Here is a 122,864-nt window from a genome sequence, read left to right as displayed (position 1 = left end):
AGCCCCTGGCCTCCATCCCCAGGAGGGGAGCTTCATAAGTAGTAAAGTAGTGCTGTTAGTGTTTCTATCCCTCTCTATTTCACCTTCTCAATTTCTCTTTGTCTCAATCCAATAAATAAAATAAATAAATAATAAATGTTAGAGCAAAACAAACAAACACAAGACCTAGAAATAAGCAATCAGGGTTGGTGAGTAACACCACAATCATCTGGATTCCTATCCTCTGGATTGCTATTCTCAAATCTGTAGATTTCACCTGATGATCCAAGATGGTCATCTGAGCATCTAAGTTCCTCTTTCTTTCTTTTTTTCTGTCTCCAGGGTTATTGCTGGGGCTTGGTGACTGCACTAAGATTACACTGCTCCTGGAGGCTATTTTTCCCATTTTTATTGGCCTTGTTGTTATTTTTGTTATTGTTGTTTGATAGGACAGAGAGAAATCAAGAGAGGAAGGGAAGACAGAGTGGGAGAGAAAGATAGATACCTGAAGACCTGCTTGACCTCTTGTGAAGTGATCCCCTATGCAGGTGGGGAGATGGGGGCTTGAACTTGGATCCTTAGTCTGGTTCTTGCACTTTAGGCCATGTGCACTTAACCCGCAGTGCTACCACCCGGGACCCTGAGTTCCTATTTCTTTTCTTTTCTTTTTGAATTTTTTTTGGTTTTTTTTTAAAATATCTATTTATTTTCTTTTTTTGCCCATGTTGTTTTATTGTTGTTGTCATTGTTGGATAGGACAGAGAGAAATGAAGAGAGGAGGGGAAGACAGAGGGGGAGAGAGAAAGATAGACACCTGCAGACCTGCTTCACCGCTTGTGAAGCAATCTCCCTGCAGGTGGGAAGCCGGGCGCTCGAACCAGGATCCTTACTCTGGTCCTTGTGCTTTGTGCCACATGCGCTTAACCCGCTGTGTTACCGCCCGACTCCCCTGAGTTCCTATTTCATCCAGCTGGGTCCTACTCTTGACATGGACTTGGTAAGAACTTAGCTTTAGTAAGAACTTAGATAAGAGCATGTCATTCTTAACTGGGTGATGTTTTTTTTTTTTTTAAATAGTCTCCAGAAGCAGTGGATTCTTTTTTTTTTTTAATTTTATTTATTCATTCCCTTTTGTTGCCCTTGTTGTTTTATTGTTGTAGTTATCCCCTGCAGGTGGGGAGCCGGGGTTCGAACCGGGATCCTTATGCTGGTCCTTGTGCTTTGCGCCACCTGCGCTTAACCCACTGCGCTACAGCCCGACTCCCAACTGGGTGATGTTTTAAAGGGTCCTAAAAAGCAAGAGGTTTTGTGGCTGGAGAGGTGGCTCAGTGGACAGAGCACAAGATGCACATACCCTTAGGCCCCACATTCATTACCTTGCACTTCATATACTGGAGCAATGCCCTGGGCAATCTCTCTCTCTCATTAAAAAATATACACGTGGTCCGGAGGTGGAGCAGCAGATAAAGCATTGGATTTTCAACCACGAGGTCCTGAGTTTGATCCCCGGCAGCACATGTACCAGAGTGATGGCTGGTTCTTTCTCTCCTCCTATCTTTCTCATGAATAAATAAATAAATAATTAAACACACACACACACACACACACACACACATGGACATCTATTACTCTATAAGAAGGAAAAGCAGGAGGAACTATATATTGTATACATACCTTGCATACTTTGCATGTATGAGATCATGGATTCTGGGCACTACAAAGCAACAAGAATGACAAAAATGAGTAGAACATCATAAATGATAGAGCAGTGCTCTGGTCCTTCTCACTCACACAATAAATTAGAAAAAGGAGAAGAAGAGGAAGAAGAAGAAGAGGAAGAAGAAGAAGAAGAAGAAGAAGAAGAAGAAGAAGAAGAAGAAGAAGAAGAAGTAGGGGAGGAGGAGGAGGAGGAGGAGGAGGAGGAAGAATAGCAGGTATCTTGCTACAACAACAGTTTCTGTACCAAAGATAAGCACATTTCCCATTTTTGCTATTTGCCTTCTGGTTGCCCATCTCTTAACCCACATTAAAAAAAATATATATATATATATATATATATATATATATATTTATTTATTTATTTGGATAGGCACAGCAAGAAGTTGAGAAGGAAGGGGGTATTAGAGAGGGAGAGAGACAGAGAGACACCTGTAGCCCTGCTTCACCATTTGTAAAGCTTTACCCTGCAGCTGGGAGCCGAGGGCTCAAACCTGGGTCCTTGCACACTGTAACATGTGTGTTTAACCAGGTGAGCCACCACCCAGCCCCGACCCACATTTTTTGTTAAGTCCCATAAATCTAACAATAACCTGAATTAAGTTCCTGTTGTTTTTTGATAGAGACAACACAAAAATGGCTTATACCTTTGTGGGCTTTGGTGATTTTTTTTTTGTTTTGTTTTCCAAAGGTTCTCTGAGTAGGTTCTTTACCACTCCAGGTCAATATTTTTCTTAATATTTATTTATTTTCCCTTTTGTTGCCCTTGTTTTTTATTGTTGTAGTTATTATTGTTGTTACTGATGTCATTGTTGTTAGACCAAAAGAAATGGAGAGAGGAGGGGAAGACAGAGAGGGGGAGAGAAAGACAGACACCTGCAGACCTGCTTCACTGCCTGTGAAGAGACTCCCCCTGCAGGTGGGGAGCCAGGGGCTTCAACCAGGATCCTTAGCTGGTCCTTGCTGCTTCGTGACATGTGCGCTTAACCCGCTGCGCTACCACCCGACTCCCTGAAGTTATTTTTTGTTTATGAATGAGGGAGGAGAGAGAGAGAATCAGAGTATTCCTCTGGCACACGTGATGCCAGAAATCAAACTCTCAATCTCATGCTCTCAAATCCAAAGCTTTACCCAATGTACCTCCCACCTCCCCCACCACAGAAGTAGTTTTAATTGTCTTCAATTATATAAATGACATAAACGGGGGAGGGGGGCAGAGCGATAGTGAGCTGGGTGCTAGACTTCCTGGTTTGAGCCCCTGGCTCCTCAACAGCAGGGGAGTCCCTTCACAGGTGGTAAAGCAGGTCTGCAGGTGTCTGTCTTTCTCTCACCCTCTCTGTCTTCCCCTCCTCTCTCCATTTTTCTCTGTCCTATCCAACACAACAACAACAAAAATAACTAAAACAATAAAACAACAAGGGCAACAAAGGGGAATAAATATTAAAAAAATAAAATAAAAAAGATTTATCTTGTTTATTTTATATGATCTATAGAGAGTTTTACTTGAGAGAGCAAGAGAAGACATAGCACTACTCTAATGCACGCATATGAAGGATCTAACTGGGATCCTCAGTTCTGAGGATGAAGCCCTGAGTTATTTCCCCACCTGCACATTTATTCTTTAAATACTAAGATCAGAGCCCAACAGTTTATTATTATTTTATCAGAGCACTGTTCAACTCTGGCTAATTGGTGGTGCCAGGGAGTGCACCTAGGACTTTTTTTTTTTTTAAAGAATTTATTCATGAGAAAGACAGGAGGAGGGAAAGAACCAGACATCACTCTGGTACATGTGCTGCTGGGGATGGAACTCAGGACCTTATGGTTGAGAATCCAATGCCTTATCCACTGCACCACCTACCGGATCACAACCCTAGGGCCTTTTGCATGCAAGTCCTGTGTGCTACTGCTGCACATTGCCCCAGCTCCTAACCGGTGATTTTTTAAAAGCTGTTTCATGGTACTTTTTAATTTTTTTTTTTTTTTTTTACATTTAGAGAAATATTTATTGGGGCCTGGTGGTGGCGCACCTGACTGAGCGCACACATTACAGTGCAAGGGCTCAGGTTTGAGCCCCTTGTCCCCACCTGCAGGGGAAAAACTTTGTAATCGATGAAGCAGTGTTGCAGGCGCCTCTCTCTCTCTCCCCATTCCATCTCGATTTCTGACTGTCTCTACCTAATAAATAAATAAAGGTGATTTAAAAATAGTTTAAAAAAAAAAAAGAAAGAGAGGGAAAGAGAACTAAACTACCACTAGCATATATGTTACTGGGGTCTGAGCTCAGAGTCTCACACTTAAGAGCCCAACACTTTATCCACTGTGGCAACAGTTCTTTTTTACTTTTTACTTATATCATTGAATATATTTTTTAACTCTTTATTTGTAAAGTCTACTCATCTGAATAACAAAAATTTCTATCGAGTGTAAAGGGTAGATAGCATAGTGGTTATGCAAAGAGACTCTCATGCCTGAGGCTTTAAAGTCTCAGGTTTAGTCCCCTGCACACCCATAAGCCAAAGCTGAGCAGTGCTCTGGTAAAAAAAAAAAAAAGAAAAAAAAATTCTATTGATAGTAAAGATAACAAGGCAGATTTGAGGACTGGCAAAGTAGTTTACCTGGACAATGTGCCTGCTTTGTCATGCACACAATCTAAATTTGAGTCCAGCCCCAAGGTCATTGGAGGAGGCTTTAAAGCTCCAGTGCTGTGCTTTCTTTCCCTCTCTCCCTGTCTCTATCTGAAAAAGTAGCTTCTGAGCAAAAAAGTGCAGCTATGATCAAGGGGGTGGGGGGGGGGTGGGGAGCCGAGACAGATTCTAGTGATTTGCATATGACAGTTGGAAAAAATACACTAATAAAATACATATAAACAGAAGGTATGTGGATCTAGGGTCTGTTACATGGAATTCTTAGGGTGTAACATAGTAATTGGATCTCATTGCAAAACAGCCTTTGGAGGGATAATGGCCTGACATCTTTCAATTTTCAGACAAGAATACCAGGCTCCAAAGAATTAAATGCCTTTCCCAAGGTTTTCAACTCTGGCATGTTGGAATGAGTCAGTTTACACTGGGTCATGTCAAATTTTGTCTGGTAAAGTCTTATATTAAAAGTCAACTATAAAGTAATATGTACATGTTATACTACTTTAAAACATATGTCATATAAAGTAGCAAAAGGAATGGCACTATAAATATGTCAGTGACTGTTATTTTTGCCTGACAATATAAACAAGATTTAAGAATGCTATTTTTTCTTTTTGAGTTCTAGATTCTCTAAATTCTCTTTATCAAGCTTATATATTTGTATTATGAGAAAAATATTTAAAGTATGCACTACTATATATTACTATACCACAAATGGAAGTGATAGGGGTCTTGAAAAGTATTTGATTTTTAATGAGTGTTATGATAAACTGATGGTAATAAATAAATGTATTCAAATAGCTAAGCCATTTGATAGCTTTGTCTGGGAATTCATGAAGCTGAAGTAATAAATAGCACAGCAGTTAGTTGGTAGTATCTCCTCCCAAAATATTTTCCTGATCTTCTTTCAAAAGAAGTCTTCTCCCAAGGTTAGGTCTTTTTTTTTTTTTTTTTTTAATATAGGAAGCCTTTTCTCATTACCCCTTAGGTTACATCAAGCTCCAACTACTTGCTCTATCTGGTAAGCTATCTCCTGTTTCCATATTTTACATTTGAATTATATGAGCAGTCCTTTGGGAAACTTGGTTTTAATTCTTTTAAAAAATAAGACTTTATACAATAGGCTTTTATTCCTGAGGCCCCAATTCTCAGGTTCAATCCTCATACTGTCATAAGTCAGAGCTGAGCAATGCTCTAGTTAAAATGATTACTTTAATTAATTAAATTTGGATTTAGTCCCCACCTACAGGGGGAAAGATAATGAGTCATAGGCTGGGAAAAACATTTGCAAAAGGCCTGAGACAAATGGCAGATAAGCAATTAAAAGATAGTCTTTATCATATATCATCAGGGAATTTCAAATTTTAACAAAGAGATCCCAATTACCTTACATTAGCCTATTACAATAGCTAATATCCAAAACACTGACAATGGCTAACCAGGATGAGGAACTCTCATTTAGTTATTAGTGGAAATGTGAGCTTATACAGGCATGTGGGAAAACAAGTCGATTTGTCACAAAGCTGGACACAGTTTTACTTATGCTTTTGGATTTATTTTTTTTCCCCCATAGCACTAGCTTATGGTAGTGTAGGGGATCGAATCTGGGACTTTGGTGCCTCGAGCATGAAAGTCTCTTTGCGTAACCATTATGCTATCTCCCCTCCTATATATATATATATTATTTATTTATTTTCCCTTTTTGTTGCCCTTATTGTTTAACATTGTTGTGGTTATTGATGTCATCATTGTTGTTGGCTAGGACAGAGAGAAATGGAGAGAGAAGGGGAAGACAGAGAGGGGGAGAGAAAGACACCTGCAGACCTGCTTCACCGCCTGTGAAGCGACTCCCTTGCAGGTGGGGAGCCGGGGGCTCCAACCGGGATTCTTACGCCGGTCCTTGCGTTTTGCGCCACGTGCGCTTAACCCGCTGCGCTACCGCCCGACTCCCCCCAAAAAACTTTTTAAACATTTTATTTATTTATTCATTTATTTTCCTTTTTTGTTGCCCTTGCTTTTATCATTGTTGTGGTTATTATTATTGTTGTTATTGATGTTGTTGTTGCTGGATAGGACAGAGAGAAATGGAAAAAGGAGGGAAAGACAGAGATGGGGAGAGAAAGATAGACACCTGCACACCTGATTCTCCATGCTTGAACCAGGATCCTTATGCCAGTTCTGGAGTTTCAAGTCATGTGCACTTAACCCCGTTTGCTACAGTTCGACCCCTCCCTTCTTACAGTTTTACCTTATAACCCAACAACCAGGCTCTTTGTTTACTTATCCAAGTGTCTTGAAAACTATGTCCACACATATAGGTTATAGCAGCTTTATTTATAACTTATGGAACTTGAAAGGGGCCAAGATGTCCTTTAGTAGCTGAGTGGACAAATCGTGGTAAGTCCAGATAATTAGAATATTATCTTGTTTACCAGAGTTCTGTTCAGCTCTGATTTATGGTGATGCTGGGGATTGAACCTGGGAGCTCAGAGCCTCAGGCATGAAAGTTCTTTTATAAACATTATGCTGTGGGGCTGGGTGGTGTTGCACCTGGTTGAAGGCACATGTTACAGTGTGCAAGGATCCCGGATTGAGCCCCCATTCCCACCTCAGGAGGAAAACTTTGCAAGTGGTGAAGCAGGGCTACAGGAGTCTCTATGTCTCTCTCCCTACCTCCCCCTTCCTTCTCGATTTCTGGCTGTCTCTATCTAATAAATAAATAAAATATAATAAAAATAGAAGGTAAATAAAAATTATGTTGTCTTCTCAGTGCAGATGATTATAATATTGTTCAGTGCTAAGAAGAAATGATTTATCAAACTACACAAAGGAATTGCAGGCCAGTGATAGCATAATGGTTCTGCAAAAGACTCTCCTGGCTTTGAGGTTCTAGGTTCAGTCTCCACTATCATCATAGAACTAAGCCCTGTTCTGGTTAAAAACAAAAAGAAGAAAGTAAAGGAAGAAAAGAAAAGGAGTCTTATCTCAAGGGGGAATCTGACATGCATGTTAACTCCACTTTTTGATCTCAAGTAACCATCATACACTTTTTTTTTTGCTTCCAGGGTTATCACTGGTGCTTGGTGCCTGCACTACAAATCCACTGCTCCTGGAGGCCATTTTCCCCATTTTGCTGCCTTTGTTGTTCTTATTGTTACTATTGTTGTCATTGCTGTTGGATAAAGCAGAGAGAAATCAAGAGAGGAAGGGAAGACAGAGAGGGGGAGAGAAAGATAGACACCTGCAGACCTGCTTCATGGCCTGTGAAATGACCCCCCTGAAAGTGGGAGACCAGGGATCCTTACCTGGGTCCTTGTGCTTTGGGCCATGTGCACTTAACCTGCTGCGCTATTACTGGCCCCCCATCATGAACTTCTAAGGATGTTTTGGTCAAAGATGTGCTATGTAATTGGGTGGTGCATCTACAACAAAGCCACAGAACCTAGATATAGACCAGGACACAAGAGACAGAGCAGATGTGCACATGTATCCATAAGTTAAGGGAAAATATATACCTTAATGTAAGTGTGCACAATTGTTTGCAGTGACTTAATAAGTGTAGCAAGCAAGTAAAAAGACCTAAAAAAGACACTTTTAAAAATTAGGTACCATAGTGTGGTCCAGGAGGTGGCGCAGTGGCTAAGGCACTAGACTCTCAAGCATGAGGTCCTGAGTTCAATCCCTGGCAGCACATGTACCAGAGTGATGTCTGGTTCTTTCTCTCTCTCCCCTATCTTTCTCATAAATAAATAAATAAAATCTTAAAAAAAAAAAAAAAAAATTAGGTACCATAAAGCACTTAATCAAATAGTCTCTGCTTAGACCTAGATACCCTCCTCACCTACCTCCTATTTCACTTCCCTCAATCACTCCAAGGCTAACCTTGTCAGCCAAGGTAAAGATTACAAAAGCTGGATAAGGGCAAGAGACCGGCATACCTTAATGATGGTCCTTTGGTCACTACCAGGCCACCTCACCATCTGGGGCCCTACTCAGAAAATCCTGGGATTCCCACATAGATGTGATGGGCCTAGACCTCTAACAGATCCCTCTCTCCACTGTAGCTGCTCAACTCCTTCAGGAACAACACAGTGGGGCCCCCCCTCCCCCCTTGTGAGCCTCTACAGGACCTTGCCCTCAATATGGGTCAACATTGGTAGGGACTGCCCCCTTCTCCAAAGGGAGGTTGGGTCAACAGACTCTGCCACTCGAGGAAGACAGGTCCTGCGATGAGTGCAGCCTAGAATGTTCCTAGCTATGACCATGGAATGTGAGCTCAGACCTACAGATGCAGAGGTTACACAGGCTCCTGTGCTGAATACGGGCCCCAGATCAAATTGATGGGGTTTACAGTTAACAATATTTATGCACTTTTCCCATATTTGGGAGTTACTCTCTTCCCTGATATACCTTTCTAGTCCTATTTCCAACTCTGACAACATCTCCCCAGACAATGCCTTTAGCCCACTTGCATATTTGTTGCTGGGCTAAGACAAAAATTACTAAAGTCATGGGCCCCTTGGAATATACCTAAAACAGACCTACTAGGTTTTTCCAAAATAGAGACCCCAAATCTCATCTGCTATAGTCTTACCTTTAGGTTCCTGATTATTAAACAATTTGTTCTGTTTTATATCTTAATGCTTTTCAGCCACCAAGTTGCAGATGCTACCATGACACCAACCTGACTTCCCTGGGCAGAGGACCTCCCCAGTGTACCCTGGAACCTAACCTCTCCAGAGCCCTGCCCCACTAGGGAAAGACTGAAACAGGCTGGGAGTACGGGTCCACCTGTCAATGCCCGTGTCCAGCAGAGAAGCAATTACAGAAGCCAAACCTTCCACCTTCTGCACCCCAAAAAGAATTTGGGTTCATTCTCCCATAGGGATAAAGAATAAATAGGAAATCTTCCAATGGAGGGGATGGGATACAGACCTCTGGTGGTGAGAATTGTGTGGAATTTATCCCTCTTATCCTATGGTCTTGTTGATCATTGTTAAATCAATTCAGAAAAAAAAAAAAGGTGGGTTGGGGTAGATAGTATAATGGTCATGCAAAGAGACTGTCATACTCGAGGTTCCAAAGTCATAGGTTCCCTGCCAGGTGGTGGTGCTCCTGGTTGAGTGCTTGTATTACAATGTGCAAGGACCTGGGTTCTAGCCCCTGGTCCCCACCTGTAGGGGGAGAAGCTTTGTGAGTGGTAAAGCTGTGCTGCAGGTGTCTCTCTCTCTCTCCCTCTCTATCATTCCCTTCCCTCTGGATTTCTGGCTGTCTTTATCCAATAAATAAAGATAATAAAAAATTTTTAAAAAGATGTACTATGTACAAAAAGATGGTTCTTACAGGCTATAGCAGAGAATTTAGGTATGTAGTAGGTTATAATACCACATAAGTTTGTGTAATTACGTTCTATAACTTGAGTACAACGATGAAATTGCCAAATAATGCATTTCTCAAAACATTCTTTTTTTATTTTTAGTTTTTTTTTTTTTGCCTCCAGGGTTATTGCTGGGGCTCATTGCCTGCACCATGAATCCACTGCTCCTGGAGGCCTTTTTTTTTTTTTTTTTTCCCTTTTGTTGCCCTTGTTGTAGCCTTGTTGTGGTTATTATTGTTGTTGATGATGTCATTCATTGTTGGATAGGATAGAGAGAAATCGAGAGAGGAGGGGAAGACAGAGAGGAGGAGAGGAAGATAGACACCTGCAGACCTGCTTCACTGCCTGTGAAGCGACTCCTCTGCAGGTGGGGAGCTGGGGGCTTCAAACCGGATCCTTAAGCGGATCCTTATTCTTTGTGCCATGTGCGCTTAACCTGCTGCGCTACCGCCCAACCCCCTCTCAGAATATTTTTATTGTTAAGCAAAGCTGATGACATTCTAGGAAAAAAGCAATAAAATTGCTTAAATTAAAATCAATCAATCAATTAATTAAAATATCTCCTCCTCTCTGTCTTCCCCTCCTCTCTCGATTTCTCTCTATCCTATCCAACAATAAACGACATCATCAACAACAATAATAACCACAACAAGGCTACAACAAGGGCAACAAAAGGGGAAAAAAAAAAAAAAGGCCTCCAGGAGCAGTGGATTCATGGTACAGGCACTGAGCCCAATAGAATTGGAGACAATAAAAACATCAGTGATAGCAGGGGTAATGGGGGGAGGGAGGAATAAATCCACAGAGTATAGAATTTTTAGGGTAGTGAAACTACTCTGTATGAGACTATAACTTCAGATACATGTCATTGTACATTTTTCAGACTCACAGAAAGTATAACACCAAGAGTGAACCCTAATGTAAATTGTGGAATTAGGGTGACAGTGTTGTATATTTGTAAGTTTATTGATTTTAACCAATGTTATTAACTGTGAGGTGAGGAATGTTGGTAGTGGAGAAGGCTGTACATTTCACCTTTTATTTAGGAAAATCTTTCCAGTTAAAAAAAACAACAACAGGGCAGTCGGGCGGTAGCGCAGCGGGTTAAGCGCAGCGGGTTAAGCGCAGGTGGCGCCAAACGCAAGGACCCGCGAAAGGATCCGGGTTTGAGTCCCGGGCTCCCCACCTGCAGGGGAGTCGCTTCACAGGCGGTGAAACAGGTCTGCAGGTGTCTGTCTTTCTCTCCTCTTCTCTGTCTTCCCCTCCTCTCTCCATTTCTCTCTGTCCTATCCAACAACAATGACATCAATAATAACTACAACAATAAAACAACAAGGGCAACAAAAGGGAATAAATAAATAAATATAAAAATAAAAAATAAAATAAAATAAAAAGATTGATTAAAAAAAACAACAACAGGGGGAGTTGGGCAGTACTGCAGCGGGTTAAGCGCAAGTGGCGTGAAGCTCAAGGACTGGCTTAAGGGTCCTGGTTAGAGCTCTTGGCTCCCCAACTGCAGGGGAGTCTCTTCACAAGCAATGAAGCAGGTCTGCAGGTGTCTAGCTTTCTCTCCCCCTCTCTGTCTTCCCCCCTCCTCTCTCCATTTCTCTCTATCCTATCTAACAACGATGACATCAACAGCAACAACAATAACTACAACAATAAAAAAACAAACAAACCCAAAAACAAGGGTAACAAAAGGGAAAACAAAAAACAAAAAAAACAGGGCAGTGGCAATAGCATATGGTTATGTGAAAGAATTCTTATGCCTGTGGCTCTCAAGTCCCAGGTCCAATCCCCTCCCTGTACTACCATTAACCAGAAGTGAATAATGCTCTGGTTAAAAAATAAAACACAGGGAGTTGGGCGGTAGCGCAAGGACCGGCATAAGGATCCCAGTTCGAACCCCTGGCTCCCCACCTGCAGGGGAGTCGCTTCACAGGTGGTGAAGCAGGTCTGCAGGTGTCTTTCTCTCCCTCTCTCTGTCTTCCCCTCCTCTCTCCATTTCTCTCTGTCCTATCCAACAACAACGACATCGATAACAACAACAATCACTACAACAATAAAATAACAAGGGCAACAAAAGGATATAAATAAATAAATATTAAAAATAAATAAAACACAGCAAAACAAATCTTTCTAGACTTTCCAGACTAAAATCAGTCATATTTTAAAACTATGTATATGTATTCCACAGATGTGTGTGTGTGAAAGGTGATCAACATTGTATCATTTTTTTCTTGAAGTGCAACAATGAAATGTTCTAGAAATCTCCAAAAAGCACTTTAAGAAAAATAGTTTTCTGTTACATTAAATATTTACTGTGGTTAAAAAAAAAGGGGAGGGTATATAGCATAATGGTTACACAAAGAGACTTTCATGCCTGAGGCTCTAAAGTCCCAGGTTCAATCCCCTGTACCATTATAAATCAGAGCTGAGCAGTGCTCTGGTTAAAGAAACAAAATAAATAAATAAAAATACTTACTGTCAGACAACATGAATGCAATACTGAAATAAATAATTTTTTTTAAAGTTCCATGTTAGTTGACTTGGCAAGATAATCACTGCAAACCACTGGGCAGTTATATAAAAAAATCCACCCCAGTGAAAAAAACTCCTAAAAATTCATTTTCAGTGGTCTGGGAGGTGGCGCAGTGGATAAAGCATTGGATTCTCAAGTGTGAGGTCCTGAGTTCAATCCCCAGCAGCACATGTACCAGAGTGATGTCTGCCTCTTTCTCTCTCCTCCTGTGTTTCTCATTAATAAATAAATAAATAAATAAATAAAATCTTTAAAAAAAAGTCATTTTCAGATGGTCAGAGTTCAAGCTTGACTTCTCTGAGGCTATTTGTCAGTTGAAAAGACTGAAACTGGGGAAACTCAGAAAACTATAATTCTCATTAAAATAAACAGTAAATAAGTAAAGTAAATAAACCACAGAATCACACTGACTACTGAATACTTATTGTGGGCAGAAGTGTGTGCTGTCACTTTTCCAGCAGCAGGTGACAGTAGAGAGCTGTGTAGCTGGACTGGGATGTCCCAAAGGCAGAGAACTGAGAAGGTCTTTAGATTTTACCCAACAGCCTCTGTATACAAACACAGAATAAGATCCAAAGAGAATCTGTCTTTCCTGAGGCAAAATGTTTTACTGAAATAAGTTCTTTGATGTACGAGGCTACCAACTTTCATTTAAAACACTACACTCAGTGTAAATTAGTTGAATGAAATATACAAGTTATAATATTTCACACAAAATATTAAGTTATATTTAAAAAAAAAATACTTCTGGAGTATTTTGAAAGCTTTCTCCCCTCTTGAATTGAAAAAAAAAAAAAGGAAAAGACTGTCAGGGTTAGGAGATAGCTCAGCTGTAAGAGTGTGAATCTCCAACAAGGGCAACAAAAGGGAATAAATAAATAAAATAAAATATTAAAAAAAAAAAAAGAGTGTGAATCTGGACTCAAGCCCTTGGCTGCCTCATGGGAACACCTTGCAATGGGGAAGCTTCACAACTGATGGAGTGTTGCTGTGCCCTCTCTCCTCTATGTCTCTCTCTCATTTACTTTCCCTTTTGTTGACCTTGTTTTTTATTAAAGTTATTATTATTGTTATTAATGTCATTGTTGGATAGGACAGAGAGAAATAGAGAGAGGAAGGGAAGACAGTGGGGGGGGGAGAAAGACAGACACCTGCAGACCTGCTTCACAGCCTTTGAAGAGACACCCCTGCAGGTGGGGAGGTGGGGCTTAAACCCGGATCCTTGCCTCTGTCCCTGTGCTTTGAGCCACGTGCTCTTAACCCGCTGCACTACCGCCCGACCCTCTCTCTCTTTCTCTTTTAAAGAATTTATTTATTTATTAGAAAGATAAGAGAGACATAAAGAGCCAGACATCACTCTGGTGCTGCTGGGGATTGAACTTGGGACCTTATGGTTGAGAATCCAGTGCTTTATCCACTGTGCCACTTCCTAGACCACTCTCCTTTATGTCTCTTTCCTTCTCTGTCTCTCACTTCAATGGAGAAAAAAAAAAGAAAGGAAAGAAGAAGACTGAGGATTTTCTGATAGAAGTGCTTTGCCTTCCACCTGCAGGGGAGTCGCTTCACAGGTGGTAAAGCGGGTCTGCAGGTGTCTTTCTCTCCCCCTCTCTGTCTTCCCCTCCTCTCTCCATTTCTCTCTGTCCTGTCTAACAATGATGACATCATCATCAACAAAAACTACAACAACAATGAAAAAAAAAACAAGGGCAACAAAGGGAAAATAAAAATATACATACATACATACATACATACATATATATATATATATGAAGTGCTTTGCCCAGGGAAAAAGCACATAATTGTGAAGCAAACCTAAATTTAACATTTCATGCTTGTTTTCTCCACCCCCCTCCCCCTCTCCCTTCTATATAGAGGTGAGACAGAAAGGGAGAAAGAAACAAAAAGAGGAGAAACACCATAGCACCACTCCACAACTCTTGAAGCTTCCCCTTTCCATGGTGCTTCCATGTGGTGATCAGGGACTTGAACCCCCCAATGCTTCTAGCATGGTAATGTGTGCACTATAAGAGATAAAATATCTCCTGGGCTCCTAGCAATCCTAATTTTTTAAAAAGAATTTATTTATTTATTCATGAGAAAGATAGGAGGAGAGAAAGAACCAGACATCACTCTGGTACATGTGCTGCTGGGGATTGAACTCAGGACCTCATGGTTGAGAATCCAATGCTTTATCCACTGCGCCACCTCCTGGACCACACAATCCTAATTCTTAAGGGCTCCTGTTTTATTATCAAAACAATGATATAAAATTAGTGATCAACTTTAAAATATTTACATTTATTAAGTGAGGATACCCACTGGGAGATGGTGTAGCAGGTAAGGTCTTTGACTGAAACATGAGGTCTTGTGTTTAAGATCCTGTATCACACGCACTGCTGTACTGTACTGTACATGTGCCGTATCGCTTGTATTGCTCTGGTTATCATTCTCTTTCTCTCTGGTTTAAATTAGTTAATTACATTTTAAAAGAAATACATTGTTACATAACTGTGCCAGTCACAAGATAATGATGACTTTTAATAGATAGGAACTCAGAGGGCGCTATTAGAAGTATGGTCTGGGGGAGTTGGGCGGTAGCGCAGCGGGTTAAGCGCACGTGGTGCAAAGCGCAAGGACCGGTGGAAGGATCCAGGTTGGAGCCCCCAGCTCCCCACCTCAGGGGAGTCGCTTCATAGGTGGTGAAGCAGGTCTGCAGGTGTCTATCTTTCTCTCCCCTCTCTGTCTTTCCCTTCTCTCTCCATTTCTCTCTGTCCTATCCAACAGCAGTGACAGCAATAACAACAATAAAGCAATAAAGGCAACAAAAGGGAATGAGTAAATAAATATTAAAGAAAAAGTATAGTCTGATTCTAAAGCTGATACTCGAGGCTGCCTACCAAATGTTTTCATTTAAACAATTTGAATATCTTGTAATATCACTTGGAGATAAAATAAGTGATCTAAATTCATGATGGCAATTGTGACTCAGGGCTCAAACAGCCTCTGGCCCCTCATAAGCTCCACTTGGCTATAACAGGATAGATATATGGTGCTTTAGCCTAGAAAAATGCTTCCCTTGTCAAATATGACAGAATCTATTCTATGGTTATGTTTATGTATTGTTCCCTTGCTGAGATTGAGGAACAGGCAGAAGCAATTGGGCTGAATGCAACCAAAGGACAAAGTGGCCCAATTTCTATCCTGTGAGGGACTGAAGAGCCTCAGCAAAATTTTTGTATTCCCCAAAGGAGGGTATGCCCTCCTTTAACCATTTTTATAAAGGAGAACTGTAGTTTGTAATGTACTAAAGGTGCCAGTTCATCACATTTTAAGTACCTTTTTGATCACTGTGGTCATCCTACAGCACCACAAAGGTATCAGGAGAAAAGTAATCTAGAAAATCTGATGAAGTGCCTTGCCTTGGTATTTTTTTTTCTTTTCTCCTTTTATTATTGATTTAACAACGATCGACAAGACCATAGGATAAGAGGGATAAATTCCACACAATTCTCACCACCAGAGGTCTGTATCCCATCCCCTCCATTGGAAGATTTCCTATTTATTCTTTATCCCTATGGGAGAATGAACCCAAATTCTTTTTGGGGTGCAGAAGGTGGAAGGTTTGGCTTCTGTAATTGCTTCTCTGCTGGACACGGGCATTGACAGGTGGGCCCATACTCCCAGCCTGTTTCAGTCTTTCCCTGGTGGGGCAGGGCTCTGGAGAGTTTGGGTTCCAGGGTACACTGGGGAGGTCCTCTGCCCAGGGAAGTCAGGTTGGTGTCATGGTAGCATCTGCAACTTGGTGGCTGAAAAGCATTAAGATATAAAACAGAACAAATTGTTTAATAATCAGGAACCTAAAGGTAAGACTATAGCAGATGAGATTTGGGGTCTCTATTTTGGAAAAACCTAGTAGGTCTGTTTTAGGTATATTCCAAGGGGCCCATGACTTTAGTAATTTTTGTCTTAGCCCAGCAACAAATATGCAAGTGGGCTAAAGGCATTGTCTGGGGAGATGTTGTCAGAGTTGGAAATAGGACTAGAAAGGTATATCAGGGAAGAGAGTAACTCCCAAATATGGGAAAAGTGCATAAATATTGTTAACTGTAAACCCCATCAATTTGATCTGGGGCCCGTATTCAGCACAGGAGCCTGTGTAACCTCTGCATCTGTAGGTCTGAGCTCACATTCCATGGTCATAGCTAGGAACATTCTAGGCTGCACTCATCGCAGGACCTGTCTTCCTCGAGTGGCAGAGTCTGTTGACCCAACCTCCCTTTGGAGAAGGGGGCAGTCCCTACCAATGTTGACCCATATTGAGGGCAAGGTCCTGTAGAGGCTCACAAGGGGGGAGGGGGGGCCCCACTGTGTTGTTCCTGAAGGAGTTGAGCAGCTACAGTGGAGAGAGGGATCTGTTAGAGGTCTAGGCCCATCACATCTATGTGGGAATCCCAGGATTCTCTGAGTAGGGCCCCAGATGGTGAGGTGGCCTGGTAGTGACCAAAGGACCATCATTAAGGTATGCCGGTCTCTTGCCCTTATCCAGCTTTTGTAATCTTTACCTTGGCTGACAAGGTTAGCCTTGGAGTGATTGAGGGAAGTGAAATAAGAAGTAGGTGAGGAGGGTATCTAGGTCTAAGCAGAGACTACAGTCAACCCTTACCACTTCACATTTTGACTTTTGTAGCTTCACTGTATTTTTTTTTCAAATATATTAATTAAAAAGTTGATCAAGACAGTGAAAATGATACAGCTCATGGTCTGTTGTCTGAGTCAATTATACAACCCTGTATTACAATTAATATTAAAGTTACTGTGCTTATGGACTGTTGGCATGTGTATTCAAGCATCCTCACAATGGCTCCTAAACATTCTGCTTCTTCTAAACCTTCAGACAATGAAACTAAATGCCAGAGGAAGATACTTACCATCCAGGAGAAGGTGAAACTCCTGGATATGATCAAAGATGGCAAGAAAATTGTGGAGGTTGCCTGCCATTACGACTTGAATGAATCTACCATTCAATCCAATTGTAAAGATGAAAAGAACATTCATACAATGGCTACTGTCTCTTTCAACAAGAAAGCAAAGCTAAAAGGGTGTTATTTCACATCTAGAGGGCTCTAATAATGTTAAAAAAAAAACATATTTAGAAGGTCATAAACAGGTTTTCTATGCTCTAACTACAACAATATTTTATTTATAAATACATAATCCTACTTCACAGAAATTCACTTATCATGGTAGAGTCTGGAACTGATTAACTGTGATAAATGAGGGACGACTGTATTTGATATGGTACTTAATTTTTTAAAGTGTCTTTTTAAGGTCTACTTGCTTGCTGCACTTATTGAGCCATTGAAAATTACTATGAACTTTTACATTAAGGTATATATTTTCCAATTCCAGGCGGTGGCACAGAAGGTTAAGCGCACATGGTGCAAAGTCAAGGACCTGCCTACGGATCTGAGTTTGAGCCCTCGGCTCCCCACCTGCAGGGCAGTCACTTTATAGATGGTGAAGCAGGTCTGCCACAGGTGTCTATCTCTCTCTCCCCCTCTCTGTCTTTCCTTCCTCTCTTGATTTATCTCAACAGCAGCAATAACAATAATAACGACAAGAACAAGGGCAACAAAATGGGAAAATGGCCTCCAGGAGTAGTGGATTTGTAGTGTAGACACTGAGTCCCAGCTATAACCCTAGAGGCAAAAAAAATATATACATATATATGTATATGTATTTTCCCCTCATTTATGGATACATATGCTCTAGCTCATGAACCCTGGTCTGTATCTAGGTTTTGTGTCTTTGTTAGGAAATTAGCCTTAGTATTTTATCTCCTGCCAGACATACAGATAAAAACTAAAGTTTAAAAATATATACATCAGCTATCCAAGAAGTGGCACAGTAGATAAAACATTGAACCCTCAAGAATGAGGTTCTTAGTTCAGCCTTCTGCGTCACATGTGCCAGGGTGATGCTCTGCCTCTTTGCTTCTCTTTTTCTCTCTCATTTATAAATAGGTGTAAATCTTTAAAAGTATACATACATTGTTATAAGTTTTTACTACATTTATTAAATATTAAATAGATAGACAAAAGTATTTGCAAAACATATATAAGGAATAAAGAATCAGTGCCCCGGGGGGCTGGGTGGTGGTGCTTCTGGTTGAGTGCACATGTTACAATATGCAAGGACCCGGGTTCGAGCTCCCAGTACTCATCCACCTGCAGGGGGAAAGCTTTGCAAGTGGTGAAGCAGTGCTGCAGGTGTCTCTCTGTCTCTCTCCCTCTCTATCACCCCCTTCCCTCTCAATTTCTGGCTGTCTTTATCCAATAAATAAAGCTAATAAAATTTTTTTTAAAAGAAGGGAAAGTTCTAATTAAGAAAAAAAAAAAATCAGTGGGGATATGGATAGCAGACTCTCATGCCTGAGGCTCCAAAGTCCCAGGTTCAATCCACCATACTACCACAAGCAAGAGCTAAGCAGTGCTCTTTTAAAAATAATAATAATAATAAATTAAATAATCATGATATAGTAACTTCCATGTATGCTCTGACATTTCTTTTTTTTGTTTGTTTGTTTTTCCTTGCTTTGTTTTTACCAGAGCACTATTCAGCTCTGGCTCTTGGTGGTGCTAGAGATTGAACCTGGGACCTTTGGTACTTCAGGCATGGAAGTCTTTTTGCATAACCATTATGCTATATCCCCAGCCTCTTGTGTCCTCCCCCCACCCTACCCCCCCCTTTTTTTTTGCCACCAGTGTTATCATTTTGGTGCAGGCAAGAAGACTCCACATTTTCTGGTTGGCATTTCCTTTTCTTTCCTTCTTTTTTTTGCCTCCAGGGTTATTGCTGGGGTTCGGTGCCTGCACTATGAATCCACTGCTCCTGGAGGCTATTTTCCCCCTTTTGTTGCCCTTGCTTATCATTGTTGTCATGACTATTGCTGTTATTGCTGCCTTCGTTGTTGGATAGGATAGAGAGGAATAGAGAGAGAGGAGGGGAAGACAGAGAGGAGAAGGGAAAGATAGACACCTATCTGCATAGACCTGCTTCTATGCTGGTAAAGCAACCCCCTGGAGGTGGGGAGCCAGGGGGGCTCGAACAGGGATCCTTAAGTGCCAGTCCTTGTGCTTTGTGCTATGTGTGCTTAACCCACTGTGCTGCCTCCCGGCACCCTTTCTCCCTCCCTACCTCCTTTCCTTCCTTCCTTCCTTTCTTTCTTCCTTTCTTTCTTTCTTTCTTTCTTTCTTTCTTTCTTTCTTTCTTTCCTTCAAGACAGAGAAATAGGAAGAAAGAGAGACACCTATAGCACTGATTCACTGTTCCTAAAGCTTTCCCAGTGCCGGTGGAGACCTGGGGTTTGTTTGAACCTGGGTCCTCAAGCATGGGGATGCATTCATTCTACTGGGTGCACCACCATCTGGCCCCTGTGCTTACAATTTCTAAGAGAAATATGCCATATATACAAAATCATGCATTTGGGGCCTGGTGGTGGTGTACCTGGTTGAGTACACCCATGAGCAAGGACCTGGGTTCCCCACCTTCAGAGGTGAAGTTTCACAAGAAGTAAAGCAGTACTGCAGATATCTCCTTCGCTCTCGCTTTTATATCCCTCTCCTTTTTCAATTTCTCTCTGTTGTTTTAATACAGTGTTTTTACATGAAAAAATATGTATTCAGGGCTGGCAAGGTAGCTCACCTAGATAGTGCACCTGCTTTGCGATACTCCAAAACCAGATTCCATCTCAGCTCCCACCATACTGGAAAAAGTTTTGATGCTGTAGTGCTTTGCGTTGTTCCTATCTCTCTCTCTTTCTCTGTATTTGAAAAGTGGAGTGATGAAAGTCTGGTGATAAACCAACAAAAAAAAAGGTGTATTTAGTTAAAAAAAAAAAACCCAACAATAAAATGAACACTTATGAATCTATTACCAGGCTAAGAAAAAAAACCCTCATAATGTCCCAAAAGACGCATATGTGTCCCCACTATTTTATTCAGTCCCCACTATTTTCTTGAAGAACTTGAAGGTTAACTTGACCTTAGAGACCCTGAGCCGCTCCTGGGAGAAGCCTCATCATCTCAGGTTATGACCCACAGGAAATGGGTCTGCTTGATGAAGTGCCTGTGTCCTGGCTTGCACATGTTCTTGGTCATTCTGTCATCCTTATTAAGGTCTATGGCTGTGGGGTAGCACAGAGCTGTAACTGCTTCTGTACAACGGTCCCAGGGGCCAAATGGCAGCCAAACCCCTCCTTTTTATGTCATTGAATGCTATTATATTACTCAATCATGCAGATAAAAAGTAATCCATATTTGATTATCTAAAAACTTTCATTGTCATTCGTTATTTCTTCCATATGAGATCATGCGTTTTTTGCAAAAAATACTAATTAGATTTATTAATATGAAAGAGAGTTTTATATGAGACAGGGAGAAAGAGACAAGACAGAGCACCATTCTGGATTCAGGGATCATATTGGGAACCTCAGGCATGAGCATCCAGTGCTCTACCAGTTGAATTATTTCTTCAAGCACTGAGATTACTTACCTTTTGCCTAAAGGACACACTTTGGAATTTCCTTCGATTTTTGGTAGCAACTTCCTCTTTCTTTCTTCCTTCCTCTCTTTCTTCTTTCTTTCTATCAGAGGACTACTCAGTTTTGACTTATTGTGGTGGTTGGGATTGAACGTGGGACTTTTGGTGTCTCAAGCATGAAAGTCTTTTTTTGCGTAGCCATTAGGCTGTCTCTCCAGGCCAGTAGCCACTGCTTTTAGTTTTGTTTGTTTGAAATTCTTCTTTTTCACTTTTGTTCTTTATAGATTTTCAGTAGGTATAGAATTCTAGGTTAATGGTAATTTTCATAGTGTATTATATCATTATCTTTTTATTTATTTATTTATTTATTTATTGGCACTGAGTCCTCACACGTAGGCAATAATTCTACTGCTCCTGGATCACTTTTTTTAAAAAAAATTTCATTTATTTTGCTTTGTTGCCCTTGTTGTCTTTTTATTGTTGCTGCTGTTGTTATTGATGTCATTGTTGTTGGATAGGACAGAGAGAAATGGAGAGAGGAGGGGAAGACAGAGAGGGGGAGAGAAAGATAGACACCTGCAGATCTGCTTCACCGCCTGTGAAGCGACTTCCCTGCAGGTGAGGAGCCGGGGGCTCGAACCAGGATCCTTAAGCCAGTCCTTGCGCTTTGCGCCACATGCGCTTAACTCGCTGCACTACCTCCCGACTCCCTGGATCACTCTTTTTATTTCAGAGAGAGAGAGAGAGAGAGAGAGAGAGAGAAGCATTGTAGCAGAGCTGGGTGTCCCAGTCAATGTCTATGAAGAGCTCCATCTGAAACAAGTCTCCTACCTCCTGAAAGTAGAAGGTTAGGCTACTCAGTGACCATCTCCTCTTTCCATGAATGGGAGAGAGTCATACTCCAGGATCTGCTCCTCTTCCTTTCCTTGGCTTCCTTGAATGTTAGGAAGCAGGTTAAGCGCACATGGTGCAAAGCGCAAGGACCTATGTAAGAATCCCTGTTTGAGCCCTGGCTCCTCACCTGCAGGGGAGTTGCTTTACAGGCAGTGAAGCAGGTCTGCAGGTGTCTATCTTTCTCTCCCCCTCTCTGTCTTCCCCTCCTCTCTCTATTTCTCTCTGTCCTATCCAACAAAGATGACATCAATAACAACAACAATAATAACTACAACAACAAAACAAGGGAAAATAAATACATATATTAAAAAAAAAACAACAACAGAAAGAATGGCCTCCAGGAGCAGTGAATTTGTAGCGCAGGCATGAGCCCCAGCAATAACCCTGGAGGCAATAAAAAAGAAAGTGGTCCAGGAGGTGGCACAGTGGCTAAGGAACTAGACTCTCAAGCATGAGGTCCTGAGTTCAATCCCCAGCAGCACATATACCAGAGTGATGTCTGGCTTTTTCTCTCTCTCTCCTCTTATCTTTCTCATTAATAAAACAAATAAAATCTTTAAAAAAAAAAAAAAAAAAAGGTCTGATAGCTCAGTTATCATATCCCTTGCTTCTGATCCTTTCTAAAGGCCTTCCAACTTTGATTCTGCTGTCCGAATTTCTGCTTCTCTTGCTTGTGGTGCCTAATTTCCTTGGGTTTTTGTGATTTCTGAATATGAATTTATGTTTCTTTTTATTTATTTATTTATTTATTTATGTATTCCCTTTTGTTGCCCTTGTTGTTTTATTGTTGTAGTTATTCTTGTTGTCGTTGTTGTTGGATAGGACAGAGAGAAATGGAGAGAGGAAGGGAAGACAGGAAAGGGGAGAGAAAGATAGGCACCGGCAGACCTGCTTCACCGCTTGTGAAGCGACTCCCCTGCAGGTGGGGAGCCAGGGGCTTGAACCGAGATCCTTAAGTAGGTTCTTATGCTTTGTTCCATGTGTGCTTAACCCACTGCACTACCACCTGACTCCCTGAATTTATGTTTCTTAAAATGTCATCTGTGCGAATTTTGGAGACCTGAGATAAAAGAGGGTTCATAGGAGAGAGTTTGTAATTGATTCTCCCAGCTCTTTTTTTTTTTTTTTTTGCCTCCAAGGTTATCACTGGGGCTCAGAGACTGCACAACGAATCCACTGTACCTGGAGGCTATTTTTTTTTTGTTGCCCTTGTTGTTTATTGTTGTTGTTATTGTTGTCATTGCTGCTGGACAGTACAGAGAGAAATGGAGAGAGGAAGAGAAGACAGAGAAGGGGAAAGAAAAATAGACACCTCCAGACCTGCCTTACTGCTTCTGCAGCAACCCCCTGCAGGTGGGGAGCCGGGGGCTCGAACCAGGATCCTTAAGCTGGTCTTTGCGTTTCACACCATGTGCACTTAAACCACTGTGCTACCTACCGCCAGGCCCCTGATTCTTCCAGCTCTTTGGATAACTTTACAGTAAGTTTTTTGCTAGAGACTTTCCAAACATTTGATGAACATAGGTGTAGACTGCAGACTTGTGTTAAGGTGAGTTTTGGGTTGTACATTTTGGGGCATTTTCTTCACTCTCCCATGGTACCCAGAATTATAGCAGCCTGGCTACAGAACTTCCAGGTGGAAGGATTAGATGGTTTCTGACTGGAAAGTACAGCCTTTAGGGCCTTGCCTTAATAGTAGGATATTCAGTTAGAATCTCCACTTTAAACACAGCGTAGCCTCTGCCTGCTGTCTCTGAGGTTCCATAAGTTCTTAAAAGCTGTGACCTAGTAGGCTTGGCAATTACACCATTTACACTGTCACTTAGTTTTGGCTGAATGTTCCTTACTTTCATTTGTATATTTAGAAAAAGATATTTTTAGTACTTCAAAATTTTCAGTTTCAGCAGGACCATCATTTGGAGTGCCTGGGTTCATTATTGCATTGGAAATGGAAGACTGCATCACATGCCCCCCTACCCCCCAAAAAATACCTTTAAAGCTTCTCTAGAAAATATTCAGGCCTTTATGACTCCTACTTACCCAACTTTCCCCTCATTTCTTTATGCTATTCTTTCCTCTCACTCCTCTGTCCTCTAAGTATGACACATACTCACTAACTTTTAGCATGTGAAACTGATATCTTTGGCTGAGGGAGAGTTACGTAACGCTAGGCAGAGAGAATGATTTCAAGGGCAACTGAGGTCTGCATTGTTCATGCAACTTTGGATTATTTTGCTTCTTGTTTTCTCTTACTACTCAAGCTTCAATTTTGAAATACTCTTAAATGTCCCAGTTGTTTATTTTCCTTGCTAACATTTCTGGTAAACAGAACAGTTTAATGTTTATCGAAGGAACATTTTTAAGGACAGCACGATCACATTGGATGGTCTCCATTTTCAGTGTGTCTGGTTTTAAAGAACATAATAGAAACATTTTGAACATCTGAGTCTCCAAATTTGAATAAATAACATGCTTTGTCTTCTATGAATGCACTGATTATTGCAACAAGAGTCAAGAAAACATGACAAGAAGAAGAGGAAACCAATTCAATCCACTCTCTTTTCATTTGTAAGCTGGAAAGGGCTCTTCTTTTATCACTTTCATCCTAGCTACAAAAACCTTCTGTGGCCAGACTGGAGGAAGTCTTCTTCTCTTCCCAGATGCAAACACAGATAATTAATTCCCTTCCTTCCTCATTCTCACTCGCATCCTCTCAAGTGACCACTTCCTTTCAATGTCTACTGGGACTGCCTTTTCTCCTTAATTTCTCTCCTGCCTCTCAGGTCTCACTGAGCATGAATTCTCAGGTCTCTTCTCTTTCTTTCAGTGGTAACACTTCTTAATGCTGTGCAAAAGACCATTTTCTCTACTGTCTCCATTCATCAGTTCTACTTGAGGCTCCAGGCACTGCCTGATATTGGTGACTTGCAAAGATGTAGCTCCAGTCAGTTTCCTTTTGGACTTCAGATCCTCAAATACAGTTATCACTAGGCACCTTAACCTGGCTGTCCCCTGGACTTCTCAACCCATGTGTTCTGAAATCAGTTTCTCTCTCTCTCTCTCTTTGTATTTTATTTATTTTAGTGAGGCAGGAACACAGAGAGAAAGAGAGAGGGGGGAAAGAGAGAGAGAGAGAGAGATACCAGACTATTGCTCAGTTCTGACTTTTGGTGACAATGGGGATTAAACCTGAACCCTAGAGCTTCAGAGATGAAAACCTATTGCAAAACCAGCCCCCCCTTTTTTTTGTGAAATTAGAACACTGTTCTTCTCTGGCTTATGGTGGTGTTAGGATCTGAACTCATTTTTCCTTTCCTTTTCTTTTTTGAGCAGAGCACTGCTCAGCTCTAGTTTATGATGGTGCGGGAGATTGAACCTGAAACTTTGGAGTCTCCGACATGAGAGTCTCTTTGTATAACCATTATGCTATCTACTCCCACCCCTGAACTCATGTGTCTACTCGACTTACATCTCTACTTCTCTTTCTGTTCAGGCCAGAACTTGGGAATCATTCTAGACCCTTCCATGTGCTTATGTTCTTTCTTCCTCTACAATATATTAATATTCATTTTTTATTTTATTATAAGTGTTTACTGCCCTGATCCAGGCTGGACCTCATGCTTTCTTGCCTAGGCCCACTACACATGTGTCTTTTCTTCCAACTTGATGCCAGAGGGATGAATGTGTGACCCTGCTGAGTGGCCTCCCCAGCCCACTTTTCTATTCTATTCTTTATGAGAGAGACAGGAGAGAGGGAGACATTATAGCACCACTCTGCAATCCATAGAGCATGTGATACTGGGGCTGCTACCCAGACCTTTATACACCACACGGTGTGCACCCCACCTCATGACTTAAATCCTATGTGTACATCTTAGCTAGTCTCCCTGTTCCCATAGCATTTTCCTCTAACCCACCCTCCACACTGCTTCCAGGGACTTCCAAAGTTATTGTTGTTCTAAAATGCAAATGTATTATCTTTCCCTTACTTAAAACCCATTTGCTGGTTAATCTCTCCGTAATTAGAACTCCTTAGGGCAGCATGCCATGCTCCCTTGATCCTCTACGTGGCACATGACTCTCCTGTCTATACCCACTTTGGGTTTCAGTAGAGGAATGCCAGGAGCCAAGGCCTTAGCTGAGACTCTCATACAGCCGGTGAGAGGACATTCCGACCATTGGAACTGAGATTACCATCTAGCGTTTGGAAAGTCGCTCACCCACCTCCCTCCCCCACTACCTTAGCAGAACTTCCTCCTTGTTTGTGCTTATATTGCGGCTGCAAAATAAAATTCTCAGAGCTTCATCAGACCTCCTGTCTTGCTCTCGTTCTTCGTGTCTCTTGTCCTTTCCATTCTCTCGCCCCCTACCCTAGGTTTCCGTCGATAACCCTGCAGGCCGGGGCAGAGGAATTCATTGCTTACCACCTGTGAAGTGACTTTCCTGCAGGTGGGAAGCCGGGGGCTCCAACCGAGATCCTTATGCTGGTCCTTGTGCTTCGAGCCACTTGCGCTTAACCCACTGAGCTATCACCCGCTCCCTATTTTTATTTTTTAAATGGGATACTAGTTTCACTCTGCCAAGTTCAAAAGACAGCTGTGATGCTTAGGTGCCATACTATCCTGAGAAAGCATTGTGAAAACCTAAGATCTGTCAATATAAAGTGTAATTGTACTGGTATTGAACCCAATAACCTACTTGGGTTGGGCTTGGGAAAGGAACAGCAGTGGGCCCAGGTGAATGTGTTCTGCTGGCCCTGACTGTGTGGAAGTGTATTTTTGTTTCCTTGTCTTTTAAAGATTATTTGTTTGTCTCAGATAGAGACAGAGAGATTGAGAAGGGAGGGAGGGAGGGGGAGAGAGAGAGAGAGAGAGAGAGAGGCGTGCTATATTGTTTCACTACTAGTAAAGCTTTCCCCTGCTAACATGGGAACCAGAGGCTTGAGCCCAGGTCTCTGTGCACTGTTAATGTACATTTAATGTGTGTGCTCATCCAGGTGCACCACCACCCTGTCTCTGGGAAGTGTTTTGAAAGCTATAAAGCCCAATGCCAGGGAAACTTTTATTAGGCTGGGGGTGGGAAGGGAAGCCCTGTATATGCTGAACTGATGAGGAGCTTTGTTTTATTATTATTTTTTAATGTTTCTTTTTCTTTTTCTTACCGTTTTAAAAAATATTTATTTTCCTTTTTGTTACCCTTGCTGTTTTTATTGTTGTAGTTATTATTATTGTTGTTATTGATGTCATCATTGTTGGATAGGACAAAGAGAAATGGAGAGAGGAGGGGAAGACAGAGAAAGGGAGAGAAAGATAGACACCTGCAGACCTGCTTCACCGCTTGTGAAGTGACCCCCCTGCAGGTGGGGAGCCAGGGGCTCAAACCGGGATCCTTATGCCGGTCCTTGCGCTTTGCACCAAGTGTGCTTAACCCGCTGCTCTACTGCCTGACTCCCTTCTTTTTATTACCTTTATCTATTTATTGGATAGAGACAGCCAGGAATCAAGAGAAAAGAGGAGATAGAGAGGGAGAGAGACAGAGAGATACCTACAACACTGCTTCACCACTCGCAAAGCTTTTCCTCTGTAGGTGGGGACCAGGGATTGAACCTGGGTCCTTGAACATTGTAACGTGTGCGCTCAACCAGGTTCGCCACCACTTGGCCCTGGAGCTTTGTTTTACTGCTGTGTATGAAATAAAATCTGTGTTCAGTTAATTCTTAAAATTGCTCATTGTCAGACCTACACAATGGCCTGAAAGGAAGAAATCCAGTGAAAGAACAGAAACCAGCATAGTGGCTGTTTCTTTAACCATCAGATCCAGTTAAAAGAGCTAGGGGGGAGGCCCACCCTACTAGGGAAAGAGAGAGACAGGCTGGGAGTATGGATCAACCAGTCAACGCCCATGTTCAGCAGGGAAGCAATTACAGAAGCCAGACCTTCTACCTTCTGCAAGCCACAATGACCTTGGGTCCATACTCCCAGAGGGATAAAGAATAGGAAAGCTATCAGGGGAGGGGATGGATTATGGAGATCTGGTGGTGGGAATTGTGTGGAGTTGTACCCCTCTTATCCTCTGGTTTTGTCAATGTTTCCTTTTTATAAATAAAAAATAAAAATAAATAATAAAAAAGAAGAAAAAAATAACTGAGGGAGGGACCAGGTGGTGGCTCACCTGGTTGAGTGCACGTGTTACAATAGACAAGGACCCAGGTTCGAGCCCCTGGGAAAGCTTTGGGTATCTCTCTGTCTTTCTCCCTCTTTTGATTTCTGGCTGTCTCTATCCAATAAATAAATAAAGATTTAAAAAAAAAAAGAGCTGGGGGAATCCTTAGTGCTGAAGGCCCTGTTTCTCCAAGATCTCACAAGCAGAAATATTTCCTCAAAAAGCCTTTTTAAAAATTGTTTATTTATTTATTTATTTATTTTAGTAAATCTTTGTAAACAAAGGAAAGGAAAAATCCCTTGTAGGATTTCTTTCTAAGTTTGGATTCTATTCCACCCTGGGCCATGGTCTCAAACCTCCCATTCTCCTTGTTGCTTATACTGCAAAAAGTGATATTCCCCAGAAATGGGGGACCTGGATGATAGTGAGACCAGGGTGGGATGTGTTCCAGAAATGGTTGTAGCTCTGGCTCTTTGCTCTCATTTCCTCACTTTGTGACCTTCTTTTGTGCAATGGCTACTGATGAATCATCTGTTTGGGTGCTGAGAACAGAGTTAATTTGGGCTTTTCTTCTTCTTTTTTTTTTTTTTTTTTGTCAAATAACTGGAAACATACAGACCCAGCCTTCATGAACAAGAAGGATCCCATGTTCTTCTGGGGATTGCCGGGGCATCAGCTTCTCTGATGGTGAAGAAGAGGAGACAGACAAAGGGAGAAATTGGGGTTAAATTTTTAGGTTTTCAGATTAACCTGAAAATCAGAGATTCCCACTTCTCTCTGGCTTATTTGCCTACCCTTGTCAGAATGCTAATCCTAAAAGAGATCCACATTGGGGAGCAGGTGGTAGCGCAGCAGGTTAAGTGCAGGTGGCGCAAAGCGCAAGGACCCGCATAAGGATCCTGGTTCGAGCCCCTGGCTCCCCACCTGCAGGGCAGTCATTCCACAGGCGGTGAAGCAGGTCTGCAGGTGTCTATCTTTCTCTCCCCCTCTCTGTCTTCCCCTCCTCTCTCCATTTCTCTCTGTCCTATCCAACAACGATGACAAAAATAAAAACTACAACAATAAAACAACAAGGACAACAAAAGGACATAAATAAATATAAAAAAGAGAGAGAGACCCACATCTAAGCTTGCCTTGACTGATGTGCTTTTGAAAGATCATAAAGGCTTTTTACCCTTTTTCTTTCCATCAACTGTATCTCCGGTAAGGAAAAGAAAAGATGTCTTTTTTTTTTTTTTTTTCTTTATCTCCAGGGTTATCACTGAGGCTTGGAGACTCAGTGCCTGCACTACGAATCCACTGCTCCTGGTGGGCATTTTTCCATTGTTATTGTTGCTCCTGTTGTATAGGACAGAGAGAGGAGGGGAAGACAGAAAGGGAGAGAGAAAGACCTGTGCACTGGTCCTTCCAATTTGCATTACGTGGGGGGCTTAACCCAGCCCCCGAAAAGTTGTTTCTTATGTTTTCGTCTTTTTTTTTTTTTTGGTCTCCAGGATTATTGCTGGGGCTTGGTACCTGCACCACGAATCCACTGCTCCTGGAGGCTATTTTTTCCCCTTTTGTTACCCTTGTTTTATCGTTGTGGTTATTATTATTGTTGTCATTGTTGCTGGATAGGACAGAGGGAAATGGAGAGAGGAAGGGAAGACAGAGGGGGTTAGGGAGAGAAAGATAGACACCTGTAGATCTGCTTCACCTCCTGTGAAGCGACCCCCCCCCCCTTTGCAGGTGGGGAGCCGGGGGCTCAAACCCGGTTCCTTCTGCCGTTTCTTGCACTTCACGCCATGTGCACTTAACCCACTGCACTACCGCTGACCTCCATTTTCATCCTTTTTACAAATAAGTTAAGTGCCTGTCATGTACCAAATCTCATAGTAGGGAATTTATTAGTTTTAACTTTTTTTAAAGGAGTTACAGCAATTAATCTAAGATTTAAAAAAATTTAAAGATTTTATTTATTTATTAATGAGGAAGATAGCAAGAGAAAGAACCAGACATCATTCTGGCACATGTGTTGCCGGGTATCGAACTCAGGACCTCATGTGCCACCTCCCAGACCACTAGGAAATAGAAAAAGAAAAGTAAGTCCCATGTCTTATCTGGTTTACCTACCAAAACAGTTGTCTTGGGTACTGAGATGTCTTGTGCCCCCCCCCCCCCCCGCCCCCGCCAATTAATCACCAAGGGAAGCTTCCAGGGCAGAATTTTTTTAAAAACTCGAGCACTGTTTATCTCTGGCATATGGTGGCTGCTAGAGATTGAACCTGGGACCTCAGAGCCTCAGGCATGAAAGTTATTCGCATAATCAATGATGCTTTTTCTTCCCACCTCCACTCTCCACAGGAAAGGATTTCTATAGGCTGGATTCTGCAACATCTTTTTTTTATTGTCCTCCCCCCTCCCCCAAAGTTCATAAACACGATTTATTGTCTTGAAGGTAAGTATAGAAAGCCAAGAGTGAAGGATTGTTGGGACCTGCTTGGCCTCCATCTAGGCCCAGCAGACACTCCCTAAGCCTGGCTTGAGTTTCGCTGAAGGTCACTAACTTCCTCAGAGTGACACAGCACTTCCTGTGAGCCGCACCTGAATTCACCTCTGCCCTCCAACTGATGACGTGTAAAGAGCATAGGCCCACCTCACACCACCTCTAGCGTCATCTCACCCTATCTTTCCATCCCTGCCCCCCCCCCCCCCCCATAAAGAATGTCCTTTTCCTCAATAAAGCGAGTCACTGCCTTAACAGAACTCCCGACTTGGTGTCTTTTCTTTTCTCAAGTCGTCGACACTCTCCCTGCCGCTCAGCCCCAAAAGGGGGTCCGGCTGGTCCAGATCTCCCTCCTCGCAACCATCTGTGGGGGAGACCCCGACAAAGGATGAGTAGATGTTTTCAGTGCCTGGTTCCTTCAGAGGAAGGAGATCAGCCCTTTGCAAGGATGTAGGGGGTGTCTGTTCTCATCCTGAGTTTAGTCACAGGCTTTCTGAATGGGAGATGCTGACTGCCCAGAGCGCCTCCTTCTGGCTGAGCAGTCCCTCCACAGAGAGGCAGCAGGAAGCCTCAGAAAATCCATTCGCTTCCCTGGATCATGGAACATGCTGCCTTCAGTCACCAACTAGCGGAAAAATAGCTGAGACCTTGGGAACATTTACTGATGCTGTGCTTGGCTCCAAGCACTGTGGAATGCAGAGTTCTTTCCAATCCTGAGAGGCAGGTGCTAATCTTTTCATTATTTCCATTTATTATTTATTCATGAGGCAGGGGATGGGGAGGAGAGAGCATCACTCTGGCACATGTGATGCCAGAAATTGACCTCATGCTTGAAAGTCTAATGCTTTATCCACTGCACCACCTGCCAGGTACATCACTTCCATTTAACCCATGCTGCAAATGAGCAGGGATGTTATGTAGCCCTTGTGAGCTTACAGAGGTGATGTGTGGCATCTCCAGGATTCAGCTCAAGCCTCAGAGCTCCACACCTTCCCACTGTCCCTGAACAGGGGAAAATCTCATCTTTGTGTAACAAAGCTTGTGCTCTCTGTGAACGCAGGATGGGAGCTAATCTGAGGTGGCGTGAGGGAGAACAGGAACTTTTATTTTCTGAGGAATTGTAGATTTCCACCCCCCAGCTTTACTGGAAACAGTATTACTCACACCCGAGGCTCCAAAGTCCCAGGCTCAATCCCCTGCACCACCATAAACTGGAGCTGAGCAGTGCTCTGGTAAAAAACAAAACATAGTCTTCTATCTTTTGGAGACTCCATCAGGTCCCATGCTGAGTCATTTTTGTTTTGTTTTTGCCTCCAGGGTTATCTCTGGAGCTCTGTGCCTACACAACAATGACCCTGATCCTGGTTGCCATTGCTTTTGCTTTCTCTTTTCTTTCTTTCTTTCTTTCTTTCTTTCTTTCTTTTTTTTTTTTTTTTGCCTCCAGGGTTATTGCTGGGGCTAGGTGCCTGCGCTACAAATCCACTGCTCCTGGCCACCATTTTTTCCATTGCTGTTGTTGGATAGGACAGTGAGAAATTGAGAGAGCGAGGGAAGAGAGAGAGGGAGAAAGATAGACACCTGCAGACTTGCTTCACCACCTGTGAAGCGACCCTCCCCCTGCAGGTGGGGAGCCAGAATCCTTGAGCAGGTTCTCACACTTCCTACTATGTGTGATTAACCTGGTGCACCAGCTACTTACTCCCCTTCCCTGATTTTCTTCTTTTTTTGATAAAGGGTAAGAGAGAGAGAGAGGGAGAGAGAGAGAGAGAGAGAGAGAGAGAGAGAAGAGACACTGGCAGCACTATCCCACCATTTATGAAGCTTCCCTGCTGCAGCAGGGGACAGGGGTTTGAACCCCAGTTTTCACTCATGGCAACATGTGCACTCTATTGGATGTGCCACCATCCAACCCCCTCAATTTTGAATTAAAAAAGAAATTGAACAGAGAAAAAGTGAAGCTGAAAATGAAGATTCTAGCCCAAGCCTGAGGTGTATGATGAAATTTTATTGCCTTATATTCAAATGTTTCTTTTTCAGTTTTCAGCTATGTGGAAAACTGATTTAGCTATCTCTAGAGACTAAATATAAAAATGTTTTAAGAACATCAGAAAAATCACCCACTAAAGACTTTCTGTTTTTCACTGTTCAAATAAGGATTCTCCCTCCCCTTCCCTTCCCTTCCTTCCTTCCCTTCCCTTCCCTTCCCTTCCCTCCTCCCTGCCCTGCCCTGCCCTGCCCTGCCCTGCCCTGCCCTGCCCTGCCCTGCCCTGCCCTGCCCTTCCATCTCCCTTCTCTCTCTCTGCCCTATTGTGGCAAAGTAATCAATTGTCCTCCATTCAAGAAGATAAACAGTTTAGCAGCCTGACAGTGGAGTTCTTATAATGAATGCCTCCAAATCTTCCTGGGGTGTAGAAAGGGGTCACAAGTTTGGGGGCGGGATTGAAAAGCAGCCACAGTGAGGACAAGTGCAAGCTCTCTTGGCTGTGTAAATAAACAGATGCTAGCTAGGCTCACGGTTTCTTGAGCCAAGAGCATGTGTCTGAAGTCATTGCTATGCATCCTTTGGAGGCTGTGAACCCACACTCCTGGCATGACCCTGACCTAGTCTATAGTGGGCTTCCATAGTAATTTTTTTTTTCCAGCCAGAGAACTGCTCAGCTCTAATTGTTGGTGGGAACGTGGGATCACTTGTATGCTAGTCCTGTGTGCTACAATTGCCCCAGTATCCCCAGCCTTGCTCCTCCATATTAAATTGTGGCCCTACTGTTTCCGTGCCACCTGATGTTATACTAGGAATAACCTCAAAGAAGACTCCCAACACATGGGTTTGGGGACAGTCTTGGTTACTTGTTAACTATGTGACCGTGGGAAAGTCCCTTAGTGCTGGTGCCTGGTACACAGTAGATGCTTAGCTTCTCTGAGCCTCAGTTTCTCCATCTGGGAAATGGGGTAGCAGTGTCTCCCGAACCGGCTGCTGAAGATCAAATAGCTTCTTAATGCTTTTTAGACTTTGCTGCAATTCACATAAGTCACTCAAGGAGCAGCTTTTCAAATGCAGGGAGTCTGGGTGGGCAGGTTTTCCGTCTCCGTTTTTTTTTTTTTTTTTGGTCCACAAGGGCTATTGCTGGGCTCATTTATTTTCCTTTTCTTTTTTTTTTTTTTTCTAGCAAGAGGGTAAGAAACAAAGAGAAAGGGGTTGGGTGGTGGTGAACCTGTTTGAGTGCACATGTTGCAATGTGCAAGGACCCAGGTTCGAGCCCCCAGTCCCCATCTACAAGGGGAAAGCTTTGCAAATTGTGAAGCAGTGTGGCAGGTGTCTTTCTCTGTCTCTCTATCACTCCCTTCCCTCTTGATTTCTAGATATCTATCCAATAAATAAATAAAGATAATAATAGAAGAAACAGAGACAGACAGACAGAAGGATACCCCAGCACTGTTCTAACACTTGTAAAGCTTCCCCTGCTGGTGCTCCTGAATAGTGGCCTGGCGCCACCTGCTGGCCCAGTCCTGCATTTCTTTTTTTTAAATTTTATTTATTTTCCCTTTTGTTGCCCTTGTTCTTGTAGTCATTGTTGTTACTGATGTTGTTGTTGTTAGATAGGACAGAGAGAAATGGAGAGAGGAGGGGAAGACAGAGAGGGGGAGAGAAAGACAGACACCTGCAGACCTGCTTCACCGCCTGTGAAGCGACTCCCCTGCAGGTGGGGAGCCGGGGGCTCGAACCATGGTCATTGCTTCGCGCCACGTGTGCTTAACCTGTTGAGCTACAGTCCGACTCCCTAGGCCTAAGACTCTTAGAAGGCTTATGTAGGTAATATTAGTGGGAGGGGGAATATGGAGAGAGAGTAATCTGAAGTGAGATAGGGAGATATAGGAGCAGAGGGGAGGTGGGAGAGAATTGGTTGGCTACAAGTCTGTTGTGTTCCAGGGTCCAGAGAAAAGAGTTCTGTCCACAACCAGATAAGCAATCAGTTCAAGTGGTAAACACTCTACTTTTCAAATAGTGCATGTGGTTGGCTGGCAGCATTTGCCACTGTCTTAATTTAATAAGCACAGCTATAGGCTGAACACAGCTGCAAAATCATTCAGTGTTCTTAGCAATAAACTGTGTATATGTTCTCTCTCTCTCTCCTCTGTCTACATATGACTCTTAAAAATTTTTTTCTATAGGCCCATCAAGAACCTCTAATAATGGGTACAGGGATATTTCAATTTCAGGCTCTAGACCTGAAAAAATTGCCAACAGAGTCAGATGGGGATGACACTTGATTATGACAAGAGAGGGATAGCTAGTCAACCAAGCTTAGAAACCCAACTGCTTTTCCTGGGGCACTTCTGGGTGCTGGGGTTGATTAGCTGGGTTGATGTGCACTCAAGTTATCCAAGCAGAACTCTCTGAGTCCTTTCTGTATAAATACAGGAACAGCTGGTAAAAGAATAGACTGTGCTTGCAGCCTGATCCAAGGGTCCTCTCTCAGAGTTGGCCTCTGCACTCTGGTACTCATTCTCTTGTTGCTTCTCTTGAGTTCTGGCATCAAACAGATGTTCTGACTTCTTAATTCAACAGAGGCAGCCCCCAGAGTCTCATTTCACTGGGTTGGAGCTTCCTGTCACAGGGATGAGCTCTCTTAGGCTCTACCCTCCCACCCCTGGGTGAGATCACTGTGGGATGTCCAAACACCCCATGTGGGGAAGCTACTGCACACCAGCCGCTTTCCTTGGGGACAACATATTTGCAGGGCTCAGAGACCTGGGAGCCTGCAAGCTCTCTGTGATTTGTTAGACACAGTGCATGAAGTGCTACCTCGCCTTCCTGAAAGGTCAGCCAAATTCAGAAAGCTGATCATAAGACCCTGTGTCTTTCTGGTGATTCTTTCCAGCTGCCCAGCTAAATGAACTCTCTGGGTCTAAGAAATGTCCATCTCCTCAAAGATCCTAAAAAGACTTGGGAAATGGCACTAACTCTGTAAGAGTCCTAGCTCTGTTTCCTGGAGGCACTAAGCTATGCGTTTGGGCTAGAGAAATCAGAAGCTCTTGATGACCATGGGCCTCTCTGTAGTTCTTTTTGCCGTAAACAAACCAGGCTGCCTGCAGCCAAATGTCTCCACTGACTTTAGCACTGCCACCCAGGGAGTCAGCTGGGCTTGCTCTGACCAGCTGGTCAAGGCATCTGGAACTTTCTTCAAGCACCTACAGGCAGAGGTCTGGCCCCAAAGCCATACCTTTCTTCACTATTTATGTTCTTTCCCTTCAGGAATCCAGAAAGGTGAGCAACTCCCCCTTGAGAAGAATTAATTAATGCTGGAATGGTAAATGATGCTGGTTCCAATAGGAACTGTCACCACCAGCCATTTTAGATCCATGAAGGTTATAGATGCTTTGCAGGTTCAGCAGGGCCAACCCTCACCCCCTCCTGCCAGCTAGCTTGGAGCCCAGAGAATTGCAGTGCTTGGCTGTTCTTTCACAAAGAAGACTTTGTTACAAACCTTCTAATCCTTCAGAAACATGAACTTAACATTATTCTCTTTGCTGCACTGGTTTGTTCTTCTTCCTTCTTCCTTCCTCCCCTCCCCATTCGGCCCTCTGACCTTCTCCTACACTTTGTTTCCTTAAGGATATATATATAGCCAAAGTCATCATCTTTTCTACTCTGGGTGTCATTAATGTCCTCACTGAAGACAAAGTGTGACTGGAAAATCATGAGTCTGGTATTTGGATGGACTCCCTACCCCCACCTCGGGAGGCCTTGTACTTAAAGCAGTTCTTTCTTTTACAGCGTCTGATAACAGGTGTAAGAAGGCAAGGCTAAGTAGACATTTACTTGCGGCTGCCGCTTTTCATGCTGAATGCAGATGAATGGTAGATTTTAATTTTATTTCTTAATTTATTTTTTAAAGATTTATTTATTGATATTTTAATTTTAAATGATCTTCAGATACACCCCCAAGTCATCCCTAAGACAGAATATCCTTCAAGCCAGGATGAGATTGGGATCCTAAGCTCTCTTCCCTCCAAACTTCTGGCCAAGCTGGGAAGATGGAAGCCACTTTCCAGGTCAGTGTTTTATGCAGGAAGCCCCTGCCATCAGAGCCAGCTTCCTCTCTCCCAACCACTGAGGATTTTTAACAAAATTCCATTGGAGTTCCCTGCTGGATACATTTCTAGAAGCCTCTATGTGGCTTCTCTTTGATGACTCTAAGACTTCTCTGGGGGGTGGGGGGAGAATCAGGAGAGCTCTGGCTTTGGAGGTACTACTGACACTGACAGAAGAACAGGCCAGCAACTACAATGAATACCTACTGAGCCTTCAGAAAAAGAACCCTGCGCTGCAACATGGCCTTGCACAGCTGGCCAGGCTGGGCTGTAGGTGGGGTGATGCCTAAGATTCTGGCCGCACACACGTTCACTGTGGCAGTCTTGCCTCGTAGCAGAAATGACTGTTTGTGGGAGCAAAGCCTAAAAATCTAATTCCCCTTTGCTCTCATTAGCTTTCCTCTGATGACAACATGCCACTCAACAGCACATACAAGGACCGAGATCACCTATACCTGGTTTTAACAGGTAGAGGGAAGTCCTTCTTCAAATTTTCAGAGTCACAGAAACTGGGCTAGTTGTGCGGAGTCCATAGCATGAGGACCAGCTCTGGAGACTATGGACCCTGGAATGCTGTGACCCCAATCTAGAGTTTAGTTGTCAGTGTCAGATAGAGGGACCTCAGCTGACCAGCAGTGGATCATCTGGCCACTTCTGGGTGACAGGGGGTCTCTGAGACAGCAACAGAGTAGACCATTGAGAGACCCCAACAGAAGACCTCTTGTCTGAAGACAGGATGAAAGTAGGTGATTGTTCCTGAACAACTTAGTGCGGCTGTTTTTCTGTCCCCTGCTTCACCGTCTGGGCTGTGACGTCCAGACTGGAGCTCTGGCACCGCAGAACATCGCTTCTTCCAGTCCGAGTGTGTCCAGAGGAGGCTGTTTGACTTTGACTTGCTTCCTTCCTTCCCTCCGAGGAGGAGGCCTGGTGCTCTTAGCACTGCTCAGCCTCCACGAAACCCTCCTTCTCGTGGCCTGAAGGCTCGACCTCAGTGTAGGTGGAATGATTGGGGTGGTTGCGGAACTTCATGGCCGGCCAGTGGTGAGGTCTCCGCTGCGGGGGGCACAGACACAGAGTCAGTGGCCATCACTGGGGACCCCCTGCAGTGGACAGTGCTGAGCACCATGGCACAGTAAACTGGGTGCTGGGGACCTGCTGAGTGTCAGGGTATGTCTAGGTCCTCTGCCAAGGAGGTTCCCTGTTTGATCCTCCCATCCCTGACTGAGAAACCTGCTGGGAGCTGAAGAGTGTGAAAGAAGGTCATTTCCCCCCTTACTGACTGCATGGACTGGAGGACACAAGGTGAAGAGCTCCGCAACTAGGTGGAGCCCTTACACTCTTACTCTTTAGAGACAGGACGGTCTGTCTTACTCTTTAGAGACAGGACGGTCTGAGAGAGTTCTCCAGACAGTGCAGCTCCCGTACCAGTTAGCTCAGAGCTTCTGGAAATGCAGGATCAGAAGATGGATCACCCAGTAGAGGGCATATGTTCCATAAGTAAGACCTTCGGTTTGGGCCCCAGCACCATATGGGAGTACCATGGAGGCATCAGAGGAGCACTATGGCTGGTGGAGTAGTGCTGTGGCATCAGCATCTCCTCTCTCTCTCTTTCTCTCTCTCTCTCAGAAAAAAAAGAGTGGAAGGAAGGGAAGAAGGGGAGGAAAAAAAGAGTGGAAGGAAGGAACGGGGAGACAGCATAAAGATTATATGCAAACAGACTCTCATGCCTGAGGCTCCAAAGCCCCAGACTTAATCCTCAGCACCACCACAAGCCAGAGCTGGTAAACAAAACAAAACAAACAAGCAAAAACAGTTAAGTTGGGCTAGGGAACACACTCAGTGGTGCCACATGTGTCCTACTTTCATTCCTTGTCACAGTAATTTAAGAAAAGAAAAAAAAAAGGAAAATACAGATTACAGGGTAATGGTGGCATGTCTGGTTAAATGAGCACATTACAGTGCTTAAGTACCTGGGTTCAAGTCTCTGTCCCCACCTGCAGGGAGAAAAGCTTCACAAGCGGAGAAGCAGGGCTGCGGGTATCTCTCTGTCTCTCACTCTCTATGCCTCTTCCCTCTAAATTTCTCTGTCCTATCACATAAAATAAATTAAAATTTTAAAAAAGGAAGAAAATACAGATTGCTATGACCACCTCAGACCTGCCCTACCAGCATCCCTGTCACCTGGGCATCTGTATTTCCTCAGGTAACAAACAATGAGTGGTCAGAACTCCCAAGAAATGGGGAAAGTGAAAAAGAGGAAGCATCCATGTAGACGTGTGGTCACAAAAGTGCTGCAGTGGCCCAGGAGGTAGTACAGTGGGCAGAACACTGGAGTCTCAAGCAGGAGGTCCTGCATTCCGTCCCTGGCATAGCATATGCCAAGGTGATGCTCTGATTCTCTCTTGCTCAATAATTAACACATAAATCTTTAAAGAAAAGAAAAGGTGCTGCCACTGTGCCATGCGGAAAGGAAGCTAAAAGTGGGGGTACAGAGTGGCATGGGCCCAGATAGAGAACAGGTGGGAACCCGAGCCAGGTACGTGGCAGGCGAGGGATGAGATGGGGAGAAATAGACACAGAACGGCCAGGAAGTGCTGAGGCTGAGGCATATAACAGAGCTGTGGAAACCATCTACACTGACCTCGATGAAGAAGAGAGCAGCGTTGGAGGTGGGGTGGCTGTTGATGTAAATCCCAATCAGGATGATGGTCGCCACCAGGAGGACTGCCAGCACAATGCCCACAATGGTGCCCAGGTGCACAGGGGGCCCCTTTGTCTTGGGGGACAGGTTGTTCTGAAGGCCTGTGGAGAGAACGTTGGTGTAGGGGGACAGGAAGGTAGAGGCATGCAGTCCTGACGTCTGAAAGTCCTAGAGATGAAAGCTGACAGGATCCACTTATCAAGCACATGAAAGGGTGGGGCAGGTAGTAGGTGAGATCCTCAGATGTGTGGCATCAACATTATGGGCATCATCAGGTGATTTTGAAAAAAAACAGTGGTTACCCAAGTGTGCTAAGGGCCCTAAAAGTGCTCTTCAATGCTCATGCCACAAACATGCTTTGAAGAAACCCTCAAAAGGCATGTGATGGTGAAGATTTTGCCATTTGGAGTCTGGCTGCCTGGGTTCAAATTCCGACTGCCAATGTGTGACCCTGGGGATTAATTAACCCCCTTTGTGTTTCTATCTTTTTAAAATACATATTTATTTATTTATTTATTTTGTTGCCCTTGTTTTTCATTGTTGTAGTTATTATTATTGTTGTTATTGATGTCACTGTTGTTGGATAGGACAGAGAGAAATGGAGAGAGGAGGGGAAGACAGAGAGAGGGGAGAGAAAGACAGACACCTGCAGACCTGCTTCACCGCCTGTGAAGTGACTCTTCTGCAGGTAGGGAGGCCGGGGCTTGAACCAGGATCCTTACGCGAATCCTAGCGCTTTGCACCACCTGTGCTTAACCTGCTGCGCTACCGCCCAACTCCCACCACTTTGTTTTTCTGCAGAACTTCTCTGTAGGATAATAAGAACTAAAGTGGCCTGTGAGGTGCCTCAGTGGATAAGGAACTGAACTCTCAAGTGTGAAGTCCTGAGGTTGATCCTTCGCATTGCAGAGTGATGCTCCAGTTCTCTATCTCTCCCTCACAAATAAATAGATCTTAAAAATAATAGTAACAAACTAATTGACATTCTTATGAGGATTGAGACAAGAAAATTCTTTTGAAGTGCTGAGAACTATGGTTGATTTCTTTCTTTTTAAAAAAAATTTTTATGGGGGTCGGGCGGTGGCGCAGTGGCTTAAGCACATGTGGCGCAAAGCGCAGGGACCGGCCTAAGGATCCTGGTTCGAGCCCCCGGCTCCCCACCTGCAGGGGAGTCGCTTCACAGGCGGTGAAGCAGGTCTGCAGGTGTCTATCTTTCTCTCCCCTTCTCTGTCTTCCCCTCCTCTCTCCATTTCTCTCTGTCCTATCCAACAACAAATTGCGTCAACAAGGGCAATAATAATAACCACAACGAAGCTACAACAAGGGCAACAAAAGGGGGAAAAAAATGGCCTCCAGGAGCGGTGGATTCATGGTGCAGGCACCGAGCCCAGCAATAACCCTGGAGGAGGAAAAAAAAAGTTTTTTTTATGATGTATGTATGCATGTATGTATGTGAGAAGAGGGAAAGGAGAGAGAGTGTTCTTTAAGGTCAGGGATTGAGCTTAGGATCTCAGCTTGAAAGGCCAATACTTTCTCCACTATACCACTCCTCCTGGCCCACTGGCTGGTTTCTTAAGACATTCTTAGTAATAATAAGCTATTGTGATAGCAGAATAATAATTTCTTTAAAAAAATTTTAGAAAACCCCGGACTTCCGGAGGCGGAGCTACGAGCAGCAGATCGCTTTCTCTCCTCTCCTCTCCTCTCCTCTCCCGGATCAACTAGGAATACCAAAGGAGACCACCCGGACCGAAACAAGACAGGACTAGAATGACCACAGAAACCCAGTAAATCACCCGTGAGTACAAACACGCGTGGCTGGTGACAGAGAGGAGAGAGGGGCCTAAGGAGAGATTAAGTGACTGCTAACAGTTCGACAGTTTGTCAGTGGAGACACCACCTCCAGTCTGCTCCACCAACAAGGGGACAGCTGAAGGGAGGAAAGGACTCCCCAGAGACTCACCAAGTACAACTCTGAGTCTCCATTGCTACTACCCTCAGAATCTGGAGCAGCAACAGGGAGGGACACCAGGGTACAGAGATCTAACCGGGAAACTCAGGAGAAGACCTATACCTCGGTGGCATAGCTGAGGGGCTGTGAAAGTCTCTTTGCATAACCACTGGATTATCTCTGCCACACCCTGCTTTATCTCTTGGTCAGGAGTCAGTGATTAAGCCAAGAAGCCTATTGATAGTTTAAAAGCCCTCAGGCTACCATAGCCTACAGGGGAAAAAAAAAAGGCTTTTACACCACTGAACTCCAACTCAGGGATTGAAAAACCTCTTAACTTATATAAAATGGTTAAAACAACAAGAAAAAATACTGGAGACTCGAACCAGGACAAGAGTCCAGCTAAAAGTCCTCCAGAGGGCGAAGCACAAAACAACAAGTTCAACATCCAAACATTAGCTAAGGAAATAATAACAGGAGTGAGTAAAGAATTTGAAAAAATTGTAATCAGAACTGCAGGAACAACAAATGAGAATATGGAAGAAAATTCTAATAATCTCATGGTTATTAGAGAGCTGAAAGCTGAAATCACTGAGCTAAGAAGGCAACTAGCTGAACAAGCTAAAACAGTATCAGAGCAGGGCAACAAAATAGATGAACTCCAGAAAGCAGTAGAAGGCAGAGAGAATAGAATCAATGAGGCTGAAGACAGAATTAGCAAGATTGAGGATGAATTAGAGACAACTAAAAAAGAAGTAAGAGATCTCAAAAAGAGATTAAGAGATGCTGAAAACAACAACAGAGTCCTATGGGATGACTTCAAAAGAAACAATATACGCATTATTGGCTTACCAGAGGAAGAAAGAGAAGGGGAGGAAGAAAGCGTTCTCCAGGCCATAATAGCTGAAAATTTCTCTAGTCTAGACAACACCAAAGACATAAAGATTCAAGAAGCCCAGAGGGTCCCAAACAGAATTAACCCAGACCTAAAGACACCAAGACATGTCATACTTAGATTGGAAAGGAATAAGGATAAAAAAAGGATCCTCAAGGCTGCAAGAGAAAAACAAAGAGTCACCTACAAAGGAAAACCCATAAGATTAGCAGCAGACTTCTCCATACAAACACTACAGGCCAGAAGAGAATGGCAAGATATCTATCGAGTGCTCAAAGAGAAAGGCTTTCAGCCAAGAATACTATATCCTGCTAGATTGTCATTCAGACTAGATGGAAGCATCAAAACCTTCTCAGACAAGCAACAGTTGAAGGAAGCAACCATCACCAAGCCTGCCTTGAAAGAAGTTCTGAAAGGTTTCCTATAAACAACCAGACCACCACAAATAGAACATATATCAAAACACTCTAAAACTCTACAAGAATGGTGTTAAAATATCTTCAATCTTTGATATCAATAAATGTGAATGGCCTGAATTCACCTATTAAAAGACACAGAGTAGGAAGATGGATCAGAAAACACAACCCAACAATATGTTGTCTACAGGAAACTCACCTAACGCAACAAGACAAACACAGACTTAAAGTGAAAGGATGGAAAACTATCATTCAAGCCAATGGCCCACAAAAAAGGGCAGGAACAGCTATTCTCATATCTGACATGATAGACTTTAAAATACATAAGATTAAAAAAGATAGGAATGGACACTACTTAATGCTCAGAGGATCAGTCAATCAAGAGGACTTAACAATTATTAATATCTATGCACCCAATGAGAAGCCATCTAAATACATCAAACTTCTACTGAAAGAGCTACAGCAATATATTAACAGTAACACAATCATAGTAGGGGACTTCAACACCCCACTATCTCAACTTGACAGATCATCCAGGAAGAAAATCAGTAAAGACATAAGGGAGCTAAATGAAGAGATAGATAACCTAGAACTATTGGACATTTTCAGAGTCATTCAGAGCAAGTTGTGGTATATATACACAATGGAATACTACTCAGCTGTAAAAAATGGTGACTTCACCGTTTTCAGCCGATCTTGGATGGACCTTGAAAAAATCATGTTGAGTGAAATAAGTCAGAAACAGAAGGATGAATATGGGATGATCTCACTCTCAGGCCGAAGTTGAAAAACAAGATTAGAAAAGAAAACACAAGTCGAACCTGAAATGGAATTGGAGTATTACACCAAAGTAAAAGACTCTGGGGTGGGTGGGTGGGTGGGGAGAATACAGGTCCATGAAAAATGATGAATGAAATAGTGGGGGTTGTATTGCTAAATGGGAATCTGGGGAATGTTATGCATGTAAAAAAAAAAAAAAGAAGTATAAACGCAAAGCAGAAATTGACTGAGTTTGGAGTATGGCACCAAAGTGAGAAAGCAGAAGTATACTAGAGTTTGCAGTGAGTACCTCCCTAATACTTCCTCTCCACTTTTCCAAGCTTTGGGTCCATGATTGCTCAACAATTTGTTTGGCTTTGTATGTTAACTCTCTTTTCAGTCACCAGGATCCAGGTATCATCAGGATGCCGGCCAGACTTCCCTGGATTGAAGACACCACCAATGTGTCCTGGAGCTCAGCTTCCCCAGAGACCCATCCTACTAGAGAGGCAGACTGGGAGTATGGACTGACCAGTCAACGCCCATGTTCAGCGAGGAAGCAATTACAGAAGCCAGACCTTCTACCTTCTGCAACCCTCAATGACACTGGGTCCATGCTCCCAGAGGGATAGAGAATGGGAAAGCTATTGGGGGAGGGGGTGGGATATGGAGATTGGGCGGTGGGAATTGTGTGGAGTTGTACCCCTCCTACCCTATGGTTTTGTTAATTAATCCTTTCTTAAATAAAAAAAAAGAAAAAAAAATTTTAAATTATTTTTATTTATTCCTTTTTGTTGCCCTTGTTGTTTTATTGTTGTAGCTATTGATGTCGTTGTTAGATAGGACAGAGAGAAATGGAGAGGGGAGGGGAAGACAGAGAGGGGGAGAGAAAGATAGACACCTGCAGACCTGCTTCACCGGCTGTGAAGCGACTCCCCTGCAGGTGGGGAGCCGGGGACTTGAACTGGGCTTCGCGCCATGTGTGCTTAACCTGCTGCGCTACCACCTGACTCCCAGAGCAATCATTTCTTTAAAACCTGTCACTATGTGGTACCAGAGTGCAACCTCCTGGAGGATAAGGAAATTGTCTTATTCATCTGTGCCCTCAATATTGAGGGAAAAATAGCAGATTCATTGTAAGAGCTCAATAAAAAAGAACAACCCTGACACCACCTGGGAGCATCATGGCACCAAGGGAAGCTCAGGCTGCTGTGGTATGTGTGACACTCTATATATCTGAAGTAAAAAGAAAAAGTCATCCAGGGAGCAGTGAAATGGCACACGCATTAGTCCCTAGCATTGCAGTAGAAAAACAAGTAGAGAACAAGATCCTCATCTCCCCCCCGTAAAGTGATCTGAGGATAAGAAAAGAAAAAAAGAAAAGAAAATCCACAATAGAACTGAGGGCTAAAAAATCAGCAGGTTCTCTCTGAGTACATTCCAAGGAAGGCATTGAAGACCACTGAGCTGGAAGCTCATCCAACCCCCTATCCCCTCTTGTATCTCTTGAGGCTGTGGAAATACAGATTGATGGAGTGATCTGGCCAAGGGCTAGGTCAATGCCAGCCTCGAAGAAACATAGCTGCCTGACATTACCAGGGGTGGCTATTTGCTTCCTTTTGCTTCTCCCTCCCCTAAAGGGATTCTGGAAGGTGACACAGAGACGACAGATGATCATGTGAGCCATAGAAACAGAATCTTTTTACAAAGCTGTGGGTGGGATGGGAATCAGTAGAGGGCTGGGATTTGTTTTATTATTATGTAATTTATTATGATGATGATGATGATTTTTAAAGATATTTATTTATTACTTCCCATTTGTTGCCCTTGTTGTTTTATTATTGTAGTTATTATTGTAGTTGTGATTGATGTCATCACTGTTGGATAGGACAGAGAGAAATGGAGAGAGGAGGGGAAGACAGAGAGGGGGAAAGAAAGACAGACACCTGCAGACCTACTTCACCACTTGTGAAGCAACTCCCCTGTAGGTGTGGAGCAGGGGGCTCGAGCTGGGATCCTTCCCCGGTCCTTGTGCTTTGCACCACCTGCACTTAACTCACTGTGCTATTGCCCGACTCCTGATGATGATTATTTTTAGCAGAGCACTGTTAAGCTCTGGCTTATGGTGGCTTTGAGGATTGAACCTGGGACCTTGGGGCCTCAGGCATAAGAGCATTTTGCATGAACATTATGCTATCTCCCCTTCCCAAGATTTTTTCAAAGCAAGTTGCATGCATTGAAAAATCAGTGTCTGCCTTATCCTTTTCACACTGTAAGCAGATGACACCCAGGAGAAAAACTCTGGGCCCTGCATTGCAGTGACTGGTTAGTACTGCTATCTGCCAATAGGTGAGACAGCTGAGGGGGACCAGTGCACCCCCACCCTTACAGGCAGTCAACCTGCAGTGACCCTGATGGCCTGATCTGGGCTGATCAGGGTCTGGGCTGATGAGCACATGGTGCAGAGTGAGAGGGACACCTCTCACCCTCACATACACGTTGTAGACTCACACCCACTGCCCACAGGAGAATAATGCTTGCTTCCATCCCTGGTACATTCAGAGCATCTCCTCTCCTGCTGGAACCCCAGACAGTGTCTCAGCCACTGGGGTGGAAAGGCACTTCCATCTCCCACTTAGAGTGGCTGCAGTCAACTGTGGTCATGAGAGTCCTACAGCAGCCCCAGAGGTGGCTCAGTGGATAAAGTATTAGACTCTCAACTCTGAGGTTCTAAGTTCAATCCCCTGCATTGCATGTGCCACAGTGATACTCTGATTCTCTCTCTCTCTCTCTCCTTCTCCCTCCTCTCTTGCTATCAATAATTAAAAAAAAAAACACAAAACAACTTTAGGGTGGGGTGGGTGGGGGAGATAGCATAATAGTTGTCTGAAGAAACTCCTGCCTGAGGCTGGTTCAATCCCCCATAACATCATAAGCCAGAGTTGAGCAGTGCTCTGGGGGGGGGGGGGGGGGGGAGAAGAAGAAAGAAAGAAAACTTTTTTTTAAGGGCTTCTAGCTTCTAAATGCCATCAAAGAGATTAGCCTCCCAGCTACTTCTGGGAATAGGAGGTCCCATTTTCTGATGCCCTGCAAACTTTTGTGCATACTTTGCCACTGCAAGTTGGGAATGACAGGAAGCCCACTGCAAGACAAGCTGCTCTTTATCCCTCACTGACTGTGAAGTCCACGAGGACAGAGGCCAGCAGCCACTTCGCACACACAGTCGAGCCTGTGCCAGCTCAACCTGTCCCTCCTCCCATTGCTTTTAGGACAGTAGATATTCAAGAACAGTGAGTGAGGCCAGAACTAGAGGAGGCTCCTGGCTGAGATGAGAAATGTTTGGATGGAGATAGGGTTCTTTACTTCTTCACTCGATGGAGTCTGTGCCTAGAAGCCCTCCCTACCTCTCCACCCAGTAGGAGGTCCCAGAGGCTTCTCTCTCTTCCTGTCACCCCACTCAGAATATAGATGGGTGTCTGCTGCATCCTGTTGGGGCTGGGCCCAAGAAGCAATGGGTTTAACCAAATGGTGCTCCACTGCACTCACCATCTCCTCCTGCATAGGGATTCAGCTTGGTGTCATCTGCAAAAAGGAGAGATGAGTGGAAGCATTACAACCTAGGTTACTTCCAGTCCAGATGAAACATTAGGGATGGGCAGCGATGTGGGGATATGGCAAGTGGAGCAGGGCTGACATCCATCATCTCTCTGAGACTGGTAGGAGTTCACCCAAAAAACCTCCCAGCCCCTCCTCCCTCCCCTCAGATGGCCTTGTTGCCAGCTTTCTGCACCTGGCCCAAGGGCAGGAGCTATTTTTTTTTTTTTTTTTTTTTAGGGCAGGAGCTATTAACTGAAACTGCTGCACAGATTATAGTTAAGCTTCCATTTCCTGCAGGCAAAAGGGTGTGGAGGTTCCTTAATAGCTTAACCACTGAGATTGCATCAGCCTTTGCTCCAGCCTGTTCCTGGTAAGACCCGCAACTGCCCTGTCTGCAACTTGTTCCTGCTTCACGAAAATGGCCTTTAAAATGATTGGTCTGACAATACTTCCTCTTTTCTGCCTGCTTGCTCAAGTATAAGAATACCTCCGTGTTGGGGACTGAGTGGTGGCGCATCGGGTTAAGCATACAACATGCAAGAATACCTCCATGTAACCCAGTAAATGCACTATCCCCTGCCATAGTGTCTAGTGTCATCACTCAGCGCACTCACCCCCACTGCATCCTGCTCTTCTCCTCCTCTATGACACCTCTCTGGTGGCCAGTGGAGTGGTGGGCATGGGGTGGGCAGGGCAGGCCTTACAGAGCTTGCTCCGCACAGCCCAATGACAAAGAAATGAAAGCTCAGCAGGGGTGGTGATTTACTCAAAGGCACAGAGCACTGTCACAATGGAACAAGTCATTTCATGTCTTGTGTTCACTTGATCAACAAATATTCATTGTTTACCACTCTAAATTGGGCACTGGGAGTGCAGAGCATAGAAGAGATCTTTGATCACAGAGAGTTAACATGTGGGGATGGTGGAGGGACAGTTAAAATCCAGCATAATGAAGCTGGTGGGGGAGAGGGTCAGGTAAAAGATAAAGATGAAGATAAAGATGAAGAGAATCAAGAAGTGGTTCAAAGCAGCATAATCTGTAACAGCCAAAACCTGGAAGAAACCCAAATGTTAAACAACAGATGAGTGTCTCAGTAAGTTGTGGTGTATATACGCAATGGAATACTACTCAGCTAGTAAAAATGGTGACTTCACCTTTTTCATCCCATCTTGGATGGAGCTTGAAGAAATCATGTTAAGTGAAATAAGTCAGAAACGAAAGGATGAATATGGGATGATTTTACTCACAGACAGATGTTGAAAAACAAGAACAGAAGGGAAAACACAAAATAGAATTTGGACTGGAGTTGGTGTATTGCACCAAAGTAAAAGACTCTGGCCAGTGGTGGGGGGGTTCAGGTCCTGGAATATGATGGCAGAGGAGTACCTGGGGGGGCTTGAATTATTATGTGGAAAACTGGGAAATGATACGCATGTACAAACTATTACATTTTACTGTCAACTATAAGCCACTAGCCCCCCCAATAAAGAAATTTAAAAAATAAATAAAAAGAATCAGGAAGTGGGGGAAGAGGAATGGAACTAGGGAAAGGATTTCCAGACAGGGGAAAGTTCATGGGCAAAGGCCCGGAGGCAGCAAGGACTCGGCTGGTTGAGGAGCACAAAACAAATTAGTGTACTGGAGGGTGGAGAGGATGTGAGTGGGGATGGTGAGAGATGAGGCCAGGGGTGGCAGTAGCCTTCCAGAGTCTCCAAAGAGCAGCAAGAAACTGAGGAAGGCTTTTAGGGGATGTGTGTGTGTGTGTTCATGCACCCCATTTCCACACCAAGACACTGTATCTCAAGATGGATCCTGAGGCTTCCTAAATAAGTCCCAGTGGCTAACACTTCCTGTGGTTCTCCCCTTGCAGATTCACATCTCAAAAAGGAAAGGGAGGGATACTCTTTAGGAGAATGCTCTAGATGAGTGGAGCTTATCCTCATAAGTACCAAAACCTGAAACAAACTGAGTCATTCAAAATATGCAATATGCATTTCTTTCCTCTTCCCTCTCCAGACCTCCACCATCCATATCATTGTATTTAATTTTTTAATATTTATATATTTATTGGATAGAGACAGCCAGAAGTCAAGAGGGAGATAGAGAGGGAGAGAGACAGAGAGACACTTGCAGTCCTGCGTCACCATTCGTGAAGCTTTCCCCCATAGGTGGGGACTGGGGGCTTAAACTTGGGTCCTTGTGCATTTAATATGTGCACTCAAATAGGAGCACCACCACCCAGCCCCTGTCATTATACTCTTTAAAGATATATATGGAGAGAGAGAGAGAGAGAGAGAGAGAGAGAGAGAGAAAGGCAGCAGAGCATCACTCTGGCATACTCACTTCTGGAGATCAAATGGAGAATGAACACAGTACCCCATCATACTTTTAAGTCCAAAGTTCTATCCATGTGCCACCTCCCATGCCACCTGCACAGGGGAAGCTTCATGAGTGGTGAAGCATGTCTGCAAGTGTCTCTCTGTCTTTCTCCCTCTCTATATCCCCATCACCTCTCAATTTCTGTCTGTCCTATCAAGTAAAATAGAAAGAAGAAAAAAGAAATAGAAAAAAAAAAAAGGCTGCCAGGAGCAATGGATTTGCAGTGCAGTCACCAAACCTCAGCGATAACTCTAGTGGCAAACAAGCAAAAATTGAGAGAGAGAGAGAGAGAGAGAGAGAGAGAGAAATCACAGCACCAAAGCTTCCTTCAGTGTTGCGGAGGCCAGGATTGAACCTGGGTCATATGCATAACAAAACAGGTGTGCTATCCACTTGCCAATTTAAGAATATTCTGTAGTTACTGGACTTCTGGCAGCTCCAGTAAATGTGGCAGACTTGGGGATGGCAGAGAAACCCCTGAGGACAGCCAGGCCAGCAAGTGTCTCTTTTTTCCTCTCTACCTCTCTACTTCTGTTTTTATCAGAAAAAGATTAAAAAAAAAAAAAGTGTGTGTGTGTGTGTGTGTGTGTGTGTGTGTATGGCGGAGGGGTTTGCTGGGGGGTGTTGGTGGAATCATCTTGCAGACATCAAGCCCTAGCAATAACCTTGGTGGGAAAAAATTATTATATATTTTTTATCACTAAGCCTTTTCACTGGAGGGCGAGGGAGATAGCATAGTGGTTATATAAACAGACTCTCATGCCTGAGGCTCCTAAGTCCCAGGTTCAGTCCCCCACTCCACCATAAGCCAGAGCTGAACAGTTCTCTGGTGTTTCTGTCTCTCTTTCTCTCTGAATCTCTCTCAAAAATAAAATAAAATATTAAAAAAAAAAGCTTGTCACTGGCACTTCCACCACTTCCAGTGGACTATTTGTTTTTCTTTAGAGAGTGAGAGACAGAGAGGGAGAAAGAGACAGGGAGAGAAGGAGAAACATCACAGCACTGCTCCACTGCTTGTATGGATTCCCTTCTGATTAAGCTCAGAATTAGTGCCCTGTTCTCCTATCCAAGATAAATAAATGGGAGGATCGGGGGAAGCTGTTTGAATCCTAGGATTCTCATGAGAGGAGAAAGCCCCAGCCATTCCAAGAGCCTCTAAGGCAGTCTTGAAAATTGCATATTACAGAATCCCATGTGGTGTCCTGGGGCTTGAACCTGAGTTCTCACACAGGGTAGAGTATACACTCTACCGGGAGAGCTATTTCCTGGCCCTTCAGGCCTCTCATCTTGAAGGACTGGGGCAATGTCATTCCATGAGATAGTCTCTGTTGGTGACAGTGAGTGTCCGAGGGCAGCACTCCTGTCCAGGAGTGCTTCTTTCCCCTCGTCCTTACCTTCTGTGGTGAGGCTGTTGATAAAGAGGGAGGAGGAGGTGGTGGTGGTTCGGTCTCCATCAAAGGGGCTGAAGGAGCTGAAGGAGCTGTCTGGGGAAGAGGAGTAGTGGTCCTCATCCTGGAAGTCCTCACACGTCCTGCCCTCAGCCTGCAAGCGAGATGTGGGGCTGCCCTGAAAGGAGGCCTCACACTGGAGGACAGAAGGTGTGAGAGGCCAGTGCTTGGTCCCAGATGTAGCAGCCTCGCCAGAGCTGGGCTTGAGTGCACAGAAGCCTCCCACAGGCCAGCTATCTGTCAGCTGCATTTGTTTGTTTTTGCCACCTGGGTTATTTTTAGGGCCTGCACAACAAATCCATTACTCTTGGGGGTATTTTTTTTTAATAGTAACAAAAGGAAATTGAGATGTAATCCAAGTCACTAACTTCCTCTGTGCCTTCATTTACCCACTCTAGCCAACAGGGGACTGTCCCTTCTCCCAGTTCCTAGGGCCATGTTAAGACTCTATCAGAACAAGATTAGAAAACACAAGTCGAACCTGAAATGGAATTGGAGTATTACACCAAAGTAAAAGACTCTGGGGTGGGTGGGTGGGGAGAATACAGGTCCATGAAGGATGATGAATGACATAGTGGGGGTTGTATTGTTAAATGGGAATCTGGGGAATGTTATGCATGTACAAACTATTGTATTTACTGTTGAATTTAAAACATTAATTCCCCAATAAAGAAATAAATTATTTAAAAAAAAAGACTCTATCAGAGAATGTTTAGGGTAGCAGTGGAATGCTGGGCACACCAAGGCACCTGGTCTGCAAAGCAGATGAGAGAGGGATGGAAAGAGAGTGAAAGGAGGCTTGGATGAATGTCTATGTTAGTTTGCAGTGTGAGCATAGGATGTCCAGAATCCTAGTGTTGAGTGTTCTGGAAAATTATGGCAATGAGAAGGAACCTGACTGGGATTCTAAGTAGGAGGTGCCTTGTTCCCAGAATGACTGCTACCCACAGACTCCCAGAGGACCCAGCTGTGGCTGAGGACACACCCGGAGTCTCTTCTGCCAGGACCAAGGGTTCCTGGAGAGCCGCCCTTGGCGGCCAAGTCCTCAGAAGAGCACGCTGCACTTTGGCACCCACCAAGTCTCCATCCCACCCTAGCCCCACCCAGCTTCCCACGGCTGCTCTCACCAGCCCTAAACATTCTAGGACTTAAGTCCCAGGTGGCAGAGAGTCCTGGAAAAGAGCTATAAGATAAGGAAGAGGCAGCCCTACTGTCCCCACAACCTGGCTCATGCAAGACTCTCACCTCCTGGGCACAGCCGTAGGTCAGCCACTCTTGGCGGTAGCGGTCAAAGCCACTGGAGCATCTGCAGGGGGACCAAAGGTCAGAGGTATTATGGGATTGACAAAGAAGCCTAAGGATGAGTGTGTGTGTGTGTGTGTGTGTGTGTGTGTGCGCGCGCGCGTGTGTCTAATGTCCCAGGACTGGGGTGATCAAGTTCACCAAGACCAATAAGAGGGTGCTCCTGGCACCATGAGGCCATAAGATCCAGAGTCAGATCTTCCTGCTACTTTAATTCCTTCCTTCCCAGAAGGAAGGGGTGGTGTCTGTAGCCTCCTCCCTTTCTTAACAACCCCCCCCCACCCCCAGGACCTTTTACTCACTTCAATAGCACACATACCAACTTCCAGAACCACCGGGGCATGAAAGGTCCATAAAGGCCATGCAGTCCATCTAGTCCTGACTCAGGAGGACAGGACTAGATGGACTGCATGGCCTTTACGGACCTTTCATGCCCCGGTGACTGCAGTGTCATGAAGTCGCTGGGAATCCAAGGAGTTCACTTAGATGCTCTTGTCTGGGGAAAGTCTTGTTCATTCACAGAACCTCCCTTTTTTGTGGAAAAGAGATGCCCGGCCAAGAGTAAACTTTAGCAGATTCCAGCAAAACCACCCTGTGTGCAGAAATAAGGGTCCTGAACTAGGGAGGTGCTCAGTGATAGGGCCCATGCCTGCCTCACCTGTGTGAGACCCTGGGCTAAATGCCTGGTACTGCATAAGCCAATTAATAAAGTAAGACATGAGGGCCCTGCCAGAGGCTGAGAGGGATTGAAAACTAGCTGTCAAGGGTCCCTAGAGAGGAGACTGTACAGCTTAGCTGGGCCAGAAGATGCCAAGTGTTCCCCTGAGGAAGAGGTGGGGGCCTGAGTGTGTTCTCTATGGTATCATGCTCATATTACTGTTATTTGCCTTTTCTTGAAGTTGTATTTTATTTATTTCATGAATGAGAGAGAGAGAGAGAGGAAGAGAGAGAAAGCCAGAGCATCACGCTGGCATGTGCAGTGCCAGGGATCAAACCTGCAACCTCAGGCATGCAAGTCCTGCACTCTATCAAATGAGCTATTTCCCCAACCACCCATTCTTGACTTTTGGGTGTTGGATGTTGGAGGCTGAGTCACACAGTGGCAGCCAGCCCCAGGACTCAGGGTTTTTCTGAGGTCCTCTGGATCAGCTCCTCACACTGGTGCAGTGTTCTCAAGCCTGAACCTGCACAGGATGAACAACGCCATGAAGCTCCACTGCAGAAAGAAGCAACCTCTCTCTGAGGTTTGGCATCTCTCCTGTGAAAGTCCCAGATGGCTTTGCAAAACTGGGGGGCTTGGGGACCAGGGAGTGGCTCAGAGGTAGAGCCAGTGCCTTGCATCCATGAGACCTGAAATTGATCCTTTAACATCACATTTTAAAAAACGGGGGGAGGGGGACAGGTGGTAGGTAGCACAGCAGGTTATGGCACCAACACCAAGGACACCAAGAATCCCAGTTCAACCCCCCCCCCCCCCGGCTCCCCACCTGCAGGGGGTCACTTCATGGGCAGTGAAGCAGGTCTGCAGGTGTCTATCTCTCCCCACCTCTGTCTTCCTCCTCCACTCTCAATTTCTCTGTGTCCTATCCAACAACAGCAATGGCAACAAGGGCTACAACAAGGGCAACAAAATGGGGGAAATGGCCTCCAGGTGTAGAGGATTTGTAGTGCAGGCACTGAGCCCTAGCAACAACCCTGGAGGGAAAAAATAAAATAATAAAAAATGAGAAAGAAGGAATCAAACACACCCATCCAAAAAGATTTATATATACCTATGTTCATAGCAGCACAATTTGTAATAGCCAAAACCTAGAAGCAACCCAAGTGTCTAACAATAAATGAGTGGCTGAGCAAGTTGTGGTATATACACACAATGGAATATTTCTCAGCTATTAAAAGTGGTGAATTCACCTTCTTCACTTCACCTTGGATGGAGCTTGAAGGAATCATGTTAAGTGAGATTAAGTCAAGAAAGATAAAAATGAATATGGGATGATCTCACTCAGAGACAGAAGTTTAAAAATAAGAACAAAAAGGAAAACACAAAGCAGAATTGGACTGGAGTTGGTGTATTGCATCAAATTTTTTTTCTTTTTTGTTTTAACCAGAACACTGTTCAACTCTGGCTTATGGTGGTTCGGGGGATTGAACCTGGGACTTTGGAGCCTCAGGCATGAGAGTCTGTTTGTATAACCATTATGCTATCTACCCTCCGCCCACACTAAATTTTTTTTTAAATGAGAAAGATAAAAACAAATAGAACATCATGAATGATGAAATAGTACTTTGGTCAGAGTGGTTGCCTCTCTCTTATTAAAAAATAAACTGCAGTTTGCCCAGGTTTGAGCACAGCCACCATCATATGGATGTGGAAACTTTGGAGCTGTGGTGTCTTTCCTTCTCTCTCTCTCTCTCTCCCTCTCTCCCCAACTGAAATCAATCTCTCTCTCTCTCCCCAACTGAAAAAGTCAGCCTGGAGCAGTGAATCCCCAGACACAACATCAAAATACAGTCTGATGTTGGAGGAATTAAAATACTATGTTCCTGAACTATATAACTCTTAATATTGTAAAGAAAACAAACTGAAGTCCTGAGAGGATGAATAAGAGCACAGCTGGTGCGAACACCTGGGTGGCCTGCTGAGGACCCCTCTCCTCCTGGCTCAGGGATGTGCCCCGGGTGCCAGGCAGGCCATAGGGAAAGATGATGGCTGCTATTTCTGCACCAGGGTGCTGGCAGGGAGCAAAGGAAACACTGACAAACGCACGACAGCTGCGTAGAACTCAGATGCTGTAATGGGCAATTTTCGAGACTGCCTTAGAGGTTCTTGGAATGGCTGGGGCTTTCTCCTCTAATGAGAATCCTAGGATTCAAACGCCCCCCCCCCCCCATTTATTTATCTTGGATAGGAGAACAGGGCACTAATTCTGAGCTTAATCTCTAAGGAAATGACTTCAGAAGGAGTGGAAGAGGAGACAGACTTAACAACCATACCCCTGAACCTAAATCTCATCCAAAATGTTCTTTGCTTCCAAAACCAAGCAAACACAGCCTTGTGATTTGTCCCAGATTTCCATAGGCGTCAGCCCTTTGCACACCCTGGATTTATGGAAGCCTTGTTATAGCCTGAGAAAGATCTTGAGGTGTTTTAGGGTCATGGACAGTAGGTCTGTGGATCATCCCCTGTCTCAGCCAGCAGAGTGCATGCCTGCTGGCAGGTAAGGGCTGTGTTAAAACATAGTCTCCTAGGTTTTTTTTCCCCAGAGATACTAATGCAGAGGCCTGGGAATCTGCACGTTTGACTCGAGCTCTAGCTGATTCAGAGCAATGACCCACTCTTTGAGAAGCCTGACCCTAGGATGAACCAGCCCTTCTTGGGTTTAAGGAACAGGTTGCGTAGCTGGCACCCCTGAATGGTCTCCCAGAAACCTATTATCACCACAGGTACCCTGCCCCATGATCACCTGAGTCCATCACAGGCCTCAAGGAGAAACTCACTTCTGTGACATTCTTGCCCCAGGGGTCAGCATGGACTGGCTCAAGAGACTCCCTTGTTGGCAGTGAGACAAGGCAGGGATCAAGCCACGTCACCCTCTGCCCCTCCTCCACAATTTGCCTCCTGGAACTAGAGGATGAGCCTGGGCACAAACCTCTGCAGGACATGGCACCAGCTGCAGTTGAAGGTCAGGTCTGAGGACATGCAGGTGTCACAGCTCTGATGCTGCAGGCAGGCTGCAAAAGAGAAGGCAGCAGCCCTCAGCAGGAGTCCCCCATGGGCCTTCAAAAGGTGTAATTTTCCTGAATCCTGGCCCTCTCATGACTGGGAAGTCTCAGATTAGCAGGAATCCTAGAGATCATTAATGCTACCCACATTCCTTCCAACCTTACTCCTGTCACCTTCCCTCCTTCCCATCCCCTCTTCCTTCTCTGTCACCAGGGGGCCAGGCCCTGCTAGAATTTAGTAGTAAGTTTGGCCCCTGCCTTCCAAGACCGTAGAAGGTGGGAAGACAGCAAATAAACAGATAACTAAGACAAGAATAACTGCATAATTATCTTTGTGATGAAGGTTATGAAAGAAAATTTCAAGGAATCTCACTTAGTCTGGGGAGTTATGCTTCTGGGCTGCTGCCCACAATTACAGAGTTAGAAAGGATTTTTAAAAATTGAGATATAGGGAGTTGGGCTGTAGCGCAGCGGGTTAAGCGCAGGTGGCGCAAAGCACAAGGACCGGCATAAGGATCCCGGTTCGAACCCCGACTCCCCACCTGCAGGGGAGTCGCTTCACAGGCGGTGAAGCAGGTCTGCAGGTGTCTATCTTTCTCTCCTCCTCCTCTCTCCATTTCTCTCTGTCCTATCCAACAACGACAACAACAATAATAACTACAACAATAAAACAACAAGGGCAACAAAAGGGAATAAATAAATAAAATAAAATAAAAAATTGAGATATATTCTGGGGCTGGGTGGTGGCACACCTGGTTAAGTGCACACACTACAGTGCACAAAGATCCAGGTTCAAGCCCCTGGTCCCCACCGGCAGGGGGAAAGCTTCACAAGTGGTGAAGCAGGGCTGCAGGTGTCTCTGTTTCTCTCCCTCTCTATTTCCCTCTTCCCTCTCGATTTCTGGCTGTCTCTATCCAATAAGTAAAGATAACAATGATTTTTTTAATTTGAGATATATTTGACATATAACACTGTGTAAATTCAATGGGCATAACGCATCGACTTAATGCATATATCCTGCAATACGATTGATTGCCATTGTAGCCTTAGCTACCATTTCTATCATGTTCATCATGTGATAGTTTTTTTTTTCTTGGGGTGTAACTATTAGGATCTAGTTTCACAACAAGTTTAATGTCTATGGTGCAGTTTTTTGTTTGTTTGTTTTGTTTTTTTGTCTATAATCACTGAAAGGATTTTTCTAAGACGTTCTGGTCTGACCCCCATCCAGTGCTGGCTGGCTAGGGGCACTCACTCCTCATGTGGTGGGAAAGACTTCAGAATCTGGCTCCTATCTGCTCCCAGAGAAGCCTGACTGCTGCCTTTGAAACATTAAACTAGGCACAGGTCATTCCCTCTTCTCTGGTGCTGAACGACCCACAGAGGGTGCCCTGACCTCACAGCACATGCAGGCTTACATCTTCCCTTGGATGTCACCCTGCTATCAGTGCCTCGGCATCTCATTTGTTAAGGAGGGAGGATGCTCTACCTGCCTGACAGATCTGATATGAGGATGACCTGAGATAACACCCACCCTGCGTTTATAAAAGTGCTGACACAAGCTGAGCCTGGAACATGCTACGTGCTATAGGCTATAGTCCTATTCCTCCTTGCCATATACCTATTAGGTGTTTGTTCACTCATTCATCTGCACATTCATTCCTCGTCTTTTGTTGTTGTTGTGTTGTGTTTGTTTGTTTTGCCACCAGGGTTATTGCTGAATGCATGGTTCTGCTCCTGGTGACTTTTTTTTTTTTTTTTTTGGTAGAGGATGAGAAAGAGGAGAGGGAGAGACAGAGAGGAGAGACATCTGCAGCATTGATGTACAGATCATGAAGCTCCACTTTCCCACCCCTGCAGGAGCTTGAACCCTGGCCCTTAGGCATAGTAACATGTGTACTTTACCAGGCAAGCTGCCACCCTCCCCCTCCACTATTCATTCTTTCAGTAAATATTTATTGCAGCTCCACCATGGTCCAAGCACTGTCTCAGGTGCTAGAGATACTGAGGGGGATAGGAAAAGGCAGAACAGTGCCCACATGGAAACTGGTTTTATGAAGAAGACCCAACAGATATAAGGACAAATACATCGACCCTGGAGTCCTGGTGGTTAGAAGGGCTGTGGAAAAATAAGTGGAACGAGGACTGGGTGGTGGTGCACTTGGTTGAGCGCACATGTTACAACGTACAAGAATGCAGGTTCGAGCCCCTAGTTCCCATCTGCAGGGGGAAAGCCTTGTGAGTGGTGAAGCAGTGCTGCAGGTGTCTCTCTGTCTCTCTCCCTCTCTATCACCCCTTTCCCTCTCAATTTCTGGTTGTCTCTATCCAATATATAAAGGAAATATAAAAGTAAGTGGAACAGAATGACAGTGCTAGGGATAGGAGCATATTCTGTTCAGGGAGGTTAAGCAATGACCTCTAAGGAGAGAACAAGTGAACAGAGATTAGGATTAGGGAAGAAGTAAAATAGTAGCTTTCCTGGGAAAGTTCAACCAGGAGGAGTTCCGTGAACAGGGCTAGAAGGATTGCATTTCAGGTCTGTTCCCACCAGCAGCCAGGATGGTAAGGTGAGAGAGGAGACATGGAGATATAGAGAGATAGCTATAGCATTGTTCCATTGCTTTGAAGATGTGTGCTCTACTAACTAGGTAAATCACCACTTGCCCCACTCTCATTAAAAAAAAAAAATACAGATTCCTCTGAGTGTGGTGAAATTATGCAGATCAAAGCCCTAGCAAAAGCCCTGACAGCAAACAAACAAAAGGAAGCAACAATTAACTATAAAGAAAAAGTTTGCTGGTCCACTCAGTCAGTAAACACCTCTCTCTCTCTCTCTCTCTCTCACTATGAGTTGCCACAGGCCTCTACCATAATGTACTAGCACTCCATGCATCCCCACCAAGATGGCATCTGGGAGCCAGCCCTGGGAGAGGGGGAGCTAGCAGAAGAACTGCATGGCCACCTTCAGGCACTTTGTGGGAGAGACCAGCTATAAGTGATACTGTGTCTTTTTGTCTGGCTGACTTTAGCAGGCCCTGTAAGGGTGGATGGAAAGGCATCAGCAGGAAATAGGCAGGCCTGGCTAGCACTCATGTGAGAGCTCTCCGGCTACATTGTTCCCTGGAGCATCCGGAGGTGTTTGCAGGTGGACAATTAAATGTACGTAGGATCCATAGAGAGAGGTTCACTGTTGTCGCCACGTTAGAGGAAACACACTTGGGGAGAGTCACAGAACTGAGAGTGGCTAGTCTGGGTTTGAACCCACGCATGTCTGAGCCTAGAAGCTAAGCTTTTGATCATGTGGGGTGGCTGCCTTCTGCCACAGCTCCCACCCTCCCCACCAGATCACCTTCTTACAAGTCTGTTCTAAAAGAGAAGCCTGCCACAGAGTATGATGCCTTGGAAATCATCCCTCTCAGCTCTGTAAGAATCTTGCCTAATCTTCCTCATCCCAAAGAGAGAAAGTGTAGGGCACAGAAATACAGATTTTTCTCAAGATAAATTTAACTGGTTTCCCAGGTGCTCTAACTACAGCTTTGGCAAGACGGTCCTCTTCAACATGCTGTACCCATGTGGACACCCACACAGAAACCCATGGCCTGGTGGTTCCCATTAATTCTGCAGGTCCTTTAAAAGGCTCCAGTCAAACTAGCCATGACAAAAAGGGAGCCTCAAGGGATAATCATAAAACCCACTGACCTTTATTTCCCATCTGCATTTCTGATGTCCTACATGCTATTAAATGCTCACAAAATTCACTGGAGGGGGTGGGAAGTGGTTTAAATGCACAGTGTCCCAGAAATGCATTCCCAGGACATTTGACTTCTTCCATGCAGGTCGTTAGCCCTGTCCTTGAATGTCCTTATACTGACAGTTTTATTTGAGTCGCTGGAGGACTTGAGGTTTGCTCTCACCAGTCCTTGAAAAGCTTCTTGTTTCCAGGCTCTCGCTCCATCCTATCTGTAGAGAGGGTGACTAGAGTGGAGCTGTGACTTGCACCTAGAACCTGCCTCTTTTTCTGAAGTAAGACACCTGCTGACCCTCACTGAGACACTGCCTAGTATTCTAGAACCTTCATTCTCTTCTCTCTCCAGAAGCGAGAAACATCACAGAAGGTATGGAATAGGCCATAGCTTTGGAGGGAAACTGGGAGATTCTGTATGACAGGAGAGAAATCACTCTCCTTAAAAATACAAGAATAGATGTGCATCTAGACTGTCCTCACTGTCTCCAGCTGCCTTGCTCATACTATGAAAAGCATCCAACTCCTATGCTACCAGGTCCACATCAGCATTGGGGCCACAGTCAGAGTATACCTCTAACTACAGGAGAAGTGGGGGTACAACATGGGGAAAGGGCAGTGACTGAGTGCACATGTTACCATGTGCAAGATCCTGGGTTCAAGCCCCCGGTCCCCATCTGCAGGAGGAAAGCTTCACAAGTGGTGAAGCAGTGCTACAGGTCTCTATCTATCTGTCTGTCTGTCTATCTATCTGTCTACCTTTCTTTCTCTCTCTCTCTTTCCTCTACCTCCCCCTTTCCTCTCAATTTCTGTCTCTATCAAATAATATTACATAAATACATAATTAAAATTTTAAAATAAGGTATTGAAAGAAAGGAAGAAAGGAAGAAAAGATAAAAAGAAAAGATGCTGTTTGTGGCTGGGTAGTGGAGCATCCAGTTGAGTGCATGTTACCAAGAGCAAGGACCAAGATTCAAGTCCCCAGTCTCCACCTGCAGGGGAGAAGCTTCACAAATGGTGAAGCAATGCTGCAGGTCTCTCTCTCTCTTTTTCTCTTCTTCCCCTCTCAATTTCTCTCTTTTCTAGCAAACACTAGAAAAATAAAAGAAAAAGAATGTTTGCTGTCATATAGCAAGCACAGTCCAGCTCTGGGTCTGGGATGTGGCAGCTGGTATCACAGTTGCCATGCAAGTCTTTGTACCTCTGGAGCTTCTAAGGTGAGCAGAGCACTGGGAGGGAGGTAGTGAGAAATGGAGGCTTAGAAACATCAGGTGGGAAGCCTGGTGGTGGCGCACCTGGTTAAGCACACGTGTTATATAGTGCGCAAGGACCCGGGTTCAAGCCCCCGGGCCCCACCTGCAGGGGTGAAGCTTCACAAATGGTGAAGCAATGTTGCAGGTGTCTCTCTGTCTCTCTCCCTCTCTATCATCCCCTTCCCTCTCAATTTCTGGCTGTCTCTATCTAACAAATAAATAAAGATAATTAAAAAATTAAAAAAAAGAAACATCAGGTGGCCTTAACCATAGAGAAACCAATGTGAGCCTAGGAAAGGGCTCCATCTGACTCCGAGATTCTTCTTTCTAGTGTGGCCTCCTCTTCCTCCTCCTGCTCCTCTCTCTTCGCCTCTTTCCCTCCTCTCCCTAACCTCCTCTAATGGGAATGACCCCCCCCCACTTACTTGGCAATGGGGTGAACTCCACAGCAGATGTGCTGGTCACCTTGCTGGGGTCCAACTCCACACGGTGATATTCAAAGATAGCCCTCCGCCGAGATTCTGAAACAGATTTAAAAAAAAAAAAAGACAAATGTGAGAGACTAGAAGATAGGAAGCATGCCTTGCCATGCTCACATCTCTGGTTGGAACCCTGGCACCACATGGAACATTATAGCACCAGAGGAAGACATAATACTATGATGTCTCCCCCTCTTTCTCTCTCTGAAATGAAAAAGTGGGCCAAGCAGCAGCAACACTGAGCCTATATAAGGCCCCTGGAGCTAGAATATATATATATTCTTTTCTTTTCCTTCAAACCTATCTCCTGCTTTCAAAGATGACTGGAGTGGTGGGATCTGTAACTTATGTAAACTTTTTTTTTCTTTTTTAAATCTACTTCACCCTTCAAGACTTCAGGCTTGATATACCTTCCTTGAAGACTTCTCAGGCACAGTGAGGAGCCCCTCCTCTGAGGCCCAGAGCCACCCATGCAATGTCTAGTGTCACCTGTCATACAGCCCTACAACACTGACTTCACTGGTCATCCTCTCACAGCCTTTGAGCTGCCCGTGAGCAGAGCCTGCAGTTTATCTGTCTCTGGCCCCAGAATCTAGTACCCGGTCCCGAATGAAAGAGGGGTAGGGTTAGGGTTAGAAATGACTGTGGCCAGGTGGTGGTGTACCCTGGTTAAGTGCATGTGTTATCCAGGGCAAGGATCTGGGTTCAAATCCCCAGTCCCTACCTGCAGGGGGGAAGCTTCATGAGCAGTGGAATTGGGCTGCAGGTGTCTCATTGTCTCTCTCTGTTTCTATTTCCCTTCCCTCTCAATTTCTCTCTGTCCCATCAACTAAATAAATTAAATTAAAAAGACACATAAAAATTAATGACAGTGAATGAATGGGTTATACACAATCATGAAAATGTCAACCACGTTGACCCGCAGTGCAAAAGGAAGACTGTTTCTCCTTCCCAACCCCTCCATAGGTTTTGGCATTTCTCAAAGGGGACCTCAGACAGTCAGATATACCCCTTCCTATATTAACAGTGAGAGGACAAGAAGAGCTGGTTTGCAGGGTCTCTCCACCTGCTGAGCCTTAGTTAGAAGGAAATGGAGTAGGAAGGATGAAGGGAGTCAGAGTTGGGACCCAAAGAGGGGCATGGAAGAGTCAGAGGGGTCAACTTTAGGGACAGAGAGATATAAGGGACAGTGTGTGTGGGGGGGTTTCCCAAGAAACCTCACAGTTGAATCTATACTTGGATCTCCCGGCTATCTTGGTTGAAGATCTCCCTCAAATAAGGAGGATAGTCAGAGATGGCCAGATGTCCTTCAAAAGCTAACACCGCCCTCCAAGTAGGGTAGGGCCTATGGCATGGGCTAGGAAGGAGAAAGAGAGTAGAAATATATGTTTAGGGCTGGGCAGTGGCACACCTGGTTAAGCACGCACCTTACTTTGGCAAAGACCAGAGTTCAAGCCCCTCACTCCACACCTACATGGAGGATGTTACACAAGTGGTGAAGCAGATCTGAAGATGTCTCTCTGTCTCTCCCTCTCTATCTCCCCCTCTCCCTCTCAATTTCTCTCCCTTCTATCAAATAAAATAGAAAGGGGGGATGGCCACTGGGAGCAGTGGATTTGTAGATTTGTAGTGCCAGCACTGAGCCTCAGCGATAACCCTGGTAGCAAAGAAAGAAAGAAGAAAGAGAGAGAGAGAGAGAAACTGAGAGGGAGATGGTGGATAGGGCACTGGACTCTCAAGTGTAAGGCCCCAAGTTTGGTCTCTGACACTGCATGTGCCAGAGTCATACTCTGATTCTCTATCTTGTGTCAATAAATAACTTTTTGTTTGTTTGTTGCTTTATTTTGTTTTGCTTTCTTTTTACCAGAGCAGTGCTCAGCTCTAGCTTATGGTAGTGCTGGAGATTGAATCTGTGACCTTTGGTTCCTCAGGCATGAAAGTCTTTTAGCACAACCACTATGCTATCTCCTCATTCGTAAATAAGGTCTTAAATATGTATATGTATGCTCATCTCCTTTGCCAACTCATATGTGTTTGAGTGTATGACTTTGGTAACATTTTTTATTTTTATGTAAACAGGATCCTTACTATCCCCGTCTGAGTTGTTTTCCTTTAGATGATCTTGCCAACATCTGGGTCCCGCCTCACTAGGATGACATCCATCTGTGTAACAGTTCCTTTCTGGAAGCAAGGCGGGGCCACCCCAAAGCCACATTGCTGGCAAGCTTAAAGTGCTCTGTTTTATCTCTCCCTCCACTCACCAAAGACTCAGAAAAACTATGGTCCAGACATAGAAAGGCCAGCTGCCCAGTTAAGAAATAGTAATGGCTTAACTGGGAGGTTTCCATTTTCCCATTTGTTTCAATATCAGACACCAATAGGTAAGAGCTAGATGGTCAGAAGAAATAAGAAAGCAGACAGAACTAGCCACAAACTTCCCTCCAAAACTGAAGGTTATGATATTAAAAATGTAAATTAATGGTTCAAGAAAAGACTTTCATTTGGTCACTCACTCAGTTACTAGTTTATTCAGCCAATAATTATGGTTCAAGTCCCTTTAGGGCGCCCCTGAGATAAACACAAAAAGGATCTTGTTACTCCAGGGAGCTTTCAGCTCAGGAGGGGAGGCAGGAGGACTCCTCCATACTGAAGCAAAGTAGAAAGGAGAGAAAGAAAGAAGATGAGAGGAGAAGTGAGGAGAGGGGAGGAGGAGGAGAGGAAGAAAAAGAAAGCAATGACAGAGGGAAAAAAAACACAAGAAAAAAGTGTAAATATAAAGGAAGTAATAAAACATTAATATTTTAAATATTTATTTGTCCCCTTTTGTTGTCCTTTTTTATTGTTGTAGTTATTACTGTTGTTGTTATTGATGTCATCATTGTTGGATAGGACAGAGAGAAATGGAGAGAGGAGGGAAGACAGAGGGGGAGAGAAAGATAGACACCTGTAGACCTGCTTCACCGCTTGTAAAGTGACTTCCCTGCAGGTGGGGAGCCAGGGGCTCCTTACAAGGCCTCTTGCACTTTGCGCCACCTGCGCTTAACCCACTGTGCTACCGTCCGACTCCTCCCCAAAAAAATTTTTTTAAGAGGAGGGAGGATCCCTAGATCAATAAAACACTCCAAATGGAAAATACTTTGAAAGATCTTTTATCTAGAGAGGTAAGAAAATAAAAAGACAAACTGAATCACATCTGGTAACACTGCCACCTCCCCCCACACAACCCCGCCACCCACGCCTCACCTTGTGGCTGGTCCTTTTCCCCTTTCATGTGCTATATAGCCAGTTCCAAGGCCTCCCACCTCCCCCACCCAGCAATCTAGCACAGAAACACATTTCTGGAGTAAAATCGGCCTTTGGATGAAAAGGAAAGTTCTAGTCTAAGCAAGGCCCTGGAGGGTTAGGACCATCCAAGGTCATTCTGGGGTCAGCCAAGGAGCAGTCTACAGTTGGGAACCATTTATAATATTACCATGAATTGCTTCCACTAATTCAAAATCTCTGTCTATTTTAACGCTGGCTACACTAAAATTGTGGTTTTTTTTTTTTTTTCTTCTTCTTCTTCTTCTAATAATCAGAACACTGCTCGGCTCTAGCTTTTGGTGATGTTGATGATTAAACTGGGACTTGGAATGTCAGGCGTGAACATCTTTTTGTATAACCATTATGCTATCTCTCCCACCTATTAAAATTGTTTTTCTACTGTCCATGAAAGAAAAGATTTTAACTGTGACTAGAGGAAACGATAATGACTTTTGAACACTCCTTCATTCTTTTTTTTTTTTCTTTATTGGGGGATTAATGTTTTACCGTTGACAGTAAATGCAATAGTTTGTACAAACAAAACATTTCCCAGTTTTCCACATAACAATACAACCCCCACTGGGTCCTCTGCCATCATGTTCCAGGACCTGAACTCATCCCCCACACGCACCCATCCCAGAGTCTTTTACTTTGGTGCAATGACACTCCTCCATTCTAATGAACAGCACATAGGTCACCCTGTTTGCTTTGTGTGCCTCTGCAAAAAGATGCTGTCATCGTTCTGCTTTGCTGTTATTTATTTATTTACTTATTTTGTCTTCATCAAAGGCTGCTCACCAGACCCTGTTCCAAAGCCCATGTAGCTGTTGACCTAAGGCAGGAAGGTATGAAAGACTGTAGCTTTCAGCATTTCCTTTCCTGCGTGTCAGGAGTGAGACTGTGCAGGATGCTCATATCAAGCAGGGGTGGGAAGGAATTGTTTGGAGTCGGAAGGAGAGAATGTCCCAGACAGGACTCAGTACAAGGGGGACTCTTGAACAGTGGAAACCACTTAGCTCCTCATTGTAGGAGCTAAAACTAGCTCCTCCCCAGGCAAGGAGGAATCAAGCTTGGGTATAAGAATGACAATGCCACGGCCAGTGATAAAATGCTAAAACCAATCCTCCAAACTTTGGTTGGAGGAGATGCAAAGTGGTTATGCAAGACTTTCATGTCTGAGCCTCCAATCTCAGCATCATTTAAATTTATATATAATTTAAATAAATGTATAAAATTTTAATATGTATATAATTTAAAGCATGTGGATTTTAATGTATAATTTTAAATATACTTTAACTTATAGTGATCCCATAAACCTTAAAAGTAAAATCAGGGGAGTCGGGCGGTAGCGCAGCGGGTTAAGCGCGGGTGGCGCAAAGCACAAGGACCGGCATAAGGATCCCGGTTCGAACCCCGACTCCCCACCTGCAGGGGAGTTGCTTCACAGGCGGTGAAGCAGGTCTGCAGGTGTCTATCTTTCTCTCCTCCTCTCTGTCTTCCCCTCCTCTCTCCATTTCTCTCTGTCATATCCAACAACGACAACAACAATAATAACTACAACAATAAAACAACAAGGGCAACAAAAGGGAATAAATAAATAAAATAAATATTAAAAAAAAAAAAAAGTAAAATCAGAGGGGCCTGGTGGTGGCGCACGTGGTTGAGCGCACATGTTACTGTGCCCAAGGACCCTGGTTCGAGCTCCCAGCCCCCACCTGCAGGGGGAAAGCTTCATGAGTGGTGAAGCAGGACTGCAGGTCTCTCTCTATCTCTCTCTCTCCTCTCCATTTCTGACTATCTTTATCCAATAAACAAACAAAGATAATAAAAAAAATTAAAGACACTTATATTAAAAAAAAGTAAAATCATAGTGAGAGAGGAAATCTATGAATATCTATGTATCATTCAGGAGGCCTAAGTTCTGTTTCTGACCTATCTAGAATCCTCTAACTCTACAAACCTATTAATACGTATCTTTAAACTCTCATTGTCTTTTTCCATCATTTAAAAATATGTTAATAATGTATACACTATTTAATAATTCTGTATTGCTTTGAGAACTAGATGACTAAGTCTTAAAGCTTGAAGAACATTCAAGTGCTTTGCAATGTGGTAGTATAATTCTTACTGAATAATATCTACACAGTTTGCATGGATATGTTTTTTTCAATGTGCAATAACTACACAGACCACATCTCTGCTGCGCACTCTCTGTCTACAGCCTAGTTAAATCACTTAGACTCAATCATGTTGTGCAGTGGCTGACAAGAAATGTGGCCTAAGGTTTACTTTCTTTTTAAATTTTTTTTAAAGATTTTATTTATTCATGAGAAAGGCAGGTGGAGAGAAAGAACCAGACATTACTCTGATACATGTGCTGCCGGGGATTGAACTCGGGACCTCCTGCTTGAGAGTCCAGTGATTTATCCACTGCGCCACCTCCCAGACCACAGGTTTACTTTCATATTCTTTCAATTAGTCCAATACAGTTGCCAAACTGTCATTATGTTCTTGCTTTTGTGTTTGAACTGCTTTACTGTTTGTGAAAACCACACCAAAAACTGACAGACTATTGAAAAAGCATGAAAATATAATGTGAGGTGTCTCATCTACTTATATTTTACGTAATGAATTTTGTTCCCTTTCCACACTTAATGACATGTTGAATGCTTTGGTTGGTGGTTGGCTTTTGCTGAAAATAGTTTGCACATATTTGTTAATAGATGAAAACGATTAAAAAAAGTTGGAGTGGAAGGCATTATATACAAGGAACTGTGTCACAGGGATGCAGAAAGCCCTCAGCATGTTTGGGGGGCCAGGGCATTCAGGCCAGTGCTTCCCAATAGGCTGGTGGGTGAAGGCCGGCTGTGCACAGCTGCACAGAGCTTCGAGTGCCGTCACACTGAGGATTTGGACTTTTATGCCTGAGGCTTCAATCCCCAGTCTGGAATGACACAATCGGATCTGGCAGTGACAAGAAGGCATCCTGGCCTGGCCTCCTGGCTTCACAGAACAGGCGCAGCTGTCCTGCTGTTATTTCAGGTGGGCTGTGCTTCTTCCTGCCCCCTCTCTATCCCCTTTTCCACATCTCAGTAACAGGTTTATTTATTTATTTATTTTACACACTCACACATACACACACACTCTCACACATACACACACACTCACACACACACACATACACACACTCACACATACACACACACTCACACATACACACACTCTCACACACACACACACATACACACACACACTCTCACACATACACACACACACACACTGAGTCACTTGCTAGAGCACTGGGAGTTGGAGGTGATGAGGAAAAAGATAGATAGTGATGTGCAAAAGATAGCTAGCGATGATGTGTACAGATTGCTCAAACCAGCGGCTATTGAATCAACAAGACTGAAAAATGCATTAGCATTTAGCTGACACGATCATAGTGGGCATACCAGGTGACTACCAGACTTAGATCCACTATCTTGTGTTGGAATTGGGCCTTAAAGGCTAACATGTTATCCACAAGGCTGTGCAACACACAGCAAGGACAGCTACAACTTTGTGCTGCTGCTGTCACTCTAGGTGTATGTTTGAAGATGTCTTGGTGTACAGACAGAAAAATAGCCTTCTGGCAACAAAACCAAAAAGTCCCAGTGCAGCCATAACATTACAAAGGCACTAAACTACATGGAATTGCCAGAAAAGCTCGAGGTGTGTCTGAGCAAGGGAAGAGCAATGGCTTGTATGGAGTACCTGCTGTGTGCCAAGTTGGCCCTCAAGGTCCCAGCTGAAGCTGAGGCTCTCAAGACACAGGGAGCTCAAGTGTGTGCAACCGACAATGAATATGTGCTCTCAAAGTCAGTGTTGAGGGAGAGGAGGCAGAGGGAACAAGCTCTGCAAAGGGAGGAGAAGGCGAGTGGCACATGAGTGGTTGGTGGTCACCAACCCCCACGCCCATGAGTGGTGGCAGGAAAGGAACATCCAGGCCATAGCCAGACCATCTGCTGGACACAGAGGAGAGATTTCTCATTTGCAGCTCAGCAGTGGGCATTTTACCCTCAAGCCCACTGGAGATATTTCCTCCCAGGAACTATTCTAGTTATGCAGAGGACTGAGTTATCCCAAGCAGGAACAGTAAAGATGTGACCAAAAAAATTCCTTTCCAAAAACCAGGTGATGGCTCACCAAGCAGAGTGCCAAACATGTTTCCATGAGCATGGACACAAGTTCAAGCCCCCAGTCCCCATTTGAAGCAGGGGGGTAGAGGGGGTGTTCATGAGCAGTGCTATAGGTGCCTCTCTCTCTCTTGGTTGGTCTCTTAACCTCTATTTAAAATAAATAAATAAATAAATATGGCCACCAAGAACAATGGAATCATGCAGGCACAAAGGCCCAGTGGCAAAAGGAAAAAAAAATCCCTCTCCAGAAATATATGTAAATAAGTGAGGCCTCATACTCGAACTTGCTCCCCTCTGCCTCCATCAATATTCTGAAGTGTCTGGTTAAGGTTAGCACACATACCCACATGTGTGATCACACAGTGGAACTTTTGTACACACAGCTCAGTCAAAGAGAAGTTCCAGAGTGTCAGAGTTAGGAGTCTGGAAGCAGCAGGTGAAATGCCTACTGCCCTGTTCCTCCAAGGAGTGTGGGTATAAGACCTCGTTGGGCATGAGCAGACAATGGGAACAAGGGAGGAAGAACCATGGTCCCCTAAAATATCTGAACTAGACAAGGACTTAGGAGGAAAAAGCACCTTTAGAGCTGCCTTCCAGTTTTATAAATGAGGCAACTGAGGCTAGAGAGATTAAGTATGTCACAAGGCACTCAGTGACATGGCCAAGACTGGCTTCCTGTCTTCTGATATCCCTGTGATGTTCCTTCTGTCACCTGGGATGGGGAGGAGGTGATTAAGGTTATGTTCTAGGAGGAATCAAAAACCCTAACTTTTTGCTGTCTTTTAAGGTGCTGAGTGGCAGGGCACTGTCGTCCATCCCCAGCCCCCAGCCCCAGCCCTCAACAACCAGAGCAATGCATCCTGCGGGAGATTCAATTCAAAAAAGTAAACTGACAGAGAACCTAGTGGGGGGGGGGGGTGTATGGTAATGTGGAAAACTGAGAGATGTCATGCATGAACAAACCATTGTATTTACTGTGGGGTATAAAACATGAATCCTCCAATAAAGAAAAAAAAGTAAACTCTCTGCTTTTGTGAAAAAAACAGCTGGAAAAAGCTAGACCCCTTTCTCTCTTTAGCTGACACTCAACCCTCTGCATTTTCTTGTTTTTTGGGTTTTTTTGCCTCCAGGGTTTGCACTGGGGCTTGGCACCTGCACTATGAATCTACTGTTACTGCTCTTGGTGGCCATTTTTTCCTTTTTTTTTTTTTTTTTTTGGACAGAGAGAAACTGAGAGAGGAAGGGAGGGAGGGGAGGGGGAGATAGAAAGATAGACACCTGCAGACTACTTCACCACTTGTAAAGTGTTCTTCCTGCAAGAGGGGAGTCGGGGGCTTGAACCTGGATCCTTCCACAGGTACTTTGCACTTCATACTATGTGCACTTAACCAGGTGCGCCACTGCCCAGCCCCCAACCCTCTGCATTATCCACTCCACACCATCACCATCCCCCACCAGCAAGACCAGCCTCCCAGTGGAGGTCCTTGGGGACTCACCTGGGATGTCTGGGGACGGATTGAGGATCATGAAGGCATCTGAAAGGCCTGCTTTGACAGGATGCTGGGAGGAGCTGATTTCCAGGACGGACATAGGGATCTGTGGCAGGGGAGAGGAGGCTCTATTAGCACTTCCCCTAACCCTGGGGCCAGCTCAGAACTGGTTGGGTGCTTCAGATCTGCCTGCCAGCTCAGGCTCACCTCTTGGAGGACTTGAGGACATAAATCCAACAGACCTCCACCCAGAGTTCAAGACCAAGTCTTCCCCTCACCATCAGCAAACACTTTTTTTCTTTTCTCCATCTTAGTGAATTATGCTTCCATGAGGGTCAGATAGCTGGGAGTCATTCACCTTTGGAGCCCCCCTCTCATACATTTCCAACTCCCGATGGTTATCCTGCTAACTGGTTCTCCTATCTCTCCAGTTTTCTCCACCTCCCACCACCCTGTTCCATGTTGGCAGCATGGATCGTCATCTCCCAAGCATCTTCTCTGAGCCTCTAACAATCTTTTCTTTCTTCTTTTTTTTTTTTCCCCCAGTCCTTTAGGCCAACCATGCTCTGTTCTACCACAGGGACTTTGCATGTGCTTTCCTTACTCCTGAAATACACTTCACTACCCTCTTTACTTCCTTAACTCCTGCACACCCTGCAGATTTCAACTCTCTTCCCCTAGGAAGCTTCCCCTGGCCCTTGTTCAGGTAAAGAGCCTCGTGAAGGTTTTCCTGGTTGCAGGCACCTCGACATAGAAACCCTTGTCACAAGGGTGATTCTGCATTTGTACCTGCTTTACTGTCAATCTCCCCAAGCAGAATTACTGCTCTGCAGGGTAGGACCTATAGCCATCTCATTAGCATTAGCTGCTGTGTTTCCAACACTCACAGGGCCACTGAAGGCTCACTCACCTCTTTGTAGCCAAATACAATACGGCCATCACGGTGCAGAGCCACCTGGAAGGTGAAGCTGCCCTTGTCCTCCCGGCCTTGGAGGTAAACGTGGTCCCACTGAACAATAAAGACTGTCCCTGGGGAAAAGAGCAGAGGCCTGACTGGTGGAGATCGTGCAGAGAGTATGGCCCTACAGAAGCAGTGGCCACATACACTGGCCACAGGCTTAGTCCCTCAGAGATAAAAAGGAGGTTTGCCAATGTATGGAGGCAGAAGCTGGGCAGCCCTCACACATCAGCCTTGTTTCCAAATTGGAGGCATCTGGAACACCTGCTTCCCCACCCCCAGATACTTAGCTTGACATCTCCTAGCCCACCCACACAAGCCTTCTCTTTCTTGCCTACTCTGGCACCCTGAGATGGAATGGAAGAGAAATGTCTGATCTCCTAGGAGGATGGGGGTGGGGGGTGGAGAAAGAAGGAGAGGAAGTGGGGTGTTCAAGATGACATAAGAGACAAGAAAGGGGCAGGGGTAGATAGCATAATGGTTATTCAAAGAGACTCTCATGCCTGAGGCTCTAAAGTCTGAGGTTCAATCCCCTGTACCACCATAAGCCAGAGCTGAGTAGTGCTCTGGTAAAAAAAAAAAAAAAAATTGGAAAAAAAAAAAGAGCCAAGAAAGGTTTCTATTGTATATTTTACCTTTACTAAGAGCTAAGCATTTTCATTGTGTTCAGGCATCAGATAATTGCTAGGTAGCAGGCATTTTGTCCTCATCTTACAGATAGAGAAACTGAACACAGAAAGATAGAATGCTCTGAAATCTATGTAATGTTATAATGCAATGGGCACTTTAATACAAGAAGGAGAAGGAAAAGGAGGAAGTGGTGGAGAAGAAGAAGGAAGAAATAAAGGGGGGGGAGAGTAAGAAAGAAAGGAAGGAAGGGAAGGAGGAAAAAGGAGAAAAATATAGGATCCAGGCAGTGGCACACTGGCTGAGCACACATGTTACCTATGTGAGAACTTGGGTTCAAGCCCCACCCCCCCAGTCCCCACAGCAGGAGGAGAAATTTAATGAATGATGGAGCAGTGTTGCAGGTGTTTCTCTTTCTTTCTTTCTTTCTCTCTCTCTCTCTCCTCCCCCTCTAGTTCTATTTGTCTCTATATAAAATAAATAAATAAATAAATAAATAAAGGCTGCCAGGAGCAGTGGATATGTCATGTAGGCACCAAGCTTCAGCAATAACCCCAGTGGCATAAATAAATAAACAATTTTAAATCTAAAAGTTAAATTTCATTTGAATAAAATGCATGGCTGAAATGATAAATAACATTTTAAAATGAAATATATGGTGGTGTGGGAAATAGCACAGCAGGTTATGCAAGAGACCTTCATGCCTGAGGCACCAGAGGTGTCCAGTAGAATCTCCAGCACCACCATAAGCCAGAACTGAGCAGAGCTCTCTGGAAAAAAGAAAACAAGGAGGAAAGAAGAAAGAGAAAAAGAAAGGAAGGCAGGAGGGAAGGGAGGCAGGCAGGAAGGGTGAAAAGAAAGAAGAGTGTGGGTGGGGGTAGATAGCATAATGGTTATGCAAAGAGAGCCCCATGCCTGAGATTCCAAAGTTCCAGTTTCAAGCCCCCGCATCACCATAAACCAGAGCTGAGCAGTGCTTTGGTAGAAAAAAAAAAAAAAAGAAAGAAAGAAAGACTGTGACTGTAGACAAGCCCCTTGAACTCTCTGAGCCTTGGGCTCCTCTAAAATGACTGTACAAGGGGGTCTTACAGCTAGAGGACTAAAAACTTAAAGCTGGGGAGCTGAGTGGTAGCGCAGCAGATTAAGCACAACTGGCACAAAGCGTAAGGACCAGAGTAAGGATCCTGGTTTGAGCCCCCAACCACCTGCAAGGGGTCGCTTCACAAGCGGTGAAACAGGTCTGCGGGTGTCTATCCTTCCTTCTGTCTTCCACTCCTCTCTTGGTTTCTCTCTGTCCTATCCAACAACAACAACAGCTATGACAACATTAACAACTACAACAAGTACAACAACAAGGGCAACAAAATGGGGAAAAATGGCCTCCAGGAGCAGTGGATTCATAGTGCAGGCACCAAGCCCCAGCAATAACCCTGGAGAAAGAAACTTAACGCTGGTCTCACCATTGTCAAAGTAGGCCACTGTGGAGTTGTCGGAGTAGCCAGGGTTGAAGTTGGCCATCAGAGGGGCTACATACTGAGTAGCTGTGAGCATGCGGTGGATCACATCCCCCATGAATATAAAGCCTGGAGTGAGGAAAAATACAGAGACTCACTGGAGATAGCCAGGATGGGGAGAACTTCGATGCTTTTCTCTTCCATGGGCAGGAAGAGGCAAGGCAGATGGAGTTGGAAGGAGCTGTGGATCTTTGTCCCACATCTCTACCTGGGCCCCAGACAAGAGAGGCTTCTCCCTCCCCCCTCAGGTGGGCACAGCCTCCCACTTCTCCCTGTGTTTGGAAGTCCTCAGGAATCAAGATGGATTCCTCCTAGTAACAGGGCACCTGGGCCTCTTAATACAGTCTCCTGTCAATCAAACACAGAAACAAGGGCCATGGGGACACTACACTAACTGAGAGGGACAGACAGACACACACACACACACACACACACGCACGCACGCACGCACGCACGCACGCACGCACGCACGCGCGCGCGCATACGTCAGCCAAAGCAAGGAGCTGGTCTGACATACCCACTGAACTCCATTCTGAAAGTGGGCTCCCAAAAGAGGCAAATGTGGGTCCCACCCCAGTTCATCTATTCAACCCTGCCTCCTCAGAAGCTCCCCAGAAAGGTCCCCCATATTCTGGCTGAGATTCTCAAAGCCTTTCCCAACCCCATGGGCATGGCCTTACCTCCGGTTGCTATGGTGATCTGCCGAAGAGGATGCCCATAGAAAGGGAAATCAAATGATAGCACCACTCTCTGCAGGGCACAGGAGAGAGTCGGTAGGCATGAGCTATGATGCAGCGGGCTGGGCACCCACACAGCTCTACCCCATGCTTGTCTGCACAGGGTGGAGGGAAAGCATCTCCAGAACACGCCCCCGGGACCACACTCCCACCCTGACAAGATCCTGGGGTTCCCCTGGAAGTCATCCCCCAAGTTGCAGAACTCAGCCCACTGCCATGCTCATAACACCAGACCAGATAGGCTGGCCCCCGCCTCCCAGCTCAGAGAAGTGCTACCAGGACCCAGGGTACTCACTGAAGCCTGTCGGTGGGTGTTGGAGAGGATTCGGTGGATCTTCACATGGCTGCGGTTGGCCTTGGCCACATCCACCCACAACTCCCGGCTTCGGGGCTCACTGGGGCCATACAGACGGGACACATAATAATTATGGTTGTCCTCCTGCCAACACCCAAGACAGAGCACACAGGAGACATGATGAATCAGGGCACAGGAGCCACCCTCAGCCCCTCTCCCACCCAGACTCTGGACACAAGAAGTCACGGCCCTCTTGGGGTGCTGGACCTCTGACCCACGAAGCTGGCATCTTCTTGACCCTAGTCAGCTCAGTTCTTGACCCTCAGCCACACCCCAGCAGCTCTGGCCTTGCTAAACCCACACCTGCCATATCCAGGTCCTGCTTTCCCCATACAGACCAGAGATTCTCCTGCACCTCTGGTAAGGAGCCTGCTCAGGGAAAAACTCAGCTTCAGCCACAAAAGAGAATTAGATGGTGTGATGGCAGACAAAGCCCTTCACTTGGGGAGATCCCAGACTGAGAAGAGACATAATCCCTGTCCTGGCAAGGCCCTAAAATCCAGAAGAAATAACCAAGGGGTGTAGCTCAGTGGTAGAGCACATGCTATGCATGTGTGAGGTTCTGGATTCCATCTCTGACATCCACCACCACCACCACCCCTCCAACCAAAATAAAGTAATAAATAAATAATCCAGGAGGAATGACTGGATGTTTGGCATCACCAGGCTAAAGGAGGCAGATTCTTGATTCTGAAGAGTTGCTAGTCTAAGGGAGGAGGTGGGACTCCTAGAAACAGAACTTACAGACATAGGTTCTCAAGCAACAGGGACATAGGACCCAATCTACAACCTTTCACTACAAAGGGGAGGAAACAGAGAGAAGGAGCATGGATTTCTTCAAGATTTTTTTTTTTAAGAGTTAATTATGAGAGAGAGTAAGAGAGATCTAAAGCATCAGTCTGGTACATTTGATGCCAGATATCAAACTCAAAACCTCATGTTTGAGGGTCCAGCCCTTTATCCACTGTGAGGGCCACCAAGATATATTCAGCCTTTGCTATGTGCTTGACAGGATAAGATGAAGACCAAGCCAGTGAATACAGTGGGCTGAGAACTCATTCTGCAGGCTTCTCCTACAGAGGAGCATTTCCAGCAGAGTTTAAAGAAAGTGAAGGGAAGCAGGGAGCCGGGCTGGGGAGATAGCATAATGGTTATGCAAACAGACTCTAATGTCTGGGACTCCAAGGTTCCAGGTTCAATTCAAGCCAGAGCTGAGCAGTGCTCTGGTCTCTGTGTGTTTAATACTCTGGTCTCTATGTCTTTCTCTCGGTATCTCTCTCTCATTAAAATAAAGTGAAACAGAATAAAGGATTTTAAAAATAAATAAAGGGGATCAGAAAAAGAGTGGCAGAAAGGGTGGGAGAATCAGGGGAGGAGGCAATGTCCTAGCACTGCAGTCACTCAGAGGTTTCATCCCTGAGGGGGGGAATACGGGGGGGGGGGGGGGCAGAGCAGTGGCAGCTTCACTTGACCACCTCCACCGGGAGGGGCTGCTGGCCTTTGAGGAGACCTGGGTGTTGTGGGTCACTGATCTGGCTGTTGGGTGACAGTGGTTGCAGGCACAGCAGAACAGGCCATGCTCTCCTTGCCAACCTGCCAACTGCCTAGCTAGCCCTTGCCCTGAACCCAGCATGAACAGGGCTGAGGGATGCCTGCTCTCCCTACGTGCCTGGAAGCAGATTCGGCTCTTCTGACAAGTGACACATCCTGGGGTCTGGGGTCAGGGTAGGCCTGGCGGAGGGGGGGGGGGGCGGTGGTGGGAGGAGGAGGAGGGGCTGGTGGACAGCAAAAAAAATGGTGGGGGGCAAGTAGAGATTTCCCACTGCCTTGTTCCTCCCCTCCAGCTTCCAACCTGCCCGCCCTCCACCTAACCTCAGCATAGCAACCACAAAAATCTGAAACACATTCAAGGCCACACCGCTGTGCAGAAGCCATCCGGGCTCCCTAGACCTTGGCGTGGCCTGCAGGAGCCTGTCAGGAGTCAGCCTCGCCTTCTCTCCAGTTTTACTTTACTTTCCTCTGGGCCTCCTATGAACTGTTGTCTCTTCCCCCCTGCCCCACATCCCCCCACCAGACCAGGCTCCCCTAACAGCCTACAGGCCAACACTGAGTACTCCGGCCTCTGCACAGGCTGTTTTCTGGCCTGGAATGGCCTTCCTGGCTTTCTGCCTACAAGTTCATCCTCCTTCAATGGTCAGTTTAAATGCCACTATATCCTCCTCCTCATCATTATAGACAGACAGAAAAGGGGGAGCAAGAGGAAGAGGGAGAGAGAAAAAAAGAGACCTGCAGCACTGCTTCACTGCTCGTGAAGCTTTTCCCCTACAGGTGAGGGCCAGAGGCTTGAACCCAGGTCCTTGCACGTTGTGACATGTACACTCAACCAGGTGTACCACCGCTCAGACCCAATGGCACTTTTTTAGTGACTTTCTCCCCACACCTGGTCAAGGAGGGCCTCCACCATCCATGGGAGTCCCTTGGGTCTGCCCATATTGGATCTCAAGTTGTACTTATGAAGTCAACTGTGCCGCCAGCCTTGGCGTTAGCGTTAGTGTAGGTGCCACAGACACTGCCTCCTGTTGCCACACAGAATCCACCCTGGGGTCTGACAGGATGCCCAGGGCTCCCCAGATCTGGCCCCCAGCAGCCACACCTGTGTGCTAGACTCACAGGCTCCCTGTGGAAAGCAGCAGCTTGAGCTCTCAGTCCATAGGTAGTCTTTCTCCCCTTTTTTCTCTCATTTCCCCCCATTCAAATGTCATTAGATGTCTGTTTCTCCCACCCCTCCCCACCAAACTATGCACCTCTGTACCTACAGCTCCAGTTTCTGTGGTCTCTAGTGTTGGACAAGTATTCAGCAAGTTAAACCAATGAGAGGTTCTTTCTATAAGAAAAGAAAGAACCAGTGCCCATGCTATTAATATATATATATATATCGGCCAGTCAACACCCATGTTCAGCGGAGAAGTGATTACAGAAGCCAGACCTTCAACCTTCTGCATCCCACAATGACCTTGGGTTCATACTCCCAGAGCGATAAAGAATGGGAAAGCTATCAGGGGAGGGGATGGGATACAGAGATCAGGTGGTGGAAATTGTGTGGAGTTGTACCCCTCTTATCCTATGGTTTTGTCAATGTTTCCTTTTTATAAATAAAATATTAAAATATATATTTAATTTTAATGACCAAGAGGCTAGCTGGTGGTGTACCTGGTATAACACAGATGTTACAATGCTCAGGGACCCAAGTTCAAGACCCCAGACCCTACCTGAAGAGGGGAAGCATCATGAGTAGTGAAGCAATGCTGCAGGTATTTCTCTGTCTCTCCCTCTAGTTCCCCATTCCCTCTCAATTTCTGTCTCTATCCAAAATTTAAAATAATAATAAGGGTGGGGTAGATAGCATAATGGTTATGCAAAGGAACTCTCATGCCTGAGGCACCGAAGTCCCTCACACCATCATAAGCCAGAGCTGAGCAGTGCTCTGATTAATAATAATAATAATAATAATTTTAATGACAAATACAAAGAGAAAGACCAAAACACTGCTCAGCTCTAGATTTTTTTTTTTTTTTTAACCAGAGCACTGCTCAGCTCTGGTTTATGGTAGTGTGAGGCATTTAATCTGGGGCTTTGGCACTCAGGCATGAGAGTCTCTTTGCATAACCATCATACTATCTACCTCCATCCCTCAGCTCTAGTTTATAGTGTTGGTAGGGATTGAATCTAAGATATTTGGTGCTTCAGATATGAAAGTCCTTTACTTTCTCCCCTGCCTTCATAATTTTATTCACAAGCTACATTCTATCCCTAAAAGTCCTGGCATCTAGAAATATGACCTTATTTGGAAATACAGTAAGGGAGGGCACAACAGCCCAGTGGAAATGCAGTAAGTCTTCACTTAATATCAATGATTGGGTTTTGGAAGCTTAAAATTTAAGCAGAACAGAAAATGAAACAAATTTGACCACAGGCTAATTTGATATAAACATGAGTCAAGTTCCTATGTCACATTTCTGGTCACAAAAACACCTCCAGATTTCTAAGAAAAAGGCCCACAGCAGTATTGCTGGGATAATAGCACAGGGACTGTGTACTTGAATTTCATGTCTGAGGCTCCAAAGTCCCAGATTCAATCCCCAGCACCACCATAAACCAGAGTTGAAGAGTTGAGCAGTACAGTGGCTAAAGTTAGAAAAAGAAAGAACAAAGGAGAAAATAAAAAATAAAAAAATAAATTAAAAAAAGAAAAGAACAAAGGTAGGGGAGAGATAGCATAATGGTTATGCAAAAAGACTCTCATGCTTGAGGCTCTAGGGTTTCAGGTTCAATCCCCCAAACTACCGTAAGCCAGAGCTAAGCAGTGATTTAGAGAAAAAAAATAACAATAATAAATAAATAAAAGATCTGTTTTTAACACTTCTAATATTCAACATTCATTTGTATTCACTCATGCATTCACTCATTCATTTTCCAACCCAGTTACTCCAGTTCAAGAAGGGAACAGAGGGTTGGTCAAGAAGGTAGAGTCTATCTCAGCAGCTCAAGATTTAAGGCAGGACTCAAGCCTGGACAGGAAGACCTTTCACCACAAAGCACACTGACACTTCCACTTCCACCTCATTCAGCCTGGGATAAGCAGGCATCTTTGTGGTGTGTGAGGAAACTGGAGTACCCAGAGGGGTACCAGGCAGTGGTGTGCCTGGTTGAGTGTATACACTACAGTGCACAAGGATCCAGGTTCAAATCCCTAGTCCCCACATGCAGAGGGAAAATTTCACAAGTAATGAAGCAGTGTTGCAGGTGTCTCACTTTCTCCCTTCCCCTTCAATTTTTCTTTGTTCTATCAAATAAAATAAAAGGGGAGGGAGTAATACAGGGAAGAAGAAAGAAAGGGGAAGGGGGGAGCCAGGCCGTGGTGCAGCAGTTAACTGCACATGGCATGAAGCGCAAGGGCCAGCATAAGAATCCTGGTTCGAGCCCTGGGTCCCCACCTGCAGGGGAGTTGCTTCACTGCTTGTGTCTATCTTTCTCTCCCCTTTTCTGTCTTCCCCTCCTCTCTTCATTTCTATCTGTCCTATCCAACAACAATAATAATAATAACTACAACAATAAAACAAGGACAACAAAAGGAAATAAATAAAAAAATATTTTAAAACAACAACAACAACAATAAGGGCAACAAAAGGGAAAATTAAAAAATTCCAAATGGATCAAGGACTTGGATGTTAGACCAGAAACTATCAAATACTTAGAGGAAAATATTGGCAGAACTCTTTTCCATCCAAATTTTAAAGGCATCTTCAATAATCCAAGTCCAATTACAAAGAAGACTAAATAAAAATAAACCAATAGGACTACATCAAATTAAAAGTCTTCTGCATAGTTGAAAAACAAGATCAGAAAAGAAAACGCAAGTAGAACCTGAAATGGAATTGGCGTATTGCACCAAAGTAAAAGACTCTGGGGTGGGTGGGTGGGGAGAATACAGGTCCATGAAGGATGATAGAAGACCTAGTGGGGGTTGTATTGTTAAATGGGAAACTGGGGAATGTTATGCATGTACAAACTATTGTATTTACTGTTGAATGTAAAACATTAATTCCCCAATAAAGAAATAAATTTAAAAAAAAATAAATAAATTTTTTAAAAAAAGCTTCTGCACGGTAAAAGATACCACCACCCAAACAAAGAGACCCCTTACAGAATGGGAGAAGATCTTTACATACTATACATCAGACAAAAGGCTAATAACCAAAATATATAAAGAGCTCACCAAATTCAGCAACAAGAAAACAAATGATTCCATCCAAAAATGGCGAGAGGATATGAACAGAATATTCACAACAGAAGAAATATAAAAGGTCAACAAACATGAGAAAATGCTCCAAGTCATTGATTATCAGAGAAGTGCAAATAAAGACAATAATGAGATACCACTTCACTCCTGTGAAAATGTGATACATCGGAAAAGGTAGCAGCAACAAATGCTGAAGAGGACGTGGGGACAAAGGAACCCTCCTGCACCGCTGGTAGGAATGTAAATTGGTCCAATCACTCTGGAGAGCCCTTAGAAGGCTGCGCCCTCCCTTACTGTTTTATTCCCTCAAGCATGATAACTGTCATGGCAGCCCTCAGAAATAAATCCACATGCCCACAGATATGTGCATCTGTGGCTCAAGGGAAGCATGTTGTTAAAATTTTGGACAGCTCTTGCCAGGCGGGTCTAGCTTCACGGGCGGGTAACAGAGACGCGGAGACAACGGCTGGGCAGGGAAGCTGTATTTCTTTATTCAGGAACAACGATTCATAAACTAAGACAAACTAATCACCAAACAGAACTCTGCTGTCTCTTTGCGGCGGCGCAAGCACTCTCTCTCTTACTCTGGAACTCAGGAACTCTCCAACTCTGGAACGCTGGAACTCTCGTACTGGGGAACCCTCTGAAAACTCTGGCACTCTCGAACTCAGGAACCCTCTCCCGGGGTCCCTTGGGGCGGGGCCAAGCGGGCCCGCGAAATTAACAGGACTGATGCAATTCTCTTGGCGGGGGAGAACTAGAACCCAATGTAAAGCATACAACAGAAGCAGACTTGAGTTGTTTCCCCTTTGGGTGTCACCACCCTGCTGAGAACATTCTGTGGCCATACTCACCACAGTCTGCAAGGCCCTCTGGACACTGCTTACCCAATAGCCAGACCTCCTTCTTTATTGTCCAAACACTGGTTTTGTAGCAAGCAATAAGGTATTCAGCTAGAAAAACTCATTATGGGGACCAGGTGTTAGGGCACTTGGTTAGGACACATAGTGCTATGTGCAAGGACCTGGGTTTGACCCCCACTCCCTACCTGCAGGGGGGACGCTTCATAAGTGGCAAAGCAGTTCTGCAGGTGTCTATTTTTCTCTTTCCCTTTCTAGCTCCTTCTCCTCTCCAAATTTCTCTCTGTCCTATTGAATAAAATTTTTTTAAAAAGGAAAAAATGGTCACCGGAAGCAGTGGATTCATAGTGCCAGCACTGAGCCCCTGCAATAACCCTGGAAGCAAGAAAGAAAAAGAAAAACTCATTCTTTTTTTTTTTTAATTTTTAAAAAATATTTCTTTATTTTCCCTTTTGTTGCCCTTGTTTTTCATTGTTGTTGTAGTTATTATTGTTATTGTTATTGATGTCATTGTTGTTGGATAGGACAGAGAGAAATGGAGAGAGGAGGGGAAGACAGAGAGGGGGAAGAGAAAGATAGACACCTGCAGACCTGCTTCACCGCCCGTGAAGCGACTCCCCTGCAGGTGGGGAGCCGGGGGCTCGAACCGGGACCCTTACATCTGTCCTTGCCCTTTGTTTCATGTGCGCTTACCCACTGCACTACCGCCCGACTCCCAAACTCATTCTTTAGATGTTTTTTGTTTAAGATTTTATTTATGGGGGCTGGGTGGTGGCAGGGAAAGCTCTGTGCTGCAGGTTTCTTTCTGTCTCTATCCCTCTATATCTCCCCCTACTGTCTCAATATCTAGCTGTCTCTATCTAATAAATAAAGATAATAAAAAATGTTTTAAAAGGTTTTATTTACTTGTTTTAATGAGAGATACAGAGAGAAAGATCAGAACACTGCTCAGCTCTGGCTTATGGTAATTCTGGGAATTGAACCTGGGACCTTGGAACCTCAGGCATGAAGGTCTTTTTTATTATTATTATCTTTATTTATTGGATAAAGTTAGCCAGAAATCAAGAGGGAAGAGGGAGATAGAGAGGGAAAGAAACAGAGAGACACCTGCAGCCCTACATCAACACTTGCAAAGCTTTCCCCCTGCAGGACTGGGAGCTCGAACTCAGGTCTCTGTGCATCATAACTTTTGTGCTCAATGGCGGTATCACCACCTGTCCCAGGCATGAAAGTTTTTTCCATAACCATTGTGTTATTTCCCCAGCCCTCCCTGGATGTCTTAATAGCTGCTGTGTGACCCAGGGTGGCAAATGAGATAAACTGGAAGTTCTATTAGAATCTTTTGAAAGGAGCCAGATTTGACCTCTGTTTCTCTTGCCTTTGCCCTTCTTCCTTCTTCCTGGAATGCAGATGTGATGGCTGGACCTTTAACAACCATCTTGTGAGAATAAGAACAACAGACATACCCTAAGGAAATCAGAGTGGGAGTTGGATAGATCCTGGGTTCCCAAGGGCCCCGGAAGGGATGCTCAGAAGTCCTCAGATTCCTTCTTTATACCCAGTAGTCTAGCCCCCATCTACCACCTCCCGGTCTCCTCCTGTTCTCCATGCTCAGTGTTACTGGCTTCTCTCAGTTCTTAAAGTCACCACATGCTTGTCTGACTCGGGGTCTTGGTACCTCCTGGGTCTCCAGACCTAATCAGGGCAAGGGGCCTTCCTCTCTACATGCCACACTCCTGGGGTGATCCAGTCAGCTTTCAGACTTGCAGTCCTCACATTGGCCCCTTCTGAACGATAAATAAGCTCCACACTAGAAAGGTCAGTCTCTCTCTCTCTCTTTTTTCCTCTACCACCAGTGTTGTTGGAACTCTGCACCTGCATGACCCCACTGCTCCTGGCAGACTCTTTTTGTTTGCTTGTTTATTTATTTCTAGTTAAAGGGTGAAAGACTAAAGAAGAGAAAGAAGTAATACCACAGCACTGTTCCTGCTACTCATGAGGCCTTCCCTATGCAGTGTCCCCTTGTGGTGGCTGAAGGCTCCAACTAGGTCCTCACACGAGATGAAGTGTATGCACTACCAATTAAGCTACCTCACAGTTCGCCTCCTGCACCAGGTTAGGCTTTAGCTCTGGATTTTAGCGCAGAATATTTGCTCAGTTGGAGGATTTGTCCACAGAGCACAGTCTGTCTAGGGCTACTTATCCTTTGTTTCCTTGCTACCAATACACACGTGGTGGCCAGGATGGGACTGTGTTTTGGAACAAATCCGGATCTTGGCACATAGCAAACAAGTACTCTCAGGAGCCCACTGAATGTAGCCCCCACCTAGGAAGCTGAGCAGGGCTCTCTAAAATGACAGCTTGGAGGCTTGGAGAAGGGTCTTGTTTCTACCACCTGCTTCCTGGGCCTCACATGGTGAGAGCTTGCACCAAGCCTCCGGGCGTTAGGCCATGGGGTGAAGCCACGCTAGCAGCTGTAAAGTACAGACAGATAGCAACACGTCTCCTGCTGTCTCAACTTGGAGGCCAGAGGTGGAGTGTCTGGGGGCAAGTCTTACTAGAATATTCTATTTTCTGTAAAGGACAAAAACCCATGGCTGGGGAGTCAGGCAGTAATGCAGTGGGTTAAGCATATGTGGCGCAAAGCACAAGGACCGGTATAAGGATCCTGGTTCGAGCTCCCGGCTCCCCACCTTGTGAAGCAGAGGAGTCGCTTCACAAGCGGTGAAGCAGGTCTGCAGGTGTCTATCTTTCTCTTCCCACTCTGTCTTCCCCTCCTCTCTCCATTTCTCTCTGCCCTATCTAACAACGACACCATAACAACAACAATAATAACTACAACAATGAAAAACGAGGGCAACAAACGGGAAAATAAATAAATATAAAAAAATTTTTTTTTTAAAAACATGGCTGGTGCATCCACTCCTTGTGGCATTTGGGAAACCCTGGACAGAATCATCTTATTCTTTTTTAAAAAATATTTATTTATTTATTCCCTTTTGTTGTCCTTGTTGTTTTATTGTTGTAGTTATTATTGATGTCATTGCTGTTGGATAGGACAGAGAGAAATAGAGAGAGGAGGGGAAGACAGAGAGGGGTAGAGAAAGACAGACACCTGCAGACCTGCTTCACCGCTTGTGAAGCGACTCCCCTGCATGTGGGGAGCCGGGGGCTCGAACCGGGATCCTTATGCCGGTCCTTGCACTTTGCGCCACCTGCGCTTATCCTGCTGCGTTACAGCCCAACTCTCTAGAATCTTATTCTTAAGAGTTCCTAAAAAGCATGTCAATGGTGGGCAAGGGAGATAGCATAACAGTTATGCAAAAGGCTCTCATGCCTGAGGTTACAAGGTACCACACTCAATCCCCAGCACCAGCATAAACCAGAGATCAGCGGTGCTCTAGTTAAAAAAAGGGCAGGGGGAGGGGGTAAAAGATATGATAATGGCATCTGTGAACTGACACAAAGTTGTCATCTCTGCTGACATAAGGAGAATGAGAAATGAAAAGAACCGCTGCCTTGAGCTCCCAGGCAGACTCTCCAGTGAGTCAGCATGTCCCAGCAGAGTGAGTATATGTTTCCCCTGTCCAGGCCAGGCTGTCTATAGGGCAATCCTGTTATCCCCAGGGGCAGGCAGGGATAACAGTTCAGAATATGAACTGGAGGTCAGAAGTTATAACATTACAAAAAGGACCGGAGAGCAGAGCTCAAGTCGGACCACTTAGCTAGTCCATACAAGGGAATTATGTTTCCCTGAAATGTATGTAAGAAACCCTGGTTGGCAATCCACATTTGTTTTAGCAGGCTGCAAGTTGTAGCTGTCAAAAGATTTTTGACCATGAAATCCTTTCTTGCAATTAATCTTCCATGAAAGCTCAATGCACAAATCCCAACAAGCTAAGGTCATTCTGGAAGGAGGAACAAGAGGCCTTGTAGCCCAGCCTGCTTGCTATTTCCTCCTTATTCACCTTCCATCCCACTGGGGGCCATGAAGCACGTATGGGAACCCTTAGGGGGGGTCTATGGAGGGTGATTTAAAAACGATGGTTCCCGGGTCAAGTGCAAGGGCTATGGAGCCAGACAGATTCAAGTTTAAAAACTGGCTTCACTATACAATAGCTGGTGCCGAACTTTTCACTCTGAACTTCAGTTCCCTCATCAGTAACCTTTCTCGGAGTCAGCCAGAATATATCACTGGGAAGCCCTTTGCCCAATGCCAAGCCCACAGTAGGTGTCTGATGAGTGGGGGCTACTATGATGATTGTGTCGGACCTTTCCAGGTTCTTCACGATGGAGTCTGTCTCCCCGCCCCATCCCCAACATGTGCTGTTCCACTGTTTCTCTCTTTTCAGTTTCAATTAACATCCCCAGAGGCCCACCAGGCACTTCATTTCTGACATCAGGGCAGCATTTACCTTGGCTGAGCTCAGGACATTTCTGGACAAGAATTCTGGCTAAATTGTCACCATTGGCCCATCACCTGCCAGCCAACTGGCAGGTGGAAATGCCGAGGCAAGCAACCAAGGGCACCCTGCAGGGCCTGTCAGAGAGGCCTGGCCTGGGATGCTTGTCAGGGCACTACAGGCAGCTGGCCCAACCTGGAGGTAATGCTGAAACTACAGGGATGGGGGCTCACATCCCATCCCCACCTTCACCATTCTAAGAGGTCAAACAAGACCAATAAAAACGTTTTCTAGATTACTACTATGATCACCACAGTTCAGTAAGAGTAGCATCCCCTAGGAGTTCATTAGAAATGCATATTCCAGGGTGTCGGGTGGTGGCGCAGTGGGTTAAGCGCATGTGGCGCAAAGCGCAGGAACCGGCGTAAGGATCCCGGTTTTAGCCCCCGGCTCCCCACCTGCAGGGGAGTCGCTTCACAGGCGGTGAAGCAGGTCTGCAGGTGTCTATCTTTCTCTCCCCTTCTCTGTCTTCCCCTCCTCTCTCCATTTCTCTCTGTCCTATCCAACAACGAATTGCGTCAACAAGGGCAATAATAATAACCACAACGAAGCTACAACAAGGGCAACAAAAGGGGGAAAAAAATGGCCTCCAGGAGTGGTGGATTCATGGTGCAGGCACCGAGCCCAGCAATAACCCTGGAGGAGGAAAAAAAAAAAAGAAAGAAATGCATATTCCGGGGGCCTGGCAGTAGCGCAGAGGGTTAAGCGCACGTGGCACAAAGTGCAAGGACCAGCATAAGGATCCCAGTTCGAGCCCCGGCTCCCCACCTGCAGGGGAGTCGCTTCACAGGCAGTGAAGCAGGTGTGCAGGTGTCTATCTTTCTCTCCCCCTCTCTGTCTTCCCTTCCTCTCTCCATTTCTCTCTGTCCAAGCCAACAATGACAACATCAACATCAACAATAATAACTACAACAACAATAAAACAAGGGCAACAAAAGGGAAAATAAATAATTATAGAAAAATTAAAAAAAAAAGAAACGCAGACTCCAGGGTCCAACAGTGGCATTCCCTGTAAAGTAACACATTGCCGTATACACGGACCCAGGATCAAGCCCCTAGTCCCCAACCATAGTGAGGAAGCTTCAAAAATGGTAAAGCAGTGCTACAAATATTTTTCTCTTTCTCCCTCTCTGTCCACTTAACCACTGCGCTACTGCCTGACTCCCGGTAATCTAAATTTTCATGACAGCTAAAGCAGCTTTTTTGTGTGTGAGTTTTTTTAATTATATCTTTTATTTATTCCCTTTTGTTGCCCTTGTTGTTTTATTGTTGTTGTTATTGATGTTGTCGTTGTTGGATAGGACAGAGAGAAACGGGGAGGAGGGGAAGACAAAGAGTGGGGAGAGAAAGATACCTGCAGACCAGCTTCACTGCTTGTGAAGTGATTTCCATGCAGGTGGGGAGCTGGGGGCTCGAACCAGGATCTTTACGCCAGTCCTTGAGCTTGTGCCACATGTGCTAACCCGCTGCGTTACCGTCCGACTCCCTAAAACAGCTTTTTAGCGTGACTGATTAGTCAGCATTTGTAATGGCTTCATGGTTTCCCACTCAGAAGGAAACCCACAATTTTCTTAACTCCTCTCCTGTTGTTGGGCATTTGCACAACTTCTAATTTTTATGACCTCAGAAATATTACTATAGAGGATGACTGACTGTATTGATGCATTTGCCATATCCTGGATTATGGCTTCAGTATGAAGTAGTGGATGTATAATGTACACATAAGTCACCTGGGAATCAGATTCTGAACCTGCAGGTCTAAAGGCCTGAGATTTCTGCACAGCTAACAAGCCCCAAATGCCAACAAATCTGCCTGTCCCCACCACACAAGGAGGAGCATGGAAACGAGGCTGAAGGGTATGAAGAGGCACAGCTAAAAGTCAGGACCTTTTTAGTTGTTATGATCCTAATCTTTGTACTTCTTTTTTAATATATTTTTTATTACTGATTTAATAATGATTGACAAGATTGTAAGATAAGAGGGGTACAATTCCCACCACTAGAGTTCCATATCCCCTTCCCTCCATTGGAAGCTTCCTTATTCTTTATCCCTCTGGGAGTATGGACCAAAGATCTTTATGGGGAGCAGAAGGTGGGAGGTCTGGCTTCTGTAATTGCTTCTCTGCTGGACATGGGCATTGACAGATCTATCCATACTCCCAGTCTGTTTCTATTTTTCCCTAGTGGGGTAGGGCTCTGGGGAGGTAGGGTTCCAGGACATATTTGGTGGAGTTGTCTGCCCACTAAGTTTTGTACTTCCAGGTACAAATATGGAGGGGGTGGACCAGGGGTAGATAGTATAATGGTTATGCAAAGAGACTCTCATGCCTGAAGCTCCAAAGTCCCAGGTTCGATCTCCTGCACCACCATAAGCCAGAGCTGAGCAGTGCTCTGGTAAAAAAATAAATAAAAAATGTTTTAAAATTTTAAAAAGACAACCAGGGCAAAAAATTTAAAAAAATTAAAAAAAAATATATATATGGAGGGGATAGAGGAGGTAAGAAGCATTACACTATTGTCTTGTATCTTTCTAGCTAAGTTTTTTCTTTTTTTAATTTATTTTTTGTTGCTGTTAATGTGGCTGTTAGGACAGAGAGAAATGGAGAGAGGAGGAGAAGACAAAGAGAGGAAGAGAAAGATAGACAACTGCAGACCTGCTTCACCGCCTGTGAAGCGACTTCCCTGTAGGTGGGGAGCCGGAAGCTTGAAATGGGATCCTTCCGCTATCCTTGCACTTAGAACAACATGCACTTAACCCACTGCGCTACCCAGACTTTTTTTTTTCTTCACCTGGGGCTTCACTGCTTCAGGCATTTTTTTTTTTTCAGATAGAGAGATAGACCACAAGAGTGGAGCTTCCTACAATGCAGTAGGAGCCAGGCTCTAACCTGGGTTGCAGCACATAGCAAGGCTAGTGCACTATCAAGGTGAGCTGTTTGGCCCGATTATAGGAGGTGACTACATTAAGTGAAATAAGAGATGAATGATAGTGGGGGATAATAACCAGGTGGTTTTGCTCACATGTGTAATGCAGATAACTAAAACTAACTTAAAAAAACAAAACAAGGAAGTCGGGTGGTAGCACAGCAGGTTGAGCGCATGTGGCTCAAAGTTCAAGGACCGACATAATGATCCCAGTTCGAGCCCCCGGCTCCCCACCTGTAGGGGAGTCACTTCACAGGCGGTGAAGCAGGTCTACAGGTGTCTGTCTTTCTCTCACCCTCTCGGTCTTCCCCTCCTCTCTCCATTTCTCTCTGTCCCATACAACGACGACATCAATAACAACAATAATGACTACAATAAAAATACAAGGGCAACAAAAGGGAAAATAAATAAATAAAATTTTTTTAAAAAGCCAACAAAAACAATATCCAGACTGACTCTTGGACCCTGTGAAAACTATGGTAGTTATGGAGGGGTCATGGCAGGGGTGGATAGCTGGAGGGGCACAGGAACTTCGCTGGTGGGTGAAGCGAGTTGTACTCATACCCATATACTGGTGTAGAACTATACTTCTGAAATTGTACAAATTTTGCAAATCAATTTAAAATTATTATTTTTAGAGAAAAGAAGGACTAAACAAGGATAAGAAAGGTCTGAGATGGAACCATGGTTGAGTGCACATGTTACAGTGCACAAGGACCCAGGTTCGAGCCCCCAGTCCCCACCTGCAGAAGGAAAGCTTTGCAAGTGATGAAGCAGGGTTGCAGGTGTCTTTCTTTCTCTATCCCTCTCTATCTCTTCTACCCTCTCTATTTCTGACTGTCTCTATCCAATAAATAAAGATAATAAAATAAATAAATTAACTAAAAGGTCTGAGATTAGGACTGGGTCATAAAAGAAGCTCACAACTAGAAAGATGGCTGAGGAACAAGGAAAGAACATTAAGAAGTACTGGGCTAGGGAGCTGGGTGGTAAGCACAGGTGGCGTGAAGCGCAAGGACTGGCTTAAGGATCCCGGTTCGAACCCCCAGCTCCCCACCTGCAGGGGAGTTGCTTCACAGACGGTGAAGCAGGTGGCAGGTGTCTGTCTTTCTCTCCCTCTCTGTCTTCCCCTCCTCTCTCCATTTCTCTCTGTCCTAGTCCTATCCAACAACAACATCAACAACAATGATAACTACAACAATAAGACAATAAGGGCAACAAAAGGGAATAAATAAATAAATCTTTTTAAAAAAAAGAAGAAGAAGGGAGTCAGGTTGTAGCCCAGAGGGTTAAGCACAGGTGGCACAAAGCACAAGGACCGGCTTAAGAATCCCGGTTCGAGGCCTCGCTCCCCACCTGCAGGGAAGTCGCTTCACAAGTGATGAAGCAGGTCTGTAGGTGTCTATCTTTCTCTCCCCCTCTTTGTCTTTCCCCATCTCTTCATTTCTCTCTGTCCTATCCAACAATGATGACAACAATAATAATAACTACAACAACAAACAACAAGAGCAACAAAAGGGAATAAATAAATAAATAAATATTTTTAAAAAGAACAAGAAGCACTGGGCTAAGTGTGGGGGGAAGCCAAGAGAATGACAGTCCACCTGCTTGATCCTCACCCCCTTAACAGGGTTCCTGAATAGAAGGTCCAGTACCAGCTCCTTGATAGCACAAGCCAGGCTGTGCAATGGATAAACAGTGGAAATATTTTCCTGCTAAGAGCCCAGGAATTTTTCTGCACAGATCAATTCAAACTTGCTGAAACATCCCCTTTCATGGTCTGGGAGGTGGCACAGTGGTAAAGCTTTGGACTCTCAAGCATGAGGTCCCAAGTTTGATCCCCAGCAGCACATGTGCCAGAGTGATGTCTGGTTCTTTCTCTCTTCTCCTATCTTTCTCATAAATAAGTAAAATCTTTCAAAAAAAAAAATAGGACTTACAAAGATTTAAAAAAGAAAGAAAGAAATATCCTCTTTCTATCACCATCATCTCTTGTCCAGCCTTTTGACACCATATGATTGTCTAGACAATATTTCTTAATGCCAGAGAGACACCAGTTCTGACCACAGAGGCTGCAGAAGTAAAGGTTTTCTGGTTTGGGTGGTGGTTGACCCAGTAAAGTGCATATGTTACCATGCACAAGAATCTGGGTTCAAGCTCCCAGCTCCCACCTATAAGACGGAAGCTTCAGGAGTCAGGCGGTAGCACAGAGGGTTAAGTGCACGTGGCACAAAGCGCAAGGACCGGCGTGAGGATCCTGGTTCGAGCCCCCGGCTCCCCACCTGCAGGGGGGTTGCTTCACAGGCAGTGAAGCAGATCTTCAGGTGTCAAAAAAAAAAAAAGAAAAGAAAAAGAAAAAGGAAGCTTCATGAGTGATAAAGCAGCACTGCAGGAGTCTCTCCTCTTTCCATTTGTCTTTCTTTCCCTCTTTCTCTTACCCTCTATTTAAAAAATAAATAAATAAATAGGCCACCAGGAGCAGTGAAGTCATATGGGCACCAAGTCCCAGTAATAACCCTGGTAGAGAAAGGAAGGAAAGAAAGAAAGAAAGAAAGAAAGAAAGAAAGAAAGAAAGAAAGAAAGGAAGGGAAGAAAAGAAGGAAAGAATCTCTGGTCCCCCTCTTCTGGGTTCCTGTAGGGACCAAGGTTACCCAATATACAGGGTAGGATGGACAGACATGCTGGGAGGTATGACTTAAAGGGGGGGGTGATTACTGAACTGGTCATCAGTGTCTCTGGTTAAACAAAATTCAGTGAAAAGTCCATTAGGTTCAAGGTAAACTCAAGCACAGTTCCCCCTGAGGACTGGGGGAGAAGATGTGCAGATATGTTTTGATGTTTGTCCGCACTAGCATTCTCGTGGTCTGGGAGGTAGCACAGTGGATAAAGCATTGGACTCTCTAGTATAAGGTCCTGAGTTTGATCCCCAAGCAGTACATGTACAGGAGTGATGTCTGGTTCTTTCTCTCTCTCCTCCTACCTTTCTAATAAATAAATAATCATTTAAAGAAAGAAAATAAACACTGAGTTAGTGTCACTAGGGCCACTATGCCCAATGAACTGTCTTGGCATAACCACTTCTCTTCAACATTTGTCTTTCAAGGCAGAAGCCCCTATTTCCTCCCTTCCTTCACAGGAGATGTTCCCACCTTGTGCTATGCCTGGCAACAGAGTGACAGAAGACTTGGGCCCTTGTGGTGCTTCAGCTCCATGGGAGGACAGATGAGATCAACAAATGTTTTAAGTTCTATGCAGAAAGTGACAAGCATTATAGAGAAAATTAATCATCTCCCTCTGTTTCAGCTGCAGCCCTGCAGTTGTCAGAAAGCAGCTGCAACTAGAGCCTTCTTAAAACCAGACTAAATGCCCCAGTTCTTTCAGCCATTCTGTACTTTCCCTGATAACCACCTGAAAGGGAAGGACAAGCGAATTAGGTGGGATCAGGTCAAGAAATACCCAGCAGGATCCCCTGAGCCCCAGCCTGGTCTCTGTGTTTCTGTATGCTTCCATGGGTTTCCAAAACAGCTGACTTTCCCACCTCCATCCTTGGCAGCTGTTTCATGCTCGTGACTCACCCCTAGCCCACTGGCAGTAAGCAGCCCTGTTTTTTTTTTTTTTTTTTTCCCCATGAACTGCAGCTCAGCCAAGTCTCTCCCACCTTATTTTCAACCCAAGTGTCAGGACTTATATTTATCTTAGTAGTTTTGTCTGGTGCAGGATGATGGCCAATCAGCCTGCCCTCGAGGCTTTTCAGCTCTGATCTGACATTTCAACTCTCCCTTCAGCTAAGGTGGGGGTCTGACTCAGAAACTGACCCTCTTATCTTGTGGGCAGAACTGCTGACTGCCCTCAAGATACTCAGAGAGACCTTGCGCCTCAGTAGCCTTACTCCTACACAGGGCCCACTCCCGTGTACACTGTTCCAGTATTAAATGAGGGTGAAGGAGAAGGGAAAAGAGGAAAAACCAATCTTTGAGTGCTTTTGGGTCAGGGAAATTAGCATAATACTTATGCAAAATGACTTACATGCCCAAGATTCCAGGGTTCCAAGTTGAATTCCCAGCACCGCCATAAACTAGAACTTAGCAGTACTATGGCTTAAAAAAAAGTAATAATATAGTTAAAAAAAAAAAAAAAAGGATGAAGAACCTGGGAGATTGTGCAGTGGATGGAACACTGGACTCTCATGCATGGAATCCTGAGTCCAGTCACTGGCTCTCAGGTGCCAATGTGATGTTCTGGTTCTCTTTCTGTCATTAGTAAATAAATGTTAAAAATAAAAAAATAAATTATGAAAAAGAAGAGAAATGATGTAGAGAGTATAAAATAGCAAAGTTTTAAAAATTCAGTAGAAAGAGAAGATATTAAGGATTGGGGAGATAGCTTAACGATGACGCAAAAAGTTTCATGCCTGAGGTTCCAAGGTTCCAAGTTTAATCCCCAAGTACCACCAGCGGAGCTAAGCAGTGCTTCTGGTAAAACAAAACAAAAAACACATGGTGTGGTCTAGTAAGTGGCACAGTGGATAAAGTGTTGTACTCTCAAGCATGAAGTTCCAAGTTCTATCCCTGGCAGCACATGCGCCAGTGTGATGTCTGGTTCTTTCTCTCTCTCCTCCTATCCCTCTCATTAATAAATAAATAAAATATTTTTTAAAAAACACAGTACTTGTGATAAGAACAGAGACTTTTGTATATTTTAAGAAAAGAAGTAACCAAAAAATAATAAAGAGCTCTTGGAAATTAGAAATTTGGTAGCAGAAAGCATTTATTTTTTTTTTAAATATTTATTTTATTTATTTATTCCCTTTTGTTGCCCTTCTTGTTTTATTGTTGTAGTTATTATTGTTGTTGTCATTGTTGGATAGGACAGAGAGAAATGGAGAGAGGAGGGGAAGACAGAGAGGAGGAGAGAAAGATACACACCTGCAGACCTGCTTCACCACCTGTGAAGCAACTCCCCTGCAGGTGGGGAGCCGAGGTTCGAACTGGGATCCTTATGCCGGTCCTTGTGCTTTGCGCCACATGCGCTTAACCCGCTGTGCTACAGCCCGACTCCCTTAGTTGTTGTTTTTTTTAATACTTTTTAAAATTCTTTTGTAATTTTATTTATTTATTTTCCCTTTTGTTGCCCTTGTCTTTTTTTTTTTGTCGTTGTAGTTATTGTTGTTGTTACTGATGTCATCGTTGTTAGATAGGACAGAGAGAAATGGAGAGAGGAGGGGAAGACAGAGAGGAGGAAAGATAGACACCTGCAGACCTGCTTCACCGCCTGTGAAGTGACTCCCCTGCAGGTGGAGAGCCAGGGGCTCCAACCACGATCCTTATGCCGGTCCTTGCACTTTGCGCCACGTGCACTTAACCCGCTGCACTACCGCCCGACTCCCTTTTTTTTTAAATACTTTTTTATTAATTTATTATTGGATAGAGACAGACAGAAATTGAGAGGGGAGGGGGATATAGAGAGGGAGGGAGACAAGAGAGACATCTGCAGCCCTGCTTCGCCACTCATGAAGCCTTCCCCCTGCAGATAGGGACCAGGGGCTTGAACCTGGGTCTTGTGCACTGCAGTGTGTGCGCTTAACCAGGTGTGCCATCACCTGGCCCCCAGCAGAAAACATGTAGTAAGATTCAGAAAATAAGGCTGATAGCCAGAGAGGTGGCTCAGCAGTAGAGGGCCTGCCTTGCTTGCTTGCCAGGTTTGGTCCTTGGCACAGGAGAGAGCAACACAAAGAAAACAAATAGAGGGAGTCGGGCGGTAGTGCCCCTCTCTGTCTTCCCCTCCTCTCTCCAGTTCTCTCTGTCCTATCCAACAACAATAATAACTACAACAATAAAACAACAAGGGCAACAAAAGGGAATAAGTAAATTTAAAAAAAAAATAGAGCTCCAGTGGCACAATCGGTTGGTGCGTGATAGTTATACAGAAAACCAATAGAACTCCACGGACAGTGGAGCAGTACTGTGTATACACTCTACCTCATTTGCTCACTAAAAATTGGGCTGGGGAGACAGTTTAGTGATAGAGTACATGTTTGATCTCTGGCACTGCTGTAAAAACTAACAGTTAGAGGGCCAGGTGGTGGTGCACCTGGTTGAGCACGCGTGTTACAGTGCTCAAGGATCTAGGTTCAAGCCCCTGGTCCTCACCTACAGGGGCAAAGCTTCGCAAGCAGTGAAGCAGTATTGAAGGTGTCTCTTCTTTCTCTTTCACTGTCTCTCCTTTTTCTTCATTTATCTGTCTCTATGTAGTGAATAAGTAAATAAATAAAACACTAAATAATAATAACAAATAAACCATAACAAATGCATAAAGATGAACAACAGAAGAGAGAAGAACGTTCAAGGATCAGTCTCCAACATGCCATCGACGACTGCAGAAAGATGTCTATAGTACAAGTGGAGGAGAGTGGTGAGTCCAAGGAGAAGCAGGATGACTGGGAAGAGTTTTGGGGGTCCAAGAAAAAAAGGAAGAACCTTCTGCTTGACCACCCCAAATTTTTTATTTTATGTCAATAATATGGAAGAGTAAATAGCCATAAGAATATGTATGATGGAAGTCTGGCGGTAGTGCAGCATATTAAGCTCATATGGAACAAGCACAAGGACCAGCGTAAGGATCCCGGTTCAAGCCCCCGGCTCCCCAACTGAAGGGGAGTCTCTTCACAAGCGGTGAAGCAGGTCTGCAGGTGTCTGTCTTTCTCTCCCCCTCTCTGTCTTCCCCTCCTCTCTCCATTTCTCTCTGTCCTATCTAACCACGATGACATCAAGAACAATAATAATGACAACAATAAAAAAAAAGGGCAATAAAAGGGAATAAATAAATATTTTTTAAGTTGTTAAAATATGAAACAAAGAAATTAATGCTGATAAGCACATTTTGTTCTCGTTTCATAGTTTTTCTGAGTCCTGGGCCTCGACCCCATTCACTTGCAGCATAGGTGTGCGTGTGTGCACATACACACACACTCACACACTTAAACACTCACTCATCATGGGCACTTACAAAGAGCCCACAGTGACAGACACACAGGCAAATGGGCATAACACACAAGAACCCTGAGATCCTCAAGCACACAGACATACACAGGCCCCCCAGACAACCAGTCTGAGAGCTCAGGAGACACTTCAAAGATGGCACTCACTCCTCCCTAGGCCCTGGACTTCCCTTCACCACCACCCTCAGAACAGCTCCGGCTCAGAGGAGAGAAGATTCTCTTGGAGACTTCAACACAGTAATCTATACTCACCCAGCTTCGGAGGGACCAGCCCTTAGACTGAGTCTATACAGCCATTAACCCTTTGGGGGTCATAAAGTCTTTAGATGACAAAAAAAAAAAAATGGAGTGGCAGAGGGACTAGAGCAGGTAGCTGGGATGTAACTAATAATACCACCTTTGGCTTTTAGTGGTGGCCCCCAGGAAGTGAAAGAGTCCACTGCCAGGAGCCTGTGGGCATGCCGTGCATTCCTGAGTGGGCTGCTTCACCTCTCTGGGTCCATAAAGAGGCAGACAGGTTATGCCGCTCTGAGATGCTAAGGACTTAATGAAGGGGCTGGGAGATAGCTCAGCTGGCAGAGCACACACTTTGCCATTCTCTGGAAACTGGGATTCAAGTCCCTGGTCACCACATAGGAGCACCATGCAAAGAGAAAAGTTCACAAGTGGTGGAATTGTGCTATTGAACCTCTCCTCTCTCTGAAAAAGAAATATACAGTCCAGGGGCTGGGTGGTGGTGCACCTAGTTGAGCACACTTGCTACAATGCACAAGGATCCAGGTTCAAGGCCTCAGTCCCCTGCAGGGGGAAAGCTTTGCAAGTGGTGAAGCAGGGCTGCAAGTGTCTCTATATCTCTCTTCTTTTCTACCTCCCCCTTCCCTCTCAGTTTATGACTGTCTCTATCAAATAAATAAAGATAATAAAATTTTTTAAAGAAGAAAAATATATAGTCCACCAGGAGCAGTAGACTTAAGCAGGAATCAAGGCCCCAGCAAAGCTGTAGCAGATTTTTTTTTTTTTTTTTTTTTTTAATGAAAGCTAGGACCTTTCATCCCTCTCCCTGAGAGCTTTCTTTCTGATGACCTCCAGGGCCAATCTCAAAGGATATGTAGTTTTCAGAACTTTGGGGAGCCCCCCAACTGACCACTTCCCTCCCCCGCATACTCTTCCAGCACTCACCACCACCCTGGTCCCATTATCCGGCAGTGTGTCAATGGCCAGAGTGCCGCCACCAAGGTCCTGGCTCAGCTGTGTCCTGTCCAGCTCTGGCACCTGCCTGGAGCTCTCTCGGGTTCTCCGACTCCACCCCTCTCCAGTCCCCTTGGCAGCCCATCCAGTGCCTTGGTCTGCATCCTGACCTAGAAAAAAAGGGACAGAGAGTTGAGTCCTGGAAATACAGAGGGAAGGAGATACCCTGATCCCACAACATCTGTGACTTTGGGGACACTGGCTATCAGGGCAGGAGAAGCTCAAGCTTGTGCTCTGCTCCATGTCAGACACTGAACATGTACATTTTCAGTCCTCACCCAACCCTCACAGTAGCCCTGCTGCTTTCCAGTTTGCAGACAGAAATCAGTAACTCGCAGAGGTAAGTTTCAGACCCAGGCTCATTTGCTTACAAGAGGGTGATTATCCTCAACCTCAGTTGCACACTGGAATCATCCGAAGAACTCTAATATCGAGCCCCTGGCTCCCCACCTGCAGGGGAGTCACTTCACAGGTGGTGAGGCAGGTCTGCAGGTGTCTGTCTTTCTCTCCCTCTCTCTGTCTTCCCCTCCTTTCTCCATTTCTCTTTGTCCTATCCAACAACAATGACATCAACAACAACAAAAACAATAACTACAACAATAAAACAAGGCCAACAAAAGGGAATAAATAAATAAATATTTTTTAAAAAGAACTCTAATAATTCCTGATGCCTGGGTCTTATCACAGAGATCTGATCATGTGGTCTGGGCACTGATATCCTTAAATGATCCCCAAAAAAGCCTTTAAGAAATGCTGAGTTTCATTCTGCAAACAAGACCAACTTCTCTGGAAACTTCCAACCCAGTTCCTTATTTCTCTTTCCCCAAATGGCACCCTTTCTGGTGACTAGGGACTGGTAGCCTCTGAACCTGGGTACTGTTGACATCTTGAAATGTATAATTCTTGGGGCCAGGTGGTGGCACATCTGCTTGAGCACACATGTTGCAGTTTGCAAGGACCTAGGTTCAAGTCCCAGGTCCCCACCTACAGGGGGACAGCTTTGCGAGTGGTTAAGTAGTGTTTCAGGTGTCTTTCTTTTCTTTTTTTTTTCTTTTTTTTCTGATTTTTTTTATTGGGGAATTAATGTTTTACATTCAACAGTAAGCACAATAGTTTGTACATGTATAACATTCCCCAGTTTCCCATTTAACAATACAACCCCCACTATGTCATTCATCATCCTTCATGGACCTGTATTCTCCCCACCCACCCACCTCAGAATCTTTTACTTTGGTGCAATATGCCAATTCCATTTCAGGTTCGACTTGTGTTTTCTCTTCTGATCTTGTTTTTCAACTTCTGCCTGAGAGTGAGATCATCCCATATTCATCCTTCTGTTTCTGACTTATTTCACTCAACATGAATTTTTCCAGGTCCATCCAAGATCGGCTGAAAATGGTGAGTCACCATTTTCTATAGCTGAGTAGTATTCCATTGTGTATATATACCACAACTTGCTCAGCCACTCATCTGTTGTTGGACACCTGGGTTGCTTCCAGTTTTGGCTATTACAAATTGTGCTGCCAAGAACATATGTGTAGACAGATCTTTTGGGATGGATATGTTGGGTTCCTTAGGATATATTCCCAGGAGAGGAATTGCAGGGTCATAGGGTAGGTCCATTTCTAGCCTTCTGAGAGTTCTCCAGACTGTTCTCCAGAGGTTGGACCAATTGACATTCCCACGAGCAGTGTAGGAGGGTTCCTTTGACCCCACACCCTCTCCAGCATTTGCTGCTGTTACCTTTTCTGATGTATGACTTTCTCACAGGAATGAAATGTTATCTCATTGTTGTCTTGATTTGCATTTCTCTGACAATCAGAGACTTGGAGCATTTTTTCATGTGTTTCTCAGCCTTTTGGATCTCTTCTGTGGTGAATATTCTGTCCAAGTCCTCCCCCCATTTTTGGATGGGGTTATTTGTCTTGTTGTTGAGTTTGGCAAGCTCTTTAAAATATGTTGGTTATTAAACTCTTGATGTAAGGCATGTAAAGATCTTCTCCCATTCTGTGAGGGGTCTCTTGGTTTGGGTAGTGGTTTCTTTTGCTGTGAAGAAGCTTTTTAATTTGATGTAGTCCCATAGGTTTATACTTGCCTTAGTCTTCTTTGTAATTGGATTCGTTTCATTGAAGATGTCTTTGAAATTTATGCGGAAAAGAGTTCTGCCAATATTTTCTTCTAAGTATCTGATAGTTTGTGGTCTAACATCCAAGTCCTTGATCCACTTGGAATTTACTTTTGTGTTTGGTAAAATACAGTGGTTCAGTTTCATTCTTCTGCATGTTTCAACCCATTGTTTCCAACACCTTTTGTTGAAGAGACTCTGCTTTCCCCGTTTGATAGTCTGGGCCCCTTTGTCAAAGATTAGATGTCCATAGGTGTGGGGGCTCTCTTTCTTTTCTTTTTTTTAAAAAATATTTATTTCCTTTTTGTTGCCCTTGTTTTTATTGTTGTAGTTATTGATGTCGTTGTTGTTGGATAGGACAAAGAGAAATGGAGAGAGGAGGGGAAGACAGAGAGGGTAAAGATAGACATTGCAAGATTTTAAAAATATTTTTAAGTATTTTATTTATTTATTTATTCATTTATTTATTGTTGAGAGAGATGCAGAGAGAGAAAGACACAAAGAGAAACACCACAGAACTGCTCAGCCCTGGTTTATGGTGGTGGTGGTGGGGGGGGGTTAAACCTGGGACTTTGGAGCCTCAGGCATGAGAATCTCTTTGCATAGCCATTATGCTATTCCCCACCCCCACCCCCACCCTGCACTGCAGGATTCTTAAAGTAGCAAGCACCCTTGCTTGTACCCACCAGATCCCCTTAGCACATCTCACCTAGCCATCCTATAGCATCAAGGAGAGCAAATGGGTTTCATCACAAAAGCCATCACTAGTCACTTAGTAATTGCCTGAAGCACTCTGAGAAGAATCTGGAGGAATCTGGAAGCTCCATCCCTTGTGTCCTAGGTAGGAAAGATTGTGTCTCCCCCGCACCACCACCACCACCATCACCCCCACCCCCCACCCCCCAACCCCCTGCACAGGATGGTCACACACAGGCCATTTAGCAGTCACTCCCAGGTTTCTGTTTCCTCTAGGTCATCCAGTTTATCCTAGATGACCCACAACCATGCTTCCCCACTTCAGGGAAGTTTAGAGCCATCTTATACTGTCACTCTGATTGTCACACCTGTGACAAATGTGTATCTAGAGCACAGGCCAGCAGAGGAGGCTCTAATATTCCAGAGTCTTTTTATTTTATTTTTTATTACCTTTATTTATTTATTGGATAGAGACAGCCAGAAATTGAGAGGAGGGGTGATAGGAAGAGAGAAGGACAGAGAGACACCTGCAGCCCTGTTTCACCACTTGCAAAGCTTTCCCCTTGCAGGTAAGGACCGTGGGCTCAAACCGGGGTCCTTTCGCACTGTAACATGTGCGCTCAACCAGGTGCACCACCACCCAGCCCCTTCCATAGAGTCTTTATCAATTTCAGTCTCACCCTGTGTCAGATGCTCTTCTCGACCTCTGCCCGTCTGCACCTACTCTCCCAGAGTACCCATGGGTGTGGTAGCTATGTGCCTGTCTCTCCAGCACACTTGAGTTCTCCAGGATTCCCTCTCTAACACCCCTCAGTCTACAAATATTTACTCTTGGAGCCTAGCAAACAGGAGACTAGCAAACAGGATTGCTGCATAATTAAAGACACAACTGTGAAGGTAACTTTGGGAGCCAGCAAGGACAGAGGTTGACACAAGGCTTGGCCAGAACCAGGCTTGGGGTTGGGGCCAGCAAGCTGCTGTGGGTCCCTGCTTTGTCATTAGACATTTTATCCAATTAAGTCATTCTTGGCTGCTGGTGCCTACTGGGCCCTTGCTAGCCCCCTCTCACTCCTTTGCCCCTAATCACAACCACATGCTTTGGAGGTGGCAAGAGGCAGCCCCCAGACCCCTGCCCTAAGATGCCTGCTGATTGCCCACAGAAGAATGTGAGACCAGTGCTGGCAAGACAGCCTGCTTGTACATGGCCCAGACTCCAAGCCAGGACTGTACTGTCCCTCTTGGGTGGGACTCACAACTGCCTCAGAGGCAGAACTGTTTGTGCTGGGCTGGTCTGCCTGACTCCCTGGGTCCTCCTGCAAGCAGTCATTGGACCTGGGCAGGAGCCAGAATAGGAAAGGACTGTGTACAGAGCAAGAAGAGAGTTCAACCAGCCTGGGAAGGAATACAGAGATCTGCAGGCATTGCAACCCTCCAATTAGACAGGCAGAGCCTGAATGGTATAGGCCTGAGGCCAGGGGAGAGGCCAGCGAGGGCTGGGTCCAGCAGAGGTGGGGCCTGGAGTCTTCAGTTAGCCACACACTGTATGACCTTAGATCCAGCACCCCCTTTTCCAAGGCTCAGTATCCTCATCACCAAAATGGGAGTGAGAATTCTGCCTATGGCACAAGCTGCTGTGAGCATCAAGGGAAAAACAAATAAGGTTTTACAGACAGAGCGCATGGGCCCAGCACCAGAGACAAGGAGACCACAGAGGAGAGCAGGACAAGGGGTACAGAAGGTTATTGGGGACCCTGGCCTAACACTGAATCTGTTTGTTAAAATGTTTATTTACCTTTATTTTTATTATCTTTTAAATTTATTTTTAAGACTTTGTTTACTAATGAGAAAGATAGAAGGAGAGAGAGAAAGAACCAGACATCACTCTGGTACATGTGCTATCGGGGACTAAACTCAGGACCTCATGTTTGAGAATCCAATGTGTCGGGAAATTGTGAGGATGTGGTAGAGCCTGGCAGGGTTTGACCTGAGGAGTGCGTCTGTCCTGTCAGTGCGTCTATCCTGTCAGTCTCTCTCTCTCTACCGAGAGGTTGAGCAAAGAGGAACAGGAGTAACCCCAAAAGTTTGCCCCATCTTATCAGACTCCCTGCCTCACAAAGAACCCTGCATTCCTGATACTATGGCCATTAGATAAAAAGAAATGGGAGATGTCAGGAAATTGTGAGGAGCCTCACAAAGCACCCTGCATTTTTCTGCCTCCAGGAGCCTGGCATTCCTTAAAACATTAAGCCAGCTCCCCCTGCTCCACCCTGCATTCCTGATACTATGGCCTATCTACATAATCATTGTTTTGCCTGAAAGATCCCCACCCATTCCATTCCTTTGATCTATCTTCTTTCTACCCTCAAGACCCTCCCTGCCTGCATGGTAGTATTAATCCTACAAGTTAAAACCCTCGCAACAGTTGCTAAGGAAGTTTCTACCTTTCCAGCCCCTTTTGCCTTTCTCTGCCCCTTTCCTAGCCATTTCCATTTCCGACTTGCCACTTCCGGGTCTGCCTTTTAAAAGCCTTGGCTCTCTCATCAATAAAGATTTGCATTGCCTGGCCACCACATGTTTGGTTCCTGAGTCATCTCCCTCGCGTTGCTGAGTGAGTAGCAGCCCAGGCTGGCTCCGGTCGAGTTCTTTCCAACCCAGAGAGTACGTGCCTGGGAAGAGGCACCCCCACGCTAGCCCGGCATCTGGCGCCCAAACATGGGACTTACCCCCCTCGGCTCCACACTAGCAGCAGATGTATGAAGGCGCCCCAACCCCAGGTAAGTACACAGTCGCTTGGCTCTCTGCAGGATTGCATTTATGAAGGCAATGCAGTTCTTTTTCTTCCTCTCCTTATTTTTCTGAGACCCCTCTGTCATGAGCAACCTTCCTCCTTATCAAGAGGATCCCCAAGTCCTCTACTCCTTTTCCGGTAGACAGTTTCTCTGTCTCTGGGACATTTTGCTCTGGGCCACACCTTGGTTCCTCTTGACCATGATGGCAGCTTTCAGGAGATATGCAGAGCCCCCTCCCAAAAAGACAGAGGAAGTTCCCACTAAGACTTCCCCGGCTCCCCCTCCTGTGTCTCCCACGGAGAATGGCAACTCTAACTTGGAAAATGGCCCCAGTGTAAGGGACCTTGAGGCTGCAATCCAAGATTTAAAGGAGAAGGTCATTCTTCTTGCCCAGCACCATACATGCCTTCTAGAGAAAGCAAAACCTCCCAAGCCTGTCTCCCCACCTGCCCTGATCCTGACCCACCCTAAGCCCTCTGCACTTTGCCCAGTGGCTCCCTTTTTGTTAGACATATCTCTAGCTGCCCCCACTGCTTCTGTGGCTCCTCCTACCACAGCTCCTCCCCCTGCCACTACACTGCTATCAGACACAGAATACCTTTGCCAGCTTTGTGACGGAGCTTTTCCTACAGAGCAAGTCCACACATTCCCAGTAAAGGTTAGCCCCAACAGAGAGACCTCAGGCATGGTACCCCTATGCCTCCACAGATCTTAAGAAACTTCACCAGGTGGTTAAAGAGGATGAAGTTCACGCTCCATGGACCAGATCCATTTTACAAGGCCTTCTCCAGAACCTTAGCACTCCCCAAGACTGAAGGGACATAGCTCACTCTACACTCCCAGGCCCACTCTTCCTTCAGTGGGAAGCCTTTTCCAGGGATGAATGCCTGCAGCAATCCCGCAGGAACAGTCAGAACCAGCCTAACTGGGATTTTGAGGCCCTTTTTGGAATAGGACGTTGGGAGACATGTCTCCAGCAGTCGGAAGCACTGCTATTTCGATCAGGTACACCCCTGGCTATTTCGATCAGGTACGCCTCTGTGCATTACAAACGTGGGAGCGGTTAACACCCCCCACGGAAGTAGCCTCAGCTCCCATTCTCTCCCTTCACCAAGAATCTGATGAAACCGTAGCTAAATTCATTACCAGGGTCCAATCAGGCTTGGAGAGAAAGATTTCTGACCCTGATGCCCGTTTCCTTCTCCTGCGCTCTATACTCTGGGATGGGATGCTTCCTGATTTCCGTCAAGCATGCCTCAGTCTTAAAGACAAGCACCTGACAGATGGATTGTGGCAACTCAAGAGATAAATTCTAAAACCCACCAAGCTTTAGCCATGGCACAAGCCTTTGCCACCACTTTAGAGAAGCAAAAAGGGGACTGCTTTAGGTGCGGTGGTTCTGGCCATTGGCAGAATGAGCGACTCCCCTGTAAGTAGAGAGCTGGGGGCTCGAACCAGGATCCTTATGCCAGTCCTTGTGCTTTGAGCCAATCCTAGGCATAACTTCTGCCCCTGGTCAGATTCCCAGAACCCCAAATGCCTTGTCCTAGATGCCAAAAAGGTTTTCATTGGAGGAAAGGTTGTTGGGCTAAGTTTCATAAAAAACAGTACCTGCCTGCTGCTTTTACCGGAAGCAGAACAGCCCTCAGCCCGACGTCCAAAAGGAATCCCAGACACAGCACTTAGTGCTTTATGGACCACCCCTGTGTTGGAAAAGAGCCATCCTGTGATTACTATTAAAATTGGCAGCGTCTCCTTTAAGTGCTTGATTGACACAGGATCTGATAGGACAGCAGGTTATGCTTACACAGTGTGAAGCACAGAGATTGGCTCAAGGATCCTGGTTAGAGTCCCCAGCTACCCACCTGCAGGGGAGGGTCACTTCACTTCACAAGCAGTAAAGCAGATCTGCAGGTGTCTGTCTTTCTCTTCCCCTCTCTATCTTCCCTCCTCTCTCAATTTCTCTTTGTCCTATCCAACAACAACAGCAGCAAAAACAACAACAAAAATGAAGAAAAAAAAAAGGCCACCAGGAGTAATGGATTTGTGGTACAGGCACCAAGCCCCAGCAGTAACCCTGGAGGCAAAAAAAAATAGTAAATAAATAAATAAATAAAACGAACTAATGAATAAAGAAAGAAATTTTTAAAAAAATAAATCTACTGTACCCTACTCCCAAACCCACACATCAATCTTCCTGACACCCTTCCCCCACCCAGTTGGTTCAGACAAGACAACATCCTTTCAAATCATGGAAGACGCCAACACAGCTGGTGGCTCACGTGTGTGTGTGTGGGGGGGCTCACATGCCTGTGCTACACTCAGGCACATACACACACACATAGACACACACAGACTTGCCTGAGGCCCTAGCCCTCCTCCCTGCTCATGCACACGTTACACACCTGCCCAGCCCTAGGTCATACCCTGTTGTACCCTCTGCTTGGGTTAGAAAGTTCTATCCTTCCTGAGCCCACCCCGTGTCTCTGCATTTGAATGTACCTGCCTGGGAGTCACAGCAAGAAGGTCCCAGAACACAAGCTGATGACTTAGTCACCCACTCATTCACTGATGGCTCCAAATAGTGGAATGTCACTAGACAGTAATAACAAAAGTAATGGCTAATTTTTCAGAGTACTCATTCTGTGTGGGTGCTAGTCCAAGTGCTTTAAACACATCTACACAATTAATGCCCATAACAACCCCATGAGATGTGGCCCAGGAGGTGATGCAGTGGATAAAGCACTGGACTCTCATACATGAGGTCCTGAGTCTAATCCTTGGCATTGCATGTACTGCAGCGACGCTGTGGGTCTTCTCTCATTAATGAGTGAATGAATCTTTTTTTATTCCGTTTTGTTGCCCTTGTTGTTTTTATTTTTGTAGTTATTACTGTTGTTATTGATGTCATTATTGTTGGATAGGACAGAGAGAAATGGAGAGAGGAGGAGAAGACAGTGAGGGAGAGAGAAAGACAGACACCTGCAGACCTGTTTCACTGCTTGTGAAGCGACTCCCCTGTAGGTAGGGAGCTGGGGGCTCGAACCAGGATCCTTATGCCAGTCCTGTTGTTAAAATTCGGAGGCTCTAGCTGGCCGGGCTAGCTTCACGGGTGGGTAACAGAGACGACCAGAGACATACGGCTGGGCAGGGAAGCTGTATTTCTTTATTCAAGAACAACGATTCATAAACTAACCCAAACTAATCACCAAACAAAACTCTGTTGCCTCTTTCCCCCGCGGCGGCGCCAAGCACACTCGAACTCTGGAACTCTGGAACCCTCTCAGGGTTCCTTGGGGCGGGGACAAGCGGGCCCGTGAAACTAGCAGGACTGAACCAATTTTCTTGGCAGGGGGAGAGTTAGAACAACCCAATGTAAAGCATACAACACAGTCCCTGTGCTTTGAGCCAAGTGTGCTTAACCCGCTGCACTACCGCCCGACTCCCTGAGTGAATCTTTAAAAGAAATAACCCTATGAGACAGGTACTAAATATATAGATATAGGTGTAGATATAGATATGTGTTTGCTTGTTTTATCTGCTTAACAAGAGAGAGCTAGTACATCATTCCAACATGTCAGGGCTCAAACTCAGAACCTCACAGCTGAATCTGAACTCATACCATGGTTTCAGAGTGCAACAAGAAGTGACCAAGAATCCCAGTGCTTTCCTAAGGAAAGCATGACTGGTATGTGGGCTGGGCTCCTGGAAGCCCCTGAACTGGTGTCCTTGGAACTGCACCTGGGAGTTGCTCTGGGAGATAGAGCCCACTGGCATGCAGGGGGACAGTCCTGTGGCAGTGCCCCAGCTAACTTCAGGAGAGAAGGATTGCCATGCTGATGGCCCCCCTTTTGTACTTGTGACAAACCACCCTAATCCCACTTACAACTCCAGTGAGCTGTTCCGGCCCACGGTCACTTCTCAGTTAAGGTCACCACCACCTCTTTCCCCTTTTTCCTCAGCCTCCATGCTTAGCACCCCTGAGCCAGCCTCCCACATCACTCAGAGAGTTTAGTCTGGAGTCTGGAGGAACCTGACTTCATCTCCCTCAGGCTTTCAAAGCTCACCACAGTCTTCCACCCTCCAGCTGATAGCCCAGCTCCTCCACTCAGCACTGACAGGATCTCTACCTGGTCCTCCAGTGTCCTGCCTCCCTAAATCCCTCACCAGGGCCCTATCCCTCTCTCTTTCTGGCTATGGGCTTCAAGCAGGTAGCCTTCTCAGCCAAGACCACTGTGCTCCACTAACTGACCTATGTCCTGAGCTGTTCTGGAACATCCTTCAAGTCTTACGAGACCTGCTCCCCAGCACCTTCCCAGAAGTCACTCCTCACTCCAAAGATACAATTGTCCTCCCAGCCCTGATGCCAGCATGTGACCACTGCCTGCGGTAGGCTCCAGGTGACTAGCACAGAGCAAATGCTCGGCGTGCAGGCATGGCTGGTTGCAGGCATGGCAGACAGAAAGGAAAAGAGAAAGGGAGGGAGAGAGGGAATAAGCAAGAAAGGAAAGAAGGAAGGAAGGTTGGTTGATTGCACTGCTGAGTCCTTGAGATCCATGGTATGAAAAGACCCTCCTATTGGAGCGCAGTCCCACTAAAAATTCTCCTTGTGATACCGTGTCAAATTTAGGTCTGAAGCCTGACTCTACCACCTGCTGAGCATAACTGCAGACAATCTTGACAATCTCTCCAAACCTCAGTTTCTTCACCTGTACAAAAGGGGTAGTAACACCTTTTAGGTCCACTCGCCTGCCCTGGGCTTAACTTCTGAGGTCAGGGGAGGCTCCAGATCCTCCACTAAAACCCTGCCCCTAACTTCCAAAACCCCCAACTACTCCTCTCCATGCCCACCAAGGACCCTCACATGGGGACAGGTAGGAGCCACCATGTGGCTCAGGAGATGAGGAAGAAAGAAATAGGCTCTCTGTGAGTGTCTCTTAAAGGGCTTTGTAATCACCTGACTCATTCTCTCACTCAATACACACTCACTGAGATCCGTTGTGTGCCAGGCACTGTACATGGTGCTTCAGTGACAACAGAAAATGGGCAGGCACAGCCCTTGTGTCAGTGACGATGCAACCTGGGAAAGTCACCTACAAAATTAATAATGGGGGTTGGGGAGACAGCAAAATGGTTATATGGTTATACAAAAGACCTTCATGCCTGGGGCTTCAAGGTCCCAAGCTCAATTCCCATAAGCTAGAGCTGAGCAGTACTCTGGTAAAAGAAAGAAAGAAAGAAAGAAAGAAAGAAAGAAAGAAAGAAAGAAAGATAGAAAGAAAGAAAGGAAGGAAGGAAGGAAGGAAGGAAGGAAGGAAGGAAGGAAGGAAGAGGCAAATGAGACCATGAGTAATAAGTGCTGCCTTGAAGAAAATTATATGAATGGAATGGTTGGGGATTATTAGATGGGGAGGGGAGCAAGAAAGAGGCTGAGAGCAGAGTCATCACTGCAAAGGGCCTGGAGACAGTCTGCTTGGAACCTCATTTTACAGAAGGGGAAGCCAAGGCTCAGAAAGAGGAAGACATGGCCAATGTCACCAGGCTTTGGCCTTGGACCAAGTCTCCTGACTCTCAGTCCAGGAGGACACTTCCAGCTGTTTCTACCTTCTGTATCTATTTTAGGTACTTCTGGTTCTATCTGGGCCACACACTTTGTGCCCCTCAATACCCCTGTGCACCCCAAAGCTATCTTCCTACCTGTCAGTCAGCCTCTCCTGGTTTCCCCAACCACCTGCCTCCACTCAGGGACCACTCTCCTCTCAACTGCTCCTAGTCCACCATTTTTCAAGGCTCCACCAAATAAGAGGGAGGGGAGCTTTCAGCTCTCTCCTGATGTCCCCCTGCCCAGAGGACTCACGACCTTGTGGCTGAAAGGCAGAGCCCCTTCAGGTCCAGCTCCCAACTGTGCTTTCACTTGTCACAAGGACTCCGCTACTCTTCAGAGCTAGCTGTCCATCCTGAGTGACCCTCCTACAGAACACTCCTATCTGTCCTCCCCAGAAGACATGCCCTTGACTCCCCTCAAATTCAGTCTATTGGTGAATTCAGTCTATTGGTGTACTTTTACAAAAGTAATAAATATAGACACTGGGGTTGGAGGAGGGATTCAGGTCCTGGAACATGATGGCGGAGGAGGACCTAGTGGGGGTTGAATTATTATGTAGAAAACTGAGAAACGTTACAATGTACAAACTATTGTGTTTTGCTGTCAACTGTAAGCCATTAATCCCCCAATAAAGAAATTTTAAATAAATAAATAAGCAATAAAAAAAAATCCAGTCTTGGCTTGTGGGAAAAGCACAGGATTGAGAATCAGCAGCTGTCCCGTGGGCTTCTAAAAGCCTCCGCACATCTAGCCCACCTCTCCTGCTGCAGAGAAAGTCCCTGTCTCCCTGTCTTTGTCAAAGCCCAGACAGGATGCCCTCCAATTAGAGATGTGCTTCAAGTCTCTGCCTGGTCCCCCTGCCTGCCCTCCCCAAATGTCTACTACCCAAGACCAACTCTAAAGCGGCAGCCCTGAATCACTGCTCCCCAGACTATCCTGGCTAGCCTCCAGTGCCCTTCCCCCAATCCTCTCACAAGCATCAGAGCCCTCCCTCAGCAGCCACACGTGAGTTCAGAAGGTTGGAGCTGCAAAGGACCTCAAAAGTTGATCTATTGGCTGGGGAGACAGCATAAACTGGTTATGCAAAAATATTTTCATGCATCAACCTCTGAGGTCCCAGGTTCAATCGTTTGCACCACCATAAACCAGAGTTAAAGAGTGCTCCGGTATCTCTCTCCCTCTACCTCTCTCTCTGTCATTAAAATAAAGTAAATAGTGGTCCGGGAGGTGGCGCAGTGATAAAGCTTTGGACTCTCAAGCATGAGGTCCCGAGTTCGATCCCCCGGCAGCACATATGCCAGAGTGATGTCTGGTTCTTTCTCTCTCCTCCTATCTTTCTCAGAAATAAATAAAATCTTAAAAAAAAAAAATAAAAAAAATAAAGTAAATAAAAAAATTTAAGTTGGGGAGTCAGACGGTAGTGCAGCGGGTTAAGCAAGTGGTGCAAAGCGCAAGGACCCGAGTAGGGATCCTGGTTCGAGCCCCGGCTTCCCACCTGCAGAAGAGCCGCTTCACATAGCGGTGAAGCAGGTCTACAGGTGTCTCTCTTTCTCTCCCCCTCTGTCTTCCCCTCCTCTCTCCATTTCTCTCTGTTTTATCCAACAACGACGACATCAATAACAACAACAATAATAACTACAACAATAATAAAAAACAAAGGCTACAAAAGGGAAAATAAATAAATATAAATTTTTAAAATTTATTTATTCCCTTTTGTTGCCCTTGTTGTTTTATTGTTATAGTTTAAAAAAAAGATTTAAATTTAAGTTGAAAGGGTCCAGGCGGTAGCACAGCGGATTAAGCACACGTGGCGCGAAGCCAAGAACCTGCATAAGGATCCCGGTTCGAGCGGCGGCTCCCCACCTCCAAGGGGAGTCGCTTCACATAGTGGTGAAGCAAGTCTGCAGGTGTCTATCTTTCTCTCCCCCTCTGTCTTCCCCTCCTCTCTCCATTTCTCTCTGTCCTATCCAACAATGAAGATATCAATAACAACAATAATAACCACAACAACGATAAAACAACAAGGGCAACAAAAGCATAAATAATAGCCTCCAGGAGCAGTTGATTCGTTGAGCCCCAGCAATAACACTGGAGGCAAAAAAAAAAAAAATTAAGTTGAACTGTTCAACCCCTCCCTGCTATATGCTATTATTATTAGTATTACTACTATTATTATCGTCAACTACGCGTATGCATCATAATAAATCCAAACAGGAAAGACAATCCTATAAAAAGGAAACAGACTTTTCATAACCCCACCTTCAAGAGTCATTTTGTCAAGTCAGCAAAATAGCACATTTGAATAAAGAGGCTTTGCCATTCTGTGACCCAGGTTCCAGCCTAGCTCCCACTGCATCGAAGGGGGCTTTGGTGCTATGGTCTCTTTCTCCCTCTCTACAACTCAGCCTATCTGTCTCTAGTGGGGGAAAAGTCATTTTGCTCACAGAAAATTGGCTCAGAGAAGAAAAGTAACTTGATCAAGGTCACACAGCAAATGAAATGCTGGGGGTGGAAGTCAAGTCTCTGGCCAGTTTCTTAAGTGGTCTTCCTGAAGACTGGTGGTTTTGCACCAGCAGTGTCTGGCTATCAGCTTCTCCTGCTCTCTGCCCACAGCTCTATGGGCAACACCTTCCCCACTGTCCTCAACAGGATCCAGGCCTGTCCCAGCTACTAGTTCAACCACTGAAATCAAGAGCACTGTCTCTGATGCTGCCCTACACCAGCAGCCAACAACCCCTGAGACACAGCAGCCCAACCACAGCCTCCCCCTCCCACCCCTAGCGCTTCCCACCCAAAGGGTCATCTGTACACAAGGAGAATGAGAAGGTGTGTGTTCTCCTTTCATATCCTTAGGGGTGGGGGGGAGGAGGGAGGGCTCAAGGTAAATAGTGGGGAGGACTTCCAGGTGGGAGAGTTGGCTAAAGAAAGGGAGGAGGGGAAGAGAAGTGTGCAGGATAGGAGCCCCCCCAGTCTGGAACCACAGCTTCTGGAAGGAAAAAGGCAACCAGGACAGAGCAGATCAGGGTGCTCAAAGGACTCGGGAGGCTGGGGCATGGGGGAGTGGCACATGGCCGCCACCTGGATCCAAACACTATGTCCAGGCGGCAGGCAAGGGGGTGAAGGTGTCTGTCCTTGCCTGGGGAAGATACTGGGTTTCCTTCACCCAGAACGCATCACTCAGTCCCAAAAGTCAGTTTAGAGGGGCAGGGCAGGGACTGAAGCAAGGAAGCAAGGTTGCTCCCCATCTCATTAGACTTCTGGCTGTCCCGGTGTGACCAGGGTCCCTCGGACTCTCCTGCTGTTCCTTCGGGGAGCTAGAGCTCATTCATTGCCTTACGGAGCCCCATCTAGTGGGGTCGCCCCAGTGTCCTTCCAGGCGGGAAGGACAAGTCGAGGCATCTGTGTTTGCAGCCTCCACCTTCATTCGCACATGCTAGGTAGTGAGGAAAGTGTCCACCTGCCCACGGACAGTAACCGCCCCAACCAACCTCTCTGGCCTGAGGGCACATGCAGCTGCCCACACACCTGTCTGCCTGGCCCCGCCCGGCCCCTGCCCACCCAGCCAACTCCAGCCAGACCTACCTGCTCCAGGCTGGGGGCTGGACGCCCGGACAGCCTCCCTGAGCACCAGCACGAGCAGCCAGAGCTCGCCCCGCATGGTGATGTGGGCCCGCACCGGCCTCTGCAGCCCCGGCCGGCGAGGAGGGGACCCGGCGCTGCGGCGGGGTCCGGCTGCGGGCGGAGGGTGGGCGGCGGGCGGCCTCCGGAGCGGTGGGGCGGGGCGCGGGCTGGGCCGCTCAGTCTGGTCTGCTCCCGCCCGCCGCGAGCGGAGCGCTCCGGGGAGCTCGGGGGCCGCTCCCGCGCGGGGTGGGGCGGAGCAGAGGGGCAGGGCCGGGGATCCCGGGCTGAGAGGCCCCCACGAGAGTCAGCCCCCCACCGCCCCCGGCACTTTAGCTGCTGCCCTGGGGAGAGCCAAGCGGGAGGATCCGAAGAACCCACTCCCGGGAAGCAGGAGAACGCCCCTTCTTGGGTTTGGGGTTCCCAGCATACCCCCCCACACACACACACTCCCAGCTCCTCCAGAATCCCCGACTCCGTGGGCTGTTTATTCCTCAGAGCTCTGCGGGTTCTGATGCTGTCACCCACCCTCACCCTAAAAGTGACCCCTTGCATCACAGATTCCCCTTTTTTTCCCTCTCCCCAATAGCGCCCTGAATCCCACCTCACCCACTCCCGAGGCTCCCCCGCCACACACCCCCCCCCCACATTTCTAGCATCATCTTAACTTCCAGTGCAAAGACATGGGGACTAACGGGGGGGGGGAGGTATTTTGAAATAGCCTGCAGCATGGGGAGACAACATAGTGGTTATGCACAGAGCAGTGAGCTCCCAGGTTCAATCCCCAGCACTACCAGCAACCAGAGCTGAGCAGTGCTCTGGAAAAGGAGGAGGAGAAGGAAGAGAAAGAGGAAGCAGAGAGAAAGCGAGAAAGAAAGGAAGGAGAAAGGAAGGAAGGAAGGAAGGAAGGAAGAAAAAGAAATAGTGTGGAACTTCCCCTACCCCAAGATGGGAACTGGTGCCCAGGGTCAACTCAGGTCCTGAATCAGTCAATTACCACCTGCTTTTTTTTTTTTTTCCTCCTTCTTCCAGGACAGAATAAAAATACCTGCAATATCGATTTAATAGAAGACAGGGAATCAGGTCAGCACGTGACGATGTCTCTTCACCGCCTGACCTACTTGATGGTAGAAGATGGAGGGTGGGGGACTGAGTGTTGAGGAGCTGGAGGGCTGGGCCCTAGAGACAGGTGGTGGTGGGGGAACAGGGTATGGACACTGGGGGGGGGGGAGGCGGGGACAGGAGAAAGCACAGTGTGGTCTGAAAAATGGAAATAAGATCTAAAGCCAGATTCTAACCCCTCAGAATGTCTGTCCCTCCTTCCTTAGGACCTAGAATCCCTGAAGCGACAGCCTCTAGTCCTAAATTCTCTATTTCTTACAAGGTAAGGCCTGTCTGTAAGTTCCTTTTGTTGCCTAGCTTAAATCGCCATTTGCCAACTCTCACATAGGAGCAAATAGACTCACCTCCAGCTACGGCTTCTTGCTGCCCTCTAATGGTCACATAAAACGCGCCTCAACGCATTGTTAGGCGCTTTTCCTCACTTTTGCAGACGAGCCCACAAGTGGACCTTGTGTCAGCCAAGCAGGATCACTTATCAACTAGGAGATCTTAAGAGATCGCCAGTGGAATTCCACCTCCCGCCCCCATATCGTGTCTGGGATGCCACGCGTTCTGTCTTATAGCGCCTAGACCAAACCAGCAATTTGAAAGCATCGACAGTAAATGAATTTTCTTCTTAAATATTTTTTAGAATATAAGGCTCTGAAGGCTCTGGAACAGGGAAGACAGCATAGTAGTTATGCAAAAAGACTTTCATGCCTGAGGCTTCGGCTTCCAGGTTCAATCCCTAGCACCACCAGAAGCCAGAGCTGAGCAGTACTCTGGTCTCTCTCACTGAAGTGAAATAAATTTTAAAAAGAAGAAAAAAGGAGGAGGAGGGGGAGGAGGAGGAGGAGGGGAGGAGGGGGAGGGGAGGAGGAGGGGGAGGAGGGGGAGGGGAGGGGGAGGAGGGGGAGGGGAGGGGGAGGAGGAGGGGGAGGAGGAGGAGGAGGAGGAGGAGGAGGAGGAGGAGGAGGAGGAGGAGGAGGAAAGAATATAAGGCTCCTAGCATGAGAAGAAGCTGAACCCGATGCCCGAAGTTCTGAGGTCCCAGGTTCAATCGCCAGTACTACCATAGGCCAGAGCTGTGTAGTGCTCTGGTAAAATAAATAAATTTGAACCTGGGCAGGGAAGACAGCAAAATGGTTTGCAAAAAGACTTTAATAACCGAGGCTTCAAAGTACCACTCCCCCCACATCATCATAGACCAGAGTAGAACAGTACTCTGATTAATATATATAATGCAATTTAAAGCTAAAAGAAATAATGGGGGACAAATCCCCAAGACATAATGGTGAAGAGAGACTTAGGTCGGTGGTGGGTATTGTGGGCAGACATCTAACACAGGCGATAAACTGTACTCATCTACTAATAATTGTCCTGTAAACCATTATTTTCATTGCTTCTTGACCTTTTGGCTAAGAACAAGTATAAACCATTATTTCCCCCCCAATAAAATGATTGGAAAAGAAAAGGAAACTGAACCCGTGCAGCAACAACAGCCTTGTGAATCATTTTCCTCAATAAAGTGACTTATTTTATTTTCCCAGTGAATCACCAGCTTCTGGAAAGGACAGGTTTTGAACCTGAAAACTCTGTCTGTCTCAGAGTCCACAGGCAGAGGCACTACTCTAGCCTGACAGTGTTGTGACTTAATATTTTTAAAGGCTCTAGAAGTTGAACATACATCGGGATCACCTAGAAGAGGGTTATTAAAACTCCGATTTCTGAGCATCACCGACAGTTTCCAATCCACTAGCTCTGGAATAAAGCCAAGAATCTGCGTTTCTATCATGCTCCCAGCAGATGGTGATGGTTGGGCGCGGGACCACTTTATTCGGAATTAATTTCATAAGTTTCTAAAACTCTCTTCGCACCGCCTTCCTAGAGAAGTGGCGAAGGAAACACTATAAAACTATGGAAGGAAAAAGGGAGAAATTTTTTTTTTAATAATTGATCATAGGCAGAAGACATTCTTATTGTTTAGAGAAAAAATGCCAACAAGGGGGCACCCGGATTTGAACCGGGGACCTCTTGATCTGCAGTCAAATGCTCTACCACTGAGCTATACCCCCTCTGTCGGTTGTGCGGCGCCGCGAGACCTTTAGTATAATTGCTGCGCAGGCGCCCTGTTGCTTTCAAGCAACTGATGCCCAGCATTCATGAGAGACAAAAGCGATCGTGAAGTCTCAAAACTGTTCTTCTGAACACAGAATTCGTATCCTGAAACTCCGAGCAAAAGATGTAATCTACCTAGGGCCTGAGAAAATGCAGGGATGTCCCTCGAGATTCTCTGAGCCCCCCCCCCACACACACACACACTTGGGAAACGTTCTTCCGGGCTGCTCTCCGCCCCCACCCCTGCCCGCTGGAGCCCCTTTATTGCTTCGGGTCGCCCCTTGTCTCCCAGGTGGCTCCGCAGGCTCCTCCCGGCCTCCTGGCTCGGCCTCCCGCGCCCGCCTCCGCCCTGGCCCCGCCGTCTCAAAACACGGCTTCTGTACACACTTCCAAACCCCACTGCAAGGGTCAAACAGACAGATATACGGACACATACACACCACACCACACCCGACGCTTCTATATAGTTCAGATGTCGTGTGCCCGCCTAAATAACAAAATTAGAAAAAAGTTCAAGCTGTAGAGGGGGCACCCGGATTTGAACCGGGGACCTCTTGATCTGCAGTCAAATGCTCTACCACTGAGCTATACCCCCACTTGGTAGTTTACAGCTTTTTAGAATGTATTTGTGTAGACCAAAGAGTTAGCAATTTGCATTTTCATCTTTGAACTGTGCTAGAAAAATTAATGGGAATACTGTGGCTGGAAGTCCTGAGTTCTTTCTCCACAATCAAATTTCAGGTAAAGCAAAACGCTAAAATCCCTATCTGTCCAAACTCCAAGATGAGCTTTATAAAGGAGACCCACTTACTCCACGACAATCCCGGAACCCCACACACTATATATATATATATAGTTTTTATATATATATAGTTTATATATATATATATATATATATATAGTTTTTTTTTTATTTATTCCCTTTTGTTGCCCTTGTTGTTTTATTGTTGTAGTTATTATTATTGTTGTTGTCGTCGTTGTTGGATAGGACAGAGAGAAACGGAGAGAGGAGGGCAAGTCAGAGAGGGGGAGAGAAAGATAGACACCTGCAGACCTGCTTCACCGCCTGTGAAGCGACTCCCCTGCAGGTGGGGAGCCGGGGTTCCAACCGGGATCCTTATGCCGGTCCTTGTGCTTTGCGGCACCTGCGCTTAACCCGCTGTGCTACAGCCCGACTCCCTGTTTTGTTTTTTTTTAACCAGGGCACTGCTCAGCTCTGGCTTAGGGTGGTGCAGGGGACTTTGGAGCCTCAGGCATAGAATTCTTTGTGGATAACCATTATGCTTTCTTTTTCTTTTTTTTTAAATTTTATTATCTTTATTTATTTGATAGAGACAGCCAGAAATCAAGAAGGGAGAGGGGAGAGAGAAGCAAAGAGACAGAGAGATACCTACAACACTGCTTCACCACTTGCAAAGCTTCCCCCCTGCAGGAAGGGACTGGGGGCTTGAACCTGGGTCCTTGTGCATTGTAATGTGTGCACTCAACCAGGTGTGCCACCACCCAGCCCCGATATGCTGTCTTTTTATCCTTTTAATATTTTATTTATTTATTTACTAGTTAGAAACTAGAAATTGAGAAGGGAGGGAGAAGATAGGGAGAGAGAGACAGAAAGACACCTACAGCACTGCTCCACCACTCATAAAGCTTTCCCCTTGCAGGCAGGGATTGGGGGCTTGAACTTTCATCCTTTTGCACTGTAAGGTGAGCGCTTAGCCAGATATGGCACCACTTGGCCCCACCATTATGCTTTCTACCCCCGCCCTCTCTGCACCTTTTTCTCTGTCACTAAAAAGAAATTTAGGGGTTCTGGCGGTAGCCCAACGGGTTAAGTGCACATGGCACAAAGCATAAAGACGGGTGCAAGGATCCTGGTTGGAGCCTCCTGCAGGTGTCTATGTTTCTCTCCTGTCTGTTTTCCCCTCCTCTTTTGGTTTCTCTCTGTCTTATCCGACAACAGCAATGATAACAACGGCAACAAGATGGGGAAAAATAGCCTCCAGGAGCAGTGGGTTCCTAGTGCAGGCACTGAGTCCCAGTGATTACCCTGGAGGCACTAAATAAATAAATTTACTGATGTATTGCACCAAAGTAAAGGACTCTGGGGTAAGGGGGATAGGAGGGAGGCCTCAAGTCCTAGAACATGATGGCAAAGGAGTACCTGGGGGGGGGTTGAATTGTTATGTGGAAAACTGTCAGTTTTAAATATGAACAGGGGCATAATGGTTTGCAAAGAGACTTATTCCTGAGGCTCCAAAGTCTCAGGTTCATGGTGAATTCACCTTCTTTACCCCATCTTGGATGGAACTCAAAGATATCGTGTTAAGAGAAATCAGAAACAAAAGGATGAATATGGGATGATCTCACTCGTAGGCAGAAGTTAAAAAACAAGATCAGAAGGGAAAACACCAAGCAGAACTTGGACTGGAGTTGGTGTATTGCACCAAAGTAAAAGACTTGGGGGGGGCGGGGGGTGTTCAGGACCTGAAACATGACAGAGGAGTACCTAATGGGGGTTGTATTGTATGGAAATGTTATGCGTGTACGAACTATTGTATTTTACTGTTGACTGTAAACCATTAATACCTCAATAAAGAAATCTTAAGTGGCCTAGGAGGTGGTGCAATGGATAAAGCACTGGATTCTCAACCATTAGGTCCTGAGTTCAATTCCCAGCGACACATGTACCAGAGTAATGTCTTGTTCTTTCTCTCTTTCTTTCTCATAAACAAATAAATTCTTTTAAAAAAATAATACATTTTAAAAAGGGGCTGAGTGGTGGTGCACCTGATCAAACACACATGTTACAATGTGCAAGGACCCAGTTCAAGCCCCTAGTCCCCACCTGCAGGAGAAAAGTTTCACAAACGGTGAAGCAGGGCTGCAAGTGTCTGTCTGTCTCACTTCCTCTCTATCTCTACATTCCTCTTGATTTCTGGCTATCTCTATCCAATAAATAAAGATAATTTTTAAAAGAATTTTTTATATTTTTTATATTTATTTATTTATTTTCCCTTTTGTTGCCCTTGTTGTTTAACATTGTTGTGGTTTTTAAAAGAAATTTAGTAAATAAACAAATAAATAAATAAATTTAAGGGGACTGGGTGGTAGCAGGTTAAGCGCCATGGCAGATTAAGCTCAAGGACCAAGTGTCTTGCTTTTTCTCCCTCTCTTTTCCCCTCCTCTCTTGATTTCTCTCTGTCCTATCCAGCAATAACAACAAGGGCAACAAAAAAATGGGGAAAAAAAGGCCTCCAGAAGCAGTGGATTCGTAGTGCAGCCACTGAGCCCCAGCAATAACCCTGGAAGCAAAAATAAATAAATAGATTTAAAAATATTTTTTAAAGAAAGAAATTTCTTCTTCCTTGCAAGAATATATCCATAGCATGCTGTATGTTCAAAAGGAGTTCACAGGGCAGTGGAGGTTAAGTAGCATAAAGGGGGGAGTAGCCAGTTTAAGGTACAGACAGAAGCAATCAGAAATAAGAGGCGAACTGTTCTCAGTGCCATTTATTACTGCTTTATAAAAACCCTGATACAACAGGTGAAAAAAAAAAAAAACAGATTAGAGACGCATACTGGAGGAGCCTGGGACTCTTGAAGAGGAGTCTGGGAGTGAAAAGTGTATCTTTGGATGACTTAAAGCTCAAAGACTGACCAGAGCAAGCAAGCATCCCTGAAGGAAATTGAGGGAGAAGTAGGGGGTTCTAGTGGAACCCCTACACTGGACAGATTGACAGATTACTCCTGTGGGATGTTCTTCACTCTTACCCCTGAACTACTCCCTTCCTTTCTGAGCTCTTCTTTGCCCCAAAGGTAAGGGACAAAATGACTGAGGGACCAGTAGGGTGGGGTGCGGCTGAGAGGAGTGAAGAAGGTATAGGTGGGGGGTTAGGAAATAAAAAAAAGAAAAAGTAAAAAACACATTCTAGGGGTCTCTTACTCTTCCCCACTCTCCTCCAGTTTCCCTACAGAGGAATGAGAACTGAGAGGAAGGGGCTCCACTTTCTAATTTGACACACCAGACAGTCTCAGGACACCTGCTTCCACAGAGTGAGTGAGGGACAGCTTTTCTGCTGCCCTGTCTGCAGCAATTCCAGTGTGGAATCGAGGCCTCGGTGAGTGGGGGAGAGCCTCTAGGTACCCACCAGAGGCTCTTACACCAGTAATAAACACTCATTTGGACTTTCCACATGTATGGTCCATGAAAAATCCCCCAAATTTCTAGTTGATTATCATCAGCTGGCAGTGGCCCGAGATTGCATCCACTGGAGCCCGGCCTGCAACCTACAGGGAAGGAGGAATAGAGCAAGGGTCAGCATGTATCTATCCAATAAATAAAGATAAGAGAGAAAGAAAGAAAGAAAGAAAGAAAGAAAGAAAGAAAGAAAGAAAGAAAGAAAGAAAGGGAAAGAAAGAAAGGAAGAAAGAGGGGAGGGAGGGAGGGGGAAGGGGAAGGGAAGGGGAGGGGAAGGGAAGGTAAGGGAGGGGAGGGGAGGGGAGGGGAGGGAAGGGAAGGGAAGGGAAGAAGGAAGAAAGAAAGAAAAGTGAGGGTTGGGGAGACAGCATAATGGTTATGCAAAAGACCCATACTGGGGCTTCAAAGTTTGAGGTTCAATCCCCAACACCATTGTAAGCTAAAGCTGAGCAGTGTTCTGCTCTCTCTCACTCTTTCTCTATAAAAAGAAATAAAAATATTCCAGCTCTTGCTCAAAAGCAGGGACTCTGTCTTGCACACCGCTTACCCACAGCATCTCAACTGACTGGGCCCAGGAGCTAACTGTGAGCCAGATTCTGACAGGAGTGACAGAAGGTTCTGATGATATGTTGATTGGGCCAGGCTGTAGAGGTGCAGGTGGAGCAGTCACTAACCCTTCCCCGGTGAGGGCACAGCAGCCCTGGATGTGCCACGGGTGGTGTTTGATGGTACTGAGGGTGAGGCACTGGGAGATCTCCTTAGTGGTCATGGAGTCCTTCATATCCTGCTTGTTGGCAAAGATCAGGACGGAAGCATCTCGTAGAGCCTGTGGGCAGAGAAGCCCAGCCCCAGTTAGCCTGCCAGGGCCTAGATGCCCTTCCCACAGGTCCATGAGTCCTCTTGGTACCTCTGCTGTCCCATAAAAAGAGGCTCACGCCAAAGTGAAATAGTAGTGACAGCAGTAACTACACCAGATAATATCACCAGCTCACGGAATACCACCTGACCAGATCACGAAGATCCCATGAGGTAGGAGTTCAATCATCCTCTCGTTTTATATATGTGGAAACTGAGGGTGAAAGAACTAAAGGGACCTGTCCAGAGTCTCACAACGACTGTGACATGGGGACAGTGATACGGGGAACCAGCAACTCTGGCTTCTGTGATTCATGGTGCTACAGGAGTTATTGTCCCACTTATCATCTGGGATATGCTAGTTCTGTCCCACCTGCTGGGATAGAGGCTTGAGGAACAACACCCAGAAAGGGTGAGTGAGTAGACACACAGCTCTACCCCAGGGGCTTACCTCATGAGCCAGCATCTTATACAGCTCCTCCCGAGTAGTAAGCAGCCGATCTCTGTCTGTGCTGTCGATCACAAGAATGATGAACTGGCCAGCAGAAGAGAACTCTGACATCAGTGAATGGCTCTCCTGTCCACTGTACTCACTCCCACCCCACCCACCCCCCAGCCCACTGGCCTTTCTACTGCCCTGAAGTGAACCCCATGGAAAATCAGTGCTTTCCATTGAAAGATCTCACTGCCCTGGACCCATTAAATTCTTTTGTTTTGGCTGTCTTGTCAATGGTTTACAAAACTACATATGTTTCAGATGCATAATAGCACACCTTGATGGACCTATATACTACACCATATTCAAACTGCATCCTGTTTTAATCCCCATTTTTCTATCCAAACACAGGCAGTACCTAGCACAATCTCTAATTATTGCCAGAAGTTATGCTAAATAAACACTAGGTAGCTGTGACTCCATTATCTTGCTTCCAATCACACAGCTGTTGACTGGCATGACGAAATTTGAATTTGGCTTTCAGTCCAGGCATGAAGCCACTGAATTCTACTACAGCCCAAGTGAGAAAGTAAGGTCCCCAGAGAAGAGCGTATCCACCCAGCACTAGAAAGTATTCGGGAGTCGGGCGGTAGCACAGCAGGTTAAGCACACATGGCACAAAGCACAAGGACCTATGGAAGGATCCCAGTTCAAGCCCCTGGCTCCCCACCTGCACGGGAGTCGCTTCACAGGTGGTGAAGCAGGTCTGCAGGTGTCTATCTTTCTCTCCCCTCTCTCTCTGTCTTCCCCTCCTCTCTCCATTTCTCTCTGTCCTATACAACAATGATGACATCAATAAAAACTACAACAACAAAAAACAAGGGCAACAGTGGTCCGGGAGGTGGCACAGTGGATAAAGCATTTGACTCTCAAGCATGAGGTCCTGAGTTCAATCCCTGGCAGCACCATGTACCAGAGTGATGCCTGGTTCTTTCTCCCTCCTCCTATCTTTCTCATTAATAAGTAAATAAAATCTTTTTTAAAAAAAAGGGCAACAAAAAGGGGAATAAATAATGTTAAAAAATGGAAAGTATTCAACACCTGTGTGTGTGTGTGTGTGTGTGTGCGCGCGCGCGCGCGCATGCGTGTGTGTACCTTTAAAATTTTTTATTTACTTTTTTTCCTACCAAAGCACTATTCAGCTCTGGTTTATGGTGGTGAAGGGGATTGAACCTGGGACTTTGGAGCCTCAGGCATGAGAGTTTGTTTGCATAACCATTATGCTATGTACCCTCTGCCCTATTATTTTTTTATATTTATTTATTTATTTCCCTTTTGTTGCCCTTGTAGTTGTTTTCTTTTAATCTTTACTTATTTATTGGGTAGAGACAGTCAGAAATCGAGAGGGAAGGGAGGGATAGAGAGGGTGAGAGACAGAGAGACACCTGCAGCACGGCTTCACCACTTGTGAAGCTTTCCCCCTGCAAGTGGGGACTGGGGGCTTGAACCTGGGCTCTTGTGCATTATATAAGATGTGAGCTCGGGCAGAGGGTAGACAGCATAATGGTTGTGCAAAAAGACTCTCATGCCTGAGGCTCTGAAGTCCCAGGTTCACTCCCCCGCACCACCATAAACCAGAGCTGAACAGTGCTCTGGTTTAAGAACAAAAAAACCGTGAGCTCAAACAGGTGCACCACCACCCAGCACTGTTTTGTTTTGTTTTTTTTATTGTTGTTGTAGTTATTATTGTTGATGTCAACGTTGTTAGATAGGACAGAGAGAAATGGAGAGAGGAAGGGAAGACAGAGAGGGGGAGAGAAAGACAGACACCTGCAGACCTGCTTCACCGCCTGTGAAGCGACGCCCCTGCAGGTGGGGAGCCTGAGTCTGGAACCAGGATCCTTACGCTCCTTGTGCTTCCCGCCACGTGCGCTTTATTTACTTATTTTTAATGAAAGAAACAGAGAGACCAGAGCATTGCTCAGCTCTGGCTTATGGTGTTGCTGGAGACTGAATCAGGGACCTCAGAGCCTCAGGTATGAAAGTCTTTTTTTAAATATTTATTTACTTATTTCCTTTTGTTGCCCTTGTTTTATTGTTGTAGTTATTATTGATGTCGTCGTTGTTGGATAGGACAGAGAGAAATGGAGAAAGGAGGGAAGACAGAGAGAAGAGAAAGATAGACACCTGCGACCTGCTTCACTGCTTGTGAAATGACTCCCCTGCAGGTGGGGAGCTGGGGGCTTGATCCTTAGCCGGTCCTTGCACTTCGCGCCAGGTGCACTTAACCCGCTGTGCTACCACCCGACTCCCAAGTATGAAAGTCTTTTTGCATGACAGTTCTGCTATCTACACAACCCAGGTATTCAACACTTTTAATAAACACTGTGCACTGGCCCAGGAGGTGGTGCAGTGGACTCTTAAGCATGAGATCCAAGATTTGATCTCCAGCATCATGTGCCAGAGTGACGCTCTAGTTCTTTCTTTTAATAATTTTATTAATTTATTATTGGATAGAGACAGAGAAATTGAGAGGGGAGGGAGAGATAGAGCGGAAGAAAGACAGAGAGACACCTGCAGCATAACTTCACCACTTGTGAAGCTTTCTCCCTGCAGGTGGGGACCAGGGTCCTTGCACACTGTAATTTGTGTGCTTAACCACCTGCCCCCGTCTCTCTCTATATATATATTTTTTCTTATATAGAAAATAAATAAATCTAAGAAGAAAAAAACAACAACACTGGTTGAAGAGCTAGCATAAAGCAAAAAGACTTTCATGCTGAGGCAC

The 122,864-nt window shown here is 45.4% G+C and overlaps 2 protein-coding genes and 2 non-coding genes across 8 annotated transcripts in view; all 4 read right to left on the bottom strand.

Annotated features, from left to right (window-relative positions):
• Positions 1–28,220: 28,220 nt before the first annotated feature.
• On the bottom strand, positions 28,221–111,933 carry PLXDC1 (plexin domain containing 1). Of its 5 annotated transcripts, XM_007530929.3 has the most exons (14): positions 111,333–111,550; positions 96,467–96,645; positions 74,183–74,326; positions 73,831–73,900; positions 73,097–73,219; positions 70,962–71,080; positions 70,058–70,157; positions 61,027–61,122; positions 55,534–55,615; positions 51,827–51,887; positions 50,528–50,675; positions 46,703–46,738; positions 39,076–39,236; positions 36,197–37,487 (listed from the first exon to the last, which is right to left on the bottom strand). In XM_007530929.3, the coding sequence occupies exons 1-14, from the start codon at positions 111,406–111,408 to the stop codon at positions 37,368–37,370; spliced, it is 1,515 nt and encodes a 504-aa protein (XP_007530991.1). In that variant the 5' UTR covers positions 111,409–111,550; the 3' UTR covers positions 36,197–37,367. The 5 variants fall into 5 exon arrangements, with proteins under 5 accessions (XP_060059576.1, XP_007530991.1, XP_060059573.1 ...); XM_060203593.1 differs by lacking the exons at positions 36,197–37,487; positions 96,467–96,645 and adding an exon at positions 28,221–28,537 and having other exon boundaries at positions 111,333–111,933; XM_060203590.1 differs by lacking the exon at positions 96,467–96,645 and having other exon boundaries at positions 111,333–111,933.
• Positions 111,934–114,472: 2,539 nt separating this feature from the next.
• TRNAC-GCA (transfer RNA cysteine (anticodon GCA)) lies at positions 114,473–114,544 on the bottom strand. The gene has a single exon. It is a non-coding gene; the product is annotated as a tRNA-Cys (tRNA).
• A 566-nt stretch (positions 114,545–115,110) lies between these two features.
• Positions 115,111–115,182, bottom strand: TRNAC-GCA (transfer RNA cysteine (anticodon GCA)). The gene has a single exon. It is a non-coding gene; the product is annotated as a tRNA-Cys (tRNA).
• Positions 115,183–118,063: 2,881 nt separating this feature from the next.
• ARL5C (ADP ribosylation factor like GTPase 5C) overlaps positions 118,064–122,864 on the bottom strand; it is a 6,475-nt gene continuing 1,674 nt past the window's right edge. The window contains exons 4-6 of the mRNA XM_060204891.1: positions 120,092–120,195; positions 119,460–119,611; positions 118,064–118,874 (exon numbers count right to left, since the gene is read on the bottom strand). Of these exons, the coding sequence (XP_060060874.1) occupies positions 118,826–118,874; positions 119,460–119,611; positions 120,092–120,195 (305 nt within the window). The 3' untranslated portion in view covers positions 118,064–118,825. The remainder of the gene's footprint in view (positions 118,875–119,459; positions 119,612–120,091; positions 120,196–122,864) is intronic.

The sequence above is a fragment of the Erinaceus europaeus genome, chromosome 12 (assembly GCF_950295315.1).
Source record: "Erinaceus europaeus chromosome 12, mEriEur2.1, whole genome shotgun sequence".
Taxonomy (NCBI): Eukaryota; Metazoa; Chordata; class Mammalia; order Eulipotyphla; family Erinaceidae; genus Erinaceus; species Erinaceus europaeus.
Note: the sequence above shows the minus strand (reverse complement) of the source record. Positions and strands in the feature narration are given on the sequence as shown.

What these genes read in the sequence shown, in the direction of transcription:
- PLXDC1 (XM_060203590.1), bottom strand. Translation starts at nt 111,923, where the DNA reads ATGCAAGGGGTCACTTTTAGGGTGAGGGTGGGTGACAGCATCAGAACC. An exon ending in TCCGTCCCCAGACATCCCAG is followed by an intron (nt 61,123 to 70,057) that starts GTGAGTCCCCAA and finishes AATCTGTTTCAG; the next exon opens with AATCTCGGCGGAGGGCTATC. An exon ending in CTGCTCTCTTCTTCATCGAG is followed by an intron (nt 37,488 to 39,075) that starts GTCAGTGTAGAT and finishes TGCCCCCCGCAG; the next exon opens with CGGAGACCTCACCACTGGCC.